We start from the raw sequence: 121,388 nt of genomic DNA, 5'->3' as shown, positions 1-121,388 counted from the left end.
AAAGCATCAACTTGAAGCTAGGATTGAGGTGCTGTCCTAATGTATTTACATAACACATATATAGTGCAAGTACAGAACTGCAACAGATACTGCCCTGTCCTTGTCTTGAGCCAATAGCACTACATATGTGCTATGTCCCTAATAGCCAGAATACATAGGTCTAGGAATATTTATTCCTGTTGACCTGCTTAATAAAACTCTGTTTCCAGAGGTTTTTTTTTTTTTTTTTTTTTCACTGTGGGACTAAAGATCCTGTTTCCCAGAGCAAGGAGGGAGAGCATGTCTACCAGAGGACCTAGTCATGGTTTTACTATACCTACAATTCTATCTTCCTCTGGCAATTGTGGGCTCCTTGTGCCAATAGACCAGCAGACAAAGGGAGGAGTTCCTGCTGGCCCAGATGAGAGGTGTCTAGCTTGGATGGCAGAGAAGGAAAATGGTGGCATGGTGAGTTTCAGTCTAAGCACCAACCACAGCAATGGGAGCTTTAGCTTGTTCCACTCCTCCTACTACTATCACCTACTCCTTTTCCTCCTCTTCCTCCTTGGAAAATTAGTGACACACCATGAACATATTGTGAGTTGAGTACAAGTTTATCTGAGCAAGTGCAAGTACACAACTGGAACAGATGCTGCCCTGTCCTTGTCCTTAAAACCTGACAGTTTTCTCCCAAGACTTCCAGCTGCCAGTATCTGCATCATGGTTAAGGTTTCTTTTCCCCAAAACTCCAGAGAAATGTCTGTACCCATCACTGTTCACAAGTGCCAAGGAACTAAGGAACTAAACACCACTGGGGAGCAGCCTCAGCACTCCAAGATGGCATATCAATATCACACCATCCTTGTCCTCTGGGTGGATTCTTCTGAGGCAGGTGTTTTGTACCATTTCCCAGAGTTCCTTCCAGGATAAATCTTCAGGTGATAAGAATTCCTCCTTCCTCGTATCCTTCCCCTATTACTGTTATTTTCACTTCCCAAATAAACTATTTCCACTCCAGTCTTTCTCTCAGGATCAGTTTTTGGAAGAACCCACATTAGGATACATGTGGTTCAGGGACTATGCTTTGAGAAGCCCTGGTTGGAGAGTGAACTCATTTCTTTTTAAAAAGAAACTCTCTCTCCCCACTTCCCCACCTCTCCTCCTTCTATCCCGTATGTATGTGATGTGATGTGATGTGTGTGTGTTTTAGTCAGTTTTTTGCTGCTGTGACTAAAAGACATGCCAAGAACAATTTTAAAGGAGGTAAAGTTTATTAGAGGGCTCGCGGTTTCAGAGTTCTCAATCCATAGACAGCCAGCTCCATTCCTTGGGGCTCAAGGTGAGGCTGAACTTTATGGTGGAAGAGTGTAGTGGAGGGAGGCAGCTCACATGATGATTAGTAAGCAGAGAGAGAGAGAGAGAGAGAGAGAGAGAGAGAGAGAGAGAGAGAAACTCCCCTGACCAGATACAAAATATATATCCCAAAGGCACGCCCTGATGAGCCAGCTTCTCCAACCACACCCTACCCGCCTTCAGTTTTCACTGGGTTAATCCCATCAAGGGATTAATTCACTGATTGGGTTGAGGCTCTCATAAACCAATCATTTCTCCTCTGAACCTTCCTGCATTGTCTCACACTTGAGCTTTTGGGGGATGCCTAATTTCTAAACCATAACATTGTACATATATCATATATGACAAAGGCCCATAAGGATATCATCCAGGTATTCATCCAGGTAATTCTGGATGGTGAAATCATGAATATTCCAAGTTTCCTCTTAGTTTTTTCTTCTATTTTGCTTAACAATTGTATCAAAAGCTTGTTTCAATTGGCAAAAAGGAGATTATTAGTGGGTTCAGTGGAGTGTCGTGTTGATACCCTGGCAAGGAGAATGTACAGATGGTTCTTTCAAGAAGCCAGGCTAGGGAAGGACAAGGGATGGGGAATAACTGAAGTGGGGGAAAATAGAGTGTTGTGTTAGGAGATCCTTGAGCATGTTTATGTACCAAGGAAGAGCAAGCCAATGATGAAGAAGGAGACAAAAACAGAGAGTCAGGAGGGGATAATTGAAGGAATCAAGTCCCAGAGGGGGCCAGAGGGGATTAGATCAGGGCCCTGGTGGAGGAATTAGTTTTGAAGGGAAGGCAAGCTTCATCCTCTGAGATCAGAGGAAAGGAGGTAAGGATGGATAGTTAGAATTGCATTTACTTCATCTGTCGGTTTGTTTTACACTGTCTGATTTCACATTGTGGCGTTTCTATAGATACGCCAATAGAGAAGGGTTGGCAGTAGAGAGGTTCCCCATGGAGGGGCTCTGCTTCCTTTGTGAAGTTAGAGGCAAGGTCTGTCTCACTGAGAACCAGCAGGGATGTCTCCATAGGTTAGAAGAAAGGTTTGGGAGGTGGCTGAGAGAGGGACCCCGGCTGGACCGTTTTTTTTTTGTTTTTGTTTTTGTTTTTGTAATGGCCCAGAATTGGCCCAAGTCCAGGTTGCACAACTGTGGAAATTCCTCCAGCAGCTTGGGGTGAAGAAGCCTTGGCCGCTTATTGGCTCTGGCTTTAGACAAGTCATTGCTATGCTCTGAGCAACCGTTTCCTCATCTGTAAATGGAGAGGAAATTGTCAAGTCTGGAGCGGTATTGTGAGGTTTAAATAAAATACTGACATGAAGCCCCTACCACAGGCCTGGAGACCAAAGCTGCTAAGACTATTCACCCTCCTGCACCTCCCCCTTCCAGCAGCCCCAGGCAGTGTTATCTGATGGAAAGAGAAGGGACGTGGGTGTGGGTCCCTTGTACTGGTGGGTATTGTTACTCACAACTATTTTAAATACAGCCGAGTCTCATTATTCATGGTAGTTAGATTCTATAGTCACTGCAAAACTGAACTAGCGAACTGAGTCATTGCCCCAAGAGGAAAGACAGGGTCAGGTTCCTGCAAGCCTATGGTCACATTTTCAGCAGCCAATTAATACATAATTTTGTTTTAAAGGTGTTCCTGTTTAAAGATGCTTCATTTAACAAATACAGTCATCTCTCAGTATCCTCAGGGACCCTGGTAGATACCAAAATCCGCAGATGCTCAAATTGCTTATATAAAATGGCATAGTACTTGCATATAATCTGCACGATCCTCCATAGATTTTAAATCATCTCTAGGTTACTTATAATATCTAATTCAATGTAAATGTTATGTACATAGTTATTATACTGTATTATTTAGGGAATAATGACAAGAAAAATGTTTGTTTTATGTTCAGTAGGAAGACAATTTTTTCCAAATATTTTGATCTAAAGTTGGTTGAATTCATATGTGAAGAACCTGTGGATATAGAGCTGATTGTATATTGCTGATTTATTAATATTAAACCCACAGCTAACAATACTATAGCTGTGTCTGAAAAAAAAAAAGCTTATGAATTACACATATTTCCTCCCTAAGGCATATCACATACTTCTTATGCTCAGGAACACTAGACAGCGTTTTAGCACGAGACTGGGAGCCATTTTAAAGAGCTAAATCACCAAGAAAAAAAGCACAAAAATAAGAAAAAAAAAGTGGTACTCACTAAATAGGTCACAAAAAGGATACTTGTTTACACTTTGAGAGCTGAAACAAGAAAGCAGAATGTCTCTTTGTTCTGTCTCCTGGAAAGGGACCTATAGGCAACTCCAAATTTTCACATCTCTGTCCATGTATATGTCCACAAACAACCACACAAGTGCCTCTAGTGTTGATTTGAGGGTCACGGTGAATTTGCAAATATGAAATCCACGAATCATGAGAATCAACTTATAATCTTTTTCTGATTATAAAATTAGTATAATAAGCAGAGCTACATAAAGTCCCCTTAAAAATCTAACCCATAGATGAACATGGTTAGAATTGCTATAGAGTTTTGTGAGTTTTTGTTATGCAAATAATGCCTATGTGATTGTGTAAATTTGTGTGTGTCTGTGAATGTGAATTTGGGTCTTCTTTTTTTTTATTATTATTTCACTGAACAGTTATCTCTTGGAGAGATTTCCAGAAAAAGAAAAAAAAAAAAAGAATTCCAATCTATGAGTAGAAGCAGGTGACCTACCCTACAGTCAGGATCTCTGTCTTAGTTCAGATCCTTCAACCACATCAGTTTGGGGAAGCAGAGCAATGACTATGAGAGCAATGACTTACCAAATTTAAATATGATGCACTAAATTTATTAGTGCTCTTCATCTTAGACTGAGATGGGATGAGATTAGGAGAAGAATATTTCAAAGGGCAAAAGGACTAAAAACTATAAAGTATTTTGAAAGATAAGAGAGACTGACTTTTAGCTAGAGAAAACCATGTCCTGTACTCTTTGGGGAAAATGGAACTAGATGTTAAGAGAAATTTATTGATGGAAAAAATTTAAACAATAGTGTACATAGACCAGAGCCTCTTTGAAAAACAATCAAATAGCATGGAGAAGGCCAAGCTCCTGCTACCAAGACACCCAAAATACAATGGCTTATAGCAAATACAAGTTCATTTCTCACTTTCTGACCATGTGCATGAGTGTATTCCATGCAGTCATTTAGGAACCCAGGTTCCTCCCATATCTTTGCTCTGTCAGCCCCTTACAAGCATTATTGAATCTGGGTCCCTGACACATCTGTGTTCCAACTCAAGGGAAAAGGAAATGAAGCATGAAGAGCAAAAGTCCCCTGCCTTAAGGCTTTTTTTTTTTTTTCCAGTACTAGGTATTGAAACCAGGGATGCTTAACCTCTGAGCCACATCCCCAGCCCTTTTCATTTTTTATTTTGAGACAGGGTCTCGCTAAGTTACTGAGGCTGACCTTGAATTTGCAATCTCCTGCTTCAGTCTCCCAAATAGGGATTACAGGTGTGTGCCACTGTACCCACCAAGGCCTATTTCCATTTATGATCTGTTGGAAAGAGCTTAGTCACAAAGCCATACTCAATTGTAAGAGAAGCCAAGAAGCGTGGTCTCTAGGGGAGCAGGAAGTGTGGTCTCTAGGGGACAAGTCATTCCTCCAACTGCTACTCTATTGCTATAGAATAGCAGGAGGAGGACTTTTGGTACATAACTAGCAATCTCCATCACATTTCCATTTTCTGAGCCTCAATAGCTTCCCTTATAAGATGGGGATCATGTCATATACTAATTAAGATTTCTTTGAGACTCAGATGCAACAATATATGTGGAAACACTCAGTACCCTACTGTGCCTGATAAAAAATTTCTCATTGTTTTTTCTTCTAAGCTGCAAGCTCCAAGGAGTAAGGAGCATAGTTTATTCCATCTCCTTGCACAAGGCCTGCCCAGAGTCAACCCTGGTAAACACATATTGAATAATAAAGCCACTGTTTATCCACCATCAAACCTTTTTTCATTTCTCTTTGAAAACTTCAATAATTTTCTGCTTGTAGAAAAAAAAAATGGAGATGCCTGTCAGTGTACCAACTGGGATTCTTTGGATAGCCCAAGTGACAGTCCATCACTATTAAACTTGCTTGAGCAAGTTGGACTTGAGGAAAATGGACTCCCTCACATATCCAGAAGTCCGAGCTTCGAGTCAATGCAATATCTCTTCCCTAAGATCCCTTTGGTTCACTCATGTATTGGTCACATTCTCATACAGGGAACAACATGGCTGGTGGAACTTCACACATGAAGAGACTGTTTCCAGAAGTCTCCTCTCTGCCATAGTCTTCACCTTGGGTTTTTCAGGCCAGACCTAGACGAACCATCACTGGCAAGAGAGATGCAACCACCAGGATGAACTTGGACCAAACAGAAATCACTCGTGGAGCTGGGCCGGGGCCAGCTTTCCCTTGGACATATGGGAATTGAAGATACCTGAATAAAATCAGGGCTCTGAGTGCTCTGAGGAATGGCTGGTATATGAGCCACCAAACTGTTTCTAGCGATGATGGAGGCACACCACCAGATGAGGGTGTGGTGGAGGGCATGCAAACAGCAGGGAATTGAAGCTTTTTGTTAAATTGTACCTCAATAAAGTTTAATTTCAGTGAAGACATTTTTGGAAGCGCACAAAAGGAGGAGCCACTCTCAATGCCTCCTTTGTTTCCTTCCCATATGCAATCATCACTAAGTTTCCTAGGGTCCAAACTTAATCCTCTGACCTTCTCTCCTGACCCACTATCAGGCCCCCACCGCTCAGGTCTCATCTCCTGCAGGCACTGTGACAAAAGACCAGGCCCAGTCTTTCCTTCCTCCTGCAGTTCACAGCTTTGCTTCTATTACTCAGCTGCCCATCTGTATTGTGTGCCTAGGTGCCACATAGGCAGACAGAGCAGAAAGGGTACCTGCCTGCCTTCGCTTTGCTGCAGGTAGAATGAGCATCTCCAACACTTCATGAAACCCAAATTGAGCAAGGTCATTCTCCTGCTCGAAAGCCCCCTGCCTGCAAGCAATTCTTTATGATGACCCTCTATTCGCTCCACTTCCTTAGCCCCTTCCTCACCCAACTCCCAACAGTAAAAAAAACACTGGCACTTCCTCCAAGTGCCCTCCCCTTTCACACCTCAAGACTTTTGCACACACCTCCCTCTGCCTAGAAATTCCTCATCTCCTCTCCATCTGGCACAGAAGATAGGGTCTCCATTACAATTTCTCCCTCTCATTCTCCACACCACCCCCTTACACATGTGCACCCACAATGTGTGTACATTGTGTACACACACACACACACACACACAAATGCAGCACTGCAGATACATTAGCTGAGTGGAGGAAACTCCTTGAGTCAGAAGTTAGCCAGATTTCTCCAAACCTCTCCCCCAAATGAAAGGAACCCAGCACAGTGTGCATGCCGGCACAGTGTGCATGCCTTCCCAGCAGCTCAGAAGACTGAGGCAGGAGGATGGCAAGTTGAGGCCAGTCTGAACAATTTAGGGAGACCCTGTCTCAAAATAAAATAAAAAGGGCTGAGGATGTATCTCAGTGGTACAATGTCCCCGGGTTCAATTCCCAGTAGTGGGTAGGGGACGGTGAAGAGAAATTGGGATCATGAGGACCTTGCACTTGCTTAAAGCAAATGGCATTTCTCCAGTTCCGTCGTTATAGACTGTGTAAAAGCTGTATTCTATGCAGAGTACACAACATATTCATGTTTGTTTTAATACAAATATTATTTTTACCAAACTTCAAATTGATGATCCAGAGAGATGCTCGTTGTTTATTCGTCGTCCTCTCAAACCAGCTGTCCTCTTCTTCCCCAGCCGCTGGGACTCTGAGCAAGACCTGATTGCTTTGCCAATCTTAAAAGAACAGCTGGGTTTTGCTTCCCCAGAGCAATAGGACGGTGGGGGCGGGGCGGGGGTCGGGAGTCTGGAGTTCCCGCCCCTCCCCCGCCCGCTGCGGAGGCGGAGTCGCCTGGGTCCCGCCTGCGGGGGCGGGGAGGGAGCTGCGGCCGCCGGCAGCTCGGCTCTGCTGGTTCCGGGTTGAGAGGCTGCGCTGGACCGAAGAGGTGGCCGCTGAGCTGGCGGGGGTAAGGGGCTGCGCCTGGCTGGGGCTTGTGCAGGGATCGGGCAGCTGTGCGAACGCGCACCCCTCCTCTCCTCTGCAGCGCACAGCTGTGGTGCGACTCGGCCTGCCTTCTCCCTACCCCAGAATTTCCCATCCCCAGCTTCTCCCCCTCCCCCAGTTGCCCCAGTCCCGGGATTTCAGCCCCCCCTAGGCCTCCGCCCCCTTCCTGGATCTCCTTTTTCCAGCACCCATTCTTCGGACTGTCCGGTCCCTCAAGAACCTCCTCGCCAGGAGCCCCTTCCCTTAGACACCTTCGGCCTCTTCCCTTCAGCACCCATCGCTCTGAGCTACTCACTACCTCGAAATCGCCCTGCCAGACGCTCATCCCGGGCAGTCTCGAATCCCTTCCTCGTGTAATCCATCCGGACGGCACCCCTTCCTTCTCCGGTGTCTGCTCCCCTATCTCCGCGGGCCTCGAGCCCGCGTCGCTCCCTTGGGTGCTGCCCCAACAGCGTCGCGGTCTCCGCTGCCGCTGCCTCTGAGCCCCCTCCCCGCCCCTGGCGCCATGGCTTGCAGCCTCAAGGACGAGCTGCTCTGCTCCATCTGTCTGAGCATCTACCAGGACCCGGTGAGCCTGGGCTGTGAGCACTACTTCTGCCGCCGCTGCATCACCGAGCACTGGGTGCGGCAGGAGGCGCAGGGCGCCCGCGACTGCCCAGAGTGCCGGCGCACGTTCGCCGAGCCCGCGCTCGCGCCCAGCCTCAAGCTGGCCAACATCGTGGAGCGCTACAGCGCCTTCCCGCTGGACGCCATCCTCAACGCGCGCCGCGCCGCGCGACCCTGTCAGGCGCACGACAAGGTCAAGCTCTTCTGCCTCACGGACCGCGCGCTGCTCTGCTTCTTCTGCGATGAGCCCGCGCTCCACGAGCAGCACCAAGTCACCGGCATCGACGATGCCTTCGAGGAGTTGCAGGTGAGCGACCAGCTGGCCGGGGGCGGGGGCAGGCCCGAGCCGGGGGTGGGGTCCGGGCTGGACTGCGGGCAGGGCCCAGTCAGGATGGTCAAGGGGCGGGCCGCAGGTAGGTTCAGGCCCTATCAGACTTAATATGGAGAGGGGCGGGGCCGTGGAGAGGGGCGGGGCCTTGGGTTGCCTTTACGCTGCGAGGTCTGAAACATTTCTTGGAGTGGAAGCCTGACGCCGGTTGGGGAAAGGTCGAGGGTGGAGTGGGACAGTGGGATGGATGAGGTAAGAGCTGGACCAGGTACTGGGCTTGTTGGGGGCGCAAGCAAATCAGAGTTGGGCAAGGGCAGTCCTCCATTAAAGCTAGACCGTGGGCAGGGCTGCGAGGAAGGGCTCTGCACCACTTGATCTGCTGAGCTCTGGCAGGCTGGGGTACGGTGAGGCGGGGACTTGATCTGTTGTACATCGGGGCTGAGGGGCGGAAGGTGCTAGACCTTGTTGCGCAGACGAAGGTTAAGCCTAAGAGAGGGGTGGAAGTTAGGGTCTGCAAACAGCTGAAAGAGTGGGATAATGCTCCACTGATTGGGCTGAGGTGTCTGAGGGGTTAAGGCCGGGATCAAGTACAGATATTGTGAGAACACGTTTGGATTTGAATGGGGGCTGACTGAGAATGGGGCCAGGAATTGGAGATTTAAGAAGAAAAAAAGTCCCAGAGTCGATTTGAGAAGGTTGGGGAGAGAAATGGATGGACCTCTAGTAGTCTTCAGGGACTTTTGATGACCTCCATGGCTCTGTCACCCACATCAGGATCTTTGAGGACTCATTGAAACAAGAGCAATCAGTCTAGGACAATAATTGATCTACCTTAAGCCTTCCCATTTTCATGATGAACTCCTACTCAACACTCATAGCCCTGCTCACATGTCCTCCCTGCAAAGCCTTCTCTAAGTTTCACTGACCAGGAAATTTGCATGAGAAACATATTTTCCCAAATACCCTCTGTTAATAATATGACTTTTTGAAAAAATTATTCCAAGATCAGCTCTATTTGGAAAATAAAGTATATTTCAATACCCGCCTTCTCCCAACTTCTGTTGGATGATTCCCAGTATGAATTTGCATACTAAAGGCTTGGAAAAAGCCTTAAATCTTGTAGCAAAGAAATCCGTTTTACTGTGTTTAATAAAATAATCCCCATACTTATTTAAACCTGGAATCCTTTCTCAAGCTAAACCGTCTTAATCCAGCAGTCCCATGTCCCTGGCCTTGTGATACCAATCTAGCACAGTTTCCCAAGGACAGAAACTGTCTTTAATTCCTCATATCGATGATATAGGCTTAGCCTGCAGTACATTCCAGTAAATGCTGAATGAATGAATGAGTGACCAGTCCTGTCCTAAGCCCACCAGACAGTAGAACATTCAGAAGTAGAAGATTTGGGTTCAAACAATTTCTGGAAATGGAGTGGGCAGAAAGTAGAATTGGGAGGTACTGAGCTCCATGGCCTTCACTACTTAATTGAGAGCTAAATAACTACTTATCTCTGTATCATAAGGGACCTCCATTCCCCACCCAACTCCATCTCACCCCCCACCCATATGTGAATCTGCAAATTAGCTGACACCTAGCAGATACTAAGGGCTGAGGGTTGGCCCAGGAGAAATGGCCCATGTTACAGACAGGGCATCTGGGTTCACATGACATGACTCCCCAAGCCACACAGACAGTGCCACCTTGCATACCCCTCCCTGTCTGGCTGCCTGAGGATGAAGGCCCCATCAGAGGGTGAGCAAAGAACATGGGCTCTGGGAACTTGCACAAGGCCAGTTATGTCCCTCTACCCCTAAAGACCCTGTGCTAGGTGTTGGTGTCCCCATCTCTCCATCTGTGAAGTCACATAAACCGGGAGGAGGGAAAACCTCTACAGGAATGAGAATGAGTGTGAGTTTGAAGGGACACCATCTGAAACCATCTGTTCAATCTCTTCACTTGACAGATGTGAACACAGATCTGGGGAGGTGCTGTGACTTATCCAAGGCCACACTGCCAGATAGGAAGAGAGCAAGGCTAGAGAGCAAGCCTGCCCGAGCCAGATGCTTCCTCTGCTGCACAGCCCTCCCCTCTCTGTCTGACTCCCAGTCTCTGCTTCAGAGCCTGGGTTCTCCTATTTGCAGAACAGGAAATGCAGATTACTGTGTTTAGGACTTTTGCACTCTATACTGTGACCTGGGGATTGCAGGTGAAATTCAATATATATTTCCTCCGTATACTAATGAAACTCTTTCATTCATGGATAAAAAGAATACAAGACTGCCACTCACTCTCCAGGGCCCTGCCCTGGGGTCAGACACACTGGAGTCCTGGACCTGCCTTAGGCACTGTCTGTGTGGCTTGGGGAGTCATGTCATGTGAACCCAGATGCCCTGTCTGTAACATGGGGTCAGGATGATGCCCTCCTAGCTGGACTTCCAAGAAGCTGACCTAGGACAAACCTACTATTTGAGGTGCCTAGCACATGTCAGGGTCTGGGACAGCACACGTTTCCATCCTTTCTCCTTGGAGTCCTGAGAGCTCATGAGAATGCCCAGCCCCACCTCTCCTGCTGAGGAGGAGGCCTACTTTGGTGTCCCCTTTGGGCCTAACCAGGTGTCAGCAGAGGTCCCCACCTCGGGATATGCTCAAGGCGGGGCTCAAGCTGATCTCCACCCACACCAGGCTCTCTCTTCTCATGAGAAGGCAGGCTTATTAGCTGGGAAGGAGATCAGTCCACCCCCACTCCCACCCCCGCACACACACACACACACACACACACACATACACACGCACGCGTGCACACCTCCCCCAGCAGCTAGTGGCTGCTGGAGCCTGAGCTTGAGCCCCTCTCCTGGAGAATGACAGACTCAGAGCTGGCAGGGCCTTGGAGATCGTCTGCTGCAATATTCACTTGACAGATGGGGAACTGGTAGAGGGGGAGGGTGGGGACATGCCCAAGGCCTTGAAGCCACAGGAGTCTGGGCTTGCACTTAGCTGGTCTCTGGATACCCTCCCTAGCAGTTGTCCTGGAACTTTTACATTTATACTAAGTCCTAGAGACAGCAGAGTGGAAAGATGAAGAGTTCTGGCTCTGTACTCAGGCAGCTCCATCCTGGTTTTACTATTTTCTGGCTGTGTGATCTTAGGAAAGTTATTTGCCTTCTCTGAGTCTCAGGTTCTGCATTGACAACTTGAAGTGATAGGGTTAAGATTAAACTAGGGGGGGTGCTGGGGTTGCGGCTCAGCAATAGAGTGCCTGCCTAGCACATGTGAGGCCCTGGGTTCCATCCTCAGCACCACATAAAAATAAATAAATAAACAAATTAAAGGTTTTGTGTCCAACTACAATTGAAAAAATAAATATTAAAAACAGAATAAGATTAAATTATTTGGGCACAGTGGGGCACACCTGTAATCCCAGCAGTTCCTGAGGCTGAGATAGGAGAACTGCAAGTTCAAAGCCATCCTCAGCAACAATGAGGTGCTAAGCAACTCACTGAGACCCTGTCTCTAAATAACATACAAAATAGGGCTGGGGATGTGGGTCAGTGGGCAAGTGCTCCCGAGTTCAATCCCTCGTACACTCTCCCCCCACCAAATAAAAGATTAAATAAGATGATGTTTATAAGAATTCAGTACTGAATTGGCACATGGGAGACTCAATAAGTGACAGCTATAAGTACATTACATTGTACCTAAGCCTTTTTGTTATTCAGGGCTACTTGTGCATCTCTCGGGTCCACCTAATAGGCACCAGTACAACACCCTCCCTCCAAGTTATGACAACCAAAAATATTTCCAGGGCTGGGGTTATGGCTCAGCGGTAGAGCACTCGCCTCACATGTGCAAGGCCCTGGGTTCGATCCTCAGCACCACATAAAAATAAATAAAAATTATTGTGTACAACTACAAAAAAATAAATATTAAAAAAAAAAATGCTTCCAGACATTGACCAGAGTCTCCTGGGGTCAGAATCACCCCAGATTGAGAACCCTAGACATCCCACTTAGCCTTCCCGATTCAGCCCAAGTATCACCTGCCCTGTGCAGCTTTTTCCCACCTTGACCTGCTAGGCAGAATTGCTGTATACTCCAGAGTCCAGGGCTTAGATCCTGGCATGCCTCATGTCCTTAATTAAGTCACTTTGCTTCTCTAAGCCTCCAAGGGTCACCTGTAACCTGGGGATAGGGTGGCATTCTTGGAAGGATGTCATGTTAGGGATTCTCTCTGCCTACACTGTGCCTGGCACACTAGGCACAATTTTAAAATATCTTTATTCATTCTGATGACAAAATATGCATGGGAATTGGAGCACTATAATTGAAAAGTTAAAATGTCTGCTAATCCTACCAAGGCAGGAAATATGGCTAGAATTACTGTATAGTTGTGCAGAACTTTTACGTAACATGAGTGTGTACGTTGGTGTGTTCGTGGATTTTGTTTTTCTTTCCTTTTCTTTTCCCACCACTGCTGAGAACCTGGTCCACAGAGCAAAGTAGGGCAGGGGGATCCCCAAAGAGTTGGTGCTTAAAAAAAAACCCTATTAACAGTACTTCATTTAATCTTCATAACACCCTGTTGGGTGTGTTCTGTTGTTATTTATTCTTTTTTACCAGATAAGGAAACAGGGGCTCAAAGAAATCAAGTGACTAGTTTGGTCCCCAGCTGGTAAATGGCAAGGCCAGAATTTGAGAGCAGCCTGACTGGGCCATGTACAGCATCTGTGCTGCTCCAAGAGCCTGGGAATTACCTCCCATCCATCCCGCCTGGCTTTGTATTGAGAGCACTCAGCACAGGACCAGGCTAGGGACTGTCTGTTGGCGCCAGCTTGACACCTCAAGGGCAGGTGGCTAGGATGTCATCCTGGTCAGGCCTGGCATCCGGCTCTCTGGCCGTCTCAGTTTCCTGACCCCCAGAGAGGGAATCCGATTCATCTTAGCCACCCCCTCCAGGCCTCATGTGGCCACTGGAGCCTTTCCCAAGGCCTCCTTTATGCCAGTGAAGGGGACGGGCCCTGGATGGGAGCCTGACAGGCTGGGTGTGGTGATTCAGAGCTGCCAACACAGCCCCACGAGTAGGGAGCAGGGTTGGGGCACAGGGTTCCAATTTGGGCTCTGGCTTCTTCCTGTGGCATAGAAGGCACGGCCTCTGTACCCTTTTTCCCAACCTGAGAAATGGAAAGAACAAGGGGACTGTCCACTTCCTATGCGGAGGAGAGAGTTGCTACCTAGCCAAAGAAATGACAGATGGGAAGGCCTTTATGTTGTGGGAGGCAGTTGCGTTGTCTGTATCCTGGGGAAGCAGCTTCTGCCATCACTTTTCCCAGGACAGGGCAGGATTTATGTGCAAAGTGTAGCCTCCGTGTGGGTGAGGCTGACTGGGGGTCAAATGCAGGGCTGGCTGTTGGCATCTCCACTTCCCACAGGTGTCTGGATAGCCAGGAATGACCAGTTGGGCCAGGCTGAGCACAGGCCAGTGTAGAAATTTAGGGTTGAAGTTTGGGTTAGGACCTCAAGATGCTTATTTTATAGAAAGAAAAGGATCTGGTGACAACCGTAAAACAACTTTATAAAATAAAGTTTAGTTAGTATCTACTATGTGCCAGGGGCTGTGTAACAGGCATTTCATCCTAAGGCAAGTCTTTTTCCTTTCTCTGTATCCTGAGTGGGCTGAGGATCCGTCCATTCCACAGATGCAGATACTGAGGTCTAGAGTGGAGATCTCACTGCCAGCAGGAGGAAGAGCTGGGATCCAGCCTGGCTCTGTCAAACTCACAGCTCCCCCTCCTCACCAGCACTCCAACCCTCTCAGGGAGCATTCAAAGTGGGAAGAGCCTCAGAAACCACCTGGCTGACCCTCTTCCCTCTACGTAGATGGGGAAGCTGGTTGCCAAGGCAGGACCAGGGCTTAGCTCCCACCTCGCTCACAGCATCGTTTGCCATCCCGACTTTGCGCTCTGCCTGAAGGCTGAAGGTAGGCGTGGGGGACTCAGAAGTGGATTCCATCTTGGATTCAGAGATTCACTTAATAATTCCTTTGGCCAATATGCTTCTGTGCTGGCTGAGAGCCAGCCCTGTGCCAGTTCTAGGACAGGGCTGCACGAGACCTGGCCTGCTGGGGCTCTGGGACAGGCCTGTGAACTGGTAGGTCTCTGTAACTGAGCTTGCCCAGTTGATTCTTAGCGGATGTGCCAAGTGCTTCAGGCCAGGGAGCAAAGAGGCTATGGGCATCGGGAATGGCACCATCCACAGCCACCATGGCCTAGGCGCAGACTACAGGCCTTCAGTGCCCTGGCAAACAGCAGGTTTTCTTTCTCCCCCCAGCCTCCCTCTCTCATCTCACAGCAAGCCTATGAGGTGTGTATCTTTGCCCCATTTCACAAATGAGTAAACTGAGGTTCAAATATTGTGCCTAAGGTCATACTGTCACTAAATGCCACTGAGGCTGGAAGTTGAACTCAGGTATGAGTCTGACTAGGAACACATTCAGGTGGGTCATTGTGGCTCTAGGAGGGGGAGAAGAGTAAGAGTGAGAAAGAGAGGCTTAACCAGCTCAGGAAAGGTCTTGAACTTATGCACACACACACCCTTGGAGAGGCAGGGAAGCCGGGGACAGGTTTGAGCAGGTACATGTGGCCTGTCAGACCTGCACCCTCCGGCAGTGTGCATGGTAGAGACCCTGGAGCAGGGGAACAGCCAGGTGTTTCCAGGGACTGTTGAGCTCCAAAGGGCCCAGGGAGGGTTCGGTCTCAAAGAAGCAATAGAAGAACTCACATCTGTCAAGAAGAACAGGGCCTCAGGGCCTCAGGTATAGCTGAGAGATGGGGGCCGGGAGAGGAGGAAGACGCAAGTCCACTTTGCCTTGTTCAGATTTGTGGCACCCTTGGGTGGGGGGAGGGGAAGAGAGAGCAGTGCCCAGGCTTGGAGACAGGAGGCATGGGTACCAGCACTCGCTGGGCCCTGTCACCGCACATCTGGTCCTCTCAGGAGCTCTCATTACAACCCTGCCAGGGCTCTTACCCTCAATTTATAAAGAAGGCCCTTGGAGGCTGGCCCCAGGAAGGGAAGAAGTGATTTGTTCAAGTTCATACAGTCCAGATTCAAATGCAGGTTTTCTAACTCCAGAGTTCATGCCATCTCCATTGGGATGAAAAGGGTCCCTGAGGCCAGAGCTGGGATGGCTTCTAAGCAGTTTTGTCCCCTGGGCAAGAAAAGGAGTTGTCTTGTGGTGGGAGAGTCCTGATCTTGGCCTTGGGGGCTTTGAGCCCTGGCTTTCTGTCCTCCCTCCTGGTTGCTGCCCCATGCTGGTCTTGCCAAACTGATGGAGCTCCAGAAACCTCACGGCTGATAGGATGTGTACCCACCTGGCCCTCTGGGGTGTGTCCTCCCCAGACCCCTTGACCTCCCCTGCCCTGCCCCAGCTCTGATGGGGCCCTGCCAGTCCCACTCTCCCTGGCTGACATTCAAGGCCTCCTCCACCTGCTGTCCCATCCCAGCCAGCTCCAGCCGGCCTTTCCAGCTTGTGACTCCACCCACCTGTCGCCTACCTGGCTCTGGCCATCTAGGACTACCCCCACTTCCTGCACACCAGGTGTGCCCCTGCCTGACCAGTCCTCTCCACCTGGAACAGCTTCTCCATGTCCTGGAAACTCGAAGGAACACTACCATTGCCTTTCCTGGTCCTTCCATCAGACAAACCCTGAATGTGACACTCCCCAGTTCTGAGGCCCCATTTCATATATAATTATGATAATAACAACTTAGATCCATTGAACTCACCCTATGCATCATGTCAGGTTAGGAATTAAGTCATTTGATGGTCACAACAACCCTACTGAACAGGTGATACTATAGCTTCACTTTACAGGTTAGGAAACTGAGATGGAGGGACTATCACAAACACAGCCAGTGGTGACAGTTGCTTGAACCCTTGGCAGGCCCCCCCATATGCACATCCTGTTTTTCCTTGTGTTCCACCTGTTTAAATTTCTTCCTCCTTGGCTCTTGCAAAATCTTTAACATCAGGGACCCTGTCTCCAGCCCATGGTAGCCAGTACAAAGCCCAATTCTCAGTGGTGCTCAGAAATCACTTCTGATTTGAGTTGACTGGGAGGCAGAGGCGCTGAGCAGTTTTGAACTTGCATTTTTAGAGTCTCTCAGAGCCTTGTCTCTCTTACTAGCTGTGTGACCTTAGGCAAACTGCCTAACTTCTCTGATCCTCAATTTCTACTTCTATGAGATGGAGGCAATAAATGCATCAACCTTGTGGATTGTTGTGAGAATTAGATGATGAGATGCCCAGGAAATTCAAACCCAAACCATGAGCCACTCCAGCACCTCTGGTCCTGAGTGTCTTCTGTGGTCATGGTCTCAGTGTTCTTCCCCTGGGTTGGCTTTGTTATGTAGGAGTTTATCAGCAGGTTCCTATTCCTGTCTGACCTCTCTACTGGGAGGAGACTTTCCGGTTTACTCTCCCACTATAGAACTATGTGGCCGGGGGCCAGTCAGTCAGTCCCTCTCCCTGGACTTCAGTTTCCTGTTCTGGCAATTGTAGGGGTTGGGCCAGATGGTCCCTCCAGCCCCTTCCTGCTCTTGCCATCTGAGGAGGCAGGGAGGGGCCACTGGACACAGCACGAGGTGAGGACATGAAGGCACGACTGGAGGCCTCATATGGGGCAGTGACCACTCCATCCCCCATGCGCTGGGCGCTGCCAGGCTCCGTACCCTGGAAGGCTGAACATTGGTTCCTCTTTCCTCATTTCACCCTCCAGCCCTAGAAGTTATTTATATTCCCAGTTTACAGGTGAGAAACGGGGGCACTGAAAGGTTCCATGACATCCCAGGGACACGGCTGGTGAGTGGCATGGTAGAGCCAGCTTTTAACCCCGATCTACCTGGAAGGAGATCCATGGGGTGGGTTGGGGCAGAGCTCAGACAGCCTCCTAAGTTCTCTCCCCTGGGCTCTAGGGTTTGGTTTTCCTAAGTTGGCGGCTCCATACCTGGCCCACCTGGGGAGAGCTGCCTGCCCTGGGCCTCTCTCCCCTTCCACCCTTTCAGCAGGGAGCTCAGACCCATCCAGCCTCCTCCCTGGGCAGTTCATCTTGCAAAAGCCTGAGGCTGGTCTGTACCTGCCTCTGTCCTAGGTACTGAGAGTGTGACAACCTCTCTGGCAGGATCCCTCAGGAGCCAGCAATTTGGTAGGGAAGATGAACAGGTCACCTTGCATTAACATGAATTGTGTGCCACAACTGTGCACCCAGAGGTGTGTCTGATGACAGTGTCCCACAGTGGGGAAAAACAAGAGTGTGTGAGCATTCTGGACAGCGGGTACAGCGCACGCAAAGGCCTAGAGAAGAGCATTGCTGCAAGATGCTTGGTGCTCTCCAATAGAACTTTCTGGAGTACTGGAAAGTTCTGCATCTTCATTGTCCAGTGCAGTAGCCGCTTGTCCCATGCAGCTATCGAGCACTTGAAGTGAGGCTAGTGCGACCAAGGAACTGAACTTTCTTTTGTTTTATTTTAATTAATTGCCATTTAAATAGCCACATGGGGCTCGTGGCTACCATATTGGACACCACAGATCTGGACCAAGAGATAAGGCTGGAGAAAAGTGGAGCCCGAGGTGAAGGGCCTTGAACGCTGCCCTCAGGCCTTGTTCCCTTCTTTCCTGATAATGTAGAAATTCCCTCCCGGGGAGGGGAAGCATGTCTCCTCAGCAAGGAAGAGCAGGTCTCGGATTCTCCACTCTGTCCGACGTTCACTGTGATGTGTCTGTGTCCCTGTCTGTCTCCCTGACTCCTGTATGTCTCTTGGGTTGGGACTTGCCCCTCGTCCCTCTCCCCATCCCAGACACAGCAGCATGTGAGGCCCAGGACATGGAATGGGTGAATGAGGGTGCTCTTGCTCCTGCGGTCCAGGAGGAAGGCCAGCTCTCCTCATTCCCTGACTCCAAAATCAAGGAGAAATCTGTCCACGTCCCTCAGATCCTGAGCAGTGTGAGGAACTGGCCTCCAGCGTCCCTTCTCAGAAACACAGAAGAGCTGCCTGGGCGGCTGGGTCTGACGTGGGCCCATGGGGACGCCCCAGGGGAGAACTGTAGCACTCGGCCCATCTCCTCCAACATCTGCCTCTCGGCCAGCCCGTGTCCCAAGCTGGGCCTGGGGAGCCCTCGGCACGTGTGCGAGTCCATGAGGATGCCTTTCAGCTATAGTAATGGAGAGCCGACCGCAGGAGCTGAAACTCCACGGAGTGTTCCTTCCCTAAAACACTCCGTAGGAAGGGACTCAGGACAGCCAGCATGCTGGCAGTGGCCACACTTACTCCTGAGAGCTGACTGTGCCATCTCTTCCCAACTCCACGGCCAGTGACCTCAACAGCAATAGCTTGAGATCCACTCTGGTGGGAGCATCTATACCATGGAAGTTGGCAAACCTTAGTGGAGCTTTTTTGATCTTTCTTTCTTTTTCTCTTTTCTTCCTTCCTAAAAATCATGTAGTCTAGTAATGGTGTGGCTAGTCTTCAGGGACAGGGACCCACACTTCTGCCTTTTCTTTTCTTTTTTTTTTTGGTATTGGGGATCTAACCCGGGGACTCTCTGCCACCTCTGAAATACATCACCAGGACTTTTTAATTTTTTAAATTTTGAGACAGGGTGTCCCTAAGTTGCTAAGATGAGCCCCCCTTTTGCAGTCCTCCTGGCTTAGCATCCTGAGTTGCTCAGATTCCAGGTATACACCACCATGCCTATCCTGTCTTTCTTCTACTCTTCTAGTTTCATCTTGTGACTTCTGTCTTTACCTTTGCCTCATGACCTGAGATGGCTGTTAGAGTTCCAGCCATTGTGTCTGTCCAGCCATTAAGCTCTCTTTTGTCACAAAACATGCTGCTCCCATTTTTCTCTTACTCTTGTTTTCATGAGTAGACTCTCCTCATCCTTCAATGTCACCTCTCATGTTACCTCCTTTGAAAGCCTTCCCTGACCAACTTTGCTAAATTCTCCTCCCGACCCTACACTTCTTTATTTTCTCTAGCGCACAGACCAAATTGGTAATTATCTTGATTTTTTTTTATTTTTCCTGCTCATTGTCTTCTTCACCACACTGAAAGATCTCTGTGGGCAAGGACTGCCTATGCCTTGTTCTGTCAATAAATAGTTGTTAAATGAATAAGCAATAGTAAGCAAAAATAATTTTGTTTTTCACATTCTTCCCTTCACATGTAATGGCCTTTCTCCCAGATTGCTACCCAGTGTAAAATTAGTTGAACCAGATGTTGCTGAGGATCCTCCCTGCTCTGATGACATGAGTGAGCGGGAGATGAATATGAACTGGTAGATCAGCCTCCCTGGTACCTCTCAGCCCAAGCTGGTCAGGGACCCCGGGCCTGCTCAGAGGCTGTTTCCACGGAAATTCATTCACACAGAAAACTTTCTTGAGCCCCAATTCAATGCCAGGCCGCTGGGTACAGGTCACAGGCCACAGGGAAAGGAAGCATCAAGCGCCTGCTCTGGAGGACTCACAGGCTAATATGGGGAGGAAGCTGGGACAGATAGGAAGAAAACTGTCTATGATACAATGGCTAGGGGCTCAAATTAGTGCAGACAGCGAAGTGCAGTGGTGCATGTCTGTAATTCCAGCAACTCAGGAGGCTGAGGCAGGAGGATTGTAAGTTTGAGGCCAGGCCTCATTAACTTCGTGAGATCCTGTCTCAAAAATAAAAAGGACTGAGGATGTAGCTCAGTGGTAAAGCACCCCTGGATTCAATCCCCAGCACCAAAAATAAATAAATAAGTGCAGACAGCTAGACCTTATGCTGGGGAGCACCTAGCATCCCAATCTTTATCTGGCAAATACTGATTGAGGCCCCTGCTAGGAATTGTTCTGGGCACTAGGATAGAGCAGCAATCAAGCCAGTTAAGATTCCTGCCCTCATGGAACTCCCATTACATTGAAGGAAACAAGCAGGAAACACGCAGGCGAGTCAACAAGCAAGGCCATTCCAGGCAATGGGAGGTACAGTGAAGACCCTGGAGCTGGGAATGTGACAGAGGTGTAAGCAGATGCCACTGTCCCTGGGGTGATCCCCCAGAGATGGCAACGAAATTGATAAGTCAATGATACAAAGGAGTCACTTTGAGAAACCCTGATGGTGAAGGGACAGCCAGAGGAAGCAGCAAATGCAGTGTCTTTAAGTTGGAGGGAGTGCAAGGTGCTGGAGGAGCAGAGCCAAACTCACTGTGGCCGGAGGGGAGTCCTAGGGTTGGATGATGGGGACAGCTGGGGCCAGGGTCAGGGGAGGGAGCACAGGATTGACTCTGGTGCCAAAAAACACAGCAATCCACATGAATTAGGCAATGCAGTATTGCAGTATTTCTTCAGTCAAAAATTAATGCAAAAATTCATAATGAGCAAAATATCAAAATTTTAAACAAGGCCAACATTCATTAGCCACTCCTTGCTAAGACACACTGGAATTTCAGACAAAGGAAATATAAGTAATCCTGATCATGTTTTTATTTCAAATGGTGATGTATTGTCTAGCATAGATTTGTTCATAATTATCTTGGGTGTCACCACTGTTGCAGACATGTCACTTGGCTTCAAGATCATGGTCTTCAGAACCAGATGTCCTAGTTCTCATTCTGACCTTACCCTTACATGCTTGGTATGCTTTGTGGCCAGTTTCTTGACCTCTTTGTGCCTTTTTCTTCATCTAAAAGTAGAATCATAGTGCCTAGCTTAGGGTTACCCAGAAGCTCCAATGAATTAATAATAAGCCAAGTGCCGATAGCAGTGTCTAGCCCGAGCTGAGCGCTCAATGTGGGTAGTTATCCGGTTTCCCACCTTGCTTCCCACCAAAACCTTGCTGCCTCCAAAGGTCTACTCCCAGAAGCAGCAGCTCAGGAGGGGCAGAATGGGGAAATGTGTGTTTGTGGCTTTTGCAAAACTCCTGGTGGGAACAGATTCTGGAGACATTTACGATACAGACCCTACAGGACTTGGTGGTTGAAATGTAACCGGGATTGACTCTGGTGCCAAGACAACACAGCAATCCACATGAATGTTGACCGGAAGCGGGGCACAAAGCCAGTGTAATGCCCTGGCGTCTAGGAGGGCTGGACCGTCCATCACCGCTGAATACCTGGGCACGTGTCACCCAAGCCCCCAAGCCGGACCTGTGTGTGTTTCAGAGGGAGCTGAAAGAGCAGCTTCAGGCCCTTCAGGACAGCGAGCGGGAGCACACGGAGGCGCTACAGCTGCTTAAGCGACAGCTGGCGGAGACTAAGGTGAGCCAGCTGGGTGTGGAGGCGGGGCTTAGAGGGGCGGGGTCATCTCAGAGAGGGGGCGGAGCCTCTGTCCACCCTGGGGCTTGGAGGGGCTGAACCTGGAGTAAGAGGCAGCCTCAGGGAGGAGGGGGAGGTTTCTGTAAAAGTGAATCGATGGGGACTAGGAGCAAGGAACCCACTCCCAGATGACAAGGGGACTGAGCTGGGCCCTTTCTCCCTTTCCAATGTGGATGGAAGTTGCAGGTGAGATCAGAGACTTTCGGAAACCTCCAGAATCCTGAAGGGCTGGGAAAATGTACCCAGTCTCCTTTTGTTCCGCCCTTATTAAACATGCCCATTGCCCAAGGAAGCCACCCTGAGCTCAGGATGAGAGGGAATCCGAGGGTCCATTTCTCTCAGCCAGCGATATTCTCCTCTCTTCTCCCCCATTATTGTTTTTCTTCACTGACCTCTTCCTCCCTTCGCAGCCAGCCCTGGTGTCATTCCCCCTCTTGCACTCAGGCCACAGAGATGTGGACACAAAAAAGTTGTACAAAGCCCTGCAGTCTGGCTACAGCGTTGAGGATGTGGGGAGTTTTCCCTTGACCTGAGAGGAAGAATGTGGGTTCTGGTCCCACCACTGACTTTGGGTAAATTGCACACTTTTCTGGGTCCCCAGCCTTCCTATCCATACAGCGAGGATCTGCGGGGCTCCATTCAGAACCTCAAGACTACAAGTCCCCCCTCCCTTACAAAGTGACTCTACATGAAATCTAGGGGCAGAAAGGAGCCTTGGAAATGCCCTGAGCCTCCAGAATTCAGCCTGGGGCTTGCAGAGGCCATTAGAAACTCACATCTGTGCCCCAGCATAGCCACCAATCCACTGTGGGGTCTCAGGAGGGTCATGACATATATTTCTTCAGAGAACATTCCGGAATGCCTCTGGGTATTGCCTCTTAGTGGGAAGGAGATGAAAAAGTCAGAGAACTATAGCCTCCTTGCTTCTTGCAGCCTCAGTTTCCCCAGCTCTCTGGTAATTCTGTACCCTGTGCTGAGAAGCAACTCAGAGCCTCTCTGGATGAGAGGGAATTCGAGGGTCCATTTCCCCCGGCCAGCGGTATTCTCCTCTCTTCTCCCCCATTATTGTTTTTCTTCACTGACCTCTTCCTCCCCTGCTTTCCTGTCCATCTGTATGCCTCTGGGGGGTCCTGTGGGGCCACCTCCCCCTCCAGTTCCCCCAGCCCTGCTTCCTGTCTGGACTGGGGTATTTATACAAGAAATGCCTATGGAGACTTGGAGGTCATATTTCACCTGGTGCCTGACTTTTGCTTTCCTATGGCGCCCGCCCCTCCAGTGACCCAGCCTGGGGCCTGTCTGATCTCCCTCCCCCGGTCCTGTGTTTTCCTTGGTTGACCCTGAGGGTGATGCATTCTTGGAAGGGTGTTTTTCTAAAAGGGCCATAGCTCCCCCAAGCCCCTGGGTGTTCCGGGGGGCATGGCGGACCAGGGATGGGAGCGGCTTTCCCAGCCAAGGACTGAAAGCAGGCCCACAAGGCACGCCCATTGGGCCGAACATTCCTCCATGCTGAGAACTGTGCTTCTGCTTCAGTGTCTTACCAAAACCCACAGAATGTCACCTCCATCCCAGCAGGACTTGCCAAAACCTAGCACAGTGTCTGACATACAAACTGTATTTGTAGAAAAAGCAGTGGGAGGGAGGGGGACTTTGGAAGTAGATGTTTTTTAATCCCAATTTTATCAGTGAGGTCACTGAGGCACAGAGAGGTTGAGGGACCAGCCTGAGGCCCCACAAGCTAGTAAGTGGCCAACAGGGCGCTTTCTGCCCAGTTTTGCAGAGCCCAGTGCACATTCCAGCCTCATGCTGGGAGGTCTCCGGGGTGCCCTCGGCAGGCCTAGGGCTTTGTGAAAGTCAAGTGGATAGATTGGGAGGACCCTAGGGGACATGCTCAGAGCTCTTGGGGTGGCCATCAATCTGATGTGCCACTTCTGGGCTGGTCTTTCCCTGCCTCCACCTCTTTTTCTACGTATTCTCTTTATCCTGGGGACACCGGATCCCCATTCTGGAAAGAAAATGGACTCTCTGCCCAGCTGTGTGAAGTGATCATGAGCAAGGCCCTTTCTCCTTCAGCCTCAAGTAGCCCCTGACTGCCAGCCTTGTGCTAGGCCCTGGGGTGGGCAAAGGGCTGAGAAAAATGCCCTGGGGGCTGGGGCTGGGGCTCAGTGGTAGAGCGCTTGCTTAACATGTGTGAGGCACTGGGTTTGATTCTCAGCACTACATATAAATAAATAAAATAAATGCCCATTGACAACTAAAAAAAATTAAAAAAAAAAAAAAAGAAAAATGCCATTCCTACTCAGGAAGGGTTCATGCACAAGTTGGAGAGACAACGTGGAAGACAATGTATTAAGAGAGTTTATAAAAGGCTCTGGGAATATCTAACTCCCTGAAAAGTTTAAAGGAGGTCTCTCGGTGGGTAGCTTTCAAGCTGGGTTTTATAGGGTGAGTAGGAATTTGCCAAATGAATAATGGATTGGGAGGGGTCGTTCTAGGCATGCGGAAGTGCCACGCAGCGATGTTAGGGAGGTCAGTTGGGACCAACTTGACAGGAGCTTTTGGATCCAGGCTAAGATATTTAGCATTTTGCTGTCATCCAAAGCCAGGGAAGGTCCTTAAACCCAGTATGGGCTGTGACCCAGCTTGCACTTGAGAAGGACCACTGGCAGTGAGCTTGTTGGCAAAGACTGGAGTTGACTTGGGGACTGAATGAGTTGGAGGGACGTGTTGGAGAGAGAGTTGGAAAAGTGATCCTGCGCCAGGCCCAGCCCAGCCATCCCTATGGACTTTGGAGCCAGCCTTAGAACAGTAAGCATTAGATAAAGATGAGGGAGAGATGGGAAGGAGCTGGCCTGGATGTGTCCCGAGAAACCTGGGTGGAAGAGGAGGAGCAGCCAGAGATGGGATGCAAACCAGGACTTCCAACAGCAGAGGGTGGTCAGCAGGCAAACACTGCAGAGTGGTCTGGGAGGAGCCAGACCCAGTGGCCATGGGGCCTGGGGGCCTTTGGAGGTTAGCTCCAGAGGTTGGGGGAGGGAGATCCCATGCCCCCAGCAGCAGCAGCCTCAGCCTCCCTGGGTGAGGGGTTCGGGGAGGCCAGTGGCAGCCTGGTTTCCCATCCCCAGGCTCTCCTCCATCCCCTCTTTGTCTGCCTGGCTCGCTGGGTGGGCATGCGCAGGGAGGCTGGCCAGCTGCCAGCAGCTCTTCCTGCAGGCGGGCAGCCACCACGGGAGGGAACAGGCCCTAATTGAGCCTTTGTGGAGCCTCCCACAGAGCCCAGGGCACTGAACACAGTGGGGTCTCTGACTCCGGGAACTGCCAGCCAGAATCCTGCAAAGTGAAACTGCAGAGGCAGGCCCCACATGCTGCCACATCCTGTGTCGCCTGACTCTCAGTCTTTCCCCAGGCCGCTCCCTCCACCTCTCCCCTGACCCCCAAATGGTGCCTAGAGCTTCCTCAGGCCACCTGCCCTTGGGGACTCCCAGGACATACCCATTAATGGATCCCTTTTCAATAACCTGGCTGTTTCTCCGCACCTGGGACCCTGTCCCTGGGGGCAGGAACAACCCGTCACATCTGTTCACCACAGCCCTGCGATCTCATTTGTATTAGTCCATTCATGGGTTGGAAAACTAAGGCTGACAGTGCTGAAGTTGCCACAGCTGGAGACAGAGCTGGGACTATTACCCAGGCTGTGGGACACCGAAGCTGGTGCCCTTCACTGCCCCGTGCCCTCTTGAGCCTTGCAGTACCTGCATGGCATTGAGAACCACCTGTCCACACTCACCTGCCCTGGCAGAGACCCTCACTGTATTCTTGTTCCTTAGCTGGGGGAGTCTCAGGGGTGGCAGATCAGGGGAGTGACCACCAAGGTCAGCCACACACTTTGCAGTTTATGAAGCTCTCTGACCTCTGTGATCTCCTTGTGAGTCATTATAAAGAAAAACTAGGGCTGGGGGTGTAGCTCAGGGGCAGAGTGCTTACCAACAACCCTGAGGCCCTGGGTTCAATCCCCAGGACACAGGAGGGAGAGAGAAAAGGATGGACAAAAGACGTCATTCCAAAGTGTCCCCTCTCCCTCCCCCAGCTTCCCTGTCCCTCCTGCCTCAGTGCCAGATATCTGGGCAGAGTCCTCTTCCCTCTCTGCCCGCTACAAACTCATTGTTTCACCTGGACCACGGCCTTAGTTTCCTAATGGGCCACACTAACTGCTGTCCCCGCCACGCCAGGGCTTCTGTACCAGCATCCTCGAGTGCCTGCCGTGCCCCCTGCACAGCCTTTTCCCACCCTCCCTCTCTGCAACCAAGGCTCCCGGCTTCCTCTTCTCACCTGGATTCCCCTCATCTGCGCCCACTGCCATAACCCCTGACCACTGTCCCCGCAGTCTTCCACCAAGAGCCTGCGGACCACCATCGGCGAGGCCTTTGAGCGGCTGCACCGCCTGCTGCGAGAGCGGCAAAAGGCCATGCTGGAGGAGCTGGAGGCGGACACGGCCCGCACGCTGACCGACATCGAGCAGAAGGTCCAGCGCTACAGCCAGCAGCTGCGCAAGGTGCAGGAGGGGGCCCAGATCCTGCAGGAGCGGCTGGCAGAGACCGACCGGCACACCTTCCTGGCCGGGGTGGCCTCCCTGTCTGAGAGGTACGTGCCACCTGGGCGAGGCGGTGGCGGTGGAGACAGATGGGTTGTCAGCAGAGAACTCGATCATGCATGTCTCCATCGATCATTTATGGAAGACCTACTGTGTGCCAGAGCTTGGGCTAAAGGCCCCATGCATCTAGACTATTCTGTGTTTAATATATCCTGCCAATAGTGTACAAGTAATAGCAATATCTGTGATCACGTGGTAGGTACCTGTATTATATCTTATGTTCTTTATGTTATATAGTATATCACTGTCATCCCCATTTCACACATGTGGCAACTGAGGCACAAACAAGCCAGATCAATTGGCCAAGATCCGTCGGCTAGGTGATGGAGCCAGGATTCAAGCCCAGGCTTCTCTGGCTTCGAGGCCACCCTTGATAATAATACTTAGTTATTGGGATCAACACTGGTCACAGCCTCATGCCCGTGGCATTGGCCCTGAGCCATACACTGTGCTAAGCATTCTGTCCGCTGTGCCATGTAACCCTCGTGACAATCCTAGAAGGCAGGTTCTAGCTAGTGCCCATTTTATAGATGAGAAAACTGAGGGTAATAGCTAGAGAGGTCGGCAGTGGCACAAGCAGGCACCTGTACCTGAGTCCCACAGCCTTCTCACTCATGACCTCACCCTTTGTCAGCTGCCCTGAAGGTGGCCATGGGGCCCCAACACCGGGCAGGAACCCAGTCCCCCGTGCAGCCTTCTCTCCTGCTGTCCTTCCAGGCTCAAGGGGAAAATCCACGAGACCAACCTGACATACGAAGACTTCCCGACCTCCAAGTACACGGGCCCCCTGCAGTACACCATCTGGAAGTCCCTGTTCCAGGACATCCACCCAGGTGAGGTTCCCTGTCCCTCCCTGAGAGGCTGGCAGGCGGGTGGGGGGCACAGGTAGGAATGGTCTCTGATGGGCTGAAGCCAGGCAGCACATGGTCCCAGCCCGCTGGGCCCCAGGTCCTAAACACAGTCTGAGGGAGGGAACCCAGGGTGCCTTGCTGAGCTTGCTGTGCCCCAGGACCTGTGCTGGGCACTGTGCAGTTGCTCATCCTGAGGGATCCTCAGAGGACCCCGTGAGGCTATTCCATCCCCAGGGAGCTGCAGGTGCTCCTTCACCAACGACAGGGTCACCTCTCAGTGACCCATCTGGGGTGAAAATGCCTTTAACAGCTCACCTGCAGAGCGTCCCCTTAGCAATGCACCAAAAGAGGATTATTGGTTGTTTCTCCTTGGGATCATGTGACTAACCGGCCCCCAGTTTGTGCCTCTGCCCAGAAACACCCGAGTGTCATACCACATGTGACCAACCCTGGGAAGAGATCAAAAGTCAAAATTTGAAATACATTTCTCCTGAATGCCTATCGTTTTCACACCAACATAGGTTAAGAAAAAACATCAATTGGGGGCCTTCTGTACCAAGGCCCTGGCACTCCAGCAAGTCACTGGATACACGTGGTACATATCAAGCCCCTTTCTCATACCAGACACTGTTCTAGGTGCTAGAGGTGGAGTAGTGAGCAAAACAGACAAAAATTCTTATCCTACAGGATAGGAATTACATTCTAGGGTATGAGAAAGTAAACAAAAGTGAGTAAGTAAAACAAAAAACAAATACACATAGTGCATTGTGGTACATTAGATGCTGATAGGAGAGAGATTTTAGATAAGGGTGAGGGCGTGGAAGAAAAGACCTGAAGGAAGGAGGGTGAGTCATGTGGGTATCTGAGGGAAGAGGGCTCCTGGCAGTGAGAACAGCAAGTGCAAAGGCCCTGAGGCAGAAGCATGACTAGCATGTTCAAGGAACAGTAAGGAGCTAAGTGTGGCTGGAGTAGAGTGAATGAGAGGGAGAGTGAGGAAAAGGTCAGGAAGGTGGCAGTAGCCAGACCATAAGGGCCCACAGACCAGCGTTATAACTTTGAATTCTATGTTGAATGAGAAGGGAACCATTGGAGGTTTGGGACAATGAAGTGACCTGAGCCTACTTAAGTTTTAAAGAACCCCTGTGGCTATTGGGCTAAGAATCGACAGAAGGTGATAAAGGGCAGAGGCTGGGAAGTTGGATGGGAGACCATTGCATAACCCAGGTGAGTCCACTTGGAGCAGGATGGTGGCGCTGGAGGGGGTGAGAAGTAGCCAGATTGTGGATCTATTCTGAAGGGCCATTCAACAGGACTTGCCAAGAAATTTGGCCTCAGGTGTGAGAGAAGGAAGATAGAGAGGACAGGATATTGGCCGAAGTGTCTGGAAGCATGGAGCTGTAGCATGTGAGGTTGGCAGTGCCCACTGAACACCTTGTGCTGACGTTTGAAAGGCATTGAGACCACAGGTCCGCGGTCCAGGAGGAAGTCAGGCCTGGTGTCATCAGCCTATGGCCAGCATTGAATGGACGGGATGGGGTCACCTGGAAAGTTAGGGTAGGGAGAAAGAGAGGGGGGGCCACTGTAACATCGGAGCCTGAGGGCGTTGCTGTAAGTCATGGAGAGGAGGAGACCCAGCCAAGGAGACCGAGAAGGAGCAGTCAGACGGGCAGGAGGGCAGCCTGGGGGTGTCCTGGCAGCCGGGCAGAGGAAGCATTTCCAGAAGGAGAGTGGTTCCTGGTGGCAGAGGCTGCTGAACCAATCATGGGAGAGCCCCAAACAGACCTTCCTCCAGGTTTACCAACACCGAGATTGTCGGTGACCTTGGCAAGAGCTATTTTGGTGGCGCAGTGGGGCAAAGGTCTGACTGGAGCCCATCCAAGAGAGAAGTGGAAACAGCAGGTGGAGACGACGCTTTCAAGGAACTTTACATACGGGAGGGAGAGGGACTGTTGAGTGGCTATTTTTGTAAGGGAGAAGGAATAGCAGCCTACTCATGGGTTGATGGCAAAGAGGCAGTAGAAGGGCAGAATCAAGAGGCAGAAGCCGGATGCAGTGGTGCACGTCTGTAATCCCTGTGACTCAGGAGGCTGAGGCAGGAGGACTGCAAATTCAAAGCCAGCCTCAGCAACTTAGGGAGACCCTGTCTCAAAATTTAAAAAAATAAAATAAAAAGGGCTGGGGATGTAGCTCAATAGTAAAGCACCCCTGAGTTCAATCTTCAGTACCAAAAATAAATAAATAAATAAATACCAAAAAGAAGGAGAGAATTGTGGAAGCCACGGCCTTGGATACCATCCCTGGCGTGATCTGCTGCTTGCCAAGGGGTGGCCTCTGCCAGGAACTTACACAGTCTCCAGAAGCCTGGAAAGGGTGGAATATGGGCAGCAGAGCAGAGTGGGAGCTTGCAGGAAGCATCCCTGATGGCATCACCTCCCCAATGAGGTGGGAAGTGAAGTTGTCAGCTGAGATGAGGAGGAGGTGGTAGGAGGTTTGCAGAGAGAGGAGAAAGCAGGTTTCTAGTGCATTAGCCGACCCTGGGTCCGGGAGGTCAGTGCTTTCCTGCAAACCACACAGCTGCACCACAGGGCAGATTCAAGCCTCAGGCAGTGAGGACCCCTGATTGTGCCGGGGTCAGCACCTGCCCTTGAGAGGTGAGATACAGATAAAGGAGGGAATTCCCCCTAAGAGGTAGGTACCATCATGAAGAAACTAAGGCACAAAGCTGTTAGAAGCCTGTCCATGGTCACAACCTATAAAAGGTACAGCCAGCCTTTAGACCCCCAGGTCAGACCCCAGAGCCTGTAACCTTACCAATTAAGCTCACTCGCCATTCTCTAGCCTGCGGGCACCTGGGAAGACTGAGGTTCAGAGAGGCTCACTGTCTTTCTAAGGTCACACGGCAGTCAGAGTTCTCCCACCTGTCTGGATTATTCTTTTACTCTACAAACAATAAAAATCCTTCAAGACATCCTCAGGAGTCAGGAGAGAAAGGCAAGCAACCAGATCTCAAGAGTCCAGTGGGACAAGGCTATGACCAGGGACTCCCAGGTACCATGGACACCCAGAAGGGGCAACAGGAGGCTGTGGGTGGAGTTGGCGGGAGGCTGGGCAACAGATGATGTTTGAGCTGAGTGCTGAAGGCTAAGGAGTAGGGGTGGGCAGGGGCATGAATGACCCCAGGGCATTCACAGTTGAGTCCCTGAGGGATGGAGACGCGCTAGGACAGTCACTGAGAGGGTGCTGGACCACAGAGCCAGGCTCCCTGCAGGTGACTGAAGGCCTCGCCTGATATGTCCTTACTGACCTCCACGGAGTGATGCAGGCTCAGAGACGGTTCTCTGCTCTCCTCTGCTCTCCGTGGGAAAGGAGGCAACAGCTGGAGGAAGGGTCCACTTTCTAGCAGCCTGGGTAGGAGTTCTGGGCTGCCCTCCTGAGGTAGAGGCCACAGCATGCTCCCACCCCTGGGGGAACCCCACACAGGGACCAGGAGATTGAGGGCCACCGGAGGGAGGCAGGAATCCCAGCCGCTGTTCTCCTGAGCCACAGGTCAGGGGAGCCCCTTGTGCAGGAGGCCTGGGAGCTCTTAGCCTCAGTGTCCACCTGCTCTATCCCTGTCTGCCCAGAGAGGCAGGCTGGCACCTCCTCCTGCCGTTCAAGAGCCCCCTCATCCTCCCATCCATATCCCACTCAGCTACACTGAACCCCCTTCAGGTCTTAAGTGAGCCCTGTTCTCCCTCCTCACACTCTTTAGAGCCTCACGCACCATCCTCAGTCCTTATGGCCAACTCCTGCTTTTCCTTCGTGTCTTAAACACCTCTGCGAGAAGCCTTCCTGGGTTTCTCCACAGGGCCTTGCTTAAGCTTTCCTGGTCTCACTGTTTGGCCACCATCTGTGTGGCTGTCTCTCTCTCCAGACTGTGAGCTCTGAAGGCTCAGGGCCCAGGGTTGATTCATCCCCAGCAGCCAGCACAGTCAGTATGTGTTGATGAATGAAGAAGAGGATGAAGCAGAAGTCCACTTCTGGAGGAAGGGTCCATTTTCTAGCAGCCTGGAAATGGACCAGGCCTATCATAGGTGCTCAGTAAACCGCTGAGAGAAGGAACTCACTGTACAGTATAAGACAAGTCCCTTCCTCCCCTTAGCCTCAGCTTCCCCCTCTGAATGACAGGATGCCTGAATTCCTTTTGGGCTTCTTCACAAGTGAGCAGACACATGGGGAATTGCTGACTGCCCAGCGGCAGGGTTTTTCCACCTTCAGTGCCACTGACTTTAGGCCTTGGGGTCACTGTCCTGGGCACAGCAGGATGCTTAGCAGAGTCCCTGGCCTCTAGCCACTAAATGCTGTAGCCCCGCCCCCTCATCATAACAACCCAAGGTATCTCTGGACGTGACTTAATGTCCCTTGAGAAGCAAAACTGCCCCCGCCAAACAGTGCCTGAAGTCAAGCTGAGGCAGCAGCTGCGTGCCCCAAACATCCCACCGGGAGCAGAGGCCCGGACTTCAGAGAGCAGTGATCCTGTTGGCTGGGCCCCTTCCTTTGTCTGTGAGGCCTGTGAAGTCACTCTGGCTCCTCTGCCAGCACCAGAGCCCTTTATGTCCAAATGGAGCGGTGCCCCTAGGGACCTAGCCCACAAGTTCTAGCAGCTTCCTGCCTGCCCCTCCCCTATGGCCCTGGCTTCCTATTGGGTCATTGGAGAACCCATCTACCACCTGTCAGGCCCCTGCTCCGGAGCTCCCCCCACCCCACCACCCCCACCCACCCCTGACCTCACTCTAGGAAGCCCTCCCCTCTCTGCCCTCCCCTACCTGGCCCGCTCCCCAGAGGGCCAAGCAACCTATTGTCCCAAGGAACCAGACACTGCTCCTCTCCCTCCTGCTGCCTCCCCACTCCCACCCCACCCCCAGGCAGCCCTCTCCCCACCTCCTGCTCATCTGAACCCAGTCATTTTGAGTCCCAGTGTGTTGACTGCCTGACCAGGGGACCCAAGGCAGGGCACCCCCATCTGAGCCTTAGTTCCTCACCTATACAACAGGGAAAGTCACATTGGCTTCCCAGGTTACATATGAGAATTAAATTAAAATTGGGGGCAATAATCCTATAACTTAGTAAGTACTTGGCCCTCTGATGGTTCCTCAGTCCTGCTGAACAGGCTTTCTGGAGCCACGTGAAGGAAAGAACATGATGTGAAAAGACGTCAGCTCACGTTCTAACTCTGCTTCACCCCAGGTGGCAACCTGAGCAAATCGCTTAACTCATTTGAAGAGCCTCAGTTTTCTCTTCTGGAAAATGAGGGTATAGTAATTTGTGCTCTTAGGACTACTGTGGGGTCCCCACAGGTAGAGGGTATGCAGATGTTTTGTGGTGCCCGCTCAGGCAGCTGCAGGCTGAGTGTAGGTGGGAGGACTCGGGGACCTGAGGCCTGGTTTTAAATGCCTGGCTGCAGAAAAGAGCTGACGTATTTCCTGTCCTGTCAGGCCTGTGCAGCTGGCCCCGCTGTCCTTGAGAACAAAGAAACAAGCCATGGGGCTGCCAAGCTGCCCAGTGGTGGTGTCAAGCTGTGCCTCTGGAGGGCTTTCTTTGTGGTGGGTGACTAGAGACCAGGACACATTTCCTGGGGCCTCCCTAGTCCCAAATGCCATTTGACTTGGAGGTCTCAGAGAGGCTTCAAGGACCAAGACACATGCTCAGCTCTCTGTGTTTATAGGTTCAGAGTCCCACGACCTAGAAATGAGCCCAACCTGTAAGATAGTGAGCCCAGAGGACTGCCTTTGTAGGATCTGTCACCTCTCCTGAGGGTCAAGAATGGATGAAGGGACTGCCACAGGCAGGGACTGACTTCCCAGTGGGGGAGAAGGTGTTGCCATGCCCCCTCTGGCCTTGCCCTTGGGACTGGAAAAGCCTCCCTAGAATCCAAGCAGCTCTCCCTAAGGAGAACCCCAGGCCTCGCCTGAGTCCTACCCAAAGAGTGGCAAGCCCTGCCCTCCTCCACCTGCAGGACTGGAGGTGGGGATCAGGATTTCCTCTGCCCTGCGGGTGCCTCTCTTTTCACCTTCCCAGAACCACGGGGAGCCCTTGGAGCCCGTCCCAGTGGCTCAGAAGTGAGTGGCCCATGTGGCCCTGGAGACTTGAGAGTCTGAAGCTGTTTCCAGGCCTGCCTGCCAGTTTCCCCCCACACCCAGGTCTTTCTGCTCCAAGCAACTCTCGTTTCTAGCTGTTGCTGGTCCATAATCCCAAACGCCTCAAATAGGAGGGCCACGTTCTCCAGGGCACTCAGAGCTGTGGCCACCATCACCCAGGCAGGGACTCGCCCCCCCCCATCCCTCCCACCCCTCTGCACAGACACATCCCACTGCCCGTAGGGGTGGCCCATCTGCATCTGACTAAGTTCTTGGCTCCCTGGCCCCCCTCCACCCACACACTCCTCCACCTCCTCCCTCCCCACCCCTCTGTGGGAATTGCCCACATTCCAAGGGGCAGGAGACTTCTAGCTCTGACCAGCTACCCTGGGACCAGTCAGACTGTGGGCAAAGCCTTCATCTAATGACAGCCAGTGCCTTTCATCTCCTGGCTCCTCTTCTTTAGGTCCCGGATGGAGAATTTTTTTTTTTTTTTTGACCCCTCTGTTTACAGAGTCACTGTTTGCATATAGCCCTCAGGTTCCCAAGAGTAGGAGAGAAGAAAGGAAAGTAAAAAGCTGAGTTTACTCCTGACAGAGATGGTGGCAGGAGCTTGCTCCAGGCTGTGGTCGGCTTGTTAGTGGGTGAATGAACAGGAGCAAGGTTCAGGGATGGGCATTACTCCCAACAAGGACAGTCACCATCAGTGAGCCATTTTATTTCTCTGTGTGTGCGCAGCCCACAGAGGCAACAGAATTAGGGGGTAGAGTGCCAGCCATGTCATCCTGTCCCTGCTCCACCAGATAAGGAAGGCAAGAGGGAAGTGGATGGTGAAGTCCTTCACCCTGCGGAACGTGTGGCAGGATCCCCTCCTCCCACATGTCCTCTCCTCTCTCTTGCTCTGTCCTGGAAATGGCCATGGGACCTAAGGGGAGCAGATCCCAGGTTCCCCTCCCCTTCTGGCTTGTTTATCAGCTCCCTGGGGAGACAGAGTAAACAGAGGTCTTGACAAGAGTTCTTGAGACTTGAGATGAGACCTGCTAAGCCGGTATGGCCAGCCCACAGGCAGGTGACCCAGCCTGCACCACCTGCCCAACAAAAACAGGGTCAACCTGGTTTGGTGAGTATTTCCAGAAGCCTGGCCTGTGCCAGGTCCTGTGCTGAGCCCTGGGCACACAGGGGAGGGCCGAGGTCAGGAGGATCCAGTCCTTACCCTCCTGGGGCAAAGATGCGAGCACAGGGACATGGACATGGCTCAAGAATTTCAGAGGCAGGGGAGCACAACTCCTAGCCACCAGGAAGACCCCAAGGACAGGCCCTTAGAGAAGAGCCCCCTGAACCTGGTCATGCCAGCAAAGAGGAGGCAGGAGAGGGAACTGTGAGGCAAAGGTTTTGGGCCTGAGTGAGGTGGGGCAGGGTGAGAGATGGGCAGCAGGGAGGGCCGGGCCGGACTGGGCTGGCATTGCTCAGTCCCAGCTCCGCCAGTATCTGCTGACCTGAGAAGAGTCCTGACTCCTCTCTGGGTCTCAGTTTTCCCCTATCAAATGGAAGAAGTGGCTTAGAATTAGAGATTGTTTACTTTTTCAGACACATTTTCTACTTTTCATATTAAATAATTTGTAATGTTACAAAAGTCATATAATCTCATCACCATTTCAAGTATACATGTATGTGTACACATATGCACACTATACATACACACATATTTATACACATACACTCACATAATGGAAAATAGAAGGAAATTATTTATAATAAAATATTTTATATGTCAACGAGTAGAAGTTCACTCAGAACCACATTAGAAAACATAAGTATTCCAGTGCTCACATTATAGGTAAAACACCTTCTGCTTCAAATGCAGTCCTATATAGACAGATTTTTATCAGTGGTCTTGCCCTTAGAGATGTATTTTCCAGAAAAGCGAACAATTCTTAGTTAAGCCCCAAACAAACAAACAAAATGTAGCCAGGTGCAGTGGCACACACCTGTAATCCCAGCTACTTGGGAGACAAAAGTAGGATCTGAAGTTAAAAGCCACCTTGACAATTTAGTGAGACCATATCTAAAAATAAAAAAATAAAAAGGGCTGTGGGTGTAGCTCAGCAATAGAGCCCCTTGGACTCAATAAAAAAGAAAAAAATCAGCCAGGCACATGCCTATAGCAGCTCTGGAGGCTAAGGCAAGAGGATTGTGAGTTCAAAGCCAGCCTCAGCAATTTAGCGAGGCCTTGTCTCTAAATAAAATATAAAAAGGTCTGAGGATGTGGCTCAGGGGTTAAAGCACTCCTGGGTTCAATCTGCCTTACAAAAAAAAAAAGAAAGAAAAGTCAGTTTTCCCTGAGTTTGGTAATTGTATTCCAAAATATACAGTGTATGTACAGTATGCAAAAAAAAAAAAAAAATTCATGTTTATACATGAAATGGAGTTTGTAGTTTCAGATCACTATAAAGGAGACTTCATCCACATGAAGGTGTGGTGGGACATTTGAAAATCCCTGGTGGGGGATGTGATGGATTGTCCTGGTCATTTCATTCTGTGGTCCCTGGATCCCTCTTATCAGAGACAACCCGAACACCCTCACAAATTCCCACATTACCCTCTAGGGGGCAGTAGCACCTGAAAAATCTTTAACCAACCTCCCTGGCAGCTCTGAAATTCTGAACCTCATTCTCGTTAATTCTACAAATATTTGTGGAGTGCTCACTACCTGCCTTGCCCTGGGCATCAGGCAGTGACCAAGCAGCTATGGCCCCTGATCTCTTACAGCCTATGGAAGGACCTTAGCCATTACCCTTCCTTTTTACAGAGAAGGAAGATGAGGCCCAGAGAAGACAAGCTTATATTCAAAGTCACACAGCAGATCAATGGCCTCCTGGGGGCCCCCCAGAATCCTGTATGCAGGGAGACACCGCACAGTGGGTTCTCTCTGCTGACCTCTCCCTCTTCCATCCCTCACAGTGCCAGCTGCTCTGACCCTAGACCCTGGCACTGCCCACCAGCGCCTGATCCTGTCTGATGACTGCACCATCGTGGCCTACGGGAACCTGCACCCACAGCCCCTGCAGGACTCGCCAAAGCGCTTTGACGTGGAGGTGTCGGTGCTGGGCTCTGAGGCCTTCAGCAGTGGCGTCCACTACTGGGAAGTGGTGGTGGCGGAGAAGACCCAGTGGGTGATCGGGCTGGCGCACGAGGCCGCGAGCCGCAAGGGCAGCATCCAGATCCAGCCGAGCCGCGGTTTCTACTGCATCGTCATGCACGACGGCAACCAGTATAGCGCCTGCACCGAGCCCTGGACGCGGCTCAACGTCCGGGACAAGCTGGACAAGGTGGGCGTCTTCCTGGACTACGACCAGGGCTTGCTCATCTTCTACAATGCCGACGACATGTCCTGGCTCTACACCTTCCGGGAGAAGTTCCCGGGCAAGCTCTGCTCCTACTTCAGTCCCGGCCAGAGCCACGCCAACGGCAAGAACGTGCAGCCCCTGCGCATCAACACTGTGCGCATCTAGTCCAGGCCTCCTGGCCGCTGCAGCCAGCAGGAGCCCCACCTGCACACAGGGGCCCGGGCCCAGGCGCCTCTGCCTGGTCACACGCAGACCTCAGGCCACTAGTTCGCCCTGGGGCCTCCGTTGCCCTGTGTGTGACATGGAGGTCTTGCTCCACGAGTCCTAAGCTCTCTTGAAGCATTAAAGTTCTGTAAGCTCTGACCTTGATGAGGATGTGACATGGCTTCTCCTCAAGGCAGCCCCCACCCAGCCCTTATCCCCAGCCCCTCAGAGAAAGGGCACTACCTCCCTGTGTCTCCTCCTGCCCAGCTGCCTGGCCTTGGGATGTGTCAGATGTGGTCAGTAGTTGGCAGCCTGAAAGACACAGAATTCTCAAGTCTCATGGCCTAAGTCTTGCCCCTGACCAAGCTAGTGATGGTCATTTTACCCTTGACCGCAGCCCACCAAGGACACAGGCAGTAGCTGGTCCTAGGGTTGTCACAGAACCCCCCTCTTAACCTCCACTCACCTGTACCAAGAGCTGTAAGGCTCCACTTTCCCCACTGTTGTACAAAGCAGAGACCATGCTGTAGCCTGTGGGAAGGCACCAAGTAGTTGAGGCCACATGTTAGTTACCATGTCACCACCTTCCTGTCCAAAATCTGAGGGCAGAATGAGGGCACCCTGGACCTAGATAGAGCACAAGCTAATGGTACCTGCAGGACAGCAAGCATCACTGAATGACAAAGGTCCCCAGCAGCTCTGGACTCTGGTCCAGCTACCCCTTGCAGCCAGGCCTCTGTGACCTGCTAGGGTACAGAAAAGCTGCTGGGAGCAGTTATTTTAATCAGGACCTGAGCACTGGGAGGAGCTGTTAGCTCAGACACACACACACACCCTTCAGACTTGGCATCTATCTCACTTAGGATCCTGCTGCAGAAACAAGAGCCACTTTAGCTGGCTGAATTAGGTAAGGATTCATTACCAGCTCCCTGGGAGTTTGCATCAGAAGGGAGCAGTAGAGTCCTTGCTGAATTTCCAAGAAAAATTCCCAGCTGCCAGACTCATCCTGAAATGACCAGGGAAGCTATCCCCCCCTGCAGGAAGCCACTGTATCAGAAGCCGCTGACTGCAGCACTGTGCCCCCTCTGCCACCGTCCATGCCAGCAAATGGATGTCCCGAGGCCTGCCTCTCCCACTAACTCAGGTCCCCAATCCATATTTCTACAAGGGATTTGCTACCTTTACTGCAAGGGAGTCTGGGAAATGTAGTTTCCCTCTTTCCAGCCCCAGCCATGCAAAAAGGGCACTAGAAGAAATTTAGCCTGCAAGCTGAGCAAGCCCATTGCATTTTCTGCCACAGCATCCATCGTGAAGCGCTCCTGAAAGAGGACTTCACCTTAAGCATGGGACCATGGGGTCCAGGAGAGTCCCCAGGTCTGCTATGTAGAAAAGGCTCCATCCCACCTTGACTTTGAAGCAACAGAGCCCGGAGGTGCCCTGCCCTACCTAAAAGCAGCAACCTGAGAATGTGCCTACAAGATTGCACTGATTTCTCACAAGCCCTGGCCTTTCTTTCTAGTCCTGAGGCCTCAACTCTGTACTTGGGGTCTCAGCACACCCATCAGAAAGGAGCCAGAAGAGCCGAACTTGAGGGGCTCCCACTCCCAACGGCCATGCACTCAGGCCTTCCCTGAGCAAGAGTAAACCTCAGCCCTGCCCAACCCCTCAACTCCAGAGTCTGGGCCTCCCCCAGCAGTATTTTTATTTAAAAATGTTTCCCATTTGTGAATTATGATAAATTTGTATTAAATTAAAGTTACAGGACACCAGTGGTCAGTTCCATTCATTCTGACAAACATAAAGACCCACTTGTCCCATCCCAGGGAGTAAGGGTATGTTAGAATGGCCAATCCACAAAGCACCCCTGCCGGGTAGATGGCATTCTGCTCATTCTTCAGAGAAGGCAAAGCAAGTTCAAGGGAGAGGGTGTGACTGCCAAGAGTCCTAGAGTCCACACTAGAAAGAACCGGGTTCTAGGCCAATACACCACAACTCTGTCACCAGCCCAGGAGGATCAGTCTTTGCCTGGGACATCAGGGATATCCTTGGGAGCAGGCAGAGAGCTCACAAGACAGTGGCAAGTCTGATCTCTGGAACTACAAAGACTTGGCCTCAAGTTCAGGCTCCATCACTGTGTGACTTTAGAAAAATGACTTACACTCTCTGGGTCTTACTTACCCCACAGGGAAAATGGGAATCATAACACCAACCTCACATGATTTATTGGTAAGCTATAAAGACAGTGCACTTGGGTAAGAGTCAGTGTCTGGAGCGTGTGGGTTTCCTGAACCTCTGTACTGGCTCTGTCCCTCTTCCTCCTTGTGCCCTGTGAGGAGTGTGGGACCATGGGGTCCAGCAGAGTCCCCAGGTCTGCTATGTAGAAAAGGCTCCATCCCACCTCTGATTGATGGGGACGCAGCCTGGCCAGGAGCCAGGGTCCCGCACATGGGCACAGGCTGTGCATGCTGGCAGCAGCAAGACCCCAGCCCCTCTGCATTTGTAATGCAATGTCCTTGGGACCAGAGTCCTAGGCCCAGCCTTGGCTTGTCACGTTCCATTCCTCCACCTCCTTACCTGCAGGATGAGGGAGGTGAGACCCAATGCTCTGAGGCACTGGGTGGATCTCATTTGTGGCCTAGAGGGAACCCCCGCCCCTGCCAGGTTTCTGTTCTCGTGACTAAAAGGCTCAGGGGTCACTCCAATAAAACTGGGCTGACTGGGCTGTGCAAAATAACCACACAAGAGACACCAATACCTTTTTCTTTGGGGTCACTGTGACAGTTTCTCTGACCTTAAGGGTCGGCAGGAAGAGAGAGCAAGAGCACGCACTGACCCCTTTTATTGAGGAGAAGCTATTCAATTGAGGCAAGTGGTCAGGTTTCAGGGGGCTGAGTCTATCTTCATGATGTCCACTGTCAGCAGGTTGACTGACACCTGGGTAGGCCACACCCAAGGGCACAGTAAGAAAAGGGGATACACTCAAGGCACTTCCATGGAAGATTCTATCCTAAACAGGGCAAGGGGTTATATTACAAAGGAACAGGTGAACATAACTTCACCCATGGGGCTCTAACAAGACACACCCATGCACGAGACCCCGACCCTCAAACCCAAGAAGGGTGGGGAAAGCTCTGCCACATTTCTGCAACTGAGCACCTCAGCACCCAGACAGGGAGTGTGACTCAGTCACATGCAAGGTTGGTCTCCCAGATCCCAGATCCTGACTATAGTTGTAGGGAAAGGGTGCAAATGAGGAGCTGTTGGCAGGGTAGATGGAGGGCCCCTGATTAGTCCCTGGAAAGCAGCCCAGTTTGCAGCTATATGTGTGTGGGGGTGGGGGGGATTTAAAGACTAGAGTATCCACAAGACACCCCAACCTTTCAAATCCCTGTGGCTCCCCCGCCCCAGACCCTTCCATTATGCCCTTGTCTTTTCCCTCCATGGATGTCTGCTCTGTCTTCTCCCTCGGGGCAGGAACATCCCCTCCAGGGCCATTCCTGCACTTCCCCCTCAGCTCAGCACCAGTTCCAAGAAGTGCTGGCCACTCCCAGGCTTCACTGTTTCCAATAGGGTAACTGTAGGGACCTTGTCTGCATGCCCACCTGGGGACTCCAGGCAATTAGGGTGCCACCAAGAGATAGGTTTGCACTAGTGTCCAGAGAATTACCGAATGAAAAATGGGAGTTATCAGGCTGATACCAGGAACCTCATCCACGTTGAAGGCAATTAAGAGGATGGCAGAGGCAGCTGAGCCCTGGCTGGAGGAGGATCAGCATGGATCTCATCCAGGGCAGGAAAGGCTTGACTGATTGGCAGCAACCCCCTCTGAGTCCCCTGTATGTAGTCAGCAAGCAAAGTGCTGGTACATTTTACAACTTTAACCATTGAGAGAAGCCCATGGGGTTAGTGTCATTATCTGGGGGTTTGAGCAAGGAAGCACTGCTTCTCAGGGGACCCATAGCTATTACTGAGCAGAGCAGGAAATCAAACAAGGTCCATCCAAAGCTAAAGCCAAACTGCTCCCTGGACCTCTCCTGAAATCCTCTTCAGTTTTGAGGACTGCTTCAGCAACAGGCAGCGGCCACCAGAACCAGGATCCCCTGAGCTTCAAAGTGAGCTTAAACCAGCCATCATGGGGTTGTGCAATCATGAGTCAAGTCTCAATGACCAGCAAAGTGTCTTATGACTCCTTGGTTCAGGGGTGGACTCAGGAAGACCCTGTGTGCTGTAAGCAGAACCCTCTCCTGCTGGGCCTCAGTTTCCCCACGCCTACTGAGGACAGGGTAGGATCTAGTCATTGATTGTCAGGGTCCTAGCACTGATGGTCCAGAATCCAGTTTCTTAATGTTGGATCCTCTAACTTGCCCTGCTCAGTGCCTAATAAGGCCATTATCTCTGAGTCCTCCTCTCTGTGGTGCAGCAGAGACAGAAAACAACAGAGATGAGTCTCTTGGTCGCTCAAGTTCTCCTCCAGGGTTCTGGGGACAGGCCTTCCCTCCTGCCAGGGAGCCATTCTCTGAGGCTGACTGCTTGACAGCACCCCTGGCTTCCTCCCCACCTGTCTAGCTCTCGGTTCTATCCACCACCCACCCCACAGCTTGGGCGGCTCCTGGAGCTCACCCCAGGAGACTAGCTGGAAGTGCTGGAAAGTGGGGGGTGAGGAGGGAGTGGGAAGGTGGGAGAGGAGGTGGGTACTGACCAAGGTGCTGAACTGCATTGTCACTCTCCGTCAGGTCATGGTTATTTCTCCTTACAGGGGGACAGTGATTCTCTCTAGGATCCTGAGCCACATAAAGGATGGAAAGCAGAGGAGGAAGAGGGCGGGGCGCTGGGGAGGCACCATCAGGAGACTCAGCTTCCAAAAAATAGCAAGAGAGGGGGAAATTCTTTTTTTTTTTAAAGTGTGTTCATTTTTATTTTTCTTTTCTATCTTTATGAAATTGCACTTGATCTTAGCCAAAAGGCCGAGAAGCGATGTCTATCTTTATGAAATTGTGTGTTTTTTACATTAAGCACAGAATAGAACAGTCTTCTATCCATTTTCAAAATTTCAGCAGGTCTATTGTATTTTGATTACAAAATGTTCCTCCCTCGCTCTAGGAATTAGATGAAGTGGGGAAAGGCTGGCACTTTGGCTCAGAGGTACAGGGGTTTCCTACCCTGATATCATGACTAGGGAGGACCTGTCAGGAAGCTGGAATCAGGCACAGAGCCCCAGTCCTGGTGAACTCCCCAAAACAGTGCACCTGAATATGATCAAGTGTGAACACTGGAGGAGACTGGGTGACCCTCCAGCCCCACTAAAAGCCCAGAGAGGGTTAGTTTCTGGCTCAAGGTACACAGCATGTGGCAGAGTTGACACCAGAACCCAGGTGTCACTGTTCCCAACCAACATGCCAGGGAGAATGGCCAGCTGAGAGGGCCCCAGCCTGGTCAACAAAAAGAGGCAGCAAGGGTGGGCCGGAAGGGTTGGGGCAGGCCTGAGGAGGGAGGGGCTCAGAGCAGGGCCTTGATTCTTCAAAGGTTGAGGGACATAGGGGTGCTTATCAGAATTGGGGGCCGCAGTGCCTCTGAGATGAGAAGAAGGAGACAAAGGGATGACAGAATTGGGAAGTACTCTAAGGTGGGGACAGCCCAGCTGGGCATGTCAGTCAGCACCACAGGCCCCAGGACAGGTGCTGAGAGCCCAGGGCTTTCAAACGCACTGCTGTACACACAGGAGAGCTGAGGCCCAGATAAGGAAGACACCAGCCTACGAGACAGTCAGGCCAAAGCCCCCAGGCCTCCGGATTCCTAGCCCCAGCTCTGGCCAGGCCATCTCCAGTCTCCCCGTGTGGATTCTGGCGCCCCCTCCTCTCCCCTGGAAACCTGGAGTCCGAGCAGAGGGGAGTAAGCCGGATGCCCACAGCCCAGGCACCAAGAGCTGGGCGTCTTCCTCTGTCCCTCCCCAGGGAGAAGGGAGAGTTGGCCTGGACCCCAATCACCCTCCTCCCGGGCACAGCCGGCTGGTGTCTGCCCACACCAGGTGCCTCCCCTGTGGCAACAGAGCCCAGAACCAGCACCAGCCACAGCAAGGACGGCTCAGCTTGGGCCGCTCCTGGAGCTGCAAGGAGTCCCAGGGAAGTGAGGGAACCAGGCCGCTTGGGTCAGCCCTGGGACCTCAGGTGGCTGGGTGGTTTAGGAGTCTTTTCTCCTCAGAAAATGGGATTTCCCCCCTCAAGCTCTGCAGGCTGGGCCACTAGACCTGTTTTCTCTGCCCACTGCTACTTCAGACCAAGGCGCCCCCCTGACCTACCAACCAGGAGCAAGGCCCTGGGGTCCAGTGGTTGTTCTTGCTGTTGGGGTAAGGCAATGAGGATAAAGGTCCCAAGAGTCCCCAGGAAAAGCAGAGACAGGCTGGAGATATGGGACTGTGGGTGGAGACCTGGGCAAAGCTTGTGAAATCTGAGGTGGGCCCTGGTTTTGTCCCTGATTCACAAGTGACCGTGGATGGCCCCCTTCATCTCCACCTTAAGAGTCAGCAAGAGGGATGGGTGGCCCTGAGCTTTGGCAGCCCCAGGTTCTAAGGTTCAAGCCTGAATCAACTGTATAGAGTTTGCCTAATAATTCCCACCCGCTTCCCTTCCCTCTCTGGGGGGCTCCCTCTGTCACACTCCTAGAATGCCCCCCACCCCTTTTATTCCTCCACCCTAACTTTCCCTCCTGTGTCCCCAGGGTCACTGCCTTGCTGACCTGTACACATTTATAATAGGAGCCACTCCCAGCAGATCATAGCTAATGGTGACAGTTGAGGCACTGTCACAAGTGGGTGGGGGAAAGATTACAGAGGGGGATGGAGAGGGAGAAGGGGCCTCCTATGATACCACATGGGCAGCACTCCAGCAGCTGCCACTGTGTGGGCACAGACTAGGCTAGAAATGACAAGGCTCCTGGTCACCAAGCCGGTCCGTCCCACTCTGGGTCTGGTCTGCTGCCCTCAGCCTCCCACCAGCACCCAGCACAGCCTAACGGTGACCCCACCACCTTTCTGTTTACAGGCGCTTCCTCGTGGGGAGGGAAAAACTACATATAATGTTAAAAGCAGAGCACCTAGGCGTCTGGCATTCCAAACCGAGAAGAGTCAGCATATTTTTGTCCTTTGTTTATCTGATTTTGCAAGCCTCCTCCTCTGCCTAGAAAGCCCCGGCCCTGCTTTGCCTTCCTGTTAAAATCTTACCCTTTAGGACTAGAGTCGTAGCTCATAGCTCAGTGACAGAGTGTTTGCCTCGCATGTGTGAGGCCCTAGGTTCAATCCTCAACATCACAAACAAAAACAGTCTTACCCTTCATGTCCCATTCAAGACACTCTGTGTCACTGTCCTGGTCCAGCAGAGTTCATTGCCCGGGGGCCCTGAAACCTTTCGGGTCTCCCCTGCTACTGGACCATGAGCGTATTGAGGCAGGAACCATGGCCTGCACTTCTGCCTCTGAGTATAGACAGGGCCTCAAAAAATGTGAGCTGGTTAAAACTGGAATCCCAAGGACCAGAGACAGCCCCTCCCTAGAGATGGACAGATGGAAGCTGGGTGCCCAGGGGAGCCTCACTGACCACCCCGTACCCCTACTGTCACACTGTGTGCAGGGAGAACCAGGGGAAATGGCAGAGACTTGGAAAGTGGTTTGGGTGTTTTGGGCACTTGGCCACTGAGCCACATCCCCAGCCCTATGTTGTATTTTATTTAGAAACAGGGTCTCATGAGTTGCTTAGCACCTTGCTTTTTCTGAAGCTGTCTTTTAACTCACGATCCTCCTGTCTCAGCCTCCTGAGTCGCTGGGATTACAGGCATGCACCACTGCACCGGGTGGTTTGGCTGCTTTTTAAACAAATTATAAAATAACTTATGTTCATTGTTTTTTAAAAATCAAATAGATTTAAGAGTAGAAAGTAGACAGTTCCCTCATCCTACTCCCAGAAGTCAGCAGCTGCTAACAGTTGGTGTGGGTCCTTCCAGGCAAAATGCTTATACATAAACAAAAATGTCATTTTTTTTTACAAAAACATGATCATTCTTCACATACTATTCTTCATCTTTCTATGCATTTTGTAGTAAATTCCTTCAAATGGGATTGTGGGTCAAAAGGTTTGCTCATTTAAAATGTACTGCTTTTAGGCTGGGAATATAACACAGTGGTAGTGTTTGCTGAGCATGAGCAAGGCCTGGGTTCAATCCCTAGTACCATAAAAATTAAAACATGTATTGCTTTCCTAAGAAATTTTGTTTCTTAAGACATGCTATTTGTAGAAAACTTGGAAAATATAGTCAAGATACCCAAAGTAAAAATCACCCTTCAGCCAATGACCAGAGGTAATCACTGCTAGAATCTGATAAGGCTTAAGGTCTTTTGGCCACAGTATTATATTTTACAAAAAATTGAAACATGTTCTATCTATTGTTCCATAGCCTGGCTTTTTTTTTCACTTAACAAAAGATCATGCGCATTCGTCCATGCTGTGAAATAGACGTCGACAGCGCCAGTTTAATGATGTTTGGCTTCAGAGCACCCTGGAAGCCCACTTGCTGCCACTGCAGGCAGACAGAGCCCTGTCCTCCAGGATGCAACCTCTGTCTCCCACTCACTCCCTTTAGGAATGAAATGCCCTGGGAGGGTGCCGCAGTCTGGCTGGGCACAATCAGGAGCCACTTGTCAAAAGAAACTAACTTTATTTTTAGAACCACACACGCCAAACAAAACAGCCTCTCAGGAAAAACCCTCAGAGCCTCAACTGCCACCACCGGCTTTCCACAAGCCTCTCTCTCCCACACAAGCTTCTCCCCACCTCCCACAATCCTCCTGCTCTTGAGGCCGATTGGCTGGGTCACGTGGGCGGAGCCAAAAAAGTCCCCCAATGAGCAGCTCCGTGGTCTGAAAGGGCAGGGAAACAGCCCAATGAGCATCACCGCAGAGGAGCCAATCAGCTAGATGTTGCTGGGGCCGCTGTGAGCCAATCATCAGCCGGCAGCTGGAAGTTTGCTGGGGCCCCTTCGGCTGTGGCTCTCAACAGGAGGGCCTAGCGCCTGCTGCCTCCGTGCCTCCCCAGTGCCCTGCTGATGGAGATGCTGCCCCCTTGCAACTTCTCTCCTGCATGCCCAGTAAAAAGTGCATGCCCACCCCTTTCCCCTGCCACTTCCCTGGACCCTGGGCTCCTCCAATAACGCTGTCAATCTAAGACCCAGAGTGGGGAAGAGGTGGGAGCCTGGGTGGTCCTGACTGTGAGGCAAGGAGGGTCCCTAGACTCAAGGAGGGCAGTGACGGGTAGAGCAAAGGTTGGAGGCAGGAAGACCAGAGAGGAGGCTGTGATGCTGGTGGGCTGAAGCCTGCGTGGGGTGAAAGCAGGAAGAGGTGAGCAGGCCGGGGTTTCTTCTGGGAGGGCTGAGGCTGTTTCAAAGCTGGTTGCTCATCCTTGCCTCCCTGTTTCACAGAGCCCCAGAGAGAACAGAGATGGCCTTCCCACCTCCCCGCTGGATAACCTTGAACAAGACATTTCACCTCACCAGCCTCTTTTCCCATTTGAAAAATACAAATAGAAATATCTGTCCTTGCTGGGAGGACCAAATGCGCCAACATAATAGTAATAGCTAAAGAGAGTTAGAATTTACTCAGGGTCTCCCATGTGCCAGGCGTTATCTTCCTGGGATGGGCCATATGCCTGGCTCATGGTAAGTGTTTCACAACTTGCTTTCAGGGAAAGACTTGGATAGCAAGATGCCTGGCAGTGTGTAGACCTGGGTTCAAATCCTGCCTCTGTCTCTTACCAACTTCCTTTTAATTTATTTTTTATTTTGATACAGGGTCTCACTAAGTTGCATAGGGCCTTGCTAAGTTGCTGAGGTTGGCCTCAAACTTGTGGTCCTCCTGTCACAGCCTCCTGAGTTGCTGGGGTGTTTTTGTTCTTGTTTTTGTACCGGGGATTGAACTCAGGGGCGCTCGACCACTGGGCCACATCCCCAGCCCTATTTTGTATTTCATTTAGAGATAGGGTCTCACTGAGTTGCTTAGCACCTCACTTTTGCTGAGACTATCTTTGAACTCGCTATCCACATGCCTCAACCTCCTGAGACGCTGGGATTACAGGTGTGCACCACTGAGCCTGCTGACACCAACTTTTTAATCTCAGAGAAGCAGCCTCTGGTAAATGGAAACAGCCCAGATAGCTTGTCAGGTTGGAAGAGGAAAGGCAGGGAATCCCCCTGCGTTAGCAGGACCTCTCTCCTTGAAGTCCACAAACATGGACCACCTACTGAGTGTCAAATGCTGGGAGAAAGAACTATTGGCCACATGCTCAAAGCCACTCAATCTTGGCCTCCAAGTCTGTTCTTGTCCTGCACCATGCCTCCTCCATCTTGTAGATCCCCAGTGTGGTCTGGGTCATGACTGCTGAGGGCAGGGGCACAGCCTGCCCTGGGAGTGCTGTCCACCATCCCTGCGCTGATGCCACCACCCCTCTGGCCATATGTGGGTGGTCTGCTCATCCCCTCTTCTGGTTGTCAGTTATATCTTATGGAAGATGTGCCACCAGAGGTCCTGTGTTACCTGTTCCAGCCCAGCATCCCCATGAGGGGTCCAGACAAGCATCTCAAGGACCACAGTGATGGAGAGGATCCATTTCTCTTTGGCTGTTAGTCTCCTTGTGCCAAACACCCAGAAAAAGCCCTGTCACATCTGCATTGCTCAAACATGGAACATTTAGATATGTCATAAGGGGAGAAAGTCATCTTACTCTCTTGAGGCAATGAAGTATGACGTGCCCCACTGGATAAAGCCCCACAAAGACCACAACCATGGCGCCTGATCTCATTGACTTCCTTGTTCTGTTTCTTCTGGACACAACTCACTGTCCCTTTGATCAAGGAAGGTCCATGCTGACATGCCTGCAGCTGTGGCCCTGAGTGACTGTGGGCAAGGCTGCCCCTGGCCACACACTGCCTCCTTACTTCCCTGGGACCCCCTGAGCTTGGTGCCTCCACGGGAAACCTTACCAAGGAGCAGGACATCCTCCTACAGGGACTGGATGGAGGCATATCCCTGGTTTCATCCAAGCTGGGATATGGCTGGTCACACTGCCCAGGGTTTGTGACCCTTAGAGTTTTCCACTCCTCATATCTTAAAACGTCCATACCACCTGTGCTTTTCTAAGGTGATGGAGTCCCAAGAGATGGCTCTCACACGGCTCGTTTTAAAAGCCCAGAATTCTCACTACTGCCCAAGATCTCAGCAGGCTGCTCTGGTTGTCTTCTGGCCACAGGGTGGTGGCTTCTTCCAGTCATTGGGTCTCATCTCTCATCTGATTATTCCAGACCTTTCTACCCAACTCCTCTCAGCTCTTCTCCTGTTCATTCTTTAAGTAGAAGTTGGAGTAATTCTCTTAAATGAGATTTTGATCATATTACTTCCTGGCTTGAGTGTCTTCAGGGGATGCCCAATGCTTGGATACCCAAGTGTGTGCCAGGCATGCCAAGTGCTGACCCAGAACCCAGGGTCAGAACAGAGCAGTGACAGCAAAGTAAGAAAAGTGCCTGGGTGAGGCCCAGGGCCTGTGGGAGCACAAAGCAGCCAGAAGAGGAGGATTAGGAAAGTATTCCAAGAACTGGAGTCTAAGTGGAGGGTGGGGGCTTGCTGGAAGGAAGAGCAAAAGGGTGATCCAGGCGGAAGGAACAGAAAACATAACGAAAGGCTGGCAAACCGTAGGCCATCTCCTGGTTTTATAAATGAAGTTTTACTGGCACAGCCACATGTCCAGTCATTTAGGTATTTTCTGGCTGCTTTGCTGTGCACGGCAGAGTGCCATAGTTGCAAGAGAAACCCTGGAGTTTACAAAGCACAAAGATATTTACCTCTGGCCCTTGAAAGAAAGTGTGCTGACCCCTCAGGTTAGAGAGGTTATTCTGCTCTTAGGGAACAGAGCTGGAGGGCAGGAGCAGGAGTAGGACTTGCGTAGTAGGCAACCCCTGAGTCCTTTTCTCACAGCCATATTGGATTGATCTGGAGTGGATACACCTGATTTAAGTGGAGCTTATCAAATTCTCTCTTCTCAGGAGTTAGCAGGGAATGTCAAGCCCAGAAATGGAGCTCAGGCACATTAATGTCTATGAACCTCCACTACTGAGGGCCCCTTAGTTGCCTGTTCCTCCCCCAGACTAGTGAACCAACATTTCCATTGATTCAGAAGGCACTTGCAATCAACTCCCCTAAATTTTAATTTTTATCTTCGGTCAGAGTAGTTTCTGTTACTTTCAATGAAGAAAACCTTTCACTAGCTAAAATCAAAGAAAGAACTGAAGTTGGTGGTTCAGCATATATATATATATAATTTTAAACTTTCTGATAGCCACATTAAAAAGCAAAAGAATGAGTAATAGTAGTTTTAATAATATTTTTTACTTAGCCCAATACGTAAAAATATTATCATTTCAATTATATAGCCAATATTTAAAACTTATTAATGAGATATTTTACAATCTTCTTTTGACCTGTCTTTGAAATCTGAGGTGTGTTTTACACTTGTTGTACATCTTGATTCAGACTAACCACATTTCAAATGCTCCACAGGCAAAGGCTGGTCACTAATATAGAACAATATAGATTTAAGGCCCTCAGGGTCATGTAGGACCTGCTACATCTCAAAAGCACTGGGCATCCCCTGAAGACACTCAAGACAGGAAGTAATATGATCAAAATCTCATTTAAGAAAATTACTCCGACTTCTACTAGAATGAACAGGAGAGGAGCTGAGAGGAGTTGGGGAGAAAGGTCTGGAATAATCCAGATGAGAGACCCGATGACTTGACACGGGCAGTGGTGTCAGGGATATGGAGAAGCAGCTGGATTCCAGAGAGGATTAGGAGGCCGCAGTGACAAGCCTCACTGTCCCTGCCCCCCTGCCATGCAATCTCCCACCTTCATAACCCTATTCCCCCCTACCAGATCCCAAATAGCTTCCTTTCTTCTATCTTTGGCAACCAAAAAGGCAAATCCTTCCTAGTCTTTGAAGCAATATTCCTCGATAAAGTGATTCACTATAGGGAGTCAATAAATAAATGTTTTCCTCCTTCATTCAACCCTCTGAATGCTCTCGCCCACACTTATGCCCCAATCCTGGAGTATAAAAGGCGAGAACAATACGGGTGATCCCCAGGCGAGCATTGTGGGGGTTGGAGGTCTGTCAGCCACTCTGTGAGGAGCAACACTTTGGTTGCCAGGTGTAGGCAGACAGTTTTATGTAACGAAGGGTGTAGTTTTGTTAAGATTGTTCAACAAATGCCAGAGAGGCAGGGGTGTCAAGGGTGAATGCCAGGGAGTTCTACACAGACTGGCCATGGGATTTAAGCTGCCATGAGAGCCTTTTCCAGTTCTCTAATGGCACCCTTTCACCCCATTTCTGGACACTGTGTAGAAAAGTACTTTCCTGTCCACTTGAGGTTAGATAGAGCCATGTGCCTCATTCTGGCCAATCATATTGTAAGGGCATTTGCTTCCAGGGCAGCTCCTGACAGATTCCTCTAAAGACCCATAATGTTTAAATAGCATAAACAAGAAATAAACCTTTATTGTATTAAAACTTACAGTGTAAGACACTGAAATTTGGAGTTTTGTTCCTGCAGCCCTGCTTAGCCTATCCTGATGTACATAACTGAAAGAAAGAACATTAACATGGGGAGTCATAATACAAAATTTAGGATTAATAGTTTATAATTCCTGGTGTTGAAGGATCAATGGGATCAGAAGACAAGAGAAATAACTGGAAGTAATGAAAGCATTGCTTAGAGAATTAGACTCGTGGCAAGGTTGAGGGAGCATGAACATTTTGAGGAAGAGCTGAGGTGAATAGAGAATAAGATCTTTGAAAAAAGATTAAAAAAACTAAGAAGACACGGCATCAGATCATCTCTGTGGTCAAAATCCTCAAAGATTATGAGAATTGAACAACAGTGTTGGAGAAAGTGACATCACAAAACTAAAAATCTTGTTTCTCTCCCTGTAATCAATTTATGAATTCCACAAAACCAGGTTCTTCTTTTTGTGTCCCTAGTGCCTGAAACAGCATCTGACACAGAGAAGGCACTTAGTAAATATTTGCTGAAATAATTGAATATAGGGGAGAGTGGTACACCACTGAACCAAGAGAAGTACTTCCTTCCTCCCTTCTACTTTACTGCAATATTTCTTCCCCAGGCCACAGTGACTGTTTTCTCTTTGCTCAACCTTGAGTCTGCTGTTTATCTTGTTGCAAGAAATCTCCAGGAGCAACTTTTGGTTATGAGATTCCTGGGAAGTCCTTTCCTCTGTCTAGTTCTTTTCCTCTCTCTCCTTTGTGGTTACCAGGGGCCTCTCCTCCAGAGCTAGGGAAATGCAGTCCTCTTCAGCAGCCCCCACCATTCTCCCCAATTCTATCCCCAGGGGACCTTTCAGCTCCATCTTCAAAAATCCCAGTAATGCAGTAGAAATTAAAGTTACCTTAACTATTCTAATCTTATAACAATTTTGCTTCAATCAATGCTAAATGTGACCGCATGTGCCCAGACCACCCAGTGGCCTGGCTGGTGGTGGGAGGTGAGCTCTTCCGGGGCTGGAAGGCTAAGGGCCGCTCTCAGTCATGGGCTGGCTCTGGAAGGGCTTCCTGGGGGAGAGGTCTGCTGGTCATTGGGTCCCTCCCTCTGCTTTCTTCTGGCCCACCCACACTGAGCGGCCTTCCTCTTTTCCCCTTCTCCAGGCAGGCCCCATAGTCTCCCCCAACAACTGGGGGATTCCTTGGGGGCAAGGGGCGAAGTTGCACATGTAGGTGGAGGCCCAGGCAGCCTCCATGGAAGTCACACTGTTATGGGCCAGGCTATATGGGCAATGACCAAACAGTCTCCATTTGTCCTGAGATTCCACGTCATGTAAGAAATGCTCCTCCCAGGGAAAGCCCCACCTCTGTACCCATCAACAGTTGCTTAGCATAGCAAGTTTGGCAACCCAAAATGGCATTTCTTATACAATGTAAAAGTGTTCTCTTTTTGGTTCCCATTCTTCTTGGACAATGTACCCTGTCAGAGATTGATTGTCTAGATGTTAGTAACCCTTCTTTAACTTGTACTAGGGATATTTTGTCCCACTCCCTTTTCTGCTTATGATTTTAGACCTCATGATGTTGTTTATGTTTTTGAATCATAGCAACAGCCACTTATGCTTTAATGTGGTTTGGGACTATAAAAGGTGGACTCAAACCCCAGAAGGGGGTGGAAGGGTGTAGACTTGAAGCCTGCCCCTTGGCCCGCCAGCTGGTGGATCCAGATCACCAACTGGTGAATAAAGTTCTGTCTCCAGCTTTAAGACTGGTGATTTATTGCCATCTCGCCTTAACAACACAGGGATCACAAGAACTTTCTTCAATGCTCTGCTGGATTGTCCTGAAATTCATAATATTTTCTGTAGTAGGGGGTCTGCTTTTTAGTTTTTGCACTGAGCCCCCTTAATTATGTAGCTTGTCCTGTTGGAGGGTCCCCTGCACACACCTCTCTCTGTGTGGGCCCTCCCCACCCCATACTAACAGTTAACAACCAGTCAATAAATATTTACTGACCTAAAAGAAAGAAAGAAATCTCCAGGAGCTACTTTTTAAACTCTTCCCCAGTGCCCCGCATGCTGGCCACTCTAGTGAATGCCATCCATCACCACCACCACCACATTACCAAACCCTGCACCATTCCCTTTTCTGCCTTCTCTTTAGTTACCACATTCAAATCCATTGCCAAATGTCTTCCATTCTTTTTCTAAATATATCTCAAATTCATCCCCCCTTCTTCACCCCACTACCATTGCCTAATTCATGTTCCTATCATCTCTCTCCTGGCCTACAAAAACGGTCTCTCCTAATCTTTCTGCTTTTTCACTTTGCTTCTAATCCCTCTGTTTTCATTATCATTGTATAACAAATTGCTCTAAAATTATGTAAAACTTAAAACCACAAACATATGTCATCTCACCATTTCTTCAGGTCAAGAATCTAGATGTAGCTTAGCTGGGTTTCTCTGGCTCAGGGCCTCTCACAGGGCTGAAGTCATTCCTAGACTTGCGCTGGGGGAGACCCGTTACCAAATTATAACTCAGCAGCTGTTATAAGGCTTCAAGGCTGGCCACTGGTCAGAATCATCAATTTCTAGACACCTAAGCCTACCTACAGAACACCTCACAAGATAGTTGATGTCTTTTCTAACAGCAAGAAAGTAAGAGAAGGTGCCTACGACAGAAGTCAGTTTTTTATAATCTAATCTAAGAAACGACAACTCCTCACTTTTAATGCTGGGGACTGTAATCCCCAACCCTTTTTTATTTCTTAATTTTGAGGCAAGATTTTGCTAAAGTGTGGAGACTGACCTCAAACTTGCAACCTTCCCGCCTCAGCCTCCCAAGTAGCTGGGATTATATAGGTACTCACCACAGAGCTCCGATAACTCATCACTTCTAACGTATTCTATTCATTAAAATTGGATGAATACACCCAGCTGATACTCATCACCAGGGTGTAGATACTGGGGTGTGGGATCACCTGGAATATCTTAGAGACTAACTGCCACACCCTTTTATTGCCTCCTAGTGCATTGTTTAAAGTGCAAAGCTGGCCTCTTCTCCCCTCACCACTCAAAAATTCTGTTGATTTGTTGATACAGCACATAACCCTTCATAATATTCCCCCTATCTCCAGTCCATTCTCCTCTTCCATTCTGTACTCCAGTTCCCGGAAAGAACTCACACCACTAGTATCACACCACTAGTCCTTTTTTTAATTAAATTGTTTTATTTGTTATTTTTAGTTTTACATGACAGTAGAGTATATTTTGGCATATTATGCATACATGGAGTTTAACCATTCTTCTTGTTGTACATGATGTGGATATTCAATGTGATATATTCATATATATAAAAATAGGAAAGTTATGTCCAATTCATCCTGTCTTTCCTAATGCCATCCTCTCTCCCTTCCCTTCATTCCCCTTTGTCTTATCCAATGAACTTCTATTCTTCCCTCCCCGGCACCTTATTGTGGGTTAGCATCTGTATAACAGAAAGGACATTCAGCCTTTTTGGGGGGGCAGGGATTGGCTTATTTCACTTAGATAGTCTCCAGTTCCATCCATTTACTAGCAAATGCCATAATTTTATTCTTCTTTATGCTTGAGTAATATTACATTGTGTGAGGCTGGGGATGTGGTTCAAGCAGTAGTGTGCTCACCTGACATGTGCGGGGCGCTGGGTTCTATCCTCAGCACCACATAAAAATAAAATAAAGATGTTGTGTCCATTGAAAACTAAAAAATAAATATTAAAAATTCTCTCTCTCTTAAAAAAATATTACATTGTGTATATAAACCACATTTTCTTCATACATTTATCTGTTGAAAGGCACCTAGGTTGGTTACACAGCTTAGCTATTGTGAATTGAGGGGCTATAAACATTCATGTGGCCACACCACGAATGTATGCTTATTTTAAGTCCCTTAGGTATATATGAAGGAGTGGGATAATTGGGTCAAATGGTGGTTCTATTTCAAGTTTTGTGAGGAATCTCCATACTGCTTTCCAGAATTGTTGCACCAATTTTGCAGTCCCACCAGCAATGCATGGGTGAATCTTGTCCCCATAATCTCACCAACATTTATTATTACTTGTATTCTTGATAATTGCCATTCTGACTGGAGTGAGATGAAATCTCAGTGTAGTTTTAATTTGCATTTCTCTAAATGCTAGAGATGTTAAACATTTTTTCATAGATTTGTTGACCAATCATATTTCTTCTTCTGTGAAGTGTCTGTTCAGTTCCTTTGCCCATTTATTTATTGGTTATTTGGGGTTTGGGTGTTAAGTTTTTGAGTTCTTTATATATCCTGGAGGTTAATGCTCTATCAAAGGTGCAGGTGGCAAAGATTTTCTCCCATTTTGTAGGCTTTATGTTCATGTTCTTGATTGTTTCCTTTGCTGTGAGCAAGATTTTTGATACCATCCTATTTATTGATTCTTGATTTTCCTTCTTGCACTTCAGAAATCTTGTTGAGGAATTTAGTTCCTAAGCTGACATGATAGAGATCTGGGCCAACTTTTTCTTCTAGTAGGCATAAGGTCTCTCTAGTCTAATGCATAGGTCCTTGATCCACTTTGAGTTTTGTGCAGGATAAGTGATAAAGGTTTAATTTCATTTTGCTACATATGGATTTCCAGTTTTCCCAGCACCATTTGTTGAAGAGGATATCTTTTCTCCAATGTATGTTTATGGTGCCTTTGTCTAGTATTAATTAACAGCATTTATGTGGGTTTGTCTCTGTGTCTTCTATTCTATACCATGGTCTACATGTCTGTTTTGGTGCCAACACCATGCCATTTTTGTTATTAAAGCTCTGTATTATAACAACTTCTGGTATTGTGATGTCTCCTGCTTCATTTTTCTTGCTGAGGATTGATTTGGCTATTTCGGGCCTCATATTTTTCCAAATGAATTCCATGACTGAATTTTCTATTTCTAGGAAGAATGTCATTGGAATTTTTTTAAATATTTATTTTTTAGTTGTAGTTGGACACAATACCTGTATTTACTTATTTTTATATGGTCTGAGGATTGAACCCAGGGCCTTATATGTGCTAGGCAAGTGCTCTACCACTGAGCCACAACCCCAGCCCTCATTGGAATTTTAATAGGAATTACATCAAACCTGTATAGTGCTTTTGGTAGTATGACCATTTTGACAATATTTATTCTGCCTATCCAAGAACATGTGAGATCTTTCCATTTTCTAAGGTAGTCTTCAATTTCTTTCTTTGATGTTTCTTTCTTAGGTCATATTTCTTTAGAAATATTTTTTTCGAGGCTATTGTGAATGACATAGTTTTCCTAATTTCTCTTTCAGTTGATTCAAGAATGATGCATAAAAATGCAATTGATTTATGGGTATTAATTTTATACCCTGCTACTTTTCTGAATTCATTTATGTGTTTTAGAAATTTTCTGGTGGAGTTTTTTGGGTCTTCTAAATGTAGAATCATGTCATCAGCAAATAGGGATAATTTGAGTTCTAATTACTCTGGCAGTTTCAAGGGTGATTTTGAATAGAAGTGGTGAAAGAGGGCATCCTTATCTTGTTAGTTTTTAGAGGAAATACTTTCAATTTTTTTTCCATTTAGAATGATGTTGGCCTTGGGTTTAACATATGTAGTTTTTACAATGTTGAGGTATGTTCCTACTATCTCTAGTTTTTCTAGTGTTTGAACATGAATGGATGCTGTATTTTGTCAAATACTTCTTCTGCGTCTATTGAGATAATCATGTGATTCTTGTATTTAAGTCTATTGATGTGATGAATTACATTTATTGGTATTGAACCAACCTTGCATCCCTGGGATGAACCCCACTTGATCATAGTATACTATCTTTTAAATATGTTTTTATATGAGACTTGCCAGTATTTTATTGATTTTTGCATCTATGTTCATCAGGGATATTGGTCTCAAGTTTTCTTTCCTTGATGTATCTTTGTTGGTTTAGTGGTTTGAGTTTTATCTTTTTTGGTATCAGGGTGATACTAGCTTCATAGAATGTGTGTTGAAGGCTTCCTTTCTGTTTCATGGAATAATTTGAAGAGGTTTGTTGTTAGTATACATAAGGTAGAACTTGAAGGTCTGGAAGAACTTAGTTTAGAATCCTTCTGGTCCTGGGCTTTTCCTTGGTAGGCTTTTGATGGTGTCTTCAATTGTTCTGCTTGAAATTGATCATTTAAATTTTCTCTTTTTTTTTAGTTGTAGGTAAACAGAATGCTTTTATTTTATTTATTTTTATGTGGTGCTGAGGATCAAACCCAGTCCAATCGTTTACATTTTCTTGTGCTCCTGATTCAATTTGGGTAGGTCATATGTCTCTAGAAATTTGTTGATATCTTCAAGATTTTCTATTAGAGTATAAATTTTTAAAATAGTTTGATTATGGTCTGTATTTCAGTAGTGTCTGTCATATTTCCTTTTTCATCATGAATTTTAGTGGTTTGAGTTTTATCTTCATTAGCTTGGCTAAGCGTTTATCAACTTTATTTTTTCAAAGAATCAATTTTTTTCTTTCATCGTTTTCTTTTGTTTCATTTTCATTGATTTCAGCTCTGATTTTAATTATTTCCTGTCTTCTACTGCTTTGGTGTTGCTTTGTTCTTCTTTTACTAGGACTTTGAGATGTCATCTTAGATTATTTATTTGGTGACTTTCTAACTTTTAATGAATAAGCTCAATGAACTTGCCTTTCAGAACTGCCTTCTTAGTGTCCCTTTGATATGTTGTACTGCTATTCTCATCTATCTCTAAGTATTTTTTCACTTCATCCCTGATATCTTCTGCTATCCACTGGTCATTCAATAGCATTTTATTTCATCTCCAGGAAATACAGTAGCTTGTATTTTTTATTGTTGATTTCTAATTTCATTCCATTATGATCTGATAGAATGCAAGGCATTTTATCTCTATTTTTTGTAGTTGCTGAGTTGCTTTGTGGTCTAAGATATGGTCTAATTTAGAGAAGGCTCCATATGCTGCTGAGAAAAAAGCAAATTCAGTTATTGGTGAATGAAATATTCCATATGTTAAGTCAAAATAATTATTTGTATTTTTTTAGTTCTATAGCTTTTTAATTAGTTTTTATTTGGAGAATCTATCCAGTGGTGGAAGAAGTGTATTAAAGTCTTGCAGTAGTATTGTGTATGGTCTATTTGATTCTTAAAATTGAGACTCAATTGTGATGTATGTAAATGTTTCATTGTTTGGGGCACAAATATTTACAATTGTTACATCTTGTTGATGTATGATTCCCATAAGCAGTATGAAGTGTCCTTCTTTGTCCCTTCTGATTAACTTTGGCTTGAAGTCCACTTTATCTGATAGGAGGATAGAAACCCCTGCTTATTTATAGGACCCATGTGAGTGATGTTTTTTCCCATTCTTTTACCGTCAGTCTGAGGGTGTCTTTGCCTATGAGGTGAATTTCTAGGAGACAGCATATTGTTGGGTCTTACTTTTTAATCCAGTTTGCCAGTATGTCTGTCTGTCTCTCCCTTTTGTTGGGGGGTGGGGCAGGCAGTGGGGTACCAGGGATTGAACTCAGGAGCATTCAACTACTGAGCCACATACCCAGCCCTATTTTGTATTTTATTTAGAGACATGGTTTCACTGAGTTGCTTAGTGCCTTACTGTTGCTGAGGCTGGCTTTGAACTCATAATCCTCCTATCTCAGCCTCAGGAGCCACTGGGATTACAGGTGAGCGCCATGGCACCTGGCAGTCTGTGTCTCTTGATTGATGAGTTTAGGCCATTTATATTCAATGTTATTATTGAGAAATGATTTTTATTTCCTGTCAGTTTGATTTATTTGATTTTTAATTTGAATTAGTTTCTCCTTTGATTGGCTATTCTTCTAGTATAGTTCCTCCCTTTGCTTTCTTTTTGTTTTCGCTTCTTCTTCATGAAATATTCCACCACTATTCCTTTGTACACACTATTCCCCTGGTCTGAAAGGCTCCTCTCAGCTTTTCTATCTGGTCAACTCCTACTCATCCACCAAGACCCACTGTTTCTGCTAAGTCTGCCCTAAACTGAGCTGACAAGCTCCCTGATCAAATCTCATTTGGCACCCTGTGTCTTCCTCTAACACAACACTTATGCTATTATCTCATTTGCACATCTCATAGAGCTCAAATTTAACATGTCCCAAAGTTTATTTCTACTGATTTTTCTATGAATGGGCTTTAGGAGGAAATGAACCTTGAAAGTCATCCATTCTTCCTCCTGAAATCTTGCCCTTGGTCTGGGGCACATGCTATTGAAACTCACCAACTCCATCCGAGTTATTAAAATGTCCAGAGAGCAACCATTTGGTGTTAAAGTGCTATTAAATAAAATGTATATGCTGCTATAAAGGAAACTGTGATCATCACATGCTTCTTCCAAGGACAGGAAGAGGGCTGGAAGGGAATAGTGACTGCAAAGTCGCTTCCCAACCTGTTCCACTGGTTACTATCGGCAAATTACTACACATCTAAGCCTCAATTTCCTGACTGGCAATTTAGGTGGTTACCTACCGATGATCACCATGAGCCAGGTCCCGTTCTTGGTGTTTTCAATATGTTAATGTATTCAATCTACATTATGGTGTAAGGCTGATACTGTTATCCATTTTACACTCTTAACTGTGGCACAGTTAAGAACTGGCATAACTAGGATTTCACCACCGGCACTTAGAAGTCAAGAGTTTCTGTCATAAAATCCACTCCGCGATGGGCTGGGAAATAATGCGAGTCCAGGACGAGGACCGGGCATGGCAGACAGGCATTCTTGATTGCCTTAAAATGCTGAACATCTCAGCCTGAAATCAAGAAATACGACAAAGCCCCGGGTTTTCCGCGTGGACTCAGCAAGTGTCTTTCCTCCAGCATGAAAGGGGAGGAGATGAGGCCACCAGAGCCGAGCCCCCTTACTCCGCACCGCTTCCGGGTGCCCTTCCTCTAGGAGACCCCTACTCCACGTAGAAGCGGAAGTAGCCGGTGGGCCGGAGCCCACTTCCGGAACTATTCCCGGCCTTTCAAACCCGGCAGAAACCAGGACACCCTTTCCCACGCCTCCCCAGACCCGGGTTGACCTGTTTCCCGTGGGAGCCCCTCCATGAGTAAAGGTTCGGTTTTCCATTGGTGGAGTTTGCGAATCGGAGCTGCGTTTCCTCCATCTTTCAACCAATAGCTTCAGCTGGTTTTTTTTTTTTCCCCTTTCAGTATGGTAAAGTCGGTCCCTCCTCCCGGCCGATAGAGGGCGCAAGAGTGCGTCGCTCGAAGACTGGGAAACTGTTGGGTACGGAAGTGATGTCATGCACCGGAAACAAACAAGTTTGAAGGACTGGGCTGGTGAGTTCCGGTGTCTAGGAGTCTTATAATCACGGTTCCGCTAGGCTGTGGTGAAGAGATTCGTTTCTTCCTGACAGCCTTAATGTTCAGATGAGAAAGATGAGGGTCCTAGAGGAAGAGGTTTCTCATATTCACTCAGCAAGAAACTCCCGAGACCAGCGCGCTTTCCACATGACTCCTCTGAGCGGAGGACTATCCTTGAGGTGGGCGTGGGTAGGTTTCCCCTTGAGGAGTTCCCGAGGCTGATCTCGCAGAAATGTCCCCATTCCACAAATGGAAGAAAGGAAAGCTCGAGAGGGACGTCCGGCATAAGGAACTTTCCAGGGCAAGGTTACCAGATTTAGCAAATAAAATGCAGGACTCCCGGTTAAAGTTGAATTTCAAATAAACGACGAGTAATGCCTTATCATAAGAATACCTCAAGTATCTGAATTCAAATTTAGCTGTGTGTTCAGAATTTTATCGGGTGGTCCTACCCAGGGTCACCTAGGGTAGCCATTGAGGTATCCTGTATGCCTATGTATGTCCCTCGGCTTAGGTCTCACCAAGTGTGGAGCTGGGTTCTTCCCAAGAATTACCCTGAGGTTATTTTCAGCTCCCCTCACCCCCCAGCTCCTTCCAATGGTCACTGCACGTTCTAGGGCCACTCAGGAGCTAAGCAGAAGGGGCAAGATGCCCCTCCTTGGAATTCAGGGGTATCCTCCATCCTCTGAGCTAGTTTAAAAGACTAGTCAAAAACACTAAGGGACTGAAATGTGAGAAAGGGGCATGAGATGAAGTCAGTGATTTAGACAAGGGTCTCCAGCAATTCAGCTTTTATTGGCATCCCTGTGGGAATCAGCTGAAGGGTTTTCAGAAGAGGACTACCAAGATTGAATTTGTTTTTCACAAAGACCCTTGGACCACCAAGAGGTCAGAACAAATCATCTTATAGGGCTTTAGCTGCTCATCCCATAGATGCCAGAAAGGACTTAAAAGCAGCAAAGGGAGGATAAAACCCCCATGCTATTGCCTCTCCTGTGGTCACTTTACAACTGGAAGGGCTGGCATGGACAGGGTTTCCAGGAAGTGGGGTGGGGGAAATGGCTCCCATGGAGAGATTAACCTATTTCTGTGTCCCTCCTGAGCAGGGTCAGACAGAGATGACAACCTATCTCCCTCTGTTCCCATGGGCTAAGCCTGCCTTTCCCAGGGTGGGGGCAGGGTGCAGGGTAAAGGAGGTATGTGCTAACACCAGTCCATCATTTCTTCTGTCCCTATACCTTTTGATACTCTTTCATTTATCTTCCCAAAGGTCCTGTCATGCTTGTGTTTCAGAAGCATACAAGGCTTCCTACTTCAGAATTGGCTTTCTGTTTCAAGGCCCTCAATGAGTCTACTGCATTGAGCTCCTTAAAGACTGAGGGACTCAACTCTGCATCACAGTATCAACCACAAGGCCCCAGTAAGTACTCAATAAATGCCCAATGCCATTTATTGTGTACCTAAGGATATGGTAGGCCTTAGCATATCCATTTTCTTATTTAATCCTCACAATAACTCTGAGGTCAACATATTCAGCAGTCATGTTTTACAAATGAGTTAATAGATTCAGACAGGTCCTGTTATTGATTTGGCATATATTTCTGAGCATTTGCTCGGTTCTGAGTAATAAGGACAATGCAATGAAAAAATAAATTTGGTTCCTGCTGCTAAGGAGCTCACATCCTACAGGGGCTGATGATACCCACACAAACATGCTGTGAAGTATGTCAAGTGGTGATAAATGCTGCAAAGAAAAAGAAAACCAGTTAAGGGGAAAGAGACTGGGAAGTACTGTTTTCTAAAGGGTGATTCTGGAAGGCTTTATATAAAAGGAAACTTTTGAGCAGAACCTGAATGAAGCAAGCAGTTCCCACAGGGAGGATCATTGTAGAGAAAGGAGAGCGTAAATGCAGGCCCAGCAGTGGGATATTTGAGAAATGGGAGAGGAGACTGGTGTGATCAGGACCAGTGGGGCAGGGAGGAGTGGGAGTCAGAGGTCGTTGTTGAACTTTAAGTGTTATTGTGGGTGAAATGGAGTAACAGGATTTAGCTGCTGAGTGAGGATGGCCTGTGCAAGGGAGGAGGGGACTCACCTGAGAGGGAGAGGGTGGGGGTCTATCTGTAGCTGTTGGGTCTGTTGACCTCCCAGAGTGAGTGAACACACAGGAGCTTCAGAGGTGTGATGCAGGCAGGTGTAGGCAGTGTTGGGAGGAGGATGTCCCTCTTGAAGTCCCAAGGCAGATGGGTCTCAGGGCCTCTGCCAACAGACTGCTTAGCAGGGAGCTCCAAGGGGATAAATGCCTATGCAGCCAGGGCTCCGGGAGACCTCTGGTGAAATCTTCTGCGTGCACACATGCACGCGCGCGCGCACGCACACACACACACACACACACACAGGCCTGAAGCCTTTACCATTCTTCACATTTAATACTTTTTTCTTCTTTTTCTTCAGAAAAAGATAGAAATAAGGAAAAAAAATAACTGAAAAGAAATGATGGTTAGCAATTATTCTCAAGTAAACCTCATCAAGGTTGTGTCTGTCTCAGAAAGGTAAATCCCATGTTCTCACAGCAAAGAGAATATGAACTACGAGAAAGGCTCCAGCCGAGATATGTGTTCAGGCTCCCTGCCAGCTGCTGTCAATTCAAGAGCCCCAGAGAGCCCGCCCCAGTGGACCTGGCTCTGGCGAGGTAATGCGTGATGCCTGGCCCTCAGCACTGCCAGCCACATCTCCCAGAGCCTCTGCCACCTCTGGCAGCCGATGCCAGTTCCAGAAGAAAAACTTGCATTTGCCATCCCCTACCCCAAAAGAGAAGCAGGAGGGGGTCCAGATCTGCCTAGACATCTGAAATAAAAGAAGTCTCAGAAATAGTCTCATAGATGGAGGGTCAATAGTTCCACAGTATATGTCTGTAAAGCGTGACTTTGAGTGACCTCCAAAGGGGCAAGGGAGTAACCACTTGAGATTGCCCTCTGAGTCTCTCCATCCAGAGTTCTCAGCCTATTCATTATCAAAGTGCAAAAAGTAGGCCTAGCCTAGAAAAAAGGAGATACCTGTGCTTCTGGCAAGCACATAGTTCATTCCAAACACGAGGCACATTGCCTCAGTGGATGACCTCACAGCCATGTGAAGGCCCCAAGATTGTCTAAGATACTAAGGCAGGATAGCAGCTTACCCCTAAAAGGAGCTCAAGTAAGGATATGAAAACCATCCTAGTGAAACATCCAGAACAGGCAAATCCATAGAGCTGGAAAGTGGATTAGAGTTGCCAAGGGGTGGAGGAAGGGAAGATGGGAGTGACTGCTGATGGGCATGGGGCTTTTATTGGGGGAGATGAGTATATTCTAGAGTTGATAGTGTGAGCATTGCAGAACTCTGTAAATGTACTGAACACTGTTCACCTGTACGCCTCAACAGGGTTTTAGCCAGGTGCAGTGGCACACACCTACAATCCCAGTGATTTGGGAGGCTGAGGTAGGAAAATCCTAAGTTCAAGGCCAGCCTTGGCAACTTAGTGAGGCCTGTCTCAAAATTTAAAAATAAATAAATAAAAAGGGCTAAGGATGTGACTCAGTGGTAGGGCATCCTTGGATTTAGTCCTCAGTACTATGAAAGAAAAAAGTGAATTTTATGGCATATAAATTATATCTCAGTTTTTTAAAGAAGAAAAATCTTTAGGGTTCCCAGTAGCAGCTGAGAGAAATCTAAATTTTGAACTCTTTTGCTAAGCAGCTCACATACCTCAGGGTCATAGCTTGGGACCCTGGCAGCATGAAGAACATTTGTCCTGGTAAAAAACTGCCAGTCTGAGGAGCTGTCAGGGATGTTGGCATTGGACACAGCAGGACTCTGTAGCCAGCCTTGTCGTAACAGTACTACCTGAATGAGCAAAGCCAACCACACAGCAACCTCATTCTCTCACAGGTTGGGGCAGTGAGAGCAACACAAACATGTTGTAGACCTCTTGAGGGGGAAATGTGGGGCCAGGAATGTAGCCTAGTGGCAAAATACTTGTCTAGAAAGTGGGAGACCCTGGGTTCAACCCCTGGAACTTCAAAAGCAATAACCTCCTGGACACTCTTCCCTTTACCCTTTATCTTTCCTATGAGTTTCCAATGCTGTATCAAATACTCAGTTGTCGCTTCTCTGGGCCAGGCCTTAGACTAGTTGTCAGGTTCACACAGAGGCCACTGGCCAGTCATGAACTCATGAAGGAAGGCAATTCTGACCATGCACCTCAAACCTCACAGCACACCCTTCCTCATGGCACCAAGTGTGGCAGCCTCAGAGAACACAGATGAGTTAGAGAGAGTGGATGCCAATGGGTGATGTCCACATTTCAGCCAGGGCTCAAGAGTGTGGTCAGGACTGAAGTGGACATGGGCTCATCAGGGCAGGGAGGTCTCTCCCCAGGCCCAGCCCAGTCTTCTTTCTGAATTGAACTGCTAGGCTACACTGGAGTATTAAAAAACCTAAATATTTATTTGCTTCATATTTACAAAGGGAGAAGGATACCGAGGGAGACCCCAAGAACACCCCACGCCTGGCTGACCAGGCCGCTTGCACTGCAGAGGAGGCGGACACAGCTGGAAGGGACAGGATTTATGTTGCATACTTGAACTACAGTGAGTGTAAGACTGGTCCTATTTACAGGGCAGAAACACTACAGGTAGAGTGTGGGGGCAGCAGAGCGAGCACCAGAGTCCTGGCCAGAGGGTGCCCTGCTTGCTGCCTTCCCCACCTCTCCCAGAGGCATCTCTGCGGCCCCGCTGGGGTTCTCTGGAGGGGGGGACAGGGCCCGCTCACATGATGCTCGCTGGGGTGAAGACAGGGCCCACACACAAGGTGTCTGTGATCTCCCAGCCACAGGACAGAGGCTTGCACATGCCCTCAGCATCTTCGTCTTGTTCCGCAGGTAGCAGCTGTCTTCGCAGCGCTTCCCTGAGGGTGAGAGAGGGGTGCTGGAGGTAGCTAGCAGGTCCTGAAGCCTAGGGGCTCCTGATGGCCCCTGTATCAGATTCTCTGGCCCCTTAGGCATAGAGCTCTCACCTGAACCCTAAGCCGAGCCAAGGGCAGGGGCAAGGGCTCTTCTCCACTGCCATCCCCACTGCCCAAGAAGAGAAAGGAACCCACAGGATGATCGTTGAGCACTTACTGTGTGTCAGACATGGCACCAGGCACTTTACTTTCATCTTCTAATTTCATCTCCAAACTGTGAACAGCCTTTACCATCCTATCTTACTGATGAGGAAACAGACTCTGAGGAGTGGCCTGCCCAAGACCACATCCCTTGTAGGTGGTAGGACTAGGTTGAACCCAGCTCTCACTCTAGAGCCCACAGTCTTCATACCGAGGCTTGGGTCTTAAAAATAACTCATTCCCTGCTCCCCTCACACAGTCCCACAAGCTATTTCTCCTCCTCTGCACCCACGTGACTAAAGTTCCATCACCTGAGCCACTGCTCTGGCTATAGCTGGGAATCTTGTCCCCACACAGTCAAGCTCCACGCAGCCCAGCTCCTGAACCACCCACTGGTCTCCATCCCACTGACAACACTACGTCTCCTAGGATCACGACAGGACCACACATCTCCCTGACGTGTTCACCTGCTCTCACCCACTCCAGACAGTTCAGCACTGGCCTAGGCCCATCTTTCTAAAAGTCAAACACTCCTCTTGAGCCCCCGGTAACTTCCCTTCACTCTCAGGCCCTGGGTCAGCCCTGCCTGCCTCCCTCTCCATGCTTACAGCCCTGCTTTTCCACACCGCCAGAGGCTATCACATTAGCCACTTCTCAGGCTCTCACATGTCCCTTCCCAGGCCTGTGCCCATGCTTATCATCCTGCCTACATCATCAACCCTCCCCTGACCAATTCCTCCTTGGCCTACATGTCTTGGCTTCAGTGACAGAGCTTTAGAAGAGCAGGACACAGCAGAGTCCTACACACAGGATCTCTCTCCTTGATATCAATAAGGCTTCAATATCTGTGACCCTGACATTTCTCCATTTACAGCAGGACAAGGAAACGTCTTGTGTTACTCCCTGCTGGTGCCCCTGCAGCAAGCTAGCAAGTACTCATGGGCAGGAAGGTGTGGAGCTGTCTGGACACTGGTGGGGAAAGAGCACTGGGCTCAGTATCCATGGACCTGGAGGGGCCATGCCAACTTGTCCTTACTTGTTCTGGGTTCTGCTTCTCCACAAGACCCTCCCTCTTCTGTTCTTTCATACTTTTAGCACATTCCAGTCCCTTACCTGCAGGAAGAGCTCCCTCTGTGCTGAGTCATACAAGTCAATAGCAAATCAGGAGTTGGTGTCTCCAAAGCCCACTGATGCTGGTCCCTTTCTTGAGGAAGGCTCTGGGCTAAGTACCCTCTGACTGAGCCTCTGTCTCCTTATCTTTAAAAATGGGTTGGTCCAGTTTCTTAAAATCTCTCAATGGCTCCCTACTACCTTTAAGACCAAGTCCAGTCTAGACCTCCAAGGTCCTTTTATTTCTCACTTTTTTTTTTTTTTTTTTATTGTTTCAAGGTCCTTTTAGATCCAGTCTTCCCCACATGCCACTCCTTGCATGTGGAGAGCTACTTGCAATTTTGTGACCAAATAAGACCCTTTCAGGCCTCTTGGCCATCCCTTTGACCCGTTTTGGCTTCCTGGACCTGGCTGACACCTCCTAAGAAGCTGTCCTAAGCACGCTCCTTCACTATCCCTCCCTCCTCAGTGGCCTTTTCACTCTGTGTCAGCATCTCTGTGTGTAGATCTGCACCCTGGCTTCTCCAATGCTCCTGTACTCCCAGGACCTAGCACAGAGCAGGTGGTAAAGCAAAGCATTCTGCTGAGGCCACTCTTCTACAGGGGATTTCTTGGCATGTCCATTCAGTTTGTCAGCATTTTCTCTTCTTAGTAATGAGTTCAGCCAACTCTATGTGACCTCCTCCACCTGCAGCTGCTGATGACAGAGCCAGGGAGGGAATACTAAGTCTGTGGGGTGATTGTTCTTGAAGTTTGTCTTTAGACCTTGTCAGAATGCCCCAGGTGGCAAAATCACCACAAAAGCCTATCCTGTGCCCTCACAACAAAAACAACAAAGGTTTGTAGAATGCATGAATGAAAAACGACTCTCCTGATGCCATATTAGGTCTGGGGTTTGGTGGTTTCCTGGGGGCCTGGGAACATGGGCCACACTCATCTGAAAGCCCAGGGGAAAAAAGCCCCTCCCAACTGCCCTGCCCTCTGTAGCCTTTTCCTGCCCATGGGGGTGGGGGGGCTTCCCACTGCCCAGCTGTATGACATCAGGCAAGTGACTCCCCCAGTGATAACACTGATCCCCAGAGTTGTGAGTAAAAGGAAATTACAGTAGATGTCCAAGGTAAGCTGTGCCCTCAGGGCTCAGCAGGCCTGACTCTCCATGTCACACACCTCTTGCCTCGCTAGACCCCAGCACTACCTGAGGCAGCAGGCAGGGCTGGTGCTGTGCCTTTTTTCTAAATAAGACTGAGACTCAGCCCAGGTATGACAGTTGCCATCCAGCTGGTCACTTGTCTGCCTCTGCCTCCTTAAGGTAGCTGGGGGGTCTTTACAAAATGCAAATCATACCATGTCTACCCCTGCTTCAAACAGGTCCTTGCTTCCTGCTACTCTTAAGTCCTTTGCTCAACCTTCATTGCCTTCCCAGATCTAGCCCTGCCCCCCTCTCCAGTCACAACCAACCTCTATTAGTGCCTTGAGTGGTACCTTGGATGCACCACACTTGTACCACGTTCCCTTCCCAGGAACTCCTGCCCACCTCCTTCTGCCTCTTGCCCACTACCTCCCACCCAGCAGTGCCATCTTGCAGACGTGTCTATGCCCCTGCATCCTCTGGGGCTGTGAGCTCCTTGGGGAGCTCCTCTGTAGCCACAGCCACATGCCCAACACAGGCCTCATCTGAGTCAGCCACCAGCAGCCACTTGTCAAACTAGGTTACATGGGAGAGGGTCTCAGATCTCAGCTTCCCTTATTTCTTCAGCCCAGATTGCCTCCCACCTCTCCTCTTCACAGCAGGGGCCCCTTACCAGGCTACCCGGGACATGGCATAGGTGATGCGGCAGGCCTGAGTTCCTCCAAGGAGGGACCCTGTGCCCACTGTGTAGGCTCCCATGTTGTCGAAGACCAGCCAGTCTCCTACATGTAGTTGCGGCAGCCACAGGCCTTCAGCCACACAGTCTCGGACATCAGCTGGGCCCCACAGGCTGCTGCTGTACAAGGGCTGCTCCGTGGATGGTTTCTGCAGAAAAGAGAAAGAGCCCTATCAACTCTTCTGTCCATTCAACACCCTTAACACTTCCTCCCTCAAAAGACTTACATGGCTCCTGTAGTCAACAGGATGATGACTGGATAAGCCTCCTAGCCTGGCATTTAAGGCTCTAACCACTTCTCTGTATTGGTTGCCTCTTATACTGGAAGCTACAATACCTGGTCTCAAATCCAGGTTCCAATGCTTGCTAGCTGTGTGACTTTGGGCAAGGTACTTAATCTCTCTGTGCCTCAGTTTCCTTATTTGTAAAATGAGAATAATAAATAGTATCTACTTTATAGGCTACTCAAAGGATAAATTAATTAGCATATGTAAAGCATTTAAAACAGTGGTTTGTGCCTGACATAATGGTACACACCCATAACCCTAGCTACTCAGGAGGCTGAGGCAAGGGGATCACAAGTTCAAGACCAGAATTAGCAATTTAGCAAGACCCTGTCTGAAAATAAAAAGGGCTGGGGATATAGCTTAGTGATAAAGCACCCCTCAGTACCAAACAAATAACCCCCCCCCCAAAAAAAAAAAAAAAAAAAACCAGCAGCTGGCACATGGCAAAGGCCCAAGAAGTTAGTGTTATTATTGCTGCTTTTATAGTCATTGTTGTTATCACATCTGTGCTTCAGTCTTCACTGTACACTTTCCAGACCTCAGCTGTGTCCATACCACCACAGCCCTCTCCCATCCTCAGTTCCAGCCTATCTGCTCCCACTTTCCAGACCTCAGCTGTGTCCATGCCACCACAGCTCTCTCCCATCCTCAGTTCCAGCCTATCTGCTGGTCCCACCCCCTGAAACTCCATCTTCTATAAAGGTTTCTTGGATCCCCTCATTTCATATCAGATCCAGTGACAGGAACCCAAAATACACAGGTGGGTTAGACCATCCTTCCTCAAGTCTGTAAGGAATGCAGGCCTCCCCCAGTCCATCACAGGGTAACCTCACAAAGGACTCCATCGGGCAAACACAATAACTTCCATTTCAGGGAACAGGCTAAGAAGTTAAAGATTTGCTCAAAGGCACAACTTCCAATGTCAATACATTTTAAATTTTTTCTTGAATGACTTCCAAATCCAGAAAAGGAAATTAACACAGACCATTTGCAGGCAACCAAGATATCAGGGCAGTTTGTCACAGTGTAGGTAGGGCTCCTGCCAGGCAGGTCCTACAGGAAGAGTCACAACCGATGGATGGACATATGCAGATCCTAACTGCCCCCCAAGACCCCTTGGTCCTTCTGCTGCTGCACTCCATGTTCTCCAGTTTCTCCTGTTGCTCTGGGCTTCCCTTCCCCTACCCACTGCCTCCAGTCATGTTCCTTGAGATTCCAAATATGCCAAGTCCCATTTTCCTTTAGATTCTAGAAGAAACAGACTCCAAGGAAGCCTATCCTGAAATTCCATGCTCCCTAAGTTTTGCCTTCATAATGTTTGCCATGATTTGTAACTAAATATTTGTGAAGTGGCTGCTCAAGACTGGCTTCCTGGACAGGTGATAAATTCCTCAAGCCTGAGATAGTGTCAGATCTGTTCTTCCCGCCTCCTGTGTACCTTGCAATCTGGCATACAGTAGGTGCTTGTTGCAGTATTATTTGGGAATGAATGGATGGGTAACATACATATGAGTGATGAGAGTGGGGAAAAAAAAGAAAAAAAGGAACATGGATAGAAACCATCCACAGGTGATAGGAGGAGGCAGTGAGGACCATCAGGTGGAGAAAACAGGAAAGGCATTTCGATGCCTTAGCCAGGGGCAGGAATGAGCAAAATTAAGAAAGAAAAGTCAAAGTTTCCACAAGGAGAAATAATGTTTATGTATTTCACAAAAAGTTAATAAGCTGCTAGTCCTGTTTATAAAGAAAATATGTACAAATTATTAGAAGCAAGAATGAGAACTGTCCTATATTCATTAATTCATTCATTCAGCAAACATTGAACACCTGCTCTATGCCAGGTTCTGATCTAGGAGCTGAGGGGCAACACCAAAACAGATACATTCCTCTATTCATAAAGCTCATGTTCTAGGAAGAGGAAACAAACAGATCTTCATTTACCTTAAGTTCTTATTTACAAGCTTTTTGTTAATAACTAAAATTAGTATCGATTATTCTGAATGATTTCCCTTAGCCTAAATCATTAAAAAACATTTAAAGTTTGGCAAGGGATATGCTGTATGAAACTATCCACAAAAATCTGAGAAAATAGGTTTTAGGTTCTTCCATAATAAAGAGAAAAGGCACTCTTGGGTTGTAAGTTAGCGTTCTTTCACTTCTTATTAGTGAAGCCAAATAAAAAATAGATGGAAAGGGCTGGGGTTATAGCTCAGTGGTAAAGCACTTGCCTAGCATGTGTGAAGTACTAGGTTCAGTCCTCAGCACCACATATAAATTAAAAAAGTTATTGTGTCCATTTATAAATAAAAATATTTTTTTAAAAACAGATGGAAAAAATATTTTAAGGCTTTACAGGAAATAATGCAAATCTCCTGTTTAACTATTTAAATCCATTTTTTAAAAAAAGAACCTGCAAAATAAATAATCCAAAAGAATGTAGCAACAAGACTGTAAATCTCAGCCCTGTATACAAGTCTGATAACTTGAGTAGAAAAAGACAAGCCGCTGTAAAAATCTAAGATGCCAAATCTACTGGCCACTGGGCTTCTCTGAGAAAAGACAGGAAGTTCACTGTTTACAAAGCACGACAATCACAACTTTAAATCTCATCTGGAAGGCAGGTGGCACCATTGTGAGTCCCGGCTAATAGAAGAGAAAACTCAGAGGGAAGTGACCTGTCCCAGGTTCTGGAGGGAGTTAATTAGCAGAACTCTGAGCCATCTCAGATCCAGCTGCCTTCCCCAGAGGCCCACTATGGGAACAGTTCCATAGAAGAAACAAGGTCAAACACCACGAAAGGTATATGCCCTGGATGAAGCATGTACTTGTAAAACAAACAAACAAACAAAAACTTTAAATCAATAATTCCTGTATTATATAAAGTGTACAGAAATATTTTAAAAGAAAAAAATGAGATGAACAAAGGCAACACACAAGTGCCAGAACAAAACATGTATTTAAAATCTCTTTCACGAGCTTATAGGCAAAAATCTGATATGAAACCTTAACTAACCAAATCCAGGCTTATATACAAAGAATCATCTTCAGAAATCAGATGCTTTGCTCTCTGTGGAAGGTGAAGACAACATGGGCAAAGTCAACCACTGTCTTCATCATAATACAAAAAGTACAGATCTATAATGCAAAGATAATTTTTCCAAAACACGTCAAGATGGTATCCAGTAGCCTATTGCAGCTTCTCTAAAACTACAACCAAAATCCCACAATGAAGAGAAACTATTGTAAATAGGGAGCCAACTCCAACTCCATGGAAATACACTAAAATGGCCTCATTTCAAAACCAAAAGCAACCTTACTAAGCAAAGTTCAGTGCCCTCATTTTCCAACTAAAAAAGCAAGGCTCAGATTCAGTAACTGGCCTGAGCTTACTTATCTATGATATGGCAGACCAGGTCTCAATCTCATGTCTTCTGACTCCCAATCTGAAGCCTTTCATCATCCTTATTTTATACATCTTGAGAAACTCTGGCAATCACTATTAGCGGGGAAAGGTATGTAGAAAATAAAATATTACATTGCAAATAATATGTTCACTTGAGAAATCAAAGGGAATGGTAGTTCCTAGAGGGTATCAATGAGTCTTAACAAGTAAGCCAGTGTCTCAGCACAAAAACCACAAGGGAAGTTTGCACTCAATTTAAATTCTTGGATGTACCTGGGCCAAGAAAATAATAAGACCTCAATGGGGAAAAAAAAATACTTGAGCTCTACCTTTTCCTAGCTGGAAAAAAAAAAAAAAAAATTAGTATAGCAAAAAAGAGAAATCTCGCCAGGCTAATGGCACACATCCATAATCCCAGCTACTCAGGATATGAAGGAGGATGATCCCAAGTTCAAGATCAGCCTGAGCCACTCAATGACACCCTGTCTCAAAATAAAAAATTAAAAGGAATGGGGATATAGATCAGTGGTAGAGTGCCACTGGGTTCAGTTCCTAGTACTGAAAGGAAAAAATGAAAGAAATCTAATAAATAGGTTAAATAAACTACTACTAATTGAAATCCCCAAGATATTTTTCTTTACCTTAGAAACCATGTGATAAAAGAATAACTGAGACTATCAGAATACTAATAAAGCAATAACTGACTCGATTTTTGTTAGTTAATTCATAAAAAAATAATGTATCATGCATAAAAAATAACTGAAAAATGAATACCTATATCCTTCCCACCCAGCTAAAGAAATACAAAATTTCCAGTATCTTTGAAACCCCCTTTGTGGCCCTCCCTAATGATATCCCCTTCTCTAATCTCTCTAGAGACAACCATTATCCTCAATTTTATGTTAATCATTTTCACGTTTCTTGATTTCTCAAGACTCTGTACCTAGCCCTAAACAATAGATTTAGTTGTGCATACTTTTGAAATTTATATAATTTAAATTATAGCTTGAAATCCCTGCAGCTTGCTTTTTTCTTGTTGGAACTTACATTACCACAATTCATCCAATTGATAAATACAGCCATAGTTCACAAAACATTGCAAGAATTCACTGCATGGAATACACTGTAATTTATTTATCTGTTGCCCTGCCAACAAACTTAAGGTTGCTTCCACTGTTGTATAAAGATTGCTCTTGGGGCTGAGAGTGTGGCTTAGTTGTAGATTGCTGGCTGACCATGTACAAGGCCTTGGTTTTTGATTCTCAGCGATATAAAAAAAAAAAATGGGATTGCTTCTGTGAATACTTTGATATATGTCCTCAAACATGTATGCCAAGAGTTTCTTTACAAGATTCACCTGGGAACTTAGGGTATATGTTTGTTAGCTTTATCTGATGACAGTTTATTTCACAAAACAGTATACCAACTCCCACCTAGCAGTGTCTAAGAGATCCAGCTATGTCATACCCTCACCAATGCTTTACATTGCCATTCTCTTATTTCCTAATCAAATTGGTATAAAATGGAATCTCATTTAAATTGTAATTTTCCTGTCCTAGAGTACAAGTGAGCACCTTTCATTTTCTATTTGGTTTCCTCTCCTGTGAACTGTCTGGTAAAGTCTTTTGCCCGTATTTCTTTTGCACTGCAACTTAGCAAAACCCTGTCTCAAAGTAAAAATAAAAAGGACTGAGGAAGGCCTAGGGTTGTGGCTCAATGGCGGAGCACTTGCCTAACGTGTGAGGCACTGGGTTTGATCCTCAGCACTACATAAAAATAAATAAATAAAACAAGGGTATTGTGTTCATCTATAACTAAAAAAAAAATCAGTAACTTATAAAAAACAAAGGTCCATCTACAACTAAAAAGATATTTTTTTAAAAAAGGGGGGCGCTGAGGATTAGGCTTAGTGATACCACTGGGTTCAGTCCCCATTGCCACCAAAAAAAAAAAGAAAATAAAACAAATACTGAGATAAGCCATTTCAGATAAATTAGACAACAAGAAAAGGTCATATGCAATGCCTGTGAGCTTATTGTGAAATGGGTACAATTAGTAACAGTAGATATTAGTCCAAAATGCTGAAAAAATAATGTGGCAATATGTATCAAGAGGCCTAACAATGCTCTCCTGTTTTTACCTGGTAATCTTATTTCAGACATTCTTCAAAAGAAAAGAGTTTATATCCTGCTATGTGCACATGTAACAACAAGTTCTACTACTATGAATGATTATAATGCACCAACAGAAAGAAATTTTCTTAATTTTTAAAGAAAATCATTTTCAAATGTGAATACACTTGTAGCACATAAAATGAGCCAGACATGCAGAGATTACCAAAGAGCAAAATTCATAGAAGCATGAATAACAAAAAATTAGCAATGCTTAAATGCCCAGTGATACAGCAATTTTATAGGGAGACAGTAATTTTATAGGAAAGTAGTTAAGAGCTTTTCTTTGGCACCAGACAGATAATCAGAGATGAGTCAGACATAAGCCCTATCCCCCAGAGTCTTGCAGTCTACAGTTAATAAGCATTACCGCTTATGAAGTATATGACTTTAAACAAGATACTTCACCTCTCTAAGCCTCAATTTTCTCATTGTAAAGTGGAATGACAATTCCTACTTTAAAGGATTATTGCAAAAATTAAGAGAGAAATGCTTAGTGCAGCTCTGCTGCCATAAGTGCACAGTGACTAGCCACACCAACATATACATGAACTATGCAACCGTGCAGCAGCACACATGGGGCAATGTACAATGAACAGAGTTCCATTAGAGGGATGCAGAGGGTTGATTAAGCCCCTTTAAATTTTAAGTTGCTTATATAATTTTTAAAAATATATTCAATTCTAGAAGTGGTGTTACGAGCCTGTTGTCCCAGTTATGGAAGCTGAGGTAGGAGGATGACTTGAGAACAAGAGTTTGAGGCCAACCTGGATAACACAGTATACCTCATCTCAAAGAAGGAAGAAAGAAAGAATGGAAGGGAAGAAGGAAGGTAAGTTGATGTAGCCAGGTGCAGCTGTACACACTTCTAGTCCCAGCTACTCAGGAGATGGAGGCAGGAGGACTGCTTGAGCCCATGAGTTCAAAACTAGCCTGGGCAATATGGAGAAAACCCATCTCAAAAAATAAAATTAATTCAATTCTAACATATACTAAGTACTTACTGTTTGCCAGGTTCTATACTGGGAAAACAAGTATGAATAGTTTCTTCCTTCAGGGGTCTCACAGTATAATGGATGATTCATTCAATCATAATTCATTCAATAAATGTTACGCACCTACTGTGTGCCAGGTGCTGAAAATTCAGAGGAAACAATTGAACAAGCTAACTATCTTCATAAAGCCTACCTGCTAGTGTAGAAAACAGACCAATGGTAAGTAAACAAAAACAAGATAATTATAGACATTATACGGAAAATAAACAGGGTGACCAAATTATCTGATGGTTGGAGGCCTGCTTTAGAAAGGTAATGAGGAAAAGACCTCCTGAAGAGGTGACATCTGAGATGAGACATAAAGGGAGAAAGTAAGACAGTCATCTCAGGAATAAGTAAACATCATTCTAAGCAGAACAAGTGTAAAAGCCCTGAGGTCAGAAAGAGCTCAGATGTTCCAGGTACAGAAAAGAGGTCAGTGGGGTGTATCAGGTGAGTGAGAGGGAAGAGGGGGGAGAGGCATCTAGGATGGGCAGGAGCCTCACTAACTAGGGTGAACAGTCTGAATTTTATTTGGAGAGTAATGGGAAGCCATGGAAGGCTTTAAGCCAAGAAGGAACATGATCTTTGGATGTTTAAAAGATCATTTTGTCCGCATTGTGGAGAATGGTTGGTAAGATGGCAGGAAGAAGAGCCAAAAGAGCAATTAGTGGTTATCTGATGGTCCAGGCAGGTGGAGTTAGTGATTTGTATTTAGGGTGGTGTCAGAGATAAGAATGAAATGAACTCAAAATGTATTTTGAAACTAGACTGAAGAACTGCAAGTGGATTCCCTGTGGGAAGAGGGAAAGCAAGAAAAATGCCAACTTTTTAAATTTAAACAATTAGCTAGTGGAAGTGCTGTTTACTCAGAGGAGTTTTGGTTTGGAAATCAAGAATTCAGTTCTGATCAGATTAGATCGGAGATGTGGGATATCAGGAGAAACGTCTTGTGGGTAGCTAGATGCTGCAGTCTGGCTGGGCACAAATAACCGAGCCGCCACGAAGCACTTGTAGGTTCAAAACAGCAACTCTTTATTGCCGAACTCCACCAGCACACTCCACGCACACTCCCCAAGAACTCTCCCGGGCTCCGTGCATACTCCCTTGGAACCTGGGAGAACTCCATGGGAACTCCCAAGTAGCGGGCCCCTGAGGCAGCAAGAGCTGCCCTATTGCCGGACAGTAAAGGTCTAATATACAATTGAATACACAGCTTAACATAACCATCATCATCTCAGTGGCGTCACCTCTCAACCACTCCCTTCTGGCAAAATGCCATGTGTCATCCTGACTTGGCCTTGGCCTTCAACAGCTAGTTAGTTAGGTCTGGAGCCCGGGGGGTGTGATCCAGATTAGAGATATAAATTTAGGAGTGACAAGAGAAGGAATTATATTGAAAGCCTCCATCTGGACATGTTTGCCTAAGAAGTGCATGTAGACAAGGAAGAGGACCCAAGACTGAGGCCTGAGAGAGAATTGAGAGAGTAGGCTGTGGAAGAAGTAAGTACCAGAGAGACAAGGACAGGGCAGAGCCCAGGACTTTGCCACAGAAGCCCAGAGAGAGTCAGGTGTGAAGAGGAGGATGGTCTGCTGAGGACAGAAGGGCCACATGGAAGACCTAGCAATGCGGATGTGACTCTCAAAAGCGTCCTGTGTAGAGTGCTGAACAGACACTAGATGGAAGAAGTTTGGAGGGTGAGTGAGAGCTGAGTGGAGAGGCAGCGAATGCAGGCCATGTGGGAGAGAAGATCGGACATGAAGGGCAGCAGCTACCTTACAGAGTCCCTGGAAGAAGGGAAACGTATGGCCAATAAATATACAAAGAGATGTCCAGCTTCCTTAGTGATTGGGGAAATGCAAATTAAGACACAATGTGATACTATTTTATAGAGTTCCATTGGGCAAACATTTGAAATCTGATGATAATAAGATACCAAGTGTTAAGGGAATGTGGATCCACCAGTCTTTCTTACACAGATAATGGGACTGTCCATTAATACAGCCACGTCGGAAAACAGTTTCACACTTACCTCATGAAATTAGCATTCACATACCTTATCCCCTGCCTTTTCATTCCTTAATAATGTGACACAGCTATGTGCAAGAATTCATAGCATTCACAGAGGCAAAAACCTAGGAAAAGTTCAAATGCCTCGAGAGAACAGATGAATAATCTGTGGCATTTCCACCATCAGTGAATGCTGTGTAGCAGAGAAATGGATGGACTCCAGATCTGTGCTCAGTGTTGATGACTCCTGAACTGTGATATGAAGGGAGAAAAGGCCCAGGAAGGTTGCATACATCATAATGCCATTTTTATAAAGTAAAAAACAAGTGTAATAAATTTTAAATACTTTTCAGGAATAGATTTGTATGTAATGAAACTATACTCAAGAAAGCAGGAGACTGGTAATGCATGAGTCAGATAGTGGTTACTTTGCATGGGAGGTAACAAAGGGATAAGGCCGTAAAATGATAAGGATGCTTATTACACTCAAGGAAACAAAGACAAGGCCTCCTATGAAGTATTTTTATTCAAAAAACTTGGAATCTATCTAACCATGAAATGTAAATAGTTACATTTTAATTAAAAAAAAACATGTTCAGCAGCACCAAAGGGAAATCCAGAAAATCCACCAGTCAGGAAAATCCAGAATGCAGGATGCAGAACACTATAGGGCAAACAGCTTAGTTTCATCAACAAGTAAATTATGAAAAACATTTGAAATGTTAAAAGAGAGTGGGGAAACCAATAGGTTAAAAGAGATGTGGTGGGGCTGGGGGTGTAGCTCAGTGGTAGAGTGCTTGCCTAGCATGTATGAGGCCTTAGGCTCAATCCCCAGCACCAAAGAGAGAGAGAGAGAGAAACCAAATGTACTATGTGGAGTTTCTTTGGCTTCTGATTCTAGCAAGTCAGCTATTTAAAAAAAAAAAAAAAAAAAAAACCACTTATAAGATATTTTGAAAACTGATGAAGGACACTATTGTTAATTTTTTAATTTGATGATGGAACTGTAATTTTTCTCAAAGTCTAACTCTTAGAGATGTAACTACATTTTTTTAAAAAAATCTAGTAATATTTGTCCTATACTTTCCTCATGACATTGTAATTTGTGTGCTAATCTCTCTCTCTCTCTCTCACATACACACACATACACACACACACACACACACACGCATGCACACACAATTCCTATCCAACAGGACTGTATTTCCAAGACACAAAAGATTCTTATCTACTATCATCTGCCGACCTCAGCACAATACTTTGTTGAATTAAAAAAAGAGGAAATGTAAACATCAGAGGGCTAAGCAGAAGTAAATCCTTTTTCCCTACAACTTTTTTATACCTGAAGTCTAAAACCAAAGTCCCTGGAAAGGAAAAGTAGGGACACAAAGCTGTCTTAAGAACTCATGAGGAGTGCATTTCTTGGAGAACAAGGTGGAGACAACCCTGGCTGGGCTGAGTCCCCCTGATACCCTCCCCACACGGCTGGATCTAAATTACATATAGCAAGGTCTCCAGCACCAGACTGGGCCATGCCCTGGGCTCTCTTCCCACAGGGCCACCCTGGGTAAATGGTTGAAGGAGGAAACCGAGGCATCCTCCACAGAGGGAAGAGCACAGACCACAAAGAGTAGGTCACATCCTGGTGGCCAAGTCAGAAATGCCAATTAAGGATCTGTCAAAGCAGAGACCCTGGCACATCTACAAGTCAGTGGGCAGGGACCACAGTCCTGTTATTCTGAGGAGCCAATGAAGGGACTGGAGAGTGGGTCAGCGATGAAATGCAACTGGAAAAGGGGGACTGGAAGAAGAGGGCCCTGCCTGACTGCCATTTGGGCTTGGCTGGCCAAGGTTCAGCCTGGTCCCTTCTCCATGCAGAAGGATGTGGGCTACCACAGAAATGCAGGCAATGCTAATGTGAGTAGAAAATTGAATTCCTCAGCACAGTAGGGGGGCTGACTCAGCTGAGCAGACATAGCCATATATAACTACAAAATGAGAACACCCTAAGCCCCACACAGAGCAGGGGCCCCTGGGAGATGGAGGGGGTTCCCTCTGCCTGCAGTGGCATAAGGGTAGGAAGAGCTCCCAGTAGGATCTTTCAAGACTGATCTGAACAGAAGAGGAACCACATGCACAAAGTCCCAGAGACACGAAAATACAATGATGTGTCTGATACCCAATAAAGCTGCTGGAGCCTGAAGTGTTTTCTATTCTTGTTCCCCTGTTGATATAAAAAACTCATTACCGATGAACTGTTTCTTTTTACTTCTAAGAGTTTACCCCAGAGCAATAAACAGGGGTGTGTGCCAAGATACATTCACAATGCTCAAAACAAGAAGCCATTTAACCCCCAGTACAAGAAAAAAAAAAATACAGGAAACTACATGGCCACCCATTGGAGTTAGATGTGTTGAAATACTATGTAGTCATCAAAAAACATGTTATCGAAAATTAATTAATGGGGGGCTAGGGTTGTAGCTCAGTGGTAGAGTGCTAGCCTAGCTGGTGTGAGGCCCTGGGTTCAATCCTCAGCACTATATAAAGATAAATAAAATATGAGGCTGGGGTTGTAGCTCAGCGGCAGAGTACTTGCCTTGCACATGTGAGGCACTTGGTTCGATCCTCAGCACCACGTAAAAATAAAATAAATAAAGAAAATATATTGTGTCCATATTTTTAAAAAAGAGAAATAAAATAAAGGTATTGTATCCATCTATAACTACAATGAAAATTAATTAATGGTATGGAGATAGCTATGCCCCATGATAATATGATTTTAACTCAATGAAAACAAAGTACATTAGTTTTTGGGGGGTTTTTTGGTACTAAAGATTTAATCCAGGGGTGCTTAACCACTGGGATATATCCCCAGCCCTTTTTATTTTGAGACAGGGTCTCACTGTTTGCTTAGATGCTCACTAAATTGCTGAGGCTGGCCTTAAACTTGCAATCTTCCTGCCTCAGCCTCCCTAGTCGCTGGGATTACAGATGTATGCCATTGCTCCAGGCTACAATGCATTTCTTTTTAAATATCTTTTTTAGTTGTAGATGAACACGATACTTTTATTTTGTTTTTATTTTTAAGTGGTGCTGGGGATCGAACCCAGTGCCCCACACATGCTAGGCAAGGGCTCCAGCACTGAGCCACAACTCCCAGCCCCTACAATGCATTTTTTAAAAGAATAAAAATAAATATAATGCACAAGGAGTCTATCTTGGTATAGTGAGGTTATGGGCAATAATTTTGTCCTTGTATATTTTCTACAATGAATGTGTTTTTCTTTTTAAAAATTAGATAAAGGACTGGGGATATAGCTCAGTGATAGAGCAACTGCCTAGAATGCTCAAGGGTCCTGGGTTCAATCCCCAGCACCACAAAAAATAAAGAAAAATTAGGTAAAAACACAACAGGTTACTGAAACACACACAGGTGAAAACAGGCCCACAAGGGGTAGGCTCACCTTCTGCAGGATGGGGGTGGGGCAGATGTTGTCAAACAGGACTGAGTTGAAGATCCCATACACACCGTCATCAAGATGGTACACGATGGTCTTGGGGGCGGAACCATTTTCCTCTGCAGGGAGGGGAAGGGTCAGGGGCAACACAAGCAGAATGTGAGGGGGCTGGGAGTGGGGAGTTGGTACCATGGTGGGCCCAGCAAGCATGACAGGTCTGTGAAGCCAAAGGGCTGCCTCTTCCTCAACTATGGGGTGGGTCCTGCAATTGGAGCCACCAACAGCCATCCTTCTAATGACATGGGTTCACGGTTGTGTTGGGAACACCCACCCTTGCAGCGTTCCTGCCTGGGACACATTACCAGCCTGCAGCTGAGCCCCTAGGTGTCCTAGCAAAGGCAGAAGAGTAGCCCATCCAAATTCAAGGCCCCAAGAAGTTAAACCTCTTGCTCAGAGGCACATAACAGGGTGGTGGATGAGCTGAAATGAGAAGCCAGGTCTTCTGACTGGACTACGTAGGTTAATCCCCCAGATCTGTGACAGAGGCCAGAATGTTATTCCTGCACACGCGCGTGCGTACACACACACACACACATGCAACATCTCTACCTGGAACCCACCACCCTGCCATGTGAATCATCTCTGAAGCTCTCCCTAGAGTCCTGGAAGGACAAAGAAACAGGGCAAAGCCCAAGATCAGAGTCTCTGACACCTCTCCCTCAAAGAGCAAAGAGAGGTGCCGAGGAGGCCTGATTTGTCGATCTAGAAGGGCAGAGAAGAGTGTTTACACTGGTGGTATGAGCACACAAGCTGAATCAGCCCAGCCTGAACTTGAATTCCAGCATTGCCTCTTGTCAGTTGTGTGACCTTGGGCTGCTAACCCAACCTCTCCTTGCCTTCATTCTTTCATCTGTCAAGGGGACTTTAACAAATATAAGTTGTTGTTGAGTATTTTATTAAATTATGAGGATGGATGAACAAGAGTATCTTGGAGAGGAGACAGACATGGGTCAAACACAGGCTTTACCTCTTTACAAGCTATTAAGCAACTCACTTGTGTTCCCTTTAACTCTGTTTCCTCATCAAACAAAAATGGAGTCAATAAAGAATCTATTCTAAGTCCATCTTGATCTCAATCTGCACAAAATATGAACATGCCTTGGAAAAAGGATGCTAAACAAGTGTCTTGGGGTGAGTGGACCCGATTGTAATTTTCCCTACAGCAAGCACCCATTCTCCAGACTCCCCACCTCTAGGCCTAAATCTAGATGCTGCTCAGCCAGCCACTGTCCCCAGCTTTAGGGAAGAATGGGGCTCTGCTATCCATCTGGCACCTACCCTCCCTGCCAGGCTGATCCAGAAGAACCTCCTTCTTGGCGATGATGCTGACTGCCACGGTGAAGGCAGAGGTCACATAGTAGCGCCCCAGCTCAGCAAGGATGTCCACACCACAGCCCTCTGGGAAGTACAGGTCCAAGGCTGAGTTGATCACAGAAGCAATCTGGTGAGAGGGGATGAGGGGACAATTGTGTGTTCAAAATAGACTGGAAGCCTATTCTGGTTTGCAAGGTGAGGTTTATGCTAAAGATCTGCTACAGCTCCAAGTCTGTTTCTTGAAAGCTGCTTTGATTTCAGGAAGAAGGATTTGGCAGCTGCTAAGCCCCAGCTAGTAATTTGGGGCAGCTAGACAGGTGGGAGGGGGACAGGGCTGAATCACGACCCTCGTGCTTATATAAATCACCCTGTTCAGTGCCCTCATAAAGGAGAGGAGCATCCTTTTGTAATGCTAGGTGCTCAAATCCAGAAGCCCTGATGTGGATGGATCTTTCTTTCATAAATAACCAGTTCATTAAATAATACATTAAATTAGAGAAAAAAAATTTTTAAACAACCAAGAAGGAAAAAGAAGATAAAAGACATCCTAATTTTATCATGTCAAGAAACCTAATCGTTGTGAGCTTTCTAGAGAAACTCCTTTCTTTTTATGCAAACATTTTTTTATTATAAACAAGACGGGTCTGTGTATCTGTTCTGATTGCCTGTTTTACTCAATAAATTGAGAATGTTCATGTGAGTGAATATTTTCATTGTAAGAATGTTCCATGCCAAGGCATGGTGGGTATGCCTGTAATCCCAGCAACACCAGAGGCTGAGGTAAGAGGATCTCACATTTAAGGCCAGCCTCAGCAACTTAGTGAGGCAGGCCCTAAGCAACTTAGCGAATCCTTGTCTGAAAATAAATGGCTATGGATGTCACTCAGTGGTAAAGTGCCCCTGGGTTCAATTCCCAGTGCCAAAAAAAAAGATCTATAATCTAACCAATCCTGAGTATTAGATGGTCTAGGTAAATGCACTCAATTTTGATTATATGCAAAGCTGCAAGTCTGGTCTATGAGGCTAATTCTTTGGGTCCATTTGGTATTAGCTCCTCTGGGTCAATTCCAAGCTGTGGAGATGCTGGAAAAGGCCTCTTTCTAAGAAAAAGTGACTCCTAGTGGTAAGAGTGAGGATTGCAATGACATTTTCCTGCCTTCATCTCACAGGTGGGAAGGAGACACACAGACTGGAAGTGGATCCAAGGTTGGTTTTCCTTCCCCTGCTTTCCCACCTTATTTTTTGTCAGCTCACCTGAGGGTGGACAGGGCATACTCAGACCCTCAAAGAGTCTTATGACATGCAAATAGGTTTTGGCTAAGCCTCACACAGGTTTGGTAAGCGGGGTCTGATACCAGGCTGAGCCTGGTACGCAGCCAGCTCTGCTGTGGACTCAGGAAATGTCAAAACCTCTGAGCCTTGGTTTGCTCAGCCTTAGCATGAGGTTAACAGTAGTGAGATGATCCAGGGAAAGCAACGAGGACAGCATGTGACACACAGGACCCACTCACAGTATCCCTGTGATCACTGCACCCCTCCACCGTGCCCCCCTGCTCTCTACCCAGAGGGCCCAGCAAGACACTCCTAGTGCCAGGGTTACCTCTTCAAATCTCACTTTGGCTCCCTCTATGCCAGGGAAGCCTCCACCAAGGTCCAGAATGTGCATTGTGTGGCCCAACTCGGCACCCATTTCAAACACAAGGCGGGCATCTGCGATGGACTGAGCATAGGCCTGAGGGTCAGGACAGCCACTGCCAACATGAAAACTGGGAAATGAAGGAAGAGACTCAGCTTACATGAAGAGCCCCCCCCCCCCAGTCCCAGTCAGGAACAGCCTTGGGCAGACACGTGGGACAGTGTGCCCATGTTAAAGGTACAATGACTGAAGGCCTAAACCGTTAAATGGGTTACAAAGGGCCATGTGGCAAGTGAGGACTAGACAGGAGGCACTTGGTGCTCCTCCCATCCCCCCATGCTGCCCCTGGAGAGGAACATTAAGGAATAAGAACTAGGACCCCAAGAAACCCAGATCCAGACATGCCTGCCCCTCAGCTATGTGGCCTGGACAAGTTATTCAGCCTGCCTTACTTTAATTTCCCCAAGGCCAGGTCTCTGAGAAGAACCTCCTGGAATAAGACCTTCTGGAGATTGTGGAGTTAGGGAAGGAGACATTCCAAACCTTCTTTTCAGAGAGAGGAAATTCTCAACTGGAAAAATTCCAGGCCCAGGGGTTGGCCATGCTTGGAAGCTCTGGGAAAAGTCTCATACAGGATGATTAATTCCTGGGAAACAGGCAGAGGGCTGAGCATGGGTGGGGGTGGTGGGGATCCTGGTGCACACCTCACACCCACCACCTCCATGTGGCTCTTCTTGGCATTTTCAAGCAGATGTCTGCAGGATTTCAGCGACGCTCCAAACTTCAGGCTTAGGCGGCTCAGGGAGTGGGAGTCGTCGGTGGCAATGCACAGCACCATCCTAAGGAAACAAGCAGTGCACCCTGCTGGGTGAATCCTGCCTGCGCCTCCCCAACCAGGTATCCTCTGAACCCAGAGCTGGGGACTCATGTGGCTCAGAGCCAACTGAGTCCACAGCCTCCCATACCCCTCCACTCCTGCTCAGCCATCAACCTCTGAGTCTTGGATAACCCACTCTCTAGGTGTCCTAGGACCCATTCCTACATTCCTGGTCTACCTCATCAGATCTCCCCTGGGCAGCTCCCATCCTTCCAAATCAGCCTCCACACCTGTCAGAGTTTTCCGACATTTCAAGCATGAGGGGAAACATTTTGCTAAAAAAGTCTTAAGAAGAACCCTAGTAACACGATGGAAGCCGCTTTGGGTAAACCAGAGTGGCCTGCCACTCAACCTGCTCTTCACCAGGGCTCCTTCCTGGGATCCCCAGAGTACCCAGTAATCTGTAAAAGCCACAGCCAGAGCAAAATGTCCAGCCCTGACCCCTTCCAGAATCCACGTCTGCATGTCATTCACTGTGTGCTTTGCCCATCATGGCGTATTCCAGCTGCATCACATTGCTGTGGACTCCTTGGATAACCCATACTGTTTCCAACACCAGTCTGTTTGCTCATGTAGTTCACTATGTGCCCTTCCCAAATTTTATTCATTCCTCAGGGCCCAATTCATGTGCCATCTCCTCCTGAAGCTTTCCTGACCACCCCCACCCCTGCCCAGGTTCTCTCAAGCCTGAGACTTGACCTCCATACCATGGGTCTTCTCTGCCTGGCTTGTAACCAGTGCCTTTGATCTAGTCAGACCCTGGCATCCTGGGTCAGAGAGCAGCCACCCCAACCTCCTGTAAGTGTGGCCAGGTCCAAGACAGGGTCCTCTCCCAGCTCCCCACACCTCCCACCCTTCCTGCCCACACCCAGCAGCCCAGCCTCCCTGCATGAGTGACTCTTAGCTTACTTGGCACTGGGGTGGCTCTTGACCACCTTTGCCAGCTCCATCTCATTGTCGAAGCTCAGTAGCCGCACCCCATGCTTAGCAGCATACTTGATCTGTGCGATTTGCTTACAGGGGTTGGCATAGATGATCTTACTGGCAGGGACACCAATGCGCTGGACCAACTCCATCTCTGCCTGTGGGGTCCCAAAGGTGGTGGTGAGGAGGCACCAGGGCCTGCTGGCCCATGGGAGCCAAGGAAGCACAGGTGAGGGGCAAAGTCTTAGCTACACATGGGGAGGTCTGTAACAAGTGGGCCATCCCTTTAAGACAACAGATAAACAAAAATCAGGACTTTATGCTGATTCACTCACTCTGCGCTGCTGCATACAGTCATCCCGTGGTGCGCTGCACAATCCTGAGGAGTCCCATTCACAGCAATTAGAGGGGTTGTTCATACATTTATTATAACTCACTGGTAGTAAATCATCTAATTCTTATAAAATCAGCATATTTATTATAACAATTAAGTCTCTTAAGGGGTACATTTTCTAATTCACATGAAGGCCCTATAGGGACTCATGATGGTCCTGATGACAGGCTTCTGATACATTTTTCTGGCAAATTTAAATGTTAAATGAATATTACTTGGAAAACAGTATGGAATTTCCTCAAAAAATTAAAAGTAGAGCTATTAGGATCCAGAAATCCTATACTGGGTATATATCCAAAGAAACTGAAATCAGAGCCAGGCACAGTGGCACAAACCTGTAATCCCAGTGACCTGAGAAGCTGAGGCAGGAGGATTGCAAGTTTGAGGCCAGCCTCAGAAACTTAGCAAGGACCTAAGCAACTTAGCAAGACCTGGTCTCTAAATAAAAATAAAAAGGGGTGGTGCATGCCTGTAATCCCAGCAGCTCAGGAGGCTGAGGCAGGAGGACCATGAGTTCAAAGCCAGCCTCAGCAAAAGGGAGTAAAATCTAAGCTGTCTCTAAATAAAATATAAAATAGGGCTGGGGATATGGCTCAGTGATAAAGCACCCCTGAGTTTGATCCCTAGTACCAAAAAAAAAAAAAAAGAACAAAATTGAAATCAGTATGTCAAAGACATGTCTTCTACACTTTCATGTTCATTCCAGCATCATTCATAATTAGCCAAGTTATAGAATCAACCTAAACATTCATTGATGGATGAGCAGATAAAGAAAATGTTGTGTGTGTGTATATATATATATATATATATATATATATATACATCATACACACATACACACAATGGAATACTCTTCAGCCTTAAAAAAGGAAAAATATCTTGTCATTTATACATTTTTTCTCTTGTGATGCTGGTAATTGATCCCAGGGGCTGCATACATCCTAGGCAAGCATAGTACCACAGAGCCACATCCCCAGTGCCTGGAAATTGGTCATTTGTGATGACATGAATGAACCTGGAGGACATTATGTTAATTGAAATAAATCAGAGACAGAAGGACAAATACCATATGATTCACACTTGTATGTAGAGTCAAAAAATCTCGAATTTAAAGCAGAGAATAGAATGGTGTTGGCCAGCAAGGTAGAGGAGCTGTGGGGTTGTCAAAGGATACACAGTGTCAAAGATAAGTCCAAGAGATCTCTTGTATATCTTGGTGACTGTAACCAATAATAATGTACTGTATGCCTGGAAATTGCTAAGAGTAGATTAGGTGTTCTCATCACAAAAAAAATGAATTTGTGCATCAATGTGTTATGTCAGTTTGATTTAGCCATCCCACAATGTAAATATCAAAATATTATGTTGCAGCCAGGTGTGGTGGCACATGCCTGTAATCCTAGCAGTTTGGGAGGCTGAGGCAAGAGAATTGCAAGTTTGAAGACAGCTTTGGCAACTGAATGAGAACCTGTCTCCAAAAAAAAAAGAAAGAAAGAAAAAGAAAAGGGCTGAGATGCAACTCAGCAGTAGAGCACCCCTGGGCTCAATCCCCAGTACCACCCCCCAAAAAATTATGTTGTGTCTTATAAATATATATAACTTTATCCACTTGATAAATAAGACTATTACTTTGTGATTTAGAAAGTCTATAAGACTGAGCACCTAGCTGGACACAGTGATACACGCCTGTAATCCTAGCAGCTCAGAAGGCTGAGGCAGGAGGATCATGAGTTCAAAGCCAGCCTCAGCCAAAGTGAGGTGCTAAGCAACCCAGTGAGACCCTGTTTCTAAATAAAGTACAAAAAAATAGGACTGAGGATGTGGCTCAGTGGTCGAGTGCCCCTGAGTTCAATCCCTGGTACCTCCCCAAAAAAGACTGAGCAGCTTTCTGGGAGATCACCCAGCCCCAAAGGTCTATGCTATGCAGGGTACCATGCTGGGTGACTCCCAACTCAGCCCCTCTCCCCTAAGGCCTCCTCTTCCTCACCTTTTGTGTATCTGTTTGGTTTTTCTGGGGTTTTTTGTTTGTTTGTTTGTTTGTTTTTTGCAAGGCTGAGGAGGGAACCGAGAGCTTTGAGCATGCTAGGCAAATGCTCTGCCCTGAGCTACACCCCCCGCTCTTCCTCACCTTTATAGAATACAGCACTACTTGATTGCTGCATTAATGGTACAGACAATGATGCTGGTGGTGGAGGCAGTGGTGGCGGTTGTGAGAGTAGCCATGTTCATTGAGCACCTGCCACAAGCTGCCCTGACAGAGGTGCTTGATATGAAGTGTTGGTAGACCTTTTTTTATAGAAGGTCTGAATCATATTTCAAGCTCTGCACATCATGTGATCTCTGTCAGACTATTCAGTTGCCATTGTGGCACCAAAGCAGCCAGAGACAATGCATAAATGAAAGAGTATGGCTGTGATCCAGTAAAACTTGATGCAGTCAGGTAGTAAGCTAGCTTTGGACCACTGTCCATAGTTTGCTGACCCCTGCTTTAAATGCATCAGTTTATTCAGTCCTTACAATAACCCATTCAGGCGGGTATTAGCTCCATTCTACACAGAAGGAAACTGGTGCTCAGAGAGGCTATGGAACCCGTAGATGGCAAAACCAACTTTCAAATCAAGTCTGACTCTTCATGAATAAGGGAAAGAAGTCAAGAGCGAGCCAGTTTTGAAACATGGCAGGAGACATAAGAGCCATTTGTAACCACCTGAGTTTGTAATTAAACTCTAATTTTTGATTTAGCAAATTTTTAGCACTAGGTATTTATATGCATTATTTCACATACTGCCTATACCTATCCTATGAAGTATTTACTGGCCACATTTCACGGAGTACAAAATTGAGTTCAGAGAGGTGCACCTGCTTATGAAGATACTGTCAGTAAGTAGCAGAGTAGGACACAAAGGTCCAGCTCCAGAGCCAGACTCAGTCCCCCCACAGCTTGCTTCCCAGAGGTGGATGTGGCCTCCACCATGAGGTCAAGTGCATGTGAAAGTGTGTTTTTGCTCCCTGCCTTGCCACATGAGGTGAGGGGAAGAAACAATGATAACACCTGTGATTTAGCTTTGATTATAAATACTTAAATATTATCATTTATAAAGGCTCGCTATATGCCAGCCATTGCATTTAGCTTGAATTTTAAATGCATTCTCAATTAACCTTCATAATACTCTTATAAGTAAGAGACTCAAAAGAGGTTAGGTGACTTGTCCAAAGTCACATAGTTTATAATGACACAGCTGGGACTGCAACTGCCATACCTCAACCTGCACTGACAGGAGTCTCTTATGCATTTATTGAGTTCTAAGGCTCTCTGATGGGTGCTAATGAAAACAAGTCAGCACATCTGACCCCATGGAGCTTTCAAGCTGCTGGGAAAGACAGACAGTCACAGATGGATACTGAATAATGGTGGAATTATAAATTATTAAAAGGTTGAAGAAAAAGTACAGGATGCTAGAGAATGCGGGACCAAGAAACCTGGGTGTGAGGGATAAAGGACAGCCTTTCTGGGGGTCAGGAATTGAAGCAAAGCCTGCTGGGGGCCTCTGCCAGACCAAGAAGGAAGAAAAGAAGGTTTCCAGGAGACAAAGCAACCTGGACAGAGATTCTGGGGCAAGAAGGTGCTCAGGCAAACCAAAGAACAGAGGCTGTTGGCTTGGCTTGGGCAGGGTACATGTAGTGAGGAAGATGAGGTCAGGAGGTGGACAGAGCTCCTGAGAAAAACCAAGAAACTGCTGGTAGGTTTATAGTTTACCCAGAAGATGATGGAAAGAATTTTAAGAGTTTCAAGAAGGGAAATGACACAGTCAGAACTATATTTTAAACACAAGGTCTAAATTCTGTCACCTGAGGAGGGGCCTGAGGGGATTCTGGGGAGAGTGGTCACTGGCTGTCATAATTGCCCTGGGAGAGATGACATAACCAGCTCTGGAAAGACTGGGAGATGTGTTCCAGAGGCTGGCTACTAAGCTGAGTGATGTACGGCATGTAGGGATGAGGGGTGAGGATATGTGAGAGGCACACACACTCCCAGCAGACCTAGGCGTCCTCATGAGAGGAAGAGGGGGAGATCAGGGGTGTGTGTGAGCAACCTGGTCCAGGCCTCTGCTGGCCAGTCAGCTAGACAGACAAGTAGGAGCTGGAGGTTAATATGTGGGAGGCTCTGGCATACTGATGGTATTTAAGCATTGAGACGAGATGAAATTCTCTAAGAGGAGGAAGACTTTACAAGAGAGGGGGTCTAAGACAGAACAGGGAGGAATGCTACCATTTAGAAAGCAGTAGATGATGGGAGAAGCCTGGCCCAAGGACTCAGGAGAAGAGAAGAGGGAGACAAATCCACAGATGATAATGCCATTCTCAACGAGCAGCAGTGCCTAGCGAAGGTGGGGCAGCCCTGCAGCACACTCTGTCCTCTTACATATCTCTGAACTCTCTAGGGCACACATGAATGTTATTTTTAAGAATATGTTGCTGAGTAGAATGCAGTTAAGAGGTCAGATAGTGCCTGGTAGGGTGGCACACATCTGTAGTCTCAGCAACTCGGGAGGCTGAGGCAGAAGGATCACAAGTTCAAAGCCAGCCTCAGCAACTTAACGAGTCCCTAAGCAACTTGGAGAGAACCTGTCTCTAATAAACAATAAAAAGGGCTGGAGATGTGGCTCAGTGATTAAGCCTCCCCCCCCCCGTCCCCCAGGGTTCAATCCCTGATACCAAATAAATAAACAATAAAATATGTCAGATAAAAAGAGGAGCAAGGAGTATCTTCAGACCAGGTCCAGATGTGTCAACATGAACATATCTCCAATACCTACTGAGTTTAAAGTTGTGTGGAACAGTATGTACCACAAGTGCTTTTTATATACTGTTATAAAATTGCAACATATTTTATATACTCTCTGTGACTCGCTGATGTGTTTTGTAGATGCTATATATCCACCAAACCCATAATGGTCATTATCTATGGAGATATAAAACTGATGCCCTACTTTATCTTTGGGTGAATGAATCAATGTATTATCTGAAAAACTCACAATTACTGCTTCAAATAAAGTGCTCATTGGATCTTGAAGGTCGTTGGGTACCTTGATAACAGGAAATTCTTTGCAGCAGTAAGAGTGAAGGCTGGGCAGCAGTGGCCTGAGGAGCGGTATTGGGGGATGAGGCATTGAGTGGGGACAGGCAAGCATGCAGACAACCCTGCTGATTTGACCATCGTGGGGGAGCAAGGCACTGGGCTGGAGGAGGATGTAGTGTCCAAGGAAGGCTTCTAAGGATAGAAGGAAGCTGAGGGAGTCAGCTAAAGACAAGGGATGGGTTTGGAACAATGACATAAGGTCCATGGGAAGAAGACCAGATGGACCTGAGCCCTGTGCCCCTGGCTCTGAAACATGTCAAATGGGTGTCTGTCTATACATCCAGCCCTAGCTCATGCCAGGCCCTTCCCTTGGTCAATGTCCACTACGGCATGGTGCCATTAAGCATGGCCACCCACTAATATCAACCAGAAGAGGGCAGCCTCTCCCCTTTAAGAAAAATTCTAAATCAGGCTGAGAATGGAGCTTAAGAGAAAGTGCTTGTCTAACAAGTAGGAGGCCATCTCCAGTGCTGCAAAGAAAAAAAAAAAAAAAACTTTTAATTCCCAGGAGCCACCCCTCTGTAAATGATGCCCCAAAGGGTCTGCATGATCCGAAACACAGGAGGGAGCTCAGACCTCTACTTGCCCTTATAGGGAAATGAGGGCAGACGACATTAGTCAAGTACCAGCTCAGCCACCTCCTTTTCCAAGGACCTTGGAAAAGACAACAGCAATGGAGTTGGTGACCACATTGCTAGACTCAAGCTGTCACCTCCCAATGCATGACCCTGAGCAAATCTCTCAACCTCTGTGCTTCATTTCCTTATATATGTAATGTGTCTCCACAAGACTGTTGTCAGTATCCTGATAAAATCATGACCTCAGAGGGCTGTTGCGAGAAAAAAATGAGATCATGTACAGAAACTTCTTGGCAAAGTGCCTGGCACAGCAGATGCCCTCAGCAAACAGTAGAAGTTTCTACCATCTTCAAGGTCTCCTACACCTAGCAGTTCTGCCCTTTGGAGGCCAGCCCCAGAGACTAAAAGGCCAGGCACCTCCTCCCTGGGTTTCCAGAAGCACAGCACTTCAGTCAGTGAGGTTTTGTCCTATCCTTCACCTCTAGACTAGGGGAACCAAAGGATCCTGTTCCTTCTCGCCCCAAGTGGAGGCCCAGTGTGCTGCAGGAGGTGGCTGGGAGGACAAAAGTCTTGGCTCTGGATTTCTTCCCACGAGCTTCACAGGGCTTTATGCAAGACACACATAATATGAGATGTGCAAAGCAAGAGCAAGAGACTCACCACCAAGAAGAGCAGGAGTATTAACATTCACTCCCCAGCAAAGGACCTTGTTCTGATCACTCCACCCCCATGCACACCTCTCCCCACCATCCTGCCCAGGCTGGCTCTCTTCCTGTCTATTCCAGCAGTCCTTTCTAGAACTCTCCTCACAACATCCAGCCCCCTTGCCCATCAGGGTTTAAAAGGGATTTCCCTCAAAACAACCATTATTAACCATCTAGAATCTGAGGACAGCAACAATATCCCAAAACAATGCTCAGCAGGTCTGTTCCTATCTCAGAGCTTTGCACCTGCTGTTCCCTCTGTCTGGAATGCTCTTCCCCTAGCTATCCACCTGGCTTGATCCCCTGCCTCCTTCAGGTCTGCATTCAAATTTCAGCACAGCCTTCCCTGGCCAAAACAATGCAATGCTCTCGCCCAACATTCCCTACTTCCCTTTCCTGCTTCTTCAACCCAGCATTTACAACCTAAAACACTCTGTTTTCACAGTTTCCTTTGTTTATTTTTTTAAAAAGCAAGCTCCATGAAGGAAGGGCTTTTTTTGTTTTGTTTGATTCATGGCTGAATACCCACCTAGAATAATATTTGGCCCCACTCTAGCTGCTCAATAAATATTTGCTAAATAAATGAGATATGTTCAAAACCGTACCGAGGAAACTTTATAGCTTAAAGGCTTTTTAATCTAATCAGAACAGAATGAAAATAGATGAAGTAGGCATTCTACTCAAGGACAACAGAGTTTATCTTGTGCAATGCTATACCTCTAGCTCTACCAAGCAGTCACAATTGTGGTTCAATGACTATTGAGTGACAGTACATAAGCAAAGTTGATCAAAAGCCAGTAGGAGGAATTAAGATAACAGCAGAAATCAAATTAGAAAGCCAGTAAAATTGGCAGCAACAACAAAATTGTAAAAGGATTAGTTAAAAAAAAGCACATTCACACATTAATATTATAAAAGAAAAAATAAAACCAACAATGTAGATGTGTTTTGTTTTGTTTTAATTGGAAGAATACCACATATAGCTCTATGCCAAGACATTTAAAAACCTCCATTAAAAAAGAGACCCATCTACCCAGGGACACACAATGTTCCAATTTGGAACTTCAAGTCTAACAAATTTCATGCGCATTTCTTCCTCCCTCATCCCTGGAGCCTCCTCCTGAGTGGGTGGCTTTCCCAGAAGGTAGGGGCCAACTGCAGGTCACTCCTTCCCAGGGCCCAACCACCCATCAGGGCCACAATCAGTAGGCATCAAAGATCAGTGCCCAGGTGAGGGCAGGAGCTCACCTTGTTAGCACAGCTGAAGCCCAGCCCCAGCTCAGCCAGGACCTTCAGCACGCCCAGGCTGCTGTTGCACTTGACAGCATAAAAAGGCCGGACTCGAGGCAGGCACTTCAGAAAGCAAAAGTGCTTTCTCACCACGGCACCCAGGTCTGCCACAAAGAAGGCAGCAACCTCGCCCTGCACAACAAGAGGTGGATGGATGTGAGACACTACAATACCCAGCTCCCTCCCGGTGCAAGCCATCCATAATCATTCCAAATACCTACCTCCAGTTCAGTTCTGGCCACAAAGTTATCCTGTTGTGTAGGATGGAAGGCAAACTCCTTAGCCTGGCATTCAAGGCCCTGTGATCCAGCTCTCACCCCTCCCCTCAACACAGCTAAAATGCCAACTATAGGCTGGATCATTTTTCTACCTCCAAGCCTTTGTTCCCACCAACTCCTCCACTGGATTTAGCAAAATCCCAATCTACCTTCAGGTCTCCTTCCAAATGCCACCTACCCCAAACCTGTGAAGCAACTTAGCCTTGAATGCTGCTGTTGCATTTTGCATGTGCTTCCAAAGTAACAGAACTGAATATACATCAGTCTGCACCAGGAAAGGCAGATGCTGTGGCCTACAGCCCATCACCTTCCACACACAGTTGCTCATGAAGCCTTGAGGTTGTAAAACTGGCTTGAAGGCTGAACATGTATGAGCCTGGGTAAGATACATTATTTAGACCTTCCTTGAGACTCATTTTCCTTTTCCTGCAACACTTTTTTCCTCATGCCCATCTCTCGTATTAGATAGGCTGCTAAGGGACAGAGATGATCAGACAGGTCTCTAGCCCTAAAGGGGCTTCAGTCAGAAGAGACCCCTTCAGTGAGTGCTAGCAGGATGTTTCCACAAAATGTATTGGGGGCCACAGAGAAGGAAATAAAATCTGTGCTTGGGGCAATCAGGAAAAAGCAACACAGATGAAAAGAAAGGAATACTAGAAATGGGTAAAGGGGTGATGCTGTCTGGATGTTCTCTGTCTGGATGTTCCAGACAGAGAGGACAGCCTGGGTAAAGGCAGGGTAATAGAACATAAGGCATCACAGGGAAATATGAATAGAGTAGTTCAGCTCTGATGGAGCATAATACATACTGTGGGAATATAAAGGCAGAAATGGGGCAATGGAAACAGACTTGATCCTGTAGCAACAGAATTCTGATTTTGAGCAGGGCTATGATATAGTTAGAAAGGTGGGATGAAACAGGGGGTTGCTCAGGAGGCCTTTAGAGAGATGAGGACTGAACTACATGATGATGAGGACTGAATCCCTGGAGGGTTATTTAAGGAGGCAGACCTCACAGAGATGGGTGATGTTTACATGTGGGAGGTAAAGGAGGAAAAGTAGAGAACTCCCAGACTGCTGTACTGAAAGGCTGGGTACATGGCATTGATACTGTTTGTTCATCAAGGCAGGGAACACAGGAGGGGCAGATTTGGGGGCAAGAATGGAAACTGGAGATAAAATGAGCCAGTCTCTGGCAAATATTTAGGACTGAATACCAAATAAGTGGAAGAATAATATGAGGGCCCTAGGAGCCCCTCCAGAGGAGAAGACAGGGGACCCATCCCCCACTCCCAGCCTCTCACCGTGGTGGCCTGTGAGGCCCCCAAAGTGAGTTCCTCCAGCAGGTCTTTGGTACTGAAGCCCTCCTCCACCATCACAAAGTCCGATTCACTCAGGTAGTAGCCGGCCATGCTGAGCAGGAACAGCCGCCGCTGCCGCCGCCGCCTCCGCCTTAGAAAGTATGCAACACACTGCGGGGGGGGGGGGGGGGGGGGTGCGGAGACGAGGAGGAGAGAGGTGGAGGGCACAGCTAAGAGGCAGGATCCGCTGCGCCCCTCGCCTTCCAAATTCCGTCACGCCCCGCCCCCAGGACAAGCTTGGGAGTTTGGGTTCACTGGGAACGTTGGGGACGGTCAGAAATTCTGGATGGGACAAAACATTGTATGCCTAAATGTCATGTCTGTCAGCCTCAGTTGCCCCACTTGTAAAATGGATGGATTGTTTCGGAGACCATTTCCAGTTCCGAAATTCTGGGTTTGGAAAGAGGTAAATAACAAGGGGGCAGGAAATCTAAGACATCTGGGTGGGGAAGTTTCCAAGGCGCCCCCAATCCTGACCACGCCCACCTAGAGAGGATGCCTGCGGTCAAGCCAAAGATTCTCAGCCTGAAAACAGCAGCTTAGGTTCGAGTCCGCTCTCTGCTATGTGACCTTGGGTACTTTCCGACCCCTCTCAGAGCTCGGTTTCCCCGTTTGTAAATGATTGGTCCTGTCATGCTAGAATTCTAAGCAAGCATGAAGGTGCCACATGGTGGGCGGGGTCCGCGGACTCTGGGGCGCGAATCTAAAGCCGGGATTCTGCCCGACTGACCCCTCTCGAGCGCAGGGCTGAGGTTCCGTCCCAACCCCCATACCCCCTTACCAAGCCCCGTCCTCCTTCGCGGGGGCCAGAGCCAGGCGCGCTGCTAGGGGGGGTCGCCGGTGACCTCGAAACTTGTGCAACACCCCGAGAAGGAGTGGCAGTTGCGGAGCCGAGGCCCCTGCTGAGAGGAGGCAAGAGGGGCCAGGAGGCAGGTCAGCACCGAAGCCGAGGGCGCCCGCTCCCCAAGGCTCCCCAAGCCACTCCCTGCACTCGCCTTAAAACGCATTTACACGGCTTCGGCCCATAGGTCTCCCTAGCGAGTGAATCGGATCCTCGGCGCCTCCGCTCGCTCGCTCCCCCCGGCTCCGGCCCCGCGGCCTGCGCCCCGCGCGCCCAGCAGCCACCGACCCCACGCCCCGCCTTCCGCCTGCTGTCCGCTTATATAAGCCCCGCCCAGGCCCCGCCCCTAGGGCCCTAACTCCGCCCCTGCTAGCTCCGTCGCCCTGGCAACCGGGTGCCGCTAGCCCATTGGTCGATTCGGACATAAAGCATTCAGCTCTGCTTGTGGGCTCCGCAAACCTGCGCCGCAGTCCCTCGCGGATCCTTCTCTGAGGTTACCCAAGCTGGGAAGTGGGAACGGCAGAGCCACCACCTCGTAATTCACAGCATCTACACAGGTAGCACCTTTAGATCCTACATCTTGGGTCTTGGAGGGTGGGCAGAAAGCCCACCCTTGAAGTGGCTCCAAGAAGCCTTTTCTGAGTCTGGTCGAACTCCATGGTGCCTTTCTCTTCTTTTCTCCCTCTTGTGAAGTGTTAGCTCACCCACTAAAGCCCAGGATAAATGTCATCTCCTTATATTACTATCAAATAAAATCTTTTTTATTAAATTGCCTCTTCCAGAGATTTTTTTCTGACTCCACCATATCGAAACCCAAGACAAATGTGTTCAGAAAGCCTTTTTTGTGACATTCCAGGCTCAAGTGATCCCTCCCTCCTTCACCCTCCGAATCTGGCAAACTCGTGGTCCTCAAGTGAAATGTGTCTCCTCCAAGAAGCTTTCTCTGACTTCCTTAAAACAAAGCGTTTCTTGACATCTGTACCAACAAACTCCTGCTTATTCACCAGAGTCCAGTCCAACGTCACCTCCTCTGTTGAGCCTTCCATGACTTACTTAAGGGACAATGGAACTCCCACTACTTCTGTCTACCCCGACTTCCCACTCATTTGACTCTTGTTATCTATAACTGAAATTCATGTTGTTACTTTCCATTTGTCTGGCAACATTTCTCAGCTGGTTTTTGAGCCCCAAGGACAGGGATCCAGAGCTTGGCTTTGCAGAGTGCTCAGCACCTGGCATATGCAGGTGTTCAACAAGATGCTCTGATAGCTCGAAGGCTAATTTCAAAAGTTCATCTGGAACAGTCATTGAAGAATAGTCAACACATTCTTGCAAAAGAAGGGAGAGGATTTTCTCTACTAGATATCAAAATATGTTTTTATTAGGCGACAATCTTTAAAACAGCCTGATGCTAGAGCAGGAAGAGACAACAGTAGGATAGAACAGAGTCTAGAACAGTTCTGTATACATTGGAGAACTTGATACACAATGAATGCAGCATTTACAATCAGTAGGGAAAAGATCTGGTAGTCTACCATGTGTGCTCATGTCCCCATTCAGGCTATAATTTTGTCCTGCCTCAGTATCTCCCTAGGACATTCTGTGAAACCTAATCAGAACATGCTTGGTACACAGATGAGGCAGGGTAGTGACCATGGAGACAGGGAGGGCCATTTTCTGCTCCCTACTCAACCAAGCCACACAGGACAACTGAGTATCATTGGTGAGTCACTGCCTGGACCTAGGTCACTTCTGCATGGTTAGATTCTCCGCTGTGGATTCAGAGTTCAGACTGATTTCTCTGGGCCTTCCTGCCTGGAAACTTGGTGCTTTCCATGCATAGGAAGAACCTTCCTGGAAGCAAGCAGCTTTACCTGAGGCTCAGTTGCAGGTTCCTCCTTCAAGAGATTAGTAGTTATTTACTCTATAGTATGAGAACAAGCATCTTTTTTAAAAAATTATTTTTTAGTTGTAGTTGGACACAATACCTTCATTTTATTTATTTTTATGTGGTACAGAGAATCGAACCCAGGGTCTCGCACGTTCTGGGTGAGCGCTCTACCACTGAGCCACAATCCCAATCCCGAGAACATTCAGCATCTTTATCCTCTCTCAATAAGAGCAAGTTCTCATGTGCAACCACAAAAATGGGATCCTAATTTATACTCCAATGTGTGTGTTAAAATACACTCTACTGTCATGTATATGTACACAAAAAAAATTTCTAAAAAGAAGAGCAAAGTCCTCCTGAGAAGACGCATCTACTGAGACTGAGTAGAACAAGACAGCCATAGCAGAAATCTCAAAATATGATATTGAGAGGAGGGGAAGGGCACCCAAACAACTTTGCCTCTACTTTTTAATCATCCTTTGAGTTGTCTGTGTTTGGATGCTATTGTCAGGTCTGGCTCACCACATTTTCTCATCACTTGTTATGTAGTAGACACATAGTAGAATATATTTAGCATGTTTACTGAATGAATCCACATAGGTAAGAAGGAACAAACAAACTGGACAGAATCCAGTCTGTCCACTTGTAGTCTTGTACCCACTTGTACCCTACTCTGTAAGGGTAGGTAATCAGAGCAGAAAAATCTACATCCTGGATTGGGTAGAGATAGGATGTGTCTTTATCTTTTTTTCTACTGGACATGTTATGTCATTAAATCGCCATGAGAACCCTATGTCATAGGAGCTATAATTGTTCCATTTTATAAATAAGGAATCCGAAGCTCAGAGTAATTCAGTACCTTGCCCAGCATCACACAACAAGTAAGGGTGAAGCCTAGATTTAAATGCAAGTCTGGTCTGAGGGGTATGTGGCCCAATGGTAAAGTGCTTGCCTAGTGCTATAGTTCAGATCTAGAATGCCCCCCAAGGGCTCATGTGTTGAAGGCTTGGTCTCCAATGCAGCAATGTTCAAAGGAAAGTGATTGGATTATGAAGGCTCTGACCTCATTACGGCTTAATCCATTGATGGATTCATAATTTGATGACACTATTGAGAAATAGTGAAAACTTTAGAAGGTGGAGCTAGTAAACCTTATCCCTGCCCTTCCTCTCCCCCAACCTTCTGTACTAGGGATTGAACCCAGGAGGCCTTTACCACCCAGTCAGTCCATTCAATTAAAAAAATTGTAGTTTTGGATGGACAGAATGCCTTTATTTTATTTGTTTATTTTCATGTGGTCCTAAGGATCAAACCCAGTGCCTCGTACATGCTAGACAAGTACTCTGTCACTGAGCTACAGCCTCAGCCCCCAATTGAGACAGGGTCTGGCAAAGTTGCTTAGAGCTTCACTAAATTTGAGGCTGGCCTTAAATTTGCAATCCTCCTGCCTCAGCCTCCAGAGTCAATGAGATTACAGGTGTGTGCCACCTCTCTCTCCTTCTATCCCCACCACTCTTTCCCTCACTCCCTCCCTCCCTTCCTCTCTCCTTGTAGGCCAGAAGGTGAGCTGCTCCTTTGTTTTTCTCAGGTATATTGTCACAGGGACAAAAAGCTGACTGAGAGACTTAGCATGTGTAAGACCCTGGGTTCAATCCTCAACACAGAAAAAAAAAGAAAATTCAAATCTGTCCTGACCCTTAACCTTTATACCTGTGACTGCCAACCAGTAGCTGAGAATTCTGGCCCCAGCTCAATAAAAGCTACCCAGTCACCCTGATAGCATTCCTCCCAAAGGTTCCTTTCCTGAAGTCTCTCATATCACTAAAATCTGACCCTCCCTGGTTGCTCTGCAGGGCCCTCAAGAACACAGAGCTAAAGCAGAACAAAGAGCCTTTGATCATCTCATCCAATTTCAACCCATTCCTCTTAAATCAGTCATATATGAACATTGCAATAATCAAAATGCCTAAAGATGCATTGAATTGCAAAATACTTTCCTGTTCAGTGTTTATTCAGGCTTCCTAAAATTCTACCTGTATTAATGTCCTAGGGCTCCCAGAAAGAAAGTACCAACCACAGGTGGTGTAAACCACAGAAATGTATTGTCGAGCAGTTCTGGAGGCCAGAAGTCTGCAGTCAAAGTGTTGGCAGGCTCGTACTCTCTCTCTGCTGGCTCTAGGGAGAATCCTTCCTTGCTTCTTCCGTCCTCTGGTGTTTGCCAGCGATCTTGCGGGTCATGGTGTGTGGGTACATCACTCCAGTCACATGGCTGTCTTTTCCCCATCTGTATTCATGTCATCCTCACTGAACATGTCTATCTCTGAATCCAAATGTCCCCTTTAAAGAAGGGTACTAGTTGTATCCTAACCCACCCTAATGATCTTATTTTAATTTGCTTACCTCTGGAGAGGGGGAAACCTCATTTCTAAATAAGATTGTATCCTGTGGTATCGGGAGCCGTCCATGGGTTGCATGTGGGTCACTGTGCATAGAAGCCTCATGGATAGAGACATCTGGTGACTGGGAATGAGCAGTGGACATTTCCTCTGGTCAATTACCCAGGGACAATGTGAATCTCTATCCCGCTCTGCCAATGGCCCACACAGCACCTGAGATGGGTGTGACCTGCCAAGATGTCAATCAACCTGAGGACTGCAAGACATCCTGAAGTAAGACTCCATCCTTGAAACCTTATCCCTGCCTTTGATGCACCCCCTTAAATAAACCATCAGAGCCATGTTGTCTTTTGTCTACTTCTAGAATCCATGTGGACTAGATCTAGCATGGGCTTCACTTTCTGTAAATATATTTCTGAGTATTTGTGCCTTGTTATTTACTAATTATTTGAGATTCTAAGTTTTAGGGTGGCTTGGATTATCCTAGGCAGAAAGAAAGACCCTTTAATGAGACCCCCTGGACGTTGTCCCACCCCCCATATTGTGGTACTGGGGTCAGGACTTTTAACACATCTTTTTGGGGAAGGCACAATTTAGCCCATACCACAGCTGAACACTTATCGAGTCATTGCCATGAAATAGATTCATGATAACATCTGGCTTCAAGGGAAGGGAGGTGACAAGACCCAGTCTTTAGTTGTGCCTCCCACATTGCAATAAGGTCAAAATACTAAGGAAGTATTCTTGGGTATTGTGTGGTGACTGGCAGTCTCAGCCACAAGTAGGGAAGATTACATTCCCTTTTAAATATCAATATACCAGCCAGGCACCATGATGCATGCCTGCGATGCCAATGGCTTAGGAAACTGAGGCAGGAGGATCACAAGTCCAAAGCCAATCTCAGCAATTTGGTGAGGCCCTAAGCCACTTAATGAGACCCTGGCTCAAAACAATTTTTTAAAAAAAGGTCTGGAATGTGCCTCAGGGCTGAAGCACATTTGTCAAAAATAACAAACATATATCAATATACTAACTTCAGATGATTGTGGGAGAAGTAGATACAAGAAAATAAGCATTTATTGGCACCATTTATTGGGCTGAATGTTTACAAACACATGATTGCATATAATCTTTAAGCAACCCTGCAAGATAAGCATTTTACTAGTCCCATTTTACAGATGAGAAAATCTATTAAATCCTTTAAGGTTACATGGCTACTGAGTAATAGAGCAGGCACTTGACTCTGGTCTATGTGACTTAATGCCAGTGAGATCTGCCCTGGGAATAAGGCATGAAGCCAGAACAAAAATACTGAGAACATGAGCTCGGGTTGTGGCTCAGCGGTAGAGCACTCGCCTAGCACATGCGAGGCCCTGGGTCCCATCCTCAGCACCACATAAAAACAAATAAAATGAAGGTATTGTGTCCAACTACAACTAAGAAATAAATATTTTTTAAAAAATTTTGAGAACAGATCAAAAGCAAAGAGCAGAAGACCTGAGCAGCGGTTGAAACTCAAAGTCAGACACAAAATGAACTGGCAGAAAGAGCACAAACCCAAAGTTAGGACTGCAAACTCCTTGAAGGCATCAGTGAGGTGGAGGCTCTGAAGCATCTAGAAACCAGGAACAACAGCCTCATTACTTTCTGAGGTTGGGGCTTCTGCAAGGTTAAGGATGGAAACCCATATGAGTAGCCACGCTTTTTACAGCTTTGGCTGTATCCCAGGCACCGTGCTATGGGCATAATAATAGTAGCTAACATGCGTAGAGTGCTTTTTATTGTGCAGAGTCATTTTAAGATTGATGTATTTATTACAATTTGGACATGAGGGGTCCAAAAACTCCTGTTAATGCAGGAATATCCCAAGGTAAAATGATTAGGTGATGAGAATTGTAACCTACCAGCCCATCCTAGTTTAAATGGACTGACTGGGTAACTGCAGGCAAGTAGGATGTGGCCATAGGAGGTGGGTCACTTCGGGCTGCCCTGGAAGGGTGCATTTTTCCTGCGGCCCCACCCCACTCCCCCATCTCTCTGCTCTCTGACCCTGCCATGAGCTGAGCAGCTTTCCTTCTCTGGGCTTTTCCCCCATGACAGGCTGCCTCACTTGGGGCAGCTGCAGGAGAGATTTTTGGAACTATGGAGACAACTGTCTGTGGATGGAGATCTCTGAAACCATGAGCCCTAAATAAATTTTTCCCTCCTCTAAGTGATTTTTGTTAGATATTTTCATCATGTGATACAAAAACTGATTAAAGCAATATGTAATGCTGGGTGCAGTGGTGCACACCTGTGATTCCAGCAACTCAGGAGGTTGAAGAAGGAGGATGGCAAGTTCAAGGCCAGCCTTAGCAACTTAGCAAGACTCGACCTCAAAATAAAAAATAAAAAGGACTAGATAGGGGGTCAGTGGTAAAATACCCCTGGGTTCAACCCCTAGTACCAAAAATAATAATAATAAAATAAAATAATATACACCCTTTAACCCCACGACAATCCCATGAGGTATGTACTGCTTGTTTCAAGAGAGGAAACAAGCCTACAGAGGCCAAGTAACTTGTTCAAGGTCACACTGCCAACAAGTGACAACTCTACATTGAGAACAGGAGATAGAAATGTGTTAGGCAGACAGGGTTAAGATTCCCCTCACCTGCCTCCCGCAGGAGTTTACAAATGGAGTAGACAGCTCATGACCAGTGACTCCACTGCAGCCTAGAGGTCTGCGTCAGGCCCTGAGCCAGTCCCTGAGGAGAAGCAACATGAGATCAACATCCTAATTGGACCGGGGGGCCCATGAACACCAGTGTTCCAATAAGACTGGGCTCAAAGACCCACTTCTTTTTTTGGGTTGGAAGTGGTACCAGGGATTGAACTCAGGGGCACTTGGCCACTGAGCCACATCCCCAGTTCTATTTTGTATTTTATTTAAAAAGAGGGTCTCACTGAGTTGCTTAGCACCTCACTTTTGCTGAGGCTGGCTTTGAACTCTCCATCCTCCTGCCTCAGCCTCCCGAGCCCCTGGGATTACAGGCGTGCGCCACTGTGCTCAAAGACCCACTTCTTTAAAATCTCTAGCCTGTGGTCTTTGAGGACACCTAACTCCCCTCTAACATTATCATCTGAACCCCTAGACAACAGCCACCCAGTGGCAACTCTCCCTGGGACCCCTCCCCCTGCAGGAGCTCTGCTTTCTTTCTATCACTTTAATAAATCCTATTACTTTGCTCTCACCCTGTCCACGGATCTCATTCTTCAAATTTGCAAGACAAAGAAACAACACATATCCTTGTGTCTCAATACTACATACATTTTCCCCATCATCACAACAAGCCTGTAAGACAGGAAGTACTATTCTTATTCCACCATGGAGGAACCAGACCCAGAGAGGCTGAGTAATTTTTCCAAGTTCACACAGCAGTAAGTGGCAGAGGTTATACACTGGCGAGAAATTTGAAATGGTGCAGCCTAGGGTTATAGTGTAGAAAAGCCTGAGGCCCCAACTCTTGAAACCCCACATTCTAGTTATTAGTGAGGTGTCAGTGCACCCTGACACAGGATCAGGCAGACAGCAGTTCTGCGCCCCAGAACCTAGCCCGCTACTTGATACTGAGAAGGCAAAGTTCAAGTTCATTGACTAAACAAGGGATTGTATTCACAACCCTCCCCTACATAGACACCCACAGTTTGGGTTTCTCTGTGTTTATTTTCTCTCTCTTTTAGGATACACACAAATGTGAAAAAATAATAATGGTGTGTGACAATTAAAGAATTCACACACTTTCCTTCAAGCCAGACCTGAGTCATTTCTAACAAATGTGATGAGAAAACAACAACAATCACACACGCACAAAGCCACTCAGCGGAAAATTCTCACTTTCCACAGCTGCTGTCTCCAGAGCCACCTGGGCGTGAGATGGGAAAGGCTGTGGAGCGCACTCTCTCCCACATTCCCTGGTAGTTCTCAGACTTGGGCAGACATCGGGACCACCTGGAGGGTTTGCTAAGGCACAGAGCACTGGGCCCCACCCAGGTTTCTGATTCAGTAGGGCTGCCTGAGAATGGGCATTTTGGACAAGTTCCCAGGTTTTGCTGATGTTGCTGGTGTGAGAATCAAACTTTGAGATCGCCCCTCGCCAAGGGAACTTGAAGACAGCAAGCAGAGGCCAGAGATATGCCCCTTTGAAAGAAGGAATCAGGCTCTTTCCCCAAGAAGGGAGGTAGGATAGGGCAAAACAACCTGAGCTGGAGGGATGCCCTGTCTCGAGGAACATGAATCTCAGGGAAACATGAATCCATTTAAGGGCAATCCTCACTGGCTGTGTGAACTTGGCAAAGTTACATATCTCCTGAGACCCTCACTTTATTAATCTGTAAAATGAACATAAGAGCACCTACTTCCTAGGGTTGTTTTAAGGGGGACTCTGAACACGTTGAACCTCTGTGTAGCCAGGCACAGTGGAGCACTCCTGTAATACCAGCGACTCAGGAGACTGAGGCAGAAGGATCCTAGGTTCAAGACCATCCAACGCAATTTAGTGAGACCCTGTCTCAAAATAAAAAAGTGCTGGGGATGTAGCTCAGTGATAGAGCACCCCAGTTCAATCCCTAGTACTTAAAAAAAAAAAAAAAAAAAAAAAAAAAAAACTCCTGCTTAGTTCCTGGCAGCGCATTAGCAAATGCATTCCAAGTTGCTATTAGTTTTATTCCCTGTGTGAGAGAATGCAGGGAACCAGAGGAGAGAATCCAGAACCATACCAGCTGGGGCAGGACGGGAGAAGCAGCCCCATAGAGAGGTTTTGGGACCTGGGCTAAGGAACATCCAGTGGGGCTCAGAGGCTTAGGAAGTGGGTCAGCACAGTGAGAGGGGTGGGTGGCCACATTCTTTCCCATTCCCCATGGAATTTTACAGGGCAGAGGTTGAGGTGCTGAGCACTGAGTCATGGGGTTCTGACCCAAGCAGGACCTCTTTCTAGTAGACATGTTCCTTCAAAAAACTCTTCACTCACCTCAGGGAAAAGTGGGTTCAGCCAGCCATGTCCGCCACTCAAGATGCTCTGCTCCCCTCCCCCACTGATAATCTGCCCACTCTTGGTCCTCATCCCTGTGCCTGCAGGTAACTGATCTGACACAGAGACTATGGTCAGGTGCCTTGATCAGGGCTGGAGTGACTGGAATTCACTCCAGAAGGAGCCAGAGTGTTTGCTTGCCTCTGAGGCTTCCAGCCATGCTGGTGGCCCTGAGAGAACCCGAGTCCTTTCCGTAAGCCCCCTTCACAGAGGCAGCATCACAGAGTCCTCAGTCACATGGACACAAGGAGTCAGAGTGCCCTGCCTGTGAATCCTGGCTCCTTGTAAGAGGGGTCCACTTCATGCTTTAAATATTAACATTGCTGCCTGACCACCAGTGGCTTAATTATTTATTTATTTATCTATACCAGGGACTGAACTCAGGGGCACTTTACCACTGAGCCACATCCCAGCCCTTTTTATTTTTTATTTCAAGACAGAGTCTCACTAAGTTGCTTAGGTTTCTTGCTAAATTGCTGAGGCTGGCTTTGAACTTGTGATCCTCCTGCCTCAGCCTCCTGAGTCATTGGAATTATAGGCATGGGCCACCACACCCTGCTGGTGGCTTATTGTAAAACTGAGATTTCCCCTGCCCCCACCTTTTTCTTCCTGTTCTCCCTCTCTCCATCCCTAACTTCAGGGAAAGCAAGATTAATATTCTTCCTGTCCTAGGCTGAGTTATCAGTCCTTCTGCTCACTGACCCCAGGAATGAAGAAATCCAGACTTAGGAGCTGGTACCAACAGATCTAAGAATGGCTATCCCTCAAGGCAGCTCTCTGGATATGAATTATGACTCCTGATGGGCACACCTGGAGCATAGCCTTTGTGTTCCCCTTTTTAAAAGTCCTCTGTTCAACCTGGCTATTAGAATCACAGCCTTTGACACTGACTCTGTATTCTCATTTGCTGGCAGATCAGTAAAACTCCGGACAAAGACTGAGTTTTATATCACCACCATTCATCCGTACCTCATTGTCCTCATCTGAAGAATGAGAATAATAAGACTACACATGTCATGGGGTTGATGTGGGTGAGTATACATAAGGGACCAGGTGCTATGGTCTTAATGTCAATGTTCCCCAAAATGCCTGTTAGAACCTAATCCCTGCTTTAATAATATTAAGAAGTGAGGCCTTAGGAAATGGTTCCACATGAATGGGATGAATACCTGTATAAAAGGGACCCCAGGGACTGCTTTTACGCCTTCCTATCATTTGAAACAGCAAGAAAATGCCATCTGCAGCCTGGCACGGTGGTGCACACATGCAATCCCAGTGGCTCGGGAGGCTGAGGCAAGAGGATCAAGAGTTCAAAGCCAGCCTCAGCCAAAGCCAGGTGCTAAGCAACTCAGTGAGAACCTGCCTCTAAATAAAATGCAAAATAGGGCTGGGGATGTGGCTCAGTGGTCAAGTGCCCCTGAGCTCAATTCCCAGTACACACCCTCCCTTCCAAAAAAGATGACATCTGCTGGGTACAGTGGTGGACACTAATACTCCCAGCCACTTGGGAGCCTGAGGCAGAATAATCATATGTTCAAGGCCAGCCTTAGCAATTTAGTGAGACCCTGTCTCAAACTGAAAAAAAAAAAAAAAGGCCTGGGGATGCAGCTCTGTGGTAGGGCCCCACTGGGTTCAGTCCTCAATATCATAAAAATAAAACATAAATAATTTTTAAAAAGCAGATGCCATCTTGTTTCCCTTTTTAACAACATAATGAGTTTATATTTAATATAATACTTGGCACCATGGGATGATGTTACTTAGGTAATTAATGCAAAAGTTTTTATGTAAATCTCCATTTCAAAAATAAGGGTTTTGTTTGGGTTTTTTTTTTCTTTTACATTACATCTTTTCTTCATTTCAATATCAGATACATTCATTCATTTTTCTGAACATTTTTCCCCCAGAGGTAAAAGTTTCAATTTTTGGATGTTTGATCTCTAAGTACAATAATTTTGCTTAAACTTCAGAGATTAAACAAAAATCTAATAAAAAAAAATGAAGAAAAGTTTCAGTAGTGATTCAGGAGGCAGTGACTATAACAGAACAGTGGCAATTTCCTGGGATTCAGGGCAGGACCTTCCTTCTTGCTATTTCATGTGCTTTGAGAATTCTGAAGATGTGAGTTATTACTTACACAAATTTCATCCATCTTACCTCTTTGGCTCCCTTTCTAACTAGCAAGTACAAATTATAGGCAGCATTTTTTCATTGTATTATTTGTTTCAAATAAAACATTTTTAACCACTTAACAGATATCAATTTGTTTCCATCTAATAGGAAACAATTTAGATGGTGAAACCACCCTATTTATTGTTTCTTGGAACTTTCAGAGTTTTCAAAGCTCAGTTTTAGCCTTAATAAATAGCACAAATGTTTTCAGGACAAGATTTGATTCAGGAGGCCCTTCAAAATTACATTTGTCCATTTCTCTTTGGTGCACATGTCCCCAAATAAGAACAAATGCTTTCAATGCTGAGCACCAGATATAATGAGAGAGCAACCATATCTCCAGTTTCTCCTATTCCAACAACAGAGAGCAAAAAAAGCAATGGATGAAGATGAAGGGCAATTTGTCTTGGAATGGAAGTCATGCTGTTGAGATCTTGAGAGCTAAAGTTTCCAAACAAAGGGTATAAATATAATTCTATGAGACTTCCTGGACTCTGGATCCTTAGATGGTGGTTCAAGGTGACACTGTCTTCCAGGAAGTAGCCATTACTGGAATGGCCAGAAGGTGCCATCTTTGAAGCAAAAAGCAGCCCTCACTAAACAGTGGATTTGCATTGACCTTGGTTTTCCCAGCAATAAATTTCTGTTGTTTACAAATTATCTACTCTAAAATATTCATTACAGCAGTCCAAATGGCCTGACCCTCATGTAAATGGATCAAAACAGGGATGCACACGCTTAGCACCCAGTATTACCATTGTCAATATCATTCATTTATATTGGCTTGGGTGGTCTTTTACTCCTCATGACCTGTCTTTGCTTGAGATTAGCTCAGGATATAGCCTGTGAAAGTTACTTCACAAAATTATTGCTATTATATGGATGATCCCAGGTACCTTGAATTCAACATGTCCAAAATCTCAATCTCCAGCTTGCTCCCCTTATCATTTCCCAAATCTTAACCAAGCCAGATACTTTGGCATTACCCCTAATGTCTTTTTCATTCACCCCTTATCTTTCTTTTCACTCCTTGAATAGTTCTCAAGTCTACATCAGTTAGCTAGTGCTATGGAACAAATCATCCCAAATTTCAATCGCTTAAAAATTGCTTACAATTTTTATCATAGCTAACAAGTCTATGGATTTTACAGTCTCTTATGGAAAGCTTTTCTGATGATCTCATTTAGAGTCTGCAATAGTTTCAATTCTTGTATCCTTCCAAAATTCATATGTTGAAGCTTAAGGCCTAAGGTGATAGTATTAAGAGGTGGGGTCTTGGGACGAAATTAGGCCATAAGGTTTTGGGAGCCATGTGTAAGCCGTGTGTGAGCTGGGCCATGTTCAAGCCATTAAGACAGGGAAACCAATCTTCCAGGAACTCCAAGGTGAAATTCCCTGATTTGAGAAAGTCCAGATCATGCTGGCACCCTGACCTAGCTCACAGCTCCAAGTTCAAACACAGCTGCTGGAGATGGGCGTAACCTGCCAATCACAAACAACCTGTGTATTTCCACTCTTATCGTGTTCCCCAGAAAGAGATCCTCATCCATCCCCTTTGGTCTGTACCGATATAAATAAAGCAAGCCCAGGCTTTTTCTTTGTTAGAAATCAGAACCCTCTGGTTGGCCCAATCGGTCACACTCCTTCTTTGAAAATATATATAATTCTTGCCTTTTGCTCTATTTCTTGATATATTACTTTCATAGCTTTTATTTTGCAGCCAACCCAACCCTCTAAATATTACCTACTTCCTTGCTCCTGAGGGACTGGTCAGAATAATGTCTGTGTGTTCATGGATAGAATTAATGCCCACATTAGGGGCTATAGAGCACTGCCCTGCCCTGTCTGTCAAAGACACCTAGATGGCACCATCGATGAGGAATGGGGTTTCAACAGACACCAGATCTGCTGGTACCTTGATCTTGGACTTCCCACCCTCCAGAACTGTGAGAAATACATTTCTGATGCTTACAAATAACTCAATTTCAGGTATTTTGTTACAGTACATAACCAGACTAGGACAGGGTCTCTTGTGTAATTGTAATCAAATGTCAGGTGGGACTAGAGTCAGCTAGAGGCTCAACTGGGACACAGGAATAGGGCTCTCTGTCATTCCATGTATGTTGGGCCCTCCCTATGGGGCTTCCAGATGGCCTCACAGCCAGGGAGCTGGCCTTCTTCCCTGGTGGAGCAGGGCTCTTGAGAGCTCTAAGGCAGAGCTTCTTACGTCTTCTTAAAGCTTAGGTTCAGCCTGGCATGGTGGTGCACAACAAGACCCCATAGACTCGGGTGGCTGAGGCAGGAGACTTGTAAGTTTGAGGACAGCCTGGGCAACTTAGCAAGACCCTGACTCAGAAATATTGGATATAGCTCAGTGGTAGAGTTCAATCTGAGTTCAATCCCTAATACCACGAAAGAAAAATAAAAATAAACAAACAGGTTCAGTGCTGGCACGGTAACACTTCCTCTGCATTCTCTGGTTAACATAGGTCACAGGACAAGGTTCCCCTAGATTCCCTGTGGGACAGAAACGCATCCCACAAAGCATGAATATTAAGAGGCATGACTTATTGGGGACCATCTTTGGAGACTGGCTGCCATGAAATCCACCCCCTCTCCGTCTCCTCTCTACTTGTTCACTGCTCCCACTTTAAATCATTGTCATCTGTAGCTGGGAGGTTTGCAATTATTTTCTAAATAATTCTCCTGCACTGCTCTGACCTCTGCCAGTCTAGTCTCCACATTGTCAAAATACAAATTAAGTTGAAGTTTTACCTGTTTAAACCCCTACAATGAATGACTTTGCTCTTGTACAACATCTCAGATCCTTAAAGCCTCTAAGCCCTCCGTCCAGAACTTCTCTTTAGCCTCATCTTTGCCATCTCCTTAGCCTCTCTGCGGTCATTTTTCCAACCTTCCTTGAGCTCCCTGAACCTGCCACACTCAATTCTCTCCTGGGGCCCTTGCACTTGCTGTTCTGTCTAGAACATTTTTCTTCATTTCTTCACCTGACCAAATGCTGCTCTCCTTTTAGGCCTGAGGCTAGCCTTGACACTTTGGATCAGTCAACACATTATCTATGGCAAAAACAGCTCAAACTGACTCAAGCAAAACGCCATTTATTACCTCATGTAACTAAGCCATTGAGGGATAAAAGTTCAGATGCCAACTAGATCCAAGTGCTTAAAACTGTCATTGGGAATCTGTTTTGCTTCAAGCCTCAGCAATGCCTTCCTCAGACTTGGCTGCTTCTTCAGGCTGGCTTCTCCAACCCTGGCCCTCCTTCTTGGCCCCGTTCCTTGATGAGCACATTCTGACAGGCTAGGCCAGGTCTTAAGCCTCCTCCAGATGGCAGATGGGACCAGCCCCACACTTACCATGGGATGAGACTGGGGAAAGGATGTTTCCCCAAAGAAAGAATAGGGTTGGTACCTGAAGAAAGGGAAATCATTCTAGGCAGGCAAAAACACCGATGAATTCCCTTTAAATATTTGCTGGTACCCAGGCACTCTTTTGCCTTAAGATCAATGTATAGCTACTTCCTCTGCCTGGAATGCTTTAAAATAATAAAAATAATAATAATAATAACTGGGCTTAGTGGTGCACACCTGTAATCCCAGTGACCTGAGAAGCTAAAGCAGGAGGATCGCAAGTTCTAGCACATCTGGGTAACTTAGCAAGACTTTGTCTCAAAATAAAAAATAAAGACGGCTGGGGATACAGCTTAGTGGTAAAGCACATTTGGGCTCAAGCCTCATACTGTCCCCCCAAAGAAAAAAAAGAAGGGGGAGGGGGAAAGGGGGAGAAGAGGAAGAGAGGAGAAGAAGGTTGATAGAACTGAAGAGCACTTGGAAAAATCACTTCCCTCTCTGGGTCTCCGTTCTCTCCTGACTGATGATCTCTGAGGCTCTTGGGCTTTGATATCATCTGCCAATCTCTCTATACATTGCCCTGTGGAATTAGGGGTGATATTTGTGGTCTTTCATCAGAAAGTAGAATATGTGGCTGTTCTCCTTGTTCTTGCAAGCATAGATGAGAAGTGTTTTCAAGTCTGGGGTTACTGCCTCCCTGCCTCTTAGTTTGGGAACTAGACAAATGTGGATTTCTGTCTAAAGTTGCCACAACCTAGAAGTTCTATGACTTGGCAATTTGCTTCAGCTTTCTGAGTCTTCACTGTCAACTAGGATCTGTTAGGTCTTCTTCGGGGGATTATTGAGAAGAGTGTTCTAGAACAACCCAGTCCTAGTGTATGAAGACCGGACCCCAAGTGCCATGACACTGAAGAAAGAGAGGCAGACAGCTCCAGGATTGCACAGAGTGCCATTTATCAGGGGACTTCCTAACAAAAGCATGGTCCTGGAAGGCAGCAAGACCAGTTGGATCCCTGAAATTTGGGTTGGAAAGTGAGGCACATTTATGGGTTAGGACAAAAATGACTTCACCTAGCTGGAATATACCTGGTTTATCTTAAGTTAATATCAAAGAGACAGGGCACATCCCTAGAGCTGGGATCTAGATGCAAAGCTCCATATACCACTTAGATGGTTTCATCTACTTGTACTGTACTGAAAACTATACAAAAAAACAATTTAGGGTTATTTTAGGACAACCTTGGCAGTTCCAACTCAGATGGCTACAGTTATGTCAAGAAGAATCCATACAAAGAGAAAATAAAAACACACATGCTAAGCACTTTGCATACAACCTGGCAATATAAAGTATTCCAAAAATAGCAGAATGTTACTAGCTTCTAAGCCCTGGGTAGATTCCTGCTGCAGCTGAGTATATATGGGCAGGGGCCAGGAGCATTTCTGAAGTCCTCTCTGCCCAGCCAGTGTGTGCCCAGGCCTCATGTGCAGCTATTGTGGGGCTGTTGAGTAGGCGAGGTCTGGGTCTATTTTGGAGGCACTAGTTCCTGATGTCTAGACAGAGCTCTCAGCCCCTTGTCTCTCCATCTCAGAAACTGAGCCCAGAAGTCTGAGTCACCAAAAGCACTTGAAAAACCCTGGGGAAAACCATCTGAGCAAATAGTGCTTTAAATATATTTTCCCCATATGTTTAGTCTATTAAAATATTATATTATCATTTTTTCTACATAACATATAACCCCAAAACTTATGACTTAAAAAAAACAAACATTTTTAAAGTCATCATACTATAGTGATACATGCATATCCATATTTACAGCAGCACAATTCACAATAGCAGAACTATGGAACTAGGCTAGGTGTTCAATGGATGGATGATAAAGAACATGTGGTATATATACGTGATGGAGTTTTACTCAGCCATAAAGAAAAATGAAATTATGTCATTTGCAGGAAAATGGATGGGACTAGAGATCATGATGTTAAGTAAAATAAGTCAAACTCAGAATGTCAAGAAACCACTGTTTTCTCTCACATGCAAAAGCCAGAGAGGAAAAAGCAAAATAAAGATGGAGGCAGATCTCATGATAATCAAAGGGAGATCAGGAGAAACAGGAGGCTGGAGGGAGGGAGGGGAGAAGTGCTGGGGAGTGATATTGGCCAAATTATATAGTTATATCATGTACATGTATGAATACTTAACAACAAAGCCCATCATTATTTAAAAAATAATTAAATTTTTAATGCACCAATTAAAAATGTGGGAAACACATTTATTATCTTCCATGGTCAGGAATCTCATGAATTTGTGTTCAAGCAGTCAGATAGGATTGCAGACATCTGAAGTCTTCACTGAGTCCAAAGGATCCACTTACAGGCTGTTGGCAAGAGGCTTCATGGCCTCTTGGACCTTTCTATAGGAATGTTCAACATATGGCCTTCTCCACAGTAAGTGGAGAGACAGAGAGGTGAAGAGAGGACTGTAGTATCTTCTACAACCTAATCTCAGATGTGACACCCCATCACTTCTACCATATCCTACAGGCCAGAAACCAACCTGATAGATTATGTCGGGAAAATGATTGATGTGGTGGGGTTTTACACAAGAGCATACAGACCAGAAGGTGGGGGCCATTGTGGGGTATTTTGAAAGCTGCCTGACACATATAATTTACATATGATGAAATTCATCTTAGGTATACAGTTTGATCAGTTTTAACTAAATATTCTGACATAACCCACACTTGTATTGAGGCTCAGACAAACTTAATGCCCCTTCCCAGTCAATCCCCTTTTATTCCAAGAAACTACTTACTTTGTTTCTATCCAATATATCCCATAGTTTTACCTGGTCTAGAATGCAATGAAACTGGAGTCATCCACTGTGTCTTCCTTCTTTCATGTTCTGTAGGACAACTTGAGATTCATCCATGTGATGGCAGTTTCAATGGTTCATTCCTTTTTATTGTTGAAATTTGCACTCCCACATTTGTGTAATCTTAACCCTATTAAATGTACCTTATAACATGATACCTGTAAGTTAACTCCTCATGTTTCTCCTCCTATCAGACTGAGATCAACTCAAGGACAGAAGTTGTTTTGCTTTTATTCTGGGTCCCCAACATGAGATCAGTACTGGGCAGAATGTAGGTGCTAGGAATGCTCATTCTGTCCTGGGACTTGGGAAAGCAGCATGCTAGGAAAGAGTGGTCAGCAGGTAGTCAGGGGCAGGCTGAGCACCAGCAGGAGTTGAGCAGCAACAGGCCCCACGAGCTCAGGGGGATCTCCAGAAGTTCTAGGACAACAAACAGAGCAGGTGGTGAGTCCAGGGCCTTCATCTTGGGATCAGCCTTCTGGCCACTGGAAAGCTCACTGACTGAAGACAAGTCTGAAAATAAAATAAAAATCTATTCTCCCCCTCTTTTTTTTTTTTAATTTTTTATTGTTGGCTGTTCAAAATATTACATAGTTCTTGATATATCATATTTCACACTTTGATTCAAGTGGGTTATGAGCTCCCATTTTTACCCCACATACAGATTGCAGAATCACATCAGTTACACATCCATTGATTTACATATTGCCATACTAGTGTCTGTTGTGTTCTGCTGCCTTTCCTATCCTCTACTATCCCCCCTCCCCTCCCCTCCCCTCCCCTCTTCTCTCTCTGCCCCCTCTACTGACATTCATTTGTCCCCCTTGTATTATTTTTCCCTTTCCCCTCACTTCCTCTTGTATGTACTTTTGTATAACTCTGAGGGTCTCCTTCCATTTCCATGCAATTTCCCTTCTCTCTCCCTTTCCCTCCCACCTCTCATCCCTGTTTAATGTTAATCTTCTTCTCATGCTCTTCGACCCTACTCTGTTCTTAGTTACTCTCCTTATATCAAAGAAGACATTTGGCATTTGTTTTTTAGGGATTGGCTAGCTTCACTTAGCATAATCTGCTCTAATGCCATCCATTTCCCTGTAAATTCTATGATTTTGTTATTTTTTAATGCAGAGTAATACTCCATTGTGTATAAATGCCACATTTTTTTTATCCATTCATCTATTGAAGGGCATCTAGGTTGGTTCCACAATCTTGCTATTGTGAATTGTGCTGCTATGAACATCGATGTAGCAGTGTCCCTGTAGCATGCTCTTTTTAGGTCTTTAGGGAATAGACCGAGAAGGGGAATAGCTGGGTCAAATGGTGGCTCCATTCCCAGCTTTCCAAGAAATCTCCATACTGCTTTCCAAATTGGCTGCACCAATTTGCAGTCCCACCAGCAATGTACAAGTGTACCTTTTTCCCCACATCCTCGCCAGCCCTTGTTGTTGTTTGACTTCATAATGGCTGCCAATCTAACTGGAGTGAGATGGTATCTTAGGGTGGTTTTGATTTGCATTTCTCTGACTGCTAGAGATGGTGAGCATTTTTTCATGTACTTGTTGATTGATTGTATGTCCTCCTCTGAGAAGTGTCTGTTCAGGTCCTTGGCCCATTTGTTGATTGGGTTGTTTGTTCTCTTATTGTCTAATTTTTGGAGTTCTTTGTATACTCTGGATATTAGGGCTCTATCTGAAGTGTGAGGAGTAAAGATTTGTTCCCAGGATGTAGGCTCTCTATTTACCTCTCTTATTGTTTCTTTTGCTGAGAAAAAACTTTTTAGTTTGAGTAAGTCCCATTTGTTGATTCTAGTTATTAACTTTTGTGCTATGGGTGTCCTATTGAGGAATTTGGAGCCCGACCCCACAGTACGTAGATCGTAGCCAACTTTTTCTTCTATCAGACGGCGTGTCTCTGATTTGATATCAAGCTCCTTGATCCATTTTGAATTAACTTTTGTGCATGGCGAGAGAAAGGGATTCAGTTTCATTTTGTTGCATATGGATTTCCAGTTTTCCCAGCACCATTTGTTGAAGATGCTATCCTTCCTCCATTGCATGCTTTTAGCCCCTTTATCAAATATAAGGTAGTTGTAGTTTTGTGGATTGGTTTCTGTGTCCTCTATTCTGTACCATTGGTCCACCCGCCTGTTTTGGTACCAGTACCATGCTGTTTTTGTTACTATTGCTCTGTAGTATAGTTTGAAGTCTGGTATCGCTATACCGCCTGATTCACACTTCCTGCTTAGCATTGTTTTTGCTATTCTGGGTCTTTTATTTTTCCATATGAATTTCATGATTGCTTTCTCTATTTCTACAAGAAATGCCGTTGGGATTTTGATTGGCATTGCATTAAACCTATAGAGAACTTTTGGTAATATCGCCATTTTGATGATGTTAGTTCTGCCTATCCATGAACAGGGTATATTTTTCCATCTTCTAACATAATTTGGCCAATATCACTCCCCAGCACTTCCCCTCTCCCTCCCCTTGATCCCTTTCCTTTACTGATCCCTCCTCACCTTTCTTTTCCCCTTTCCTCTCTGGCTTCTGCATATGAGAGAAAACATATGTCTCTTGACCTTCTGAGTTTAACTTATTTTGCTTAACATAATGATCTCTAGTTTCATCCATTTTCCTACAAATGACAGAGTTTCATTTTTCTTTATGGCTGAATAAAACTCCATTGTGTATATATACCACATTTTCTTTTTTAATTAAGTAACTTATTTATTTTACAGTAGAATGCATTTTGACACATAGCACACAAATGGAGTACAGCTTCTCATTCCTCTGGCTGTACATGGGTGCAGTCACTCCAGGAGTGTAATTATATATTTATAATATATATATATATATATATATATATATATATATATATATATATATATATGAGAGATAATAATGTCTGTCACATTATATTGTCCTTCCCATCCCCACAACCCCAACCCAACCCCTCCCCTCATTCCCATCTATGCAAACCAAAGTTCCTTCATTCTTCCCCTATCCCTCCACCCCACTATGGATCAGCATTGCTTATCAGAGAAAACATTCAGCTTTTGGGTTTTGGAGATTGGCTTATTTCACTTAGCATAATATTCTCTAGTTCTATCCATTTACCTGCAAATGCCATAATTTCATTTTATTTAAGGCTGAGTAATATTCCACTGTGTATATGTACCACATTTTCTTTATCCCTTCATCTGTTGAAGGGTATCTAGGTTGGTTTCATAGTTTAGCTATTGTGAATTGAACTGCTATAAACATCCATGTGGCTGCGTCACTGTGCATGCTGATTTTAAGTCCTTTGGGTATAAACCAAGGAGTGGGATAGCTGGGTCAAATGGTGGATCCATTGCAAGTTTTCTGAGGTATCTCCATACTGTTTTCCAGAGTGGTTGAACCCCTTTGCAGTCCCATCAGCAATTATACCACATTTTCTTTATCCATTCCTCCACTGGTGGACTCCTAGGTTGGTTCCATAATTTGGCTATTGTGAATTATGCTGCTATAATCATGGATGTGCATGTATCCTATGGTATGATAACTTTAATTCTTTAGGATAAATATCTAAAGGAATGGCATAGCTGGGTCATATGGTGGTTCCATGCCTAGTTTTTTGAGGAGTCTCTGTACCGATTTCTATAGTGTTGTACTAATTTATGATCCCACCAACAGTGTAATAGTGTTTCTTATTCTTCACATCCTCTCTCTAGCATTTATTGATATTTGTATTCTCAATGACTGCCAGACAGGGTTTAAGGTCCTACCTCTGGTAAGTAGCTCCCTCCTCCCCTCTCACACTGCTCACTCTGGCCTCACCCTTGGAATGACCTGAGGAAACCAGGGCTGAAGCTCCTATACTTGCAGGCTTTCTGAAATCCCAGAAAACCTAGAAGGTTGAAAAAGAGGTCAGAACTAGCATCGATTCCCTCCTCCACCACCTGGCAGCTATGGACCTTGGTCCTCTAGATCCCCTCTGTGAAATGGACTTATAATTCCTAGCTAGGAAGGTAGGTGCAGGACTCCTGGAGGTGAAGGGCTAAGTACAGTGACTGGTAGAGAAAGAGTGAGGTGGCTTGGTGGGGTGAGATGCCGAATGGGATCTTCCCTGTTTTTCTAGAAAGGTAGAATTTGTACCAGAGTCAATAACTGAGTACAAAAGGCAAGAAGTACCCATTTTCCAAGCCCAAAGCACTGCTGGCTCTCCTCAGGGCTTGACAGGAAGAGCCATTTCAGCAGAATGAGCCTTACTCCCAGTTCTAGAAGTGTGCAGGGCTTATGAAAAGAAGCCATCTGTCCCTCTGTTCCTGAGAGGCAATGCAGAGAACAATGCATTGGGTTTTCTTCCCAGGGCCGGGCAGGTATGGCTGTATTGTGCAAAGATGGCTCTGAAATCTTTTCCATTCCATTTATTCTTCTGCAACTTGACCTTCTCATTCCTGCATCAAGAGAACAAGTCACATTCTCCTCCCTTGGGTATGGGCTGGCCTAAGTGACTCACTCCTGACCAAAAGCATGCTGCAGAAGTTACTCTGTTTTACTTCCAAGCCTAGTTCAAAAGAAACCTTGCTACTCCTTTGAAGCTCAGTCTTTTGGAAGGTCATTTTATGGAAGCTCCCTCTTGGAACCCAACTGCCATGACTAAAAAAAAAAAAAAAAAAAAAATCCCAGTTATGTATTCCCACCAGGTGACAGTCCCAGCTCAGGCATCATGCATGTGTGTGAAGTAACCTTCAGGTGATTTCAGCCCTCAGCCATCTGAGTGTTTCCAACTAAGCCCCACACCACAAGGAGCAGTAGATCCTTATCTATTGCTACACAATAAATTACTTTAAAATGCAACTACTGAGCTGGGTACTGTAGCACATGCCTGTTATCCAGCAGCTCAGGAGACTGAGACAGGAGGACGAGTTCGAAGCCAGCCTCAACAAAAGCAAGGAGCTAAGTAACTCAGTGAGACCGAGTCTCTAAATAAAATACAAAATAGGGCGAGGATGTGGCTCAGTGTTTGAGTTCCCCTGAGTTCAATCCCCAGTACCCACCCCCCCACATACTAAATGCAACTGCTTAAAACAACAACAACAAAAACATGTATCAACTCACACAGTTTCTGACAGACAGGAATCCAAGAGTGACATATCTGGGTGATTCTGACTCACGGTCTCTCGCAAAGTTTTAGTCAAGCTGTCGGCCAAGACTATAGTCATCCAAGTTTTCTCCAGGGCAGAGAATCCATTTCAAGCCCATTCACATGGATTGGCAAGACGCCTCAGTTCCTCTCCAGATGGGCCTCTCTACATGTGACCATCCTCAAATGTGACAGCTGGCCTCTCCCAGAGTGAGTGATCCAAGGGGCAGAGAGTCAGAAGCCACAATATTTTTTATAATCTAGATTCAAAAGCAACATATAGAATAATAGAAGTTTTCTATTGTTTTAATAAAATACTTGAGGCTGGATGCATTTTAAAGAAAAGAGGTTATTTAGCTCATAGTCTTAAGACTGAAAGTCCCAAATAAGGCAGCCCCATCTGTTTGACTCCTGGTGAGGGTCTTACCAGGGTGGGAAAGAGATCACATGGTGAGACCTGAAACCAAAGGGATTGAGGGTCCAGGCTTATTCTCTATAACAACTCCTTCTTGGTAGAACTCACTCAGTCCACAAGACCAGCACTAAACCCTTCTCAGGGCAATGTCCCTGTGACCTAATTACCTTCCACTAGATCCCACCTCTTAAAGGTTCCAATACCTCCACATAGGGGCCCAAGCTTCTGGCACATGAACTTTTAGGGGATACACTCAAATCATATCCAAACCATAGCACATAATATTACCTCCTCCATATTCTATTGGTCACACAGACCAATACAATGTGGGAGGGGACTTCATAAGGGCATGATTACCAGGAGCTATTTTGGAAGCCACCTACTGAAAGCAGAGACCAGCCATCCCCCCTATGCCTAGCTAAATTCCTGACTCAGACTCTACAAGCATGATGAAATAGAGGTTGTGTTATGCCACAAAGTTTGGGGTATCTGTTATACATCTAGATAACTCGGAAGAAGTCAGGTGAATTATTCATTGGGTTTGAGGAGCCACCAGAGGGCGTCTGGCTTCTCATTCCTTGTCTGTTGAGCAACTGACTTCACCTGCCAACCTGCCTTGGTGCTACTGAAACAGAGGAAAGGGCATTGGAGAGAATGTCAAGGATGTGACTAAGTGGCAAGAGGGTAAAGAAAATAGAAAGATGGATTTCACCAGGTCCACAGGCCCCAGGGCTGGGGCTGCAGAGTAGATGCAATAGGGGTGACTGGGCCTGCTGGGGGCAGAGGTGAGCTGTGAAGGGAGAACCAGAGGAGGCTTGCCCACCGAGGACTGCTTAGCTCCATGCCCTTTTTCAGCTTGGTCTGTGGGGATATCCCACCCACACCCTGCTACACACACACACACACACACACACACACACACACACATACATGCTGTGTCTATAGACAATGATCCAGCAGCTGTGATGACTCAGGTCCAGAACAGTTACCTCGAAAGCTGTGAAGAGGAAGGGGTCGACCAAGGGCCAGCCAAGGACACCTAGAGAAACAAGTCCCCTTTATTTCCTTCTAGTCCCTGCCCACCAGAGGGCAGGACAGAAAGAGCAGACCACACCTACTTCCTCTCCAGCCACAAGCCCTGCCTGCTGGACTTTGAACTAAAGGGAGACTGACCTTCAAAAATGCAAAGAGTGGTAGAAAAGTTGTCAGACACACAGGAGGCCCTTTGTTTGATCCCCAGGGAAGAAAGAAAATGGAAAAACAAAATATAACCTGAAATAATAAGCTCCATTAGTAACTAAAACTCACTGAAAAGCTTTAGAACCCATTGGAGATGTCATCAGGGAGCCCAATGTCCAGAAATAGGGTCTGACGGATTACGATGGATAGAAATCTTTCAAAAATCTCTTTGATGTTTAGTTGAAGATGTTGATATTCCTTAAACTAGTTCCAAGAATCGTCACTATCATTGTCCTTAGTTCCTCCTCTTCCACCTCATTGGTTCATTCACTCACAAGCATTTATTATATGCTGGGCATTGTGTGTGGCACTGTCCCTAGGATTATGTGGTGAGCAATACAGACTTAATCCCTGTCCTCATGGAATTTATGGCCTACTTGGGAAGGGAGATGTTAAACAGCCAGTCTCATAAGCACAGAGTTTCTGTCCATGATAAAAACAGTTAATTAGAAGTATAGTCAAATGGTAACCATGTCCTGTACAATTAATATCCAAATATCTCCTAAGCCTTTGCCATTTCTCTGCCTTTGTGTAGCCTCGATGTCTCTCATTTGGGTTGTTTCCTTAGCTCTGATTTCTTAACATCCAGCCCACTCTCCATTTTCCCCCAGAGACGGAGTTCCAAAAGGCAACTAGAATCGTCACTCCCTGAAGCATCTCAACTTAAAACCTTTCCAATGGCACCTATATCTTAAGATTAAATCCAAGCACCTAAACCCAGCACCTAAAGTCCTTCAAGATGTAGACCCTGACAGTCTAGTTTCTCGCCCCATCTCTTGCCCCTCTTTGGTTTACACCCTATGCTTTTGGACTACAGTATTAATCCCTTCTCAGGGATAAATGACACACTCTGACCCCCACCCCAGGGTTGTTTTCCCCTGCTAAATACTCCCTTGGCTTTTTGTGCTGACTTTTCTCGTGTCTGTTATAATCTAAATTTCATGAGGACAAAGATATTCCCCCATCTCATTTATACTAACTGTCTAGTCCCTAGCATAAGAGGAGAGCTCAATAAATAAGCAACAGATGGAATGAATGAATGA

The 121,388-nt window shown here is 46.9% G+C and overlaps 2 protein-coding genes and 2 long non-coding RNA genes across 6 annotated transcripts; 2 read left to right on the top strand and 2 right to left on the bottom strand.

Moving 5' to 3' along the window:
* The first annotated feature begins 7,392 nt into the window (after positions 1 to 7,392).
* On the top strand, positions 7,393 to 38,725 carry Trim62 (tripartite motif containing 62). Its single transcript, XM_027937260.2, has 6 exons — positions 7,393 to 7,477; positions 7,787 to 8,428; positions 21,638 to 21,733; positions 26,172 to 26,428; positions 27,156 to 27,271; positions 36,367 to 38,725. The coding sequence occupies exons 2-6, from the start codon at positions 8,021 to 8,023 to the stop codon at positions 36,915 to 36,917; spliced, it is 1,428 nt and encodes a 475-aa protein (XP_027793061.2). The 5' UTR covers positions 7,393 to 7,477; positions 7,787 to 8,020; the 3' UTR covers positions 36,918 to 38,725.
* A 21,174-nt stretch (positions 38,726 to 59,899) lies between these two features.
* On the top strand, positions 59,900 to 79,193 carry LOC114094271 (uncharacterized). The gene is made up of 4 exons (XR_003582996.2): positions 59,900 to 60,096; positions 61,188 to 61,337; positions 64,422 to 64,543; positions 74,581 to 79,193. It is a non-coding gene; the product is annotated as an uncharacterized lncRNA (long non-coding RNA).
* On the bottom strand, positions 64,380 to 96,076 carry Azin2 (antizyme inhibitor 2). Of its 2 annotated transcripts, XM_027937355.3 has the most exons (12): positions 95,948 to 96,076; positions 95,734 to 95,854; positions 94,896 to 95,063; positions 93,535 to 93,564; positions 93,272 to 93,445; positions 85,193 to 85,365; positions 84,111 to 84,245; positions 83,371 to 83,536; positions 81,735 to 81,897; positions 80,403 to 80,515; positions 67,970 to 68,181; positions 64,380 to 64,859 (listed from the first exon to the last, which is right to left on the bottom strand). In XM_027937355.3, exons 3-12 carry the CDS (start codon positions 95,001 to 95,003, stop codon positions 64,721 to 64,723), a joined length of 1,413 nt encoding a protein of 470 aa, XP_027793156.1. In that variant the 5' UTR covers positions 95,004 to 95,063; positions 95,734 to 95,854; positions 95,948 to 96,076; the 3' UTR covers positions 64,380 to 64,720. The 2 variants fall into 2 exon arrangements, with proteins under 2 accessions (XP_027793156.1, XP_027793155.1); XM_027937354.3 differs by lacking the exon at positions 93,535 to 93,564.
* Positions 96,077 to 116,532: 20,456 nt separating this feature from the next.
* Positions 116,533 to 120,188, bottom strand: LOC139707442 (uncharacterized). Of its 2 annotated transcripts, none has more exons than XR_011709010.1 (3): positions 120,037 to 120,188; positions 118,667 to 118,951; positions 116,533 to 118,002 (listed from the first exon to the last, which is right to left on the bottom strand). It is a non-coding gene; the product is annotated as an uncharacterized lncRNA (long non-coding RNA). The 2 variants fall into 2 exon arrangements; XR_011709009.1 differs by having other exon boundaries at positions 120,096 to 120,188.
* Between the last annotated feature and the right edge of the window lie 1,200 nt (positions 120,189 to 121,388).

Source organism: Marmota flaviventris, chromosome 10 (genome assembly GCF_047511675.1).
Source record: "Marmota flaviventris isolate mMarFla1 chromosome 10, mMarFla1.hap1, whole genome shotgun sequence".
Lineage (NCBI taxonomy): Eukaryota > Metazoa > Chordata > Mammalia > Rodentia > Sciuridae > Marmota > Marmota flaviventris.
Note: the sequence above shows the minus strand (reverse complement) of the source record. Positions and strands in the feature narration are given on the sequence as shown.

What these genes read in the sequence shown, in the direction of transcription:
- Trim62 (XM_027937260.2), top strand. Translation starts at nt 8,021, where the DNA reads ATGGCTTGCAGCCTCAAGGACGAGCTGCTCTGCTCCATCTGTCTGAGC. An exon ending in ATGCCTTCGAGGAGTTGCAG is followed by an intron (nt 8,429 to 21,637) that starts GTGAGCGACCAG and finishes TGTGTGTTTCAG; the next exon opens with AGGGAGCTGAAAGAGCAGCT. An exon ending in GTTCCAGGACATCCACCCAG is followed by an intron (nt 27,272 to 36,366) that starts GTGAGGTTCCCT and finishes CATCCCTCACAG; the next exon opens with TGCCAGCTGCTCTGACCCTA.
- Azin2 (XM_027937355.3), bottom strand. Translation starts at nt 95,003, where the DNA reads ATGGCCGGCTACTACCTGAGTGAATCGGACTTTGTGATGGTGGAGGAG. An exon ending in GGATCAGCCTGGCAGGGAGG is followed by an intron (nt 80,516 to 81,734) that starts GTAGGTGCCAGA and finishes CCCTCCCTGCAG; the next exon opens with AGGAAAATGGTTCCGCCCCC. An exon ending in CCACCCCCATCCTGCAGAAG is followed by an intron (nt 68,182 to 80,402) that starts GTGAGCCTACCC and finishes TCTTTTCTGCAG; the next exon opens with AAACCATCCACGGAGCAGCC.